This window comes from Sciurus vulgaris (assembly GCF_902686455.1).
Source record: "Sciurus vulgaris genome assembly, chromosome: 19".
NCBI lineage: Eukaryota > Metazoa > Chordata > Mammalia > Rodentia > Sciuridae > Sciurus > Sciurus vulgaris.
Window position 1 is genome coordinate 31,723,513 of NC_136480.1, and position 144,179 is coordinate 31,867,691.

Sequence of the window (144,179 nt, forward strand, 5' to 3'; positions counted from 1 at the left end):
TGACTTAATGGAAGGGAAGCCAAAAGTTTCAAGATTAATGTCATCCATTATGAGCATGTAAAACTGATGCAAAGACCACTGAATTGTGCTCAAAGAATTTTGCCCCCATGGGAGATGTAAGGGTCAAGTCTACAGACATTGATAGAAAACATGAAGATGGACTCTCAGAGCATGGGTTTCCAGCTGGAATCTGTTCCTTTCTCCCTATGTCAACTTTTTCTCCCAGTTCCCTCCGGCTGATTCTCTAGGTTAATATGGTGCACATCATGATTGTCATAGTAAAGGAAGTGATGGGTTGAACCCAGTGACAGTGTTGTAAATCTTCCCATGTCACACTTGGACAGAGTTCCTCTAAGGAACATGGGCAGAGGAAAAGAGGTACTGGAACCAAGTGAGGGCTTGGCACAGGGTGCTGGAAAGTTCAGAGGAGCTAGAGGTCCAGGTAGCAGGACATGCCTGGAGGGCAAAAACTCCTATGGCCATGACAGTCTGCAATGCCCACACAAGGGACAGCAGTCCAAACTTCTTCATGCCTGAGCCAGTGGAGACACATGGGAAGACAAAGTTATTCCCTAAACTGTCTCCCATGTGGGACTGACCCAGACCAACTAAGCACATGGTGGGTAGTTTGGGACAGTGGTGGACAGGGTAGCCAAATTCTGTCCAGGACAGCATCACAGACAGAACCCATGTTGTTTCTGAGGTGAGCTGGTTCATCTCTATCCCTCAAAGTCTTCAGACATGCACAGAGCTGCAGGGCATCTTGCTGGCTGAGAACTTTGGAAATCTTCTTCTAGTGACACTAGATGGTTGTGGCAGGATAGGGGTTGGGATTTCCTTGAGAAAGCAGCTGAGGAGTGGATGGATGGGGATTTCCAGAGACTTCAGAGCCCATGCCTGGTCTGATAGGAACCATGATTCAATGCTCCAAATTTGGGCTAATTTGCCAAAAGAGATAGTTCCATATTGACTCCTCTAGGGAGGGAAGAGGAAAAACAGGACTTACCAAGACTCATTTGTGTGAAAAGTGATGAATAAAAGACAGATTTGGGCTCCCTGAATGCAATGGAGAGTGATTCTCTTCTAATTATTCTGTTTCAAAACTTTATGTTACCATAGGCAATGAATGGAATCCTCTTTTAGTGTGCATTTTTTAATTCTTGAAGTTGATGGAGCATTCAAATGGAATGTTAAAAGAAAGTATGTTTTACTTCTTTAGCAATATCTAATGACTCATTAATAGCACACTGCAAATCTGTATTACTACAACATTCACATGTCAAAAAGAAAATATATTCAACATGAATATATTACATGAATAAAAATGAAGTTTATAAAAATTAAGAGGAAGCTCCAAATACAAAGTGATACAAATTAATTATTTTGAAAAAGGAAATAAAGTGGTTAAAGACATGTTACCATGGAAGGACGTTTGAAGTTTAAAATACATGGTATTTTGGAAGGAAAATGAAGCCCATGACCTGAACATACCTGACACCCAGCTACCTCTGCTTTCTTCTCCTTCTCTGAGCTTCATTCTTAGGAGTGATTATCTACAATTCAAATCTAACTCTTAAAAATCTGCCTCTCCATGCATCAGAACACATGGACCTTCATAGAACTCTTATTATAGGCTGAAGACTAGTTTTAGCTGGAAGTCATGGAGTTAGGTCTTTCCTCTACCCAATTTTTTGATACAGTTTGAATGTGATATGAGCAAAAATACTCAAATTCAGTGGGTTTTGCTTATGTTCTTTTCTACTAGGTACTGAACCAAGGGAAAATTAACTGATTCATGCCTGAGCTACATTAATAGCATTCTTTATATTTTTGCTTTTTATTCTGAGACTGGGTCTCACTAAATTGTGAAGGCTAATGTCAAACATTTATTTGTCCTGCATTAGTCCCCTGAGTAGCTGGAATTACAGGTATGCATGACCATGCCTGCCCAAACTCAATGTTTATGTGTACAAGAAGAAATAAATGTGTAGGGCGCTTACAATATATTCAAGAAAAAAGCACAAGTACTTATATTTTTCAGAAAATATATATGTAACTTTGTTGCTACCTCCATAGCAATAATGACTGAGCAGACAATGAATCTTATGTGAACAATTTTAGGATTTGCCAAGTACTACAATAGGATTATTTTAGTCAGTTATTTTGCTGCTGTAACTAAAGACCTGACCCAAAAATTGTAGAGGAGGAAAAGTTTATTTCAGGGCCAAAGGTTTCTTAGTATATAGAAGGTTACAAACCAAGAAAAGACAATGCTAATTTTTAGACCTACTATTCAAGTCCACACATTCTGTCACCGCCATTTCTCAGGGATTGTGGTGAGCCTGAACATCGCAGTGGAAGAGTGTGACAGAGGGAAACAGCTCACATTGCAATGAGGAAGCAAAAAGAGAGTCTCCACTCTCCAGATAAAAATATATACCCCAAAGTCATGCCCCAATTCCAATCTCCTCCAGTCACAGCCTACCACTTCAGTTACCACAGTTAAGTCCAATCAGGGCATTAAGTACCTGATGCAGTTAAGACTCTCACAACCCAATCACTTCTTCTCTGAACCTTCTCACACTGTCTCAACAGTGGGCTGTTGGGGAACACCTTACAAGCAATATATAACAATGATTTAGCATTAAACTGCAATATCCAAAGAACAGGATATATGATTGACAGTCACAATTTCATAGGAGAAAATCTGATGTGATAAAGTCATAATTCACCAACTTATCTGCTACACAAACTTGAGGAAATGTACTGATTTTTATGCAGTCACAATGGAGGAGAATGTTTTATTTCTATTTATTTTTCTGATAGAATTTACAAAGTTAAGCTCTGGAATTTGATTTGAAATCACCTCCCTAAATGGAAAAGATGTGATAAACTTACTATCACCATTCAGGGAAAAGAAAATGGTGAAGAAAATTTTTCATTAAATAATTTTTCTGAAATCCATCTCTATCGTTCTTTGAATACATTTTCTAATGTCTGATGCTCTAATAATAAAAAGCATCTTGCAATTATTAAAAATGGAACTTCAAATAGTCAACAAATCTTAAAGTTACAAACCAAGAAAAGATCAGTGCTAATTGTAAAACCTACTCTTCAAGTCCACACATTGTGTCACCTGTGGTATTCTCCAATACCTACTTTTACTTACTGAAGGACATTGTGTATTCTGGAACACACTAAATTGTATGAGTATTCCTTAGATTTTGTTTTTATCTCCCCTCTTTCACAAATCAGAGGGGAAAATAAATTCTGTATTTTCCTTTCAACATCAGTCTCTAATTTGTAGGCTACCAAAAAACTCCATAAAAAGATGGTATGAAGAAAACTCTTCATACTTTCATTTCACAAAGGTTACCTATGTAGAACCAAAGGGATAACAGAAAATCCTTCTAAGCCATAGACAATCAGCTTCTCTCCTAATCACCTCCCCATCCTCTGCCAATCACCTGGGAAGGGATGACCACACACCAAGAAGCCTCTACAAAATCCAAGTGAAATCACCCCTATTGGCATGAATTTCATCCTCAGGCAGCTGAGACAGTTATCACTTGGAAAAAATGAAGATAGTGCATGAGGACACACCACTTTGTGTCCTTTCTTTATTAGTCAACTTTATATTTATGTGACAAAAATACTTGAGAAGAATAACTTAAATGAGTAATATTTAATTTGAATCACACTTTCACAGAATTCAACCCATGACAGGCTGTCTTCAAAGCATAAACATCATGGAAGAAAGACACGGAGAAAATTGGCTGAGCTCATGGAATCTAGGAGCAGAGAGAGGTAGGAAGAGGTTGGAAGAAGATAAACCAGTGCAGTGCATCTGCCAGTGACCATTTCCATAAGTAGTTTCCAGCTCCCAGGATGACAGGCAGATACTGACACACTCATCCACTGAAGATGCAGAACCTTTTTGATTCTACATTTGCCTAAAAACCCCATCTCTGAGTCTTGCTGCACTGGTGACTAATCTACCAACACATATTATTTGGGAGATAGTCCAGTTTCAAATAAGAACAGTTTCCAAATCCACTCTTATAAGATGACTGTGCCTACAGAAGATTAAAGGAACAGACAAACAAAATCTTTTGCCAGCAGAGTCAGGTAATTATTATCTGCTAAACTCCCATGTGAAATTGTAATCACCTGAATGTAAATTTTTTAAACTATCATTCTTTACTTGGAGAAAAATGGGAATATGCTGTGTCTGATTCAGTGGTGCATGGGAAAGATAGTTGATAATCCTATGAACTGGAGAGGGAAAACAGAGAATTGGAAATGCAGTGAGGGAACTCAAAATGTGAGAATTGGGGGCTGAGGAGATAGCCTCATAGATAGGTAGAGTGCTTGCCTTGTAAGTAGAAGGCCCTGGGTTCGATCTCCAGCACCCCCCCCCCAAAAAAAATGTGAGAATTTATCACACCCATGAGCAGCTAGAAAGAGGAAAGAGTATCTTAGATTTGAGACCCTTCTTATACTGTGAAAGATTCAGAAGAGGTGACACCTTGGCAGAAGGAATGAAGTGAAGTCCTGTGGGAAAAAAGATCCTCCCACACAGGGAACACATATATTGATCTGGAGTCTTGCCTCATGACCTTTTCAGGCACTCTACACAAACTGTGGACATACATCGATGCCCAGTTATGGATGGCATTATGAGGAAACTGCAGTTTAGGATCACAGTTTATTAATAGTTCACACTGAAGAATTTGCCTGGCCAAGGTATTGCTATTTCTGACATTAAGGAGTCACCTGTTCATCATGATGAACAAATGTTTGCACAATCTGCACAACTATGGCTTATCATTGAAAATTACCACATTAACATGATTCAATTTGGTCACACAGTATAAGGTGCACTAAATCCTGTATTCTTATATTTTCTGAAAGAAAACAAAAACATGAGAGCTTAAAGTAACGAAGCTTATTTTTTCACAGATGTATGTTTTCAGTGCTGTAGATTAATGTCAAAGGGTTTGCACACCCCCAGGGCCTTCAGAGACACAGGGGAGAATCATTCCACCTTCTGGTTGCCACTAGCACTCCTTGACTTACGTCAATAAATACTTCTCTTCCCTTTGTGATGATGCAGCCATGGAAACTTGTAGATACATCATCTACCCTTCCATAGATCATAGTAGTACCACAACATGTACAGCCCTCAAACCTCACAGAGTCTGGGAACCATAAAACCAAAGATGGAAGATCCTGTAATAAGTTCATCCATGAAACTTTGAATTCTAAGAGAAAAAAAGTCATTATTAAGAGAAATGCAAATCAAAACTACACTAAGATTCTATCTCACACCAATTAGAATGGTGATTATTAAGAATAAAAGCAACAATAGGTGTTGGAGAGGAGGTGGGGAAAAAGATACACTCATACATTGCTGGTGGGGCTGCAAATTGGTGCAGCCACTCTGGAAAGCAGTGTGGAGATTCCTTAGAAAACTTCGAATGGACCTACCATTTGACCCAGCTATCCCACACCTCAGCCTATACCCAAAGGACTTCAAATCAGCATACTACAGAGATAAAGCCACATCAATATTCATAGCTGCTCAATTCACAATAGCCAGACTGTGGAACCAACCTAGATGTCCTTCAATTGATGAATGGATAAAGAAACTGTGATATATATATATATATATATATATATATATATATATATATATATGTATATATCTATATCTATATATATATGTGATATATATATAGATATAGATATATACATATATATATGATGGAATATTACTCAGCTATAAAGAATAATAAAATTATGGCATTTGCAGGCAAATGGATGAAATTGAAGAATATCATGCTAAGTGAGATAAGCCAATCTCAAAAATCCAAAAGGTGAATGATCTCAATGATTAGAGGGTGATGACACATAATGGAGGGTGGGAGGGGGTCAAGAATGGAGGAAGGAGGAACTGTGCAGAGGGAAAAGAGGGGTGGGAAGGGTGGGGGTAAGTAAAAAATAACAGAATGAATCAAACATCATTACCCTATGTAAATATACAATTACACAAATGATATGCTGTTATTCCATGTACAAACAGAAACAACATGTATCCCATTTGTTACACTAAAAATAAATGAAAATTTTTAAAAAACTCATTATCCTTTCCTGACACCAATGTGTATTATTAAAGTATAAATTTGCATTAATAAAGACCAAGAAATTATGAAACAAAGAAATCCATAAATGAATCCATAGGTATATAAAAACTATTTGTATTTTAAATAGAAGCAGAAAGTAATATATAAGTCCAATGACATTGAGACTAACATTAAATGTGGAGGCATGATACAACCAAATCTAAAGGTACATGTTTGTGCTTGGGGCACAGTTCACTGAAAGTGTGCACAGAAAATGTGAAAGGCCCTGGACTCAAACTCCAGCACAAAAATAAAAGACCTATGCCCAGAGTAAAGAGACGATGACATTGGAAATCTAACACCATACTATGCTGCTGACCATTCCTTCTCCTGGGACACATTGCATAAGCATATTGCTTCAAGTCCCTCTTGGCAAAATAATAAATGAGTCAATAGACTTATGTACATTGGACCACAGAGAAAATATCTGACATCAAACATGGAAGAAAACCTAGGGTCACCTTGGGCATTAGCCCAGGATTACCAAAAGTACTGCATAATTGGAACAGAATCACCAAGAGTCAGTGTCACCCTGAGGAGAGAAACATTGTGACCATATATACACACCCTAACTCTAAAACTTGCTGTGATAGAGACCTCAATTTACCTAGTACTTAAGGGGAAGAATCTAGACAGTGATAAGTATTAAACCACAGAAAGAGTGGTGGTCTTCTATGGTTACTCAACTACTTCCATGGACTTCAACAACTGAAATTAGGGAAGAGGGGAAGTTAAATCACAAGGGACATGTTTTATGCCTAAAGAGATTTATTAGGGTACTTAAGCAACTAATGTAGGTGACAGTTGGTCCACTCTCTGTCCTCTCCTGCATCAAAGAGTTCAAAGAGAAAATCCATGGCACCACTTGCAGTCTTAGTGGGTGTTTGGCACTTCCTGAGCTCCCTCTCCCAGCTTCCTTCTGTAGTAACTGCAGATGTGCCAATTTCCCTTGGAAGAAGGTTTTCTATTCACTGGATAGCTCATCTCTAACATTGTTCATTCTGTGGACTACATCCTGAACATCCAAGCACTGGGGTCCAAGTTCACTGAGAATGTTCAAATCTCCAAAGATCCAAATAAGTGGTTTGGAAAATAGAAAATGGAAGAAGTTAAGACAGTGATCTGTGACTTACTTTGACCAACAAACCAGGAAGAGATGATGTGTGCCACTGCCCATAGTATCAAGATAGACTACATTATTCCATACAGTATATTTCCTGCCTCCATTTTGGAAACAGTTATGATAAGATGGAGTTGTCTCAGGTTGGATGCCTGGGTGACCACAATAATTAGAGCCTCCTCCCAACATACACTGAATAGTGTGACCAAGAAATTGGCTTTGGTTGAACTAAGTCATTTTGGGTATTTTCTAAAGCAACTTGGAAGTATCCTGATTTCTGAATTGTTGCCAACTGCTGCTATTCTTTTTTCCACTGCAAGTTTCAACAATTCTTTATCTTTGCTTTCCCCTTCTCAGCTTTAGGGTTAAAACTTGACCCTTTATCAGAAAAAAAAAGAAGCAACTAGCATACACAATATCAAGCCACAGAAAATGCAAATTTTCTATGAGTATTCAAGTATATCCATGGATTTTATCAACAGGGATGATGGAAGAGGAGTTGTATCTCAAAGATATGAGTTTTTCCTTACAAGAAATTTGACAGAATATTTGGCCATCTGGTATTTCAGATACCAGAATTTCTACTAGCTTGATTCATGCATTTAATAGGGGGAAATATAGTATGCCATTGTTAGCCTAGGTGACAGTTCACTTCCTGATCACTGTCCCTCCACTACACACCCTACTAATACCTCCAGGTCTAACAATTACTCCTAGGATTTGTACAGGCACTGACTGTCTAACTTTAACACCTGTCCTTCAAAGAACTACAACCTTAAACTCCAATCACTGGAGTAAATGTGACTCAACATGTTCAAATTTCCAGAGATTACAATCAAATGAATTGGCTTTGCCTTGCAAGCACATAGGTGGATTAAAATCCCCAACAACACTTGCAGAAAAAAAGTAAAATATCACAGATTCCTGTTCATTTACAGCATACAGTGGCTTCTTGGAAGCCCGGTATCCAACAAACTTACATCATGGATTAAAGGTACCAGTGAAACAGATTTCCTGTAGCTTGAACATGGCTGTAGGAATGGATATTATAAAACACATGAAAAATAAAACATGCTCTAGATTATAAGGAAATGGACAAAAGGAAACCTTTGTAAGCTGTTGATGAGAATATAAATTTGGTAACATTTTTGCAAATATAGTTTGCAAAGTAATTTTAAAGACAAAACAGAAATATGTGATTCAGTAATAATTCTGAGTATACATCTAAAAGAGTTGGAATCATTCTGTCAAAGAAACAACTGAAGTTCATTTTCACGGCAGCACTATTCATGGTAGCAAAAATTTAAAAAACAAAAGTCTTTTAGAAGAATTTTTTTTTCTTGTTACAGAGGAATAAACACAGGGGCATTTAAACACTGAGTCACATCTCCAGCACATTTTTCTGTTTTGTTTAGATACAGGGTATTGCTGAGTTGCTAAGTGCTTGGATAACTTGCTGCAGCTGGCTTTGAATTGTGATCCTCCTGCCTCAGCCTCCTGGGCCACTGGAATGATATTTAGAGTCATTTAATGTCAAGAGATTCCTCCCAGATGTAGGGCATCCAGCTACTCTCTTGAAAGACTCCACCCAACAATTCAAACTGCTCTCCAAGAGGACAAGACTCAGAGACTGACATTCACCACATACCCCATTGAGTTATAGACACAGCAGATGTTGGATCTCATATGGGTCAGTTCTAAAGCACAGGACTGGGAAGACAGGAGAGGTTGAGACAAGGAAGCATCACACAGTCAATTCTTCAATGATGAATCTCAACACAAAATATTGTGATAATGTGTCTGTGCCTTGGAAGACAAAGAGACGAGAGGCACACAGTTTGTTCAAATGGTCACATGATACTTCTCTGTTCCCCTCTCAAATAAATTGTTCACATAAATTGTTCACATATATGAGACAAAAACTTCAACATTTGCCATCCGGTATTTGAGAAGTAACAAAATATTCTGTCAAAATGAAATCTAGCCTGGGAAACAAATTGATAAGTTTGAGTAGGAAAATTGGCATTGGGAATGTGAACTGGAGTGAAAATTTTAAAAATGTTCCTGTATATAGTCATGAACACAATAGTGTATTTCACAATCATGAACATCTACAAGAAATGGGACCTAATTAGAGATATATTCCATGCTTGAATAATTATACCAAAATGAATTGTCATGTGCAACTAAAAAGAACCAATTAAAAAAAATAAAATTCAGTAATTCACTCACTGACCACCGAATAGCTGGGCTGGAGCTCAGGGTTCTGGATTTGAGATGCTGCTTCCTGAATATTCAGCTAACTCAGCAGGAAGGAGGAACAGAGGCCTCTAGAGACCACAGCTCTGTTCATGCAGGAACACTATGGTGTTGGGGTCCTCCTTTCAACATCCTCCTTGTCTATAGCACACAGCCTGCGAAGATGCTGGGCTGCCAGCACCGGGACACCCTTGTCCTCCTCTAAGGACATCCACATTCTGGTCTCAACCCCAGGAGATGCTGGGCTGCCAGCACCCTGATGTCCTCATGGGGCTTCAGGCAGAGGCTGAAGACACCGTGCACTCATGTGACAAGATGTAGAGTGTCCAGCTACCGGACGCACTAGATGTAGACGTGGGGACTGAGGGCTCAGCCCCACACAGGAAGATGATGGCGGCAGACTGAGAGGACCAGGAGCAGCCCTGCCGCCATTCCCAAGGGCTTGGGCTTCACTCCCATCTCCAGCTGCCTGAAGCACACTCACCATTTCCTGCTCTTCCACTCTGCCCCGTGTTTCTCCCTCTGAGTCCTCTCCTTCCTGGTGGTCATACAGAAAACTTGGGGCTCCTGAGCACAGGAGGAAAAGCCAGAAATGGATCCAGAGAATGGCGGGCTCCGAGACCATGGCCAAAGCTAGGTTTCAGAAGTCCGCCCTCCCTCTCTGGCTGCATGTGGATTGGGACAGTTCTCACCCTGATGCCTCTGATTGAGCAGGACATCAGGCCCCCGCCCCCTGACTCTGAGCCTAGTAAACCACCTCTGAATGACAGTAGAATGTGGGCCAACCCAGGATTAATGAGAACAGATCACAGACTTTGGGCTGCTGCTTTTGGTTTTGTAACACTAGGGACTCAACCCAAGGGCACTTTACGCTGAAGCAAATTCCCACTCCCTTCTAAATGTTTTAGACCTTGTCTCATGAATTTGCTTGGCTGGCCTCAGGTTCAGAGACATGTGCCACCACAACCTTGGCTTTAATTTTTGTTTTTTTATTGCTGTGAATAGAATTCAGAGCTTCAGCTTCAGCTATTTTAAGGCAGGGTTTCCTTGCAGTAGTGCTGTCTAACCTAGAGAGGAGGAAATTGTATTTATCATTGATATATGGTCATAATGACTTATGAATTATATATATGTATGGTTCATGAATGGAAATGATATAATGGAAATAATTTAAATTCCAAGTAATGTTTCTGTTCTCTGGACTTGTGCTAAGTTGCTGAAGGCCTTGCTAGTTGCTGAGCTTGCTTCGAAGATACACTAATTTTATAGCAGTATCAACAAGAATATTTCCTTCAGTGAGCAGTCCAGGAATTTTAGTGTGACTATATATGTGAGCAAGAAGTATTGAGGCCATATGCTCTTATAAAAGAGATTAAGGAGTGATAAACAGGGATCCGAATGAGGTGACAAAATTGCAGAGGAAATATGTGGCATCATTTTGGCTATATACTGAGAGTCTGCAATGATGTTTAAGGTGTTGGGAAATATACAAATAGCCAAAATAATTGCAGCTAATTCTGCTCACTGAGGAGAAGATTGAGGCAATGTGTCATAATCAGTCAATTTTTTATCAGTGAATATAGACATCACACCCCAATGTTTTCCCCCATCAGTATAGACAGTAATACCATTGGAAAGTGGAATGGAGAATATAGAAGAAGGATATGGAAGACTTGACAAAATAAGGAAATCCAGGGTTGCATGGAAAGCAATAGGAGGTAAAAATTTCAGTTAAGACAGTTTGATAATATGAAGAATATTCCTAATACATTAGATTACATTAGTGCAGTTAACTTTCTGTATGTGCAGATCATATAACTTGCTTGCTACTCAGAGTCCACTAGTACCAAATGTTTTTCTAATAAGATAATGTCTCCAGGCCTCAAGAACAGAGAGATTTCAGAGAGTTTCTAAGTTATTCAACCATAATATCTTTATTTTCCCGATGACTCTGCTCACTCTTCTGGTCCTTAACTGCCCTGAACTTGTACAGATAAAGGACTTATTGTCTTTTAAAATCTATCAGATTGAGAACTAACTTTTGCCAATTGGCCTCTGAACAAAGCAGAGTGTAAAATCAACAACTTTATACTTGGATAAAATAGTTCTGATCAAAAAAATACATTAACCTAGATGTGCCAGATTCAAATCAATATATATGTATGTATGTGTGTGTGTGTGTGAATATATAGAAATTAACAAGAACCATAGAGAAAAAATGGCATGACCATCAATTATTTTAGTTAAAGCAGCAGGAGGGGAATGAGAGATGAGAAAGAGGAGAGGAAGAGTGAAAGAGAGAAACCAGAGAGAAGTGAAACTGACCGTTTTGTTCCTTCAGTCTCAGATCAATCTCTGTCTGAGCCTGCCAGGCCTCTGCTGTCTACATTCCAATGCTAGCTTCAGCATGGACTGGCTAGAGAAATTAATGCCTAGGGCTTTTTAACCCTTTTGACCTTGGTTGGTAATCAGGCCTGGCCAGATTTGGTTGCAGATAATTATGAAACATCTCCCATTACCTTTGAGGATGAGGTTGCTGTGTAAAGCTGAGGGTAGGGGCTTGTAATATGGCTCCTTTTACATGACTTGAGCCTGACACCTCACTCAGAATATAAGATACTATTAACTTTTGATAATTATTTTACATAAGGGAGTACATTTGCCAGATAATTCTACCCTTAAAATCTCTTCAGAAATGTAATATTAACGGGTGCTTGGCTCTTCACCATCCCTATAATGTGGAGCTCCCAAGATAGATTATGGACTTGGAAATTAGGCTGCACTGAGGGAAAGGTTGTTTTTCCCCAGGGACAGTCCTCTTTCCAGCATCCCCATTGCCCACATTGGGGATGTGCTTCATGGGGGTCTGAGATAAGACAGATTTTGCCCATGTACAGTCCACCCACATCACAAACAGGGCTCAGGGGGTATATTAGAGGGACTGTGGGGACAAGAACAGCAGTGACTTTTTTAGGGCTATGGATGGCTGAGGCTCAGAATTGAGGTTTAGTTTAAGATGAATTTCTTTCTCCTGTTTGGCCTCATTTTCCTTATTGTTACAAGTCATGAAAGAAGTACCTAGAAATTGCTTCTGGGAAGACTTGGTGCTATTCTCTATCTTAATATGCTTTTATGGTATCAAGTGCAGACCCACGATAAATTGGTCAGAGAGAGAGTATCAGTACAATTGTGAAGTTGTAGTGTGGTATATTTGGTGTTTGAGTGAAGGAAAAACAAAGATTGAAGGTAGGGAACCTCAAAACATTTGCCATTGTGTATTAAATATTTTCCCAAAGCCTGGAGAATTTCTTTATCAAGAATTCTGTTCTTGTGACATGTGTACTGATTATCTAATTTGTACTATGGCCGAAGTTGAGTTATGAGCCTAATGAGAGGTTGAATTTTGAAGTCAGTTTCAGAGTAGATTTCTTTTTTTTTTTTTTTTTTGCAGTGCTGGGGATTGAACCCAGGGCTTTATGCTTGTGAGGTAAGCACTCTACCAACTGAGCTACATCCCCAACCCTAGATTTCTTAAAATTGGTAAAGAGAAAGTTCAACTTGGTGTCTCTGGGAAATGACTGGATAACTCCCATCTTTGGAAAGGTTCAATGGAATTGATGTTTGGAGGGCTGAGCCTTGTCTGGATTCATATGCCACAGGTGTGCCAGTCACTGGACTGGACTTTTTCCATTGGGGATTAAGGGAAAGTCTTTACCCAATCTAAAGGCAGGGAAAAACAGGATCCTGGTTACCTAAAGTGTAGGTAATTATCTGCTGGAGGCCCAGATAGATGGACTCTTACCTTTCTGGGGAGAATGGCGAGGCCATTCTTGCTGGCAGAAACAGATTGGCAGATGTCTTGGATCCATAAGGTTGCTGAGTGTGTAGGGAGGTGTAGATTGGGGAGGGGAGGAAATAGAAATGGGACAACTTAATACCAATAAAGGATTTGCCACAAATCCTTGAACTTTCCATGTGGCATAAATCTGCAATGATCTATCAGCTGATATTTGCTACCCCTGTGGGATGCCAGAGCCAGATGTGAGACATAAGCCTTCATGCATCACCAGAGAACAGCCCTAGCAAGCTGCCTTAACTTGCATAGGGCCTCCTTACACCCACAAACCAAATTTTTATCAAGCAAATGCTGGTAGTTGCTCAGCTAGAGTGGACTTCAGAGGACATAAAGGGCCTACATTCTTCAGAGTGGGTTGACACAGTGAATTGGGGATTCGGTCATAGTTTGATGGTGGCTGGGTGACCCCCAATGTTCAGAAAGACACAGAAGTACTGGATGATCACTTTCAGGGTTCATCAGTTATTTAACTTTGACTGTGGGGAAAGTGAATGGGCTTTTGAGATACAGGGAATGACTAAATATTGCCTTTTTCTGTTTTCTTTTTGGGGAATCAAAATATATGCAGAGAATGACTGAGCCAGCTGCAAAATTCTTGGATCAGCACAGCCTTCATTCCTCAATGAAATCAATTGATGAAGTACTTTAAATGAGGAAAAGGTCCATCCTCTGGTGGACCCAAATTCTTGGTGGAAAATGAGTCACTGGCCAACAGAGGAGTCTGTGCTTAGTAGACTATACTGAGAGGTGACATATGCACAGAGCATGTCAGTTGAACACTCAGGAAAGAGGTTTTGAGAATTTGAAGTTTGTTTTACTGTTAACTATTTTTACTTGGGGAAAAATGGAGGGTCTGGGGTCAGCATTGCTTCCCTTCAGGGTTCCATTGTACTGTCAGTGGGAAAGAATTTATTTAAAGGAAGGATCAATGCTTTGGATTCCTCTCAGAGACTGTCATTTTAGGCTTGATGGATGTCTCCTTCCCAGGACTTGTCTTGTCACTATATGATGGTCACATCCTTACTAAGGATTGTCCTGTCAGTGGGAAAGAATACACTGAAAATAAATCAATGCCATCAATGTGTGGCCCTCCTCCTCACTCCCTTTTCCCAGGCTACAATATTTGGTATTTGTCATTTTCCATATCTTACACCTGTGAGCTGCCAGATGGAACAGTGGGAAAGAGGTGGGTCTGATTTTCCCCTGGTTTGCTGGGCTCAGTTAAGTCTTTACTAGTCTCAGATAAAGTCATGCTGATCCACTTGCAGACTTCCAAATCTGACTTCAAAATTGCTTTTGCACTGGTGCATGGTAATCCCAAGATGTGGTCTGTCACCTGGCCCAACTTCCCACAGATGATTGCTGAGCTCATTGTGTCTTCTGTGGACCCACATCAGGAGTCGAACATCCTCTGCCTTGACTAGAGTATGTGTCCATTTAGACTCAGAATTTTTTTTTTCACTAAACCTGTTTCTAGAATTTCTCAGCATTTTCTTTCATATATGGCAATTCCACTCTTTCTGTAATGCAGCTTTCTCTAATTTTGTCTCTTTACTCACTTAATGTACTCAAACTCTTTTTCTCAGACTCTTTGCCCAATATTGAATATTAGTGCAATCCTATATTTGTCCACCTCAGGGAGAAGCAGTATTTCCATGGAGTAGCTGAGCTATAAGAATTACTGCTTCACTTCTCACCCACAATCTTCATCCTATTTTGTTGGGAGAAATCCTAGTTCTTGGCCAGCAGCAGTAAATGTCTCAAGTGTGTAAACCTGCAGGGAGGCACGTTCCATCTTGGCCACTTAGGAAAGTACACAACTACCCCAAATGACTCAGTATTACCAATTGAACCTGTATAGGAACCTGGTGGTCTTATTCCCCGTGGGGTGCATTGTGATTGGGAAAGAAACCTATAAAATATGTAGCTGTTCCAGCAATAAGTGAGTTATAATCTGCTTGACACAAACTTGCTTCCACCCAACTCATGGAGTATCAGTCTTGACTGTGAGCTGCTTACCCCATGTATGAGCCAATCTGTCACAAGAGAAGCTATACCTTTTATCTTGTTTGCTACCAGGGATTGAACTTAGAGGTGCTTAAGCACTGAGCACAGCCCAGCACTTTTTATTTTTTATTTACAGACAGGGTCTAAGTTTCTTAGGGCCTCACCATGTTGCTGAAGATGGCTTGAAACTCAGAATCCTCCTGTCTCAGCTTCCTGAGCTTCTGGCATTAAATATATATGCCAGCATGCCTGCCCATTAGCTGGACTATATTTTCGGACCACTTCAGGCAAATTTCTCCTCAAGCCTGAGTGTAGAAAAATCACTTTGGGTCACAATTTCTTCACTATTTAAGGAATTACTAATTATAATACAGGAGATGACTAATCGGATAGATGAACCATCCATGTGGACATAAGGAACGTGTTTCCTTCCTAAGAACTTTGTTTATCTCATTAAAATGTGTGAAAATAGAAAAGATTAATTTCTTTGACCTACTGATAGGAAAAGGCCATAAAAACCTCAAAGGGGAATTCAGTAAAAATTAGGATGATTGGTTCTCCATCATTAATTATCAGTATTAAGGCATCTGTGTTCCTTGAGTGAGGGCTCATTCTGCAGAGGGTATGACTGAGGCTGTGAAAATTCCTCACAATATTCTGCTTGTTTCAGTTCAACATTTTTTTTTTACATCAGAGTCACATGGACAAAATGAGGATATAATGCAGAGTTCCCATGTGCCTATTCACCAGAGTTTTCTGTATAATTTACATCTTGCGTTTCTGTAATATTTACTGTAATTATGGACCAACGTAATAATACTAATGTTGATATATGATTATTAAATAGACTACTTGGTTTGTAATTCTATGACTATTAACAAAAATCATACTACTGAGTAGCTACTGTCATAGTGACTTACAGTTTAGGTTCAATACACCAAAGTTCCCCTTCTTCAGATAGATGTTCAGTCTTCCCATTTTCCCTGAATCTCCAGCAACCTTTAATGTTTCCATGGCCTATTATTTCTCATTTTTTGCTGGATTCAGAGTTATGTGCCATTTTAGACCAGCTGTTTCCCATAGCAACATGTTTATGTGCTTACATGTTTATTACCCACTTTCCTTTTATTGCTAGACTTAATCCTGTCCCTCTTCCCCCAGAACTGAAGCCAGAAACCAAAAGGCAATGCCATGGTGATGGCCCACCCATTATTCCTATGGTGTAGCTCACTGTGAACACATCTATTCACAGATTGGGGAACACCTCATTGCTAACCGGCATTACTGGTACCTCCCTACCTCCCATGAGATCTCAGTCCTCAGTGATTAGAGCTTGAGTAGCTCCCTGATGCCCATGCCACCAAGACATGGCCCTGCATACCAGATTCCCCTGAGCAACCTAGCCAGCAAATTTGAAAACAAGTTGCCATGCACTGCCTATTTGATCTGAACAGACATCTTGAGATTTTTTCTTAACAAACAATGCCAAGAAACAGAATAGGAAGTCACAATTTTCCCTCTGTAGTAATGACAATTAATTGCAACTGCTTTTACTTTCCTTTTTAATTTTTATTGTTCCTTTGAGATATACATGACAGTAGAATATATTGTGACATATCATGCATACATGGACTCTAACTCTCCATTCTTGTGGTTGTACATGTTGCAAAGTTTCACTGCTCGTGTATTCATATATGAACATAGGACGTAATTTTCATTCATTGTATTGTCTTTTTGTTTTCTATTCACCTCTTTTCCCTTTATTTCCCTTTGTCTAATGCAATGAACTTAAATCTCCCCACCCCCATTAGTTACTTTAAATAGTGCTACCCTTTGTAGTGAATTGACAAAGTCAACAAGTCCAGAGGTGAAATTCTCCTGATAGCATAAAGTAACCCATGGTACTTCAAAAGCAAGAGATCAGGGAGCTCAAAGTAAAACAGTGAAGCTTCAAACCTGAGGGAATCCACCCAAGAATTCAGCATTCTGCAAAGAAGACAAAGGACATCCCAAAAGGAGGAATTAGTGACTCTCTGTGTTCCTCCAGAATGTCCAGTGGTGCTAGAAGTTTCCCCTTCAGTCTCTTCCTGTGATAGCCAGAACTCTGATGTTTCCTCTTAGGTTTATTTTCATTTATTGACCTCAAGGACTTCAGTGAAATTTTACATATCCTCAGCAAGTGATGTCACCAAGGAAGGAAGCACACAGGGATCAGAGATCATTTTAGCTCAACACAAGTTAATGAAGTTTATAAAATATGAAGCAAGATTTTAAATCAGTCAGGTGTGTGTACATATGTGTATCTTTTGTGTGTGTGTGTGTGTGTGTGTGTTTTAGACAGGGTTTTGATACATTTTCTGGGATTCAAGTGATTCTCTCACATTAGCCTCCTGAGAAACTAGGTGTATCAGTGTGTGCCATCATGCTGCCTAACCAGAGCCACATTTCACAAGTGACTCAATACTAAATAAGTCCTGTTAGTCAGTTTTTTGTCTGTATAACATAAATGAGACAAACAACTTAAAGATATGCAAAGGTTTCTTTTGATTCACAACTTTGGAGGTTTTGGTTTATTAATTGTTGATCATGTTGTTTTGGGGTGGTAAGAGTGCACGATGGAACAAAATTTCAGAAAATAACAGAGATAAAAGGGTGGAACTCTATTGTTCCCACTAGAGTATGCTCCCAATGATGTACTGGGTTTCTTCTCTCCCTGTCTCTCTCTTGTTCTTTCTATGTTAGTCAGGATAAAATCCAGGTCATTGAACATGCTGGGCAAGGACTCTACCACTGAGCTACATACTCATGTCCTAGGTCTTGCCACTTACAGGCTCCCCCACATCCCAATAGCTCCATTTTGGAAACCAAGTCTTGACCATATGGATGTTTGGGGCTGATGAAGATCCAAACTATCAACGTCTTCTTTATACCTGTAGCCAAAGACAATAAAGAGGTAAACAGAACACCAAACTCCAGACCATTCCCATGTGGCAGCCAAAAGGGCTCTGATGTATATTGAAAAATTACAGGAAATAAATTCAGTAATATGTCCAAACTGTAGGAGCATATTTGGTGGTTTTCAATAGAGTGTATATGCAACAGAATCATGTGAAAAAGGAAGCACAGAACTTCAAATATATAAACAATATGAATTATTACCATTCACAGTTTGCATTAAAAATTTAAACACTAAATTCTGGAGAATTTTTTTCAACATGAAAAATGTTTGTGATGAACATAATTCAGTTTTTATGTAAGTTCATGAAAGTTTATGTAGGTTCACTACTTGGCTGTAGTGCAGAATCAGCTTCCAGGTGGCAGAATAAACCACCACCTGTGACCACTGGCTGATGTCATCCTGTGGGACCAGGTGTCTGCAGAGCTGACATCATGCTTCTCTTTGCTGCTTGTGATGGTAATAAACTGTTAGACACCATTTAGTCTTGTGGTATCCTCCACAGCAGTGGGAAAGCTGCAATTGTGATCTTTATGGCCCTGTCAGTGAACATATTGCAGCTTGGGGACTGCTTGACAGTGACTTGTAGATGGGAGTTAATTGTGAATAATCATGTGTGATGTGATTTGTAGCAGCAATTTCGTGCACTTGGAATGTTATTTACTAATATCTCAAAATACTGTCCATACCGCTTAGTAATCAGATTAAAACTAGCTTTTATTTTATGACAGGGGATAGGATTGCTTTGACCTTCTTACCCTAGTGCTATCTTACTCTTTATAATGATAAATATCCCAGTAGACTTGTTATTGCATCTAGTGTTTGACAAGACCAGTCCTTGCTGAAGGCAGAAATGGAACTCCCCATTGGAAAAGAGGAAATTTTTTCCATTTTCAGACTATCATAAACAAGCACCATCTGGTAAAAAACTTTTTGATTATATGTCTCATTTTCCAAGATAATGACCCTCTGGTTTTAATTGGGTATCCATCAAAACAAATGATTTGATGGCCTCACATGTACCCAAATGTGTAGGACCTACCATAAAGTGTACTAAGAAATTATTTAATGATTTTGATTGTAAATATATTTAGATAATATATTTGTGAGATGTATCTACTGAAAACAGAGAGGAATAATGGCACCCATTGAAAAATTCATGTAGCTCACAGTAAGATTTTAGATTCTAAATTACCTTGGTCATGAGAAGAAAATATGGAGATTGAACTGGAAAAATCTACTTCTAGAGAGAAAGGTAGGGAGTGAACAGGGTAATAGAAAAGACAGAAGGGAATTAGGAAGTAAAGAAATAATTCATGACTAATAAGATTTCTATAATTGGGCATGTGACAAGTTAAAGAGGCCTCCTTCATGAATGAGCCAGATTTCTGTACATTCAGATGATTGTAACTTCCCTTAGTAATTGTGGGATTCCTCCGTTAATTTCCCATTTTAGTTCATTCCTCTACTTCTCTCATTCAAGACAAGCTTAAATTTGCAGATCTGTTTGCATTATGGAATACATATCCACCAAGGAAGTTTTATGGGCCATGACTCTTCATAAGCGTATTTTCTGAAGCTTCTGTAGATTGTAGCTTAGCCAGGAGTAGGGACTGTAAGAATCATGGATGCCATCACCCCAAGAATCTCTCATTTCCACTTTAGTACATGAAAAATGGAACATCTTTGCTGTTAACTTTGAGTAGCCCTGCTTGTGTCCACCTATGGTGAAGCCACAGAGCTGAGCTGAACAGAACTGATTCACAGGCACTGATTCCTGTCTCTGGTTGATAGTGTTATTCATCACCAAAATTCAGAAATTGATAAACCACAAGAAAAAGGGTTATATAATTAGGAAAAGAGAGAAATATGTCGGACTACCCCAAAAGCCAAATACTAGTTACTCTAAATATCAACAAATATCTATGGTATCAGACACAATTACTTTTTTTTAGGGCATTCCTCAGTTACATGAATTGTCCTGATGAAATATAAATTTTGTCAGATATCTGGAACATTATTTTTACTTTATTGGTTACAGGGTGTAATTGAGTGGATATTTCTCTGTGTGTGTGTGTGTGGGGGGTGTATCAGGAATTTAACCCAGGGGTGCTTAACATCTTCCAGCCGGTTTTTATATTGTATTAGGGACATGTTTTTGCTAAGTTGCTTAGGGCCTCTCTAAATTGCTGAGAATGGCCTGGACTTACAATTGTACTGCCTCAGCCTCCCAAGCCACTGGGATTAGAGGCATGTACCACCACACCCTGCTCTGAAATAGTTTTTTTCCACATTAGAGTATCTTTTTATTGTATGCTCTATTGAGTTATACATGATAGAAGAATAAGTTTTGATTCATTGTACACAAGTGGAGTACAACTATTCATTTTTCTGGTTGCACATGATGAATAGTCACAACATTCATGTAATCACATATGTACATAGGGTAATGATGTCTCATTCCAACATCCCTCCTTTCCACTGCCCTTTCTCTCTTCTCATTTTCCCCTACACAATCCAAAGTTCCTCCATTCTTCCCTTGTCCTCCCCCATTATGCATCAGCAGTCACATATCAGAGATAACAATTGGCCTTTGCTTTTGGGGATTGGCATTTCACTTAGGATGATATTATCCAACTCCATCCAATTACCAATAAATGCCATAATTTTATTCTTCATTATGGCTGAGTAATATTCCATTGTGTATATATACCACAGTATATTTATCCATTCATCTAGGTTCATTCCATAACTCACCTATTAGAAATTGGGCTGCTATAAACACTGATGTAGCTGCATCACTGTAGTGTGCTGATTTTAAGTACTTTGGGTATAGGCCAAGAAGTGGGATATGAAGGTAAAATTGCACTTTCATTCCAAGTTTTCTGAGGAATCTCCATACTGCTTTCCAGAGTGGTTGCACCAATTTGCTAATCCACCAGAAATGTATGAGTGTACCTTTTACCCACCTACTCACCAACACTTATTGTTGCTTGTATTCTTGATAATAGCCATTGTAATTGGAGAGAGATAAAATCTTAGGGTAGTTTTGGTTTGCATTTCTCTACTGAAGAAGTTGAACATTTTTTCATGTTCATTGATCACTTGTTGAACTTATTCTGGGAAGTTTTTGCTCAGTTCCTTACGCATTTATTGATTGGGTTATATATAATACTGGTGTTATAATTTTTGAGTTCTTTATAGATATGGAGATTAGTGTGCTAGCTGAAGTGTGTCTGGTGAAGATTTTCTCTCACTGTGTAGCTCTCTCTTCACACTTTTGTTTCCTTTGCTGACAAGAGGATTTTGGTTTGAATTGATCACATTGATTATGGTATTTGTTTGTCACAATTTGGGAGCATTGTTAAGGAATACTTGTCCTAAGCTAACGTGATGAATATCTGAGCCTACTTTTGTGGTGCAGCATCTCTGGTCTATTCCTAGGTCCTTCATCCACTTTGAGTTTTGTGCACAGTGAGAGTAGTTTCATTTACGTGCTGCCTATTGATTTACAGTTTTGACAGCACCATTTGTTGAAGAGGATACCTTTTCTCCAAAGTATGTTTTGGTGCTTTTGTCTAGAATGAGATAACTGTATTTATGTGGATTTGGCTGTTTTCTCTATTCTGTACCATTGGTCTACATGCCTGTTTTGGTGCCCAATCCATGTAATTTTTATTACTGTTGGCGTTTTATTTATTTATTTTTTTGCGGGATTTTTTTTTTTGGGGGGGGGAAGGATTGAACCCAGGGCTTTCTGCTTGCGAGGTGAGCACTCTACCAACTGAGCTATCTCCCCAGCCCTTCTCTTGGCATTTTAATTGAAATCACATTGAATCTGTATAGCACTTTTGGTAGTATGGCCATTTTGACAATATAAATTCTGCCCATCTAAGAACATGTTAGATCTTACCATCTTGTAGGATTGCTTTAATTTCTTTCTTTAGTGTTCTATAGTCCTCATTGTAGAGGTCTTTCACCTCTATTATTAGATTGATTCCCATGTACTTCACTTCATTTTTTTGAGACTTTGTGAATGGAAGAGTTTTTTGAATTTCTCTTTCAGAAGATTCATCACTTATGACTAGAAATGAATTAAATTTATGAATTTTTATTTTATACCTTCTACTTTTCTGAATTCATTTATGAGTTCTAGAAGTTTTCTGGTGGAAACTTTTGGATCCTCTAGATATAGAACTATGTCATTGGCAAGTGGTAATAGTTTGAGTTTTTCTCTTTCTATTCATATCTCTTTAATTTCTTTGGAGAGAGTTTCAAGGATGATGTTGAGTACAAGTGCTAAAAGAGTACATCCCTGTCCTGTTCCAGTGTTTTGAGGGAATGCTTTCAATTTTAATCAATTTAGAATGCTAAAGCATGTATATTTGGTATGTTTTACTCATCTTCTGTCATATATAATGCCTCTAGGATATACATAATATGATTGTCCCTATTCTATAGATAAGTGGACCAGTTTCCCATTGTAGACTGTTCATATTCACACTTGTACTAAATGGAAAATCAAGCCTGTAAATTCAAACAATGTGTCCTTAGAATGCACATTCATCAACATTTACACAGTTACTATATAAAGATATTTACTGTGATAATAAAGTTGAATGAAGACAGCTCTGAAATCATACATCTATGGTTTGTCTACTACATTGAGACTCATTGGTTGGGAAGTGTATTAGTCAGGGATCTCTACAGAAACAGAATCAACAGAAAGTATGAGAGTAAAAAGGGATTGGCTTACACACTGAATATTCCACAATTGCTGTCTGCAGGTTGGAGATCTGGAAGAACCTGTAGCTGTGCAGTCCAAGAAGTGGAAATCCCAGAACATGAGGGTGAAACAGTACTTCCCTAGTCTGAGACCAAGTCTTCTGAAAACTACCTGGAGAATCACTGGCAGAGTCCACATCGGAAGAGTGAAGAAGCAAGTGTCCAATATCCTCAGACAACTGAAGGAGCAATCAAGAACTCATTCAGGAAGAGTCAAACTTCCAATCTGTATCTGCTTCCTTGTTCTTCCAATTTTTATTCTATCCAAACTACCATCCCTATTGTGTGGTTCTTCCCATGCTAAGGGAGCATCTCCATTTCAGTTAACTATCCCACATTCCAATCATTCTTAGACATGGCCTCAGGGACACACACAAAACCTCTTAATCATCTTCATCTTTTAATCTAATTAGTTGACAATTCAAAATTACCATTACAGGAAGGCTGGAATTTTTTACAGTTATTCAATCCTCCCATTTGAATTTACCAAAAGTTTTAGAGCATTGAATATGTATCTGACCATTCACAAGATGACAAAAGTGAAAATCAAATAAGATACAGCCTCTGAAAACTGCATGATGAGGTAAAAATGGGAAAATATTACTATGACATATGATAAGTTGTTTGTACCAAGGAGTACACCTAGATATGCTTATCTTCTGAGTCACATTTCCAGGCCTTTTTATATTTTAATTTGAGACAAGGTTTCAGTAAGTTGCTTGGGTCCCTCAATAATTTGTTAAGGCTGGATTACAACTTGTGGTATTCCTGATTCAGTCTACATATGAATTTTTTTCATCTTTGTCTTAAGAGGTATTTATTAAATTTCAGATGACTATTAAGCATCTACAAAGACTTCTTGACATAGATATGCATTAACAGCTTTTAAGACTAGTATGTCACTCATTTAACAACTTAGTATCTCTTATTAGAAAGAAAAACAATCATATTTCATAAAAGATAGCGTAATGTGCTATGAGGAATCTTGCTTAATATTTGGCCTTTACCAGATCTTCAGTCTTTACTATCAGTGACCATCAGTGTGCTAGGTACAACCAAAGCTTTCAGAAAGCCAAGTCTTTGAGGAGTATTGGAATGAGCTCTTCTTTAAAGGTTTTGTAGAACTCGGTTGAGAACCTATCTGGTCCCAGACTTTTCTTTGTTGGTATGGTTTGAAGACTTCTATTTCATTGCTTGAAATTGATTATTTAAGTTGTGTATGCCCTCCTCATTCAGTTTAGGTAATTCATATGTCTCTAGAAACTTGTTGATGTCTTTGAGGTTTTCTGTTTTATTGGAATATAGATTTTCAAAATAGCTTCTAAGTATGTTTTGTATTTCACTTGTGTCTGTTTTGATATTTCCTTGTACATTCCGAATTTTAGTAATTTGAGTTTTCTCCCTCTTTCTCTTTGTTAGTGTGGCTAAGGGTTTATCAATTTTGTTTATTTTTTCAAAGACCAGCTATTTATTTTGTTAATTTTTCTGATTGTTTCTTTTGTTTCAATTTTGTTGATTTCAGCTCTGATTTTAACTATTTCCTGTCTTCTACTACTTTTTGTGTTAGTCTGCTCTTCTTTTTCTAGGGTTTTGAGCTGCAGTGTTAAGTCCTTTATTTGTTGATTTCTACTTCTTTTTTTGAATGCGCCCCATGAAATAAATCTTCCTCTAAGTACAGCTTTTATAGTGTCCCAGAGATTTTGATATGATGTGTCTTTGTTCTCGTTTACTTCTAAAAATTTATTTATTTCCCTCCTGATGTCTTCCATTATCCATTCATCATGTAATACTGTATTATTTAATCTGCAGGTATTGGAGATGTTTCTGTTTTTTATTCTGTCATTTATTTGTAATTTCAATCCATTATGATATGATAGAGTACAAGGTAGTATCACTATCTTCTTGTATTTGCTAACAGTAGCTTTGTGGCATAAAATATGGTCTATTTTAGAGAAGGATCCACATGCTGCTGAGAAGAAAGTGTATATGTTCTTTGTTGGATGGTATATTCTATATATGTCTGTTAAGTCCAAATTGTTGATTGTGTTATTGAGATCTATGGTTTCTTTATTCAATTTTTGTTTGTAAGATCTATCCAGTGGTGAGAGAGGTGTGTTAAAATTGCCTAGTATTATTGTGTTGTGGTCTAGTTGATTTCTGGAATTGAGAAGGATTTGTTGACGTACATGGATGAGACAATATTCAGGGCATAGATATTTATGATTGTTATGTCTTGTTGATTTATGCTTCCCTTAAGCAGTACATAATGTCCTTCTTTATCCCTTCTGACTAGTTTTGGCTTGAAGTCCACATTATCTGAAATGACGATGGATACTCCAGCTTTTTTGCTGTGTCCATGTGCATGGTATATTTTTTTCCATCCTTTTAACGTCAGTCTATGGGTATCTCTTTCTATGAGATGAGTCTCTTGCAGGCAGCATATTGTTGGATTTTTCTTTTTAATCCTATCTGCCAGTCTATGTCTTTTGATTGATGAGTTCAGGCCATTAACATTCAGGGTTATTATTGTGATATGATTTGTATTCCCAGTCATTTGACTCATTTTTGTTTTTTGACATGATTTGTTTTCTCCTTTATTTGGCTATTCCTTTAGGCTAGTTCCTCCCATTGCTGATTTGCATCATTGGTTTTCATCTCTTCCTCTTGGAATATTTTGCTGAGAATGTTCTGCAATGCTGGCTTTCTTTTTGTAAATTCATTTAGCTTTTGTTTATCATGGAAGGATTTTATTTCATCATCAAATCTGAACGTAAGTTTTGTTTGGTATAAGATTCTTGGTGGGCATCTGTTTTCTTTCAGGGCTTGGTAAATGTTGTTCCAGGCCCTTCTAGATTTAGGGTCTGGATTTAAAAATCTGCTGATATTATTATTGGTTTCCCCCTAAATGTAATTTGATTCTTTTCTCTCATGGCCTTTAAAATTCTGTCTTTATTTTGTATGTTAGGTATTCACATAATAATGTTCCTTGGTGTGGGTCTGTTGTAATTTTTTTATATTTGGAGACCTATAATCCTATTGTATTGGGCTTTCCATTTCATTCTTTTTATTTGGGAAATTTTCTGATATTGTTTCATTGACTAGTTTCTTCATTCCTTTAGTTTGTTTCGCTAAACCTTCCTCAATCCCAATAATCCTTAAATTTTGCCTTTTTATGATATCCCATAATTCTTGTAGATTCTGTTCATGATTTCTTGCCATCTTCTCTGTTTGGTCAACTTTGTTTTCAAGATTAAATATTTTGTCTTCAATGTCTGAGGTTCGGTCTTCCAGGTGTTCTCTTCTATTGGTTATGCTTTCTATGGAGTTTTTAACTTGGTTTATTGTTTCCTTCATTTCAAAGATTTCTGTTTTTTTTTTTTTTTTTTTCAGTATCTCTAACTCTTTATTGAGATGATCTCTTGCTTCCCGTATTTGCTCTTTTAACTGTTGATTGGTGTGATCATTTAATGCCTGCATTTGCTCTTTCATCTCCTTGTTTGCTTCCCTGATTGCTTTAATTATGTACATTCTGAACTCCCTTTCTGTTATTTCTTCTGCTGTGCTGTCATTGGGTTTTATTGATATAGTATCAAGGTTTGTTTGGGACATTTTCTTCCCTTGTTTTCTCATATTGGTCAGATATCAGTGGGACTCTGAGATATTGCAGATTTTCTCTGTTGGCTTATAGTGTCCCTGTAGATTTCCAGTACATGACCTCCCAGCCTTTAGTAGCTTGAAGTCTTGGAGGAACTTGATAATGCAGTGCTTCCAAAGAAAGCTGCCCCTAGCTCGCTACTGGTCCAGGGCTTGGGGCTGGCTCTGTGTGGAAAGGCTCTCACTGGGTGGCCTGCTCCAAGAAGCTGACTGTGGTAGGTGCCTGCCACCGGATGGAGCAGGGCTGCTTAGGGAAGACTCTGACTGCCCTTCTTTGAACCCAGAAGCAGCCTGCAGGCTGGGCCCGCTGCTGGGTCTTGGACTTGGAGCTGGCTCTGTGCAGAAAGGTTCTCACTGTGTGCCTGCTCCAAGAAGCTGGCTGTGGAATCAGCCTGCCACCAGAGGGAGCAGGTCTCCTTGGGAAAGACTCTAGCTGCCCTGCCCTACTTCAAGAAGCTGCCCCTGTACGGGCATGCTGCCAGGATTGAGCTTCACCCAGTGGGGAGACTCACCACTTGGCTCTATGTTAGTCCGAATCTCTCATTGCCTCCCCTTCTTGAATCCTGGGTTCTGGAGTGATGGGAGATGTAGTCACCCTCTAGTCCGCCGTGCTGGATCTCCCTACATATGATTTTTAAGGTACAGGAAACCTGATGCAATGTTGCAGACCAGGAGGGGAGAAAAAAAAGTTTATTCTCTAATCAGTAAAGTGAGGCAATGCCTTCTGGAGGGTGTGAGGAAGGAATGAAGCAAGAGGATCCATATGACTCCTCAATAGCTGTGTGTATGCTGAGAATGATGGATGTGTCCAGATCTGTGATAAAAAAAATTTTCTTGCTTTTCTCCTCACCATTTGATTCCTTGACCAATAAAATACCATTAGTAAGATATGCATTTTCCTCTGATGTTGTCCTTCAAATCTCAGGCAACACCGTTCTTCTCTTCCACACCTTCACATTTCTTCTACAGCACAGGCTCAAGTCCACAGATCTGACCCTTGGTCTCATGGCTCCATTTCACCTAGAGATGCTGCTCATCATGAAACTCATAGCTACAGATGTTCTTTTGTCTCAGTATTTGGGGGATGACATCAAATGTAAATGTAAATGTAATCTACTTGCACAGGTTGTTGAGGGGATTCTCTATTTATGCCACCTGCCAGCAGATTTTACCCCAGATGATCAAACTCAGCCCCGGAAAAACTCCTGTTTGGCAAAGCTCAAACATAAGTCCACAACAGAAACCATGTACCTTCTTTTCCTGTGGCTCTTCTACATGCCAGTCAGTGGTCAATTCTCAATCTCTGCTGTTAAAAATTCCACGGTCAATATGCATGGTCTTATATTTATTACTGAATCCCATAAGTTTGACAATTTGACCCATAAGTTATTTTCTTCAGCATTTATTTTCTACATTGGGAATATTCAGTGATGTGTCTTTTATGGGGCTCATGAGTCTCTCGAGTGTGTATACGGTGACCCCCTTGTGCAAGTGTAAGTGGTAGTCTCAGCACCTTCACAGTACCATCCTGTCTTTAACTTCATCCCCAGAACAAAAAGCCACACAGTCCATTCTGTTGTTCATGGGTTTATGTACATGTACAGTTAAGAATGCATCATTTCCACTTCAAGAATTATGCAATAAAATGACCCAGTCCATCATGGTATTTAGCAGCTATCCACAATTAGTTCTTTGTTGTTAATCACTACTGAAATGATTTATGAATTTTTCAAATCCTTATAGTATATAATTATTAAATGATTGATGAGTTCTCTTAATAAGCCTCCAAACAGTTTTGTAATCAGAATGGCAATTATCAAGGACACAAGCAACAATAAATATTGGTGAGGATGCGGGGGAAAAGGTACACTCATACATTTGCTGGTAGGAATAAAAATTGGTGCAAGCACTGTGGAAATCAATTTGGATATTTCTCAGAACACTTGGAATGGAACCACCAATTGACTCAATTATTCAATTCCTCAGTTTATATCAAAAGGTCTTAAAATCAGCATACTACAGTGATGTAGTCACATCAATGATTTTTTTTATCTTATAATGCATTTATTGATTTGTTTTTGTAATGATGGGGCTGAAACCAAGGGCTATGCACAGGCTAGCCTCTATCACTGGTGTACATACCAAGCTAAATACAAAAAAAAGTTTAAAAATTAAGTCTGAGAAAAAATTTTAAAGGGAACAAAATAGGTGTGGGGGTGTATACCTGTAATCCCAGTGACTTCAGAGAACGAGGCTGCTTGCATCTAGGGATAACAGGATCTGATATAATATTATCACAGTCCCTGGAGTCAATGTTATATCTTAGATGTCTCTGTTAGGTGTGCCAATAGCCACCATCTTTTCACAGAGGCAAGAGAGAGCCTTGCAAGGGGTCAGTAGGTTGGAAGAGGGTATCAGGGCATCTTGATTCCAGCTCAGCCAACCAACCTGCCCAGCACCACTGGGATTTCAGACAATGTGGGAACACTTCCTGGAACCTGACATGAACCTGCTCCACAGCTTCTTCCCTCATAGAGCATCCACTGATTTCCTGGTCCCACTGGTTTGGTAATCTACAGGGTCAGGCAGTTCCTCAATCCCCAGGCTCCCAATCACCCCCAAGACAGAAAAATTTTCCTGGACAGGCACCCAGATCCCAGCACTCAGCTCCCAGGACATCTAGAGAGAGAAGTTCCTGATTAGTAAGTCAAAAGGGTGGAGGCAGGAGAGAGACAATTTGGAGACTAAATTAGAAACCAGAAACTGTGGAGCCAACAAATGAGGTAAAAGGCAAAGTCCAGGGTCCTGCATCACATGAGTAGACACCAAAGAAGAGTTTTTGGGTGAAATCTTCCAGTAGGACAGGCAATTGCTATACCCCATCTCCAGGAGTCTGACCTCCATGTCTAGTATTCCCACTGTAGTAACTTTTACCATCCTAGGGTGGAGTTACTAACAAACTCCAGAAATCCACACCTACTATATGATATAGTAGTATAGTAGAAGATATTGATTTCCAATGGAAATAACTGTTCACTCTTTCTTCAAGGCTCCTTTTTAACCCCTATTTTTTTTTTCATTGCCTGCTCTCACATCCCCAACATTTGTGAAATAAACTACATTTCATGCATCGGGACTTGAATTTGAGTGGCGTATTACACTTTGGTTGAATAAACTTTTATTTTTTTCTTGTTTCTCTTTTTCCTATTTTATTCACTCTACCTTCCTTTTATTTATTTGCTTCCTTGGAGTCTCTTTACCTTTTCTTCTGCTAAAAACCAACTCTTTTGATTCCCCTTTTACACATTCTATGATCAAACATCTCTATAATCTCACCTCCTACCTCAATGATATCACATGCTACACCCTCTCCTGTTCTCTATCCATCACTAGAAATTGTAGACCTCATTACAAACTAATATTTACATTGTAGATGATAAATGAACACATCACCTTTGATATTGTAACAAAACTGTTAATATTTTAAGAAGGAATATTTAGTTTATGATTCCTATAGAGAGGATCCAAGATGGCGGTCTAGAGGGAGGCTGCGTTCCTTGTATCTCCTCAATGCCAGATTCAAGCGGAGGATATCTGTTTCTCGGTGAGACAGTTTTTGCTGTTTATCAATCCCCTGCTCTTTACCCCATTTGTCTGCTGTGATGACCTGCAGTCTGCCAGCATATCGATGCCTTTTTTGAGAGAAGATTGCTCACTGTCAGGGATCTAACATCCACCATTTGCCTGCCTCTCACCTGTCCATCACCTGCCTTACCCTATCCATCATCCAATGCTCAAGGTTCACCTCCTGATCATCCGACAGCTGCCAGCAGACTGACCGCGGACTGCCAGTGGAGAACCAGCTGCCTGCTGCTGCCTGGAAGTTCACTGTCACAGTACCTGCAGGTTTGACTACACGTGTCTGCCGCCATTTTGAGACAACAGCCAGGCCCTGTAGGTCCCCTGGCCAGACTGACCGAGTCCCGTCTCCAGGATCCCTCAGCCCAACCAATCACTCCCTGCATCTGGGGCCCTCGCATCAACTGACTGCTCCCTGCCACCAGGACCCCCAGACCAACTGAGTGTGCCCTATCACTGGGACCCCAGACCAAGTGATTGCACCCAGCCTTCAGGATCCCACAACCACACCAAACACACCGGATGTCCAGGACCCCTGCCGGACCAACTGCATCCTGTCTCCAGGACCTCCAGCTGACCATGTCCACCCTTGAGCTGCAGCTCCCCATTTGTCAACACATTTGGAAGCCAGAGCAGCCATCTTGGATAATCCTGGAAGCTGTAGCTCCGATCTTCAGGCGGGACAAATCCCATTCTGCGACACCTGCTGGAGGCTTGAAGCTCATTCTCAGGTACCTCTCATACATCAGGCTACTGAACACTGGGAGGTTTCATTACAATATGACTATTATACAGTAGATTTTCTTTTTCTCCTTTTTTAAAATAATATTCAAGTTTTTATTTCTTTACATTTCTTGCTTTCTTTTCCTTCTGTTTACCTGTTCCCTCAGAGTCACTTTCTCCCTTATTTACATGATGTTATTGTCCCCATAGGGGCTATTTGGTCTAGGATTGCATAGTGTGTGGTTTGGGCACTGCTAATATTGATCTCCCCTTAAAGAAAGGGTTTTGGAAACTGTCCGGAGCCAGCAGGTCACGTGCCCTGCCTTGCCTCAAGGTCATGTGCCCGGCCTTGCCTCATGGTCATGCCCCTGCCTTGCCTCATGTTGAGCTAAGATGGTCCCTGCTGGATGATGGTGGGGCATGCCTCTACCTGTACACACAACTGTCAGACTATACCAGGTGCATCAGACTAGATTGCTTGGTGCTTCATGACTGGCCAACTACACTTTCTTATTCAAGTTCTGGCACGAGGACTAGTCTTGCCTTCGCGTGCTTTCCCCTGATTGGTTTTTGTATTAACTGTGTTTATTCCCCTACTAAACGAGACTTGATCAGGCTTTTGTCTTGTCTCCATTTCCCGGTCTCTTGTCTCTCCCAATCCCCACTCCTTCCTCCAGATTCCCATTGAAGTCCTGAGGGTCGGGACAATTGGTGCCCAATGGTGTGGCTTTGGATATGGGGGAATTTGTGAGGGAAGAGGTGTCTAAGTGTTTGGAGGAAGGAAAAAAAGTGAAAGTCAGTTGGACAAAGATCGCCATGGGAGCCTGGCTCGGCACTCTTAAAGGTACAGTAGTGCCTAACTATGGGACAAGAATTAAGTATCATAAAGTTTTTGTTAAGCAATTAAAAGAAGCTTTAAAGACACGGGGAGTAAAGGTTAAGAGTAATGATCTTTTTAAGTTTTTTGACCTTATTAAGGACACCTGTCTGTGGTTCTCACAAGAAGGAAGCATTAATATAAGAAGTTGGAATAGGGTTGGAGATGCTTTGGAAGATTTTGACAGAACGTTTGGCCCAGATAAAGTTCCTATTACAGCTTTTGCTTACTGGAGTCTCATAAAGGAAATTTTAGAACATACAACAAATGATTCTGATATAGCAGCAGCAGTTACTCAGACAGAGGACATTTTAAAAGCAGCATCAAAACAGGATCTTCAGGGAAAGCCCTCTGAGGATAAGGGAGAGGGAGATCTTATTTCCCTTGAGAGTGAAGATTAGGAAGTTACAAGTCCTATTTCAGATGCAGGCAGCACAGATGTTAAAAAGAAAACTCAACATCAGAACGAAGCTCCACCTAAAATTTATCCTTCATTGACTCATTTTAAAGACCCTTCAAACAAGAATAAAATAGATGATGAGGAAGTTGATTTGGACCTCATAAATGAGGAAGCCTCAAAATATCATAATGTTGACTGCCTGCTTAAACAAGGACAGTCCGTTTTCTCATATCCACATCTCTATCGCACACATTCTGCTCCTATGGCAATGGCAGTGATAGATCCAAAGGAAGACCTTAAAGAAAAAATTAAACATTTGGGGGAACAAATAAATCTAGAAGAAAAATACCAAACTCTGATTACCAAGTTACAAAAATTAAAGACAGGCAATGAGTCACTGCCCAGTCCTGATGGATTTAAAAGGGATATTCACCCTCAAATTCTATCTGGACAACAGGGTCCAAGAGGAGGAGTTCCCTTAATCAACAGAGATTTAAAGCCCCCTCCACTAAGTGCTTTCCCTGTTACTGAGACAAGGGGTAACCAGGGACAACCCTGGAGGCACCACAGTGGCTTTGATTTTACTATCATAAAAGAATTAAAAACTCTGTTTCTCAGTACGGAACTTCAGTGCCATACACCCTTGCTATTTTAGACTCTATAGCAGAAAATTGGTTAACACCACAGGATTGGAATACTTTAGTTAGAGCCACCCTGACTGGAGGTGACTTCTTGCTTTGGAAGTCTGAATATTTTGAAAATCACAAAGAGACAGCTAAAAGAAATCAACAAGCAGGAAATGGGTGGACTTTTGATATGCTCACTGGAGTAGGTGATTATGAAACCACAGACAATCAGATGCAGTATGACCCTGGAGCATATGCTCAGATACAGGTGGCAGCCACTAAGGCCTGGAGAAAATTGCCTGTTAAGGGAGACATCAGCATGTCTCTGACAGGAGTCAAACAAGGCCCCAATGAGCCCTTTTTCTGACTTTGTTCACAGACTTATAACAATGGCTGGTCGTATTTTTGGCAGTTCTGATGCAGGTCTTGACTATGTCAAGCAACTTGCTTATGAAAATGCCAATCCTGCATGCCAATCCGCTATAAGACCTTACAGAAAGAAGACAGATTTAACAGAATATATTCATCTGTGCTCAGATATAGGACCTTCTTATCAACAGGGCTTAGCAATGGCGGCTGCTTTTAGTGCACAGACAGTGAGGGACTTTCTTAATAATAAAGACAAAAACAAAAGGGCCTGTTTTAAATGTGGCAAGGGTGGACACTTTCCCAAAAACTGCAGATCAGATTTACAAAAAAACTCTTGAGGCCAAAATACCTGGTCTCTGCCCTAGGTGCAAGAGAGGAAAACATTGGGCTAATGAATGCAAGTCCAAAAGAGACAATCAGGGAAATCCCCTTCCGCCACATCAGGGAAATGGGAGGAGGGGCCCACCTCAGGCCCCAAAACAAGCATATGGGGCAGTCAGTTTCATTTCAGCCAACAGCAGCAACAACAATCCATTTCAGACCTCAGTAGAGCAACCCCAGGGAGCTCAGGATTGGACCTCAGTTCCACCTCCCATGTCATATTAACTCCTGACATGGGCCCTCAAGCCTTGAATACTGGAATTTTTGGCCCATTGCCCTCAGGTTATTTTGGCTTAATTTTAGGAAGAAATAGTTCTACCATGAAAGGTTTACAAGTACTCCCAGGAGATGTAGATCAAGATTTCTTGGGAGAAATTAAGATCATGGCTAAAACAGGGAGAAAGAATAGCACAGCTGAAACTGTTACCATTAGTTCCAACCAAACACCCAGTTCAAAATCCTAGGAGAGGATATGGAAGTTTTGGATCCTCTACTGTATCTTGGGTACAACACATAACTGATCAAAAACCTTCTTTGACCTATGGCTAGATGGCAAGTCCTTTATAGGTCTAATAGATACAGGAGTAGATGTGACCATAATTAAACAAGAAGATTGGCCTTCTTCTTGGCCTTTCACAGAAACTATGACTAATCTTAGGGGTATTGGTCAAAGTAAAAATCCAAAGCAGTGTTCTAAATACCTCACTTGGAGAGACAAAGAAAATAACACAGGTCTCATTAAACCTTATATCATACCTCATTTGCCTGTTAATTTTTTGGGAAGAGACCTATTATCTCAGATGAAAGTAATCATGTGCAGCCCCAATGAAATGGTTGCTGCCCAAATGCTATCTCAGGATATACACCAGGAAAAGGGCTAGGAAAGGCCGAAAATGGTATTTTACATCCCATTTCCAATGTAGGACAGATTGACAGAAAAGGCTTGGGAAATTTTTGATTTTGGCCATTGACATGACTGCATCCCAACTGAGTGCACATCTAATAACTTGGAAATCAGATGAACCAGTTTGGGTTGATCAATGGCCTCTAACTTCTGAAAAACTTGAAGCTGCTCGAATGTTAGTGCAGGAACAGCTAACAGCCAGACATATCATAGAGAGTAATTCTCCTTGGAATACCCCTATATTTGTAATTAAGAAAAAATCTGGTAAATGGAGATTACTACAGGACTTAAGGGCTGTCAATGTCACTATGGTGCTCATGGGAGCCCTACAACCAGGGCTGCCATCTCCTGTAGCCATCCCTCAAGGATATTTTAAGGTAAATATTGACCTCAAAGACTGTTTTTTTTTACTATCCCTCTACATGTAGATGATCAAAAAAGATTTGCTTTTAATCTACCATCAATAAATTTTAGAGAACCTATGAAAAGATATCAGTGGAAAGTATTGCGACAAGGAATGGCTAATAGTCCAACCTCATGCCAAAAATTTGTCGCTCGTGCCTTACAGCCTATTAGAGATTCTTGGAAACAAATGTATATTATTCATTATATGGATGATATACTCATAGCAGGACAATCAGGAGAACAGGTATTACTATGTCTCAAACAGGTTAAACAGCAGCTGACTACAGTAGGATTACAAATTGCTCCAGAAAACGTTCAGTTACAAGACCCTTATACTTACCTAGGTTTCCTGCTCAATGGGCCTAGGATTATTAATCAAAAGGCAACAATCAGGAGAGATCGTTTAAATACACTTAATGACTTCCAGAAGCTTCTAGGTGATATAAGTTGGCTTCGACCATATCTTAAATTAACCACAGGGGAGTTAAAAACATTGTTTGAGATATTAAAAGGAGACCCTTATCCACAATTATCCAGGACTATATCTCCTGATGCATTAGCTGCTCTTAAAAAGGTGGAGGATGCTATTGCAGGTCAATTTATTACCAATACTGATTATTCTCATCCCTTAACGCTCATTATATTTAATACTTCCATCACTCCAACAGGTCTTTTCTGGCAAGATAATCCTATTTTGTGGATTCATCTTCCTTCCTCACCCAAAAAAGTGCTATTACCTTATTGTGATGCAGTAGCTGACCTGATTATCATAGGGAGAGAAGATTCTAGAAAATATTTTGGAATAGAACCATATAAGATTATTCAACCCTACACCAGATTTTAGGTCAATTGGCTGTTACAAAATACTGACACCTGGCCTATAGCTTGTGCCTCATTCACAGGTGATATAGATAATCATTATCCACCAAATAAATTGGTTCAGTTTTGCAAACTACATCCTTTTGTGTTCCCTCATATTATTAGAAGGGAGCCCTTACACAACGCTCTTGTTGTCTTTACTGATGGGTCATCCACAGGAACAGCTGCTTACACCTTCCTTGATAGAACTGTCACTTTCCAGATGAAATGCAAATCTGCTCAACTTGTTGAATTACAGGCTCTTATTGCAGTTTTATCTGCCTTTCCCAATCAACCCCTTAATATCTACACAGGCAGTGCCTACTTAGCCCACTCGGTGCCCCTCCTTGAAACTGTCTCTCAGATCAGACATGTTTCTAAAACAGCATCACTGTTCCTTCAATGGCAGACATTCATCCATAATAGAGGACTCATCAGAGCTCACTCTGGCCTTCCAGGGCCATTGGTTAAGGGCAATAGAATTGCTGACACAGCTACCAAAATGGTTGCAGTAGCTTTTTCAGATAATATTAAGCAAGCTCAAGACACTCGTAACCTACATCATTTAAATGCCCGCTCTCTTAGGTTATTCTATAAAATCACTAGGGAACAAGCAAGGCAAATAGTAAAAGGCTGTACCACATGTGCTACTCATCTACCAGTTCCACATCTAGGAGTTAATCCAAAATTTCTTGTTCCTAACATGGTGTGGCAAATGGACATTACCCATTTTTTAGAGTTTGGTAATCTAAAATATATTCATGCTTGCATAGATACATTTAGTGGATTTATATTGGCTACACTTCAGGCTGGAGAAGGAATGAAACACGTAATTGCCCATCTATTACATTGCTTCTCAGTCTTGGGCATACCTAAACAAATTAAAACAGATAACGGCCCTGGATATACAGCAAAAATCCTCCAAATATTTTGTGAAAAATTACAAATTCAACATGTCACTGGAATTCCTTATAATTCTCAAGGCCAAGGAGTGGTTGAGAGAGCACATTTCTCTCTTAAAAATACTATTGATAAAATAAAAAAGGGGGAATGGTACCCAATCAAGGGTTCTCCCCATAGTATACTCAATCATGCTTCACTCATTCTAAATTTTTTAAAAATGGATGATCATGGGAAATCTGCTGCTGATCAATTCTGGCACCTGGAATCTCAAAAGCATTTTGCCCTGGTAAAATGGAAAGATCCATTGGATTGTTCATGGCATGGTCCAGACCCAGTCTTGATCTGGGGTCGAGGTTCAGTCTGCATCTTCTCTCAAAAAGCTGATGCAGCCAGATGGCTGCCAGAGCGCCTTGCACACCAAGTTAATGAAGTTACCTCCTCCAGGGATAAAAATCATCCCTGAGAGTCCTTTCTTTTCCTTCCACAGGAATGAACAAAACATTGCTTCTCTGGATGATGGCTGCCTGTTCACTGCTCTCCTACAGCCAGCAGGGTTTGAGAACCTTGCTAAGGCTCGAGAAGTGCTGTTTCTATGCCAACAAGTCAGGAATCATTAAGGACAAGATCAAACAGCTGCAAGAAGACCTAGAAAAATGCCGATGAGCACTGGCTGATAATCCACTATGGACTGGATTCAGTGGACTCCTTCCCTATCTTCTTCCTTTCTTAGGTCCCCTCCTTTGCTTGCTGCTAGTCATATCTATAGGTCCTTTGATTCAACAAGATTATGGCTTCCATCAAAGCTCAAATTGAGGCTATACAGGCAAAACCTATTCAGGTTCATTACCATGGAAAGGAGATGGTGAATTGTGATGGTGCAACATTTGATCAATATTAGATTGTAATAGACAATCACCACTGTGCGCTCAACTGGTCAGCCAATGATGGGTAAGATTTGTGGGATCGCATACCAATCTAAGACAGGAAATTAGGGCTAGAGACTCATTATCCAATGACAGGTAAGGATGCTGCTCTGGCACAGACAACCTAAGACAGGCGCAGTTCCCGAGGGATTGTCACTCCAGCTCTATAAAATAAAAAAGGGGGACCTGTCCAGAGCCGGCAGGTCACGCACCCTGCCTTGCCCCGAGGCCACGCCCCCTGACTCGCCTCATGTTGAGCTAAGATGGCTACTGATGGATGCTGGCAGGGCATGCTTCTACCTGTACATACAAATGTCAGACTATACCAGGTGCATCAGACTAGATTCCATGGTGCTTCACGACTGGCCAACTACACTTCCTTATTCGAGTTCTGGCGTGAGGACTAGTCTTGCCTTCATGCGCTTTCCCCTGATTAGTTTTTGTACTTTATATTAACTGTGTTTATTCCCCTACTAAACGAGACTTGATCAGGCTTTTGTCTTGTCTCCATTTCCCGTGTCTCTTGTCTCTCCCAATCCCCGCTCCCCCCTCCAGGTTCCCATAAGTCCTGCGAGTCGGGACAGTAAACCTATAGGACCACTATAAGCCTATAGGGGGAAATCTGTAATACCAGAGATCTGCACTGCTAGAGGGAAGATACATGAACAACATGAAAAAACAAGGGAAGAAAATGATCCAAACAAATCTAGATTCTATAGTAATAGAATCCAATGATAGTATGTTACAAGAAATGTCAGAAAATGACTTCAGATTATACATGATTAAGATGATTCGCAAAGCAAAGGATGAGATAAGAGAGCAAATGCAGGCAATGAATGATAATACCAATAAGCTGAAAGAGCACCTGCAGGAAGCAAAAGATCATTTCATTTCAACAAAGAGGTAGAGATTCTCAAAAAAAAAAAAAAAAAAAAAAGGAAATCTTTCAAATGAAGGAGCCAATAAACCAAATTAAAAAAACTCAATGGAAAGCATCACCAACAGACTAAACCACTTGGAAGATATAACATCAGACAATGAAGACAAAATATTTCATCTTGAAAATAAAGTCATCCAAACAGAGAAGATGGTAAGAAATCATGAACAGAATCTACAAGAATATGGGACATCATGAAAAGAACAAATTTAAGGATTATTGGAATTGAGGAAGGTACAGAGATACAAACCAAAGGAATGAACAAACTATTCAATGAAATAATATCAGAAAATTTCCCAAACCTGAAGAATGAAATGGAATCACAACAGATCCACACCAAGGCACATTATAATGAAAATGCCTAACATTCAAAATAAAGATAGCATGTTGAAGGCCGTGAGAGAAAAGCATCATATTACATATAGGGGGAGACTAATATGGGTAGCAGCACACTTCTCAACCCAGACTCTAAAAGCTAGAAGGGCCTGGACCAACATATTTCAAGCTCTGAAAGAACATGTTTTCCAATCAAGAATCCTATACCCAGCAAAACTAAACTTCAGATTTGAAGATAAAATATAATCCTTCCATGATAAACAAAAGTTAAAAGAATTTACAAATAGAAAGCCTGCACTACAGAATGTTCTCAACAAAATATTCCATGAGAAGGAAATAAAAAACAACAATGGAGGTCAGCAACGGAGGAACTACCTTAGAGTAAAACCACTAAAAGGAAAAACCAAACCAACTTAAAAACCAAAAATAAGCCAAATGACTGGGAATACAAATCACTTCTCAATAATAACCCTGAACGTTAATGGCCTAAACTCATCAATCAAAAGACGGACTGGCAGAATGGATTAAAAAGAAAGACCCAACAATATGCTGCCTGCAAGAGACTCATCTCATAGAAAAAGACATCCACAGACTAAAGGTGAAAGGATGGGAAATAACCTACCATGCACATGGACCCAGTTAAAAAGCAGGGGTTTCCATCCTTATATCAGAAAAAGTGGACTTCAAGCCAAAGATAGTCAGAAGGGATAAAGAAGGACATTTCCTACTGCTTAAGGGAACCATAAATCAGGAAGACATAACGATAGTAAATATTTATGTCCCAAACAATGGTGCATCCCTGTACATCAAACAAATCCTTTTCAATTTCCAGAATCACATAAACCACAACACAATAATTCTGGGCGACTTTAACGAATCGCTGTCACCACTAGATAGAGCTTCCAAACAAAATCCAACCAAAGAAACCATAGAACTCAATAACACAATCAATAACCTAGACTTAATATACATATATAGAATTGTCCATCCATCAACGAGCGGATACACTTTCTTCTCAGCAGCACATGGAACCTTCTTGAAAATAGACCATATATTATGCCACAAAGCAGCACTTAGGAAATGCAAAAAAAATAGATACTGCCTTGTGTTTTATCAGATCATAATGGACTGAGAGTAGAAATCAATGACAAAGTAAAAAAGGGAAATTACTCCAACACTTGGAGACTAAGTAATATGTTATTGAATGAAACATGGATAACAAAAATCATCAGGGAGGAGATTAAAAAATTCTTACAGGTCAATGAGAATGATGATACAACATATCAAAATCTCTGGGACACTATGAAAGTGGTACTAAGAGGAAAATTCACTGCATGGAGCGCATTTCAGAATAGAATGAAAAGTCAACAATTAAATGACCTAACATTACAGCTCAATGCCCTACAAAAAGAACAGAATAACAGCAAATGTAGTAGAAGACAGGAAATAATTAAAATCAGAGCTGAAATCAATGAAATTAAACAAAAGAAACTATTCTAAAAATTGACATAACAAAAAGATGGTTCTTTGAGAAAGTAAACAAAATAGATAAACCTTTAGCCACACTAACAAAGAGAAGGAGAGAGAAGACTCAAATTACTAAAATACATGATGAAAAAGGAAATATCCCGACAGATACCACTGACATACAGAACATTATGAGAAGCTACTTTGAAAATCTGTATTCCAACAAAATAGAAACTACAGAAGACATTTGCAAATTTCTAGAGGCATATGTTCCTCCCATACTGAACCAGGAGGACATACACAATTTAAACAGATCAATATCAAGCAATGAAATAGAAGAAGCCTTTAAAAATCTACCACCCAAGAAAAGTCCAGGACCAGACGGATTCTCAGCTGAGTTCTACAAGAACTTCAAAGAAGAACTCATTCCAATACTTCTCAAAGTATTCCAGGAAATAGAAAAGAAGGGTACCCTACCGAACTCATTCTATGAAGCTAATATCACCCTCATACCAAAACCAGGAAAAGACATATCAAGGGAAGAAAATTTTAGACAAATGTTCTTGATGAATATAGATGCTAAGATCCTTAACAAAATATTGGCAAACCGTATCCAAAAACATATTAAGAAAATTGTGCGCCACGATCAAGTGGGGTTTATTCTTGGAATGCAAGGATGGTTTAACATCCGTAAATCAATAAACGTAATCCATCATGTCAATAGACTTAAGGATAAGAATCATATGGTTATTTCAATTGACGCAGAAAAAGCATTTGACAATGTACAACACCCCTTCATGCTCAAAAAACTAGAAAAAATAGGGATAGTAGGAATATACCTGAACATTGTAAAGGATATTTATGCTAAGCCCATGACCAACATCATTCTTAATGGAGAAAAACTGAAACTATTCCCTTTAAAAACAGGAACAAGACAGGGATGTCCTCTTTCTCCACTTCTATTCAACATTGTTCTCGAAACTCTAGCCAGAGCAATTAGGCAGACTAAAGAAATTAAAGGGATACGAATAGGAAAAGAGGAACTTAAGGTGTCACTATTTGCGGATGACATGATTGTATATTTAGAGGATCCAAAATCCTCCTCCAGAAAACTTCTAGACCTCATCAATGAATTCAGCAAAATAGCAGGCTATAAAATCAACACGCATAGGTCTACAGCATTTTTATATGCAAGCAATGAAACAGCTGAAAGGGAAATGAGGAAAACAACTCCATTTGCAATAGCCTCAAAAAAAAATAAAATAGTTCGGCATCAATCTAACCAAAGAGGTAAAAGATCTCTACAATGAAAACTACAAAACACTGAAGAAAGAAATTAAGGAAGTCCTTAGAAGATGGAAAGATCTCCCATGTTCTTGGATAGACAGAATTAATATTGTCAAAATGGCCACTCTACCAAAAGTGCTATACAGATTCAATGCAATTCCAATTAAAATCCCAATGACGTAGCTCACAGAAAAAGAGCAACAATCATGAAATTCATCTGGAAGAATAAGAAACCCAAAATAGCTAAAGCAATCCTTAGTAGGAAGAATGAAACAGGGGGTATCGCAATACCAGAACTTCAACTATACTTCAAAGCAATAGTAAGAAAATCGGCATAGTATTGGCACCAAAATAGACAGGTAGATCAATGGTACAGAATAGAGGACATGGACACAAACCCAAATAAATACAATTTTCTCATACTAGACAAAGGTGCCAAAAATATGCAATGGAGAAAAGATAGCCTCTTCAACAAATGGTGCTGGGAAAACTGGAAATCCATATGCAACAGAATGAAACTAAACCCCTATCTCTCACCGTGCACAAAACTCAACTCACAATGGATCAAGGACCTGAAATCAGACCAGAGACCCTGCATCTTATAGAAGAAAAAGTAGGTCCAAATCTTCACCTTGTTGGCTTAGGATCAGACTTCCTTAACAGGACTCCCATAGCACAAGAAATAAAAGCAAGAATCAATAACTGGGATTGATTCAAACTAAATAGCTTTCTCTCAGCAAAGGAAACTATCAGCAATGGGAAGAAAGAGCCTACAGAGTGGGAGAATATCTTTGCCACTCATACTTCAAATAGAACACTAATTTCCAGAATCTATAAAGAACTCAAAAAACTCTACACCAAGCATACAAATAATCCAATCAACAAATGGGTTAAGGAAATGAACAGACACTTCACAGAAGAAGATGTACAAGCAATCAACTGATATATGAAAAAATGTTCAACATCTCTAGTAATAAGAGAAATGCAAATCAAAACTACACTAAGATTCCATCTCACACATTTTTTATAAGAATAGGGCTTGTCTCCAGCATGTTTCTTCTTGTGATTAGTGAGGCATGACCTTTGATTAAAACCTTTACCACAATCTTCACATCTGTAGGGTTTATCACTATTGTGATAGAGGGTTGAGAATTCCTTAAATGCTTGACCACATTTCTTAAATCTGTATGGCATTTTTCCAACATAAATTTTCTTGCACTGATTAAATCTTGTGATTTTATTTAAAGTTTTTCCACATTGTTGATATTTGCAATCCTTTCTTGAATATGGATGCTTGGAATGATAAATTTTGAGCACTGATGAAATACTTGTTTGCATTTGTTGCCTTTGTAAAGCTTCTTTGTAAAATGTTCACAATGATTTTTCTAGAATTTAAAAAATATTAAATATTTGTGAGTTTCACTGCATTTCTTATATTTTTCACCAAAGAAATGCACTCATATTTATTTAGGGTACTGAACTAGCTAAAAGGTCTTGAAAGTTTTATGATAAATGTAGAATTATCACCAAATAGCTACATCTGATTGTTTCTCAAGTAATATGGTATAAGTACAGATCTTCCTACATTCATTAAAATGTTACATTTGGACACAAGGAAGAACTGTTTGTTGAATGTAGAACGACTAATGCTTCATTATGTTAAAAAAACTGATCATACTTAGTAATTCATTTTATATTCAGTAATATAGATTTATATTACTAAATCTATTGTCTACAAAAGTATTTGAGTAAAAATTTATACAAATTCTACATTTCAAATGTTCATTGTTATGAACTGAAGCATACAATAGATTTTATTTCGTATTTTTCAAATTTCATTTCACTTTTTTATTTTTATTTATTTTTTTAAACTTCTTTTTATTGTACATAAATGGGATACATACTGTTCCTCTACATGAAGTAAAAGCATATCATTTGTGTAGTCATACTTTAACACAGGATAATAGTGTTTGATTCATTCCATAATATTTCCCTTCCCCCCACCCCTCCCACCCCTCTATAAAGTTCCTCTTTCCTACATTCTTACCTCCTTCCCACACCCCACTATGTGTCATCATCTACTGTTCAGGGAGATCATTTGTTCTTTGGATTTTTGAGATTGGCTCATCTCACTTAGCATGATATTCTCCCATTTTATCCATTTGCCTGTAATTCCATAATTTTATTATTCTTTATGACTGTGTAATATTCCATTGTATTTATATACTTCAGTTTCTTTATCCATTCATCAATTGAAGGACATCTAGGTTGGTTCTACAATCTGGCTATTGTGAATTGAGCAGTTATGAACATTGATGTGGCTGCATCTCTATAATATGCTGATTTTAAGTCCTTTGGTTTAGGTCAAGGAGTAGATAGCTGAGTCAAATGGTAGTTCCATTCCAAGTTTTCTAGGGATTCTCCACACTGCTTTCCAGAGTGGCTGCACTAATTTGCAGCCCCACAGGCAATCTATGAGTGTACCATGTTCCCCACATCCTCATCATTTCACAAGGTTATCTTATCAAAAATTCAATGGATATAAATTTTCAAGACACTCAAAACCTTCCTTAAAACTGATTATCAAAATTGAGGTGTTTTCTGAGACTTCATATATTCTTGATATCATTTTGTGAGAAAACAAACTTTATTTTGTAGCTATCTCACAACTATTATATTCACAATGACAATTGTCCTGAACATTACTCTCCTCCACACATTTCCATTCTTTCATTAAGAATACATTCTCAATGCCACAGTTTCCATACCTTCCTTTTATCACCTGATGGAATGAACACTGTATTCCCAGCTCTGATGAAAATTCTTGGGTTTGATGAGAATACATCACTGAAATAAATCAAAGGAATAAATTATTTTACTTGCTACACTTTGTGAATATACTTTGCAAAAAAAGAGAAGTTATTATCAATGTGAACACATCAGAAAGGGAACAGTAAAGCAAATCCAAGATTGTAATGAACTGATAGATTAAAATACCCAAAAGACCTAATAAATAAATGGGTAAAACATCTTAACATGTCCTTCTCAAAAGAGGAAATAGAAAAGATGTTCAAATATATAAAAAAGGCCAATATCTCTAGTAATTAGAGAAATGCAAAATAAATCTATACTGAGATTCCCCCATACTCCACTCAGAATGGGAATTACCAAGAATACATGTAGCAACAAATGTTGGCACAGATGAGGGGAAAAGTAGGATGGAAATTTGAGCAAGCAGAATGGAGATTCCTCAAAAATGAGGGATGAGCATTGGAGTCTGAGGCAGGAGGTTCATGAGTTCAAAAGCAGTCTCAGGAACATACTGAGGCCCTTAGCAACTCCGTGAGATCCTGTCACTAAATAAAACATTAAAAGGACTCGAGATGCAATTCAGTGGTTAAGCACCTCTGGGTTCAATTCCTGGTAAAAACAAACTAGGAATGGAACCACTGTTTGACCCAGTTATGCTACTTCAACATATCCAAACTATTTAAAATGAGCATACTGCAATGACAACCACATTAATGTTTAAAAAAGCACAATTCACAGTAAGTAAGGTATGGAACAAACCTAGAAGCACATCAACAAATGAATGAATAAAGAAATCATGGCATATGGAGGGTAGGAATGGAAAAGACAGTAGAATAAATCTAACATAACTTTTCTATGTACACATATGACAATCCATAAGTGAATTTCACCAGCATGACCACCCACAAGAATTGGTCCTAATTAGAATAACATATAAATCCTGCTTGTTAAATTTTATCAAAATGGAATTGAATGTCATATATTACTAGGAACAAATAAAAAATAAACCTCATAAAAATGCACTGAAAAGATTGACTTGTGAGAACTTCCAAACTATCTTTGATTTTACAGAACCTCAGATGAGCACAATAGAGTCATGTATTAGAAAAAGGAAAATGTGTTATTTTGTTCAACAGAGTCATTCCCAAACCACAGTGGGACATTGTGCAATAAGAAAAACCTATGAACCCCTTTATTCTCCCATGAGCAAAAGGGAAGTGTGAAACAAACAGCTATGATTTTCTTGACAAATTTATGCAAACTAGTTTTTGTCTCCACAGAGAGCTGGAGATAACAGGTAAATTTAGGATAACAGTGGCAGAGATGATGTATCATAAGTTTAAAGAATTATTGCTTAAGAAGAAATATGTACATGTACAGTGGAGGAAATGTACACAAATATCTAGAGAAGGTACAGCAAAAAAAAAAAAGGATTGAGGGGCAACAAAAGCCTATCACAGTTCATTTCAGTATGACTGGAATGAAGTCAAAGCATAGAAATCAACAGAAAGGACTGATTTTTTTAATGTTCATACTTTTTGTTATTTATTACTTGATTACACTAATAACTTTTTATGTACTTCATGTTCTATGGCACAAATGACAAAACATAACAAATTAATACATGCATTATTTTACATAATTAGATTTATTTTTAGTAAATGTTACATACATTCTAGTAGCACTCATTAAAAACACAATGTACGAGTGGCTGGGCCCTACTCCATCTGCAACCTGCAGAGAGGTGCTGCTGCTATCACTGCTGCTTGTCTCCCAAATTCTTGCCGACATTTACTGAATACTTTTGTTGATCCTGCTTAAGTATTCAGAGAAACAGCTGAGTGACCACTAGAGGAAAGGTCTAATCTTACAGCTGATCCATATTCCATCCACATTAGGACAAGATCCTAGGTTTTTGTAAATGATTCTTCTCCAACTAATGTGTCATTGCTACAAGCCTGTATTGATGGAGACATTACCTATTCTAAGATGGTTCTGGAAAGTGGCTTTGACTGAAATGTCCACAACAGGAGAGGCAGGACAGGCCTTCACCTTGCAGCAGCAGAAGGGAATGTAGCCATCTGCAGGTTGTTGCATAAATTTGGTGCTGATCTGCTGACTATAGATTATCAAACAGATACAGCTCTTGGTCTCTGTGGCCATGTGGATTCCATTCAATCCTTAGTTTCCAATGGAATCAAAATTGATATATGCAAACATCAAGGTGCAACTCTTTTAGTTCTGGAAAAGTGCAGGGGAGTGAATAAAGATGTCATCTGATTGCTGGAATGTTTGGAATAACAGGAGGTAAAAGGATTTCACAGAGGAACGCACTTGAAACTGGAGACCATGCAGATGTCTGAGAGTAAAGTACCACGGAAAACCATTCTCTCCTCAATCCCACCCTACAGCCAGCTGAAGGGATCCTGTTCAGCTTTTGAATGACTTGGCAGGAATTTGTAGAGGATCTGGGCTTCTGGAGGGTCCTGCTCCTGATCTTTGCCATTGCTTTGCTGTCTCTTGGCATTGCCTACCAGGAGAGTGGAGTGGTGCCCTTCATGGACAACCAGCCTGAACTGGTACATAAAAGGAGCTCAAAGAAGTGAGACCAATGCCTATTTCTTGACTCCCAACAATGATTTCCAGTTTCTCAGAACTTTTCATAGTGCAAGGCAGTGAGAGCTGATCATTTTTCTTTATGCACTTTTACTTATTGTCATCCTTTTAGAAGAATAATGTGTTCATTTGAACTTCATACTGTAGTCAACTATAGTGCATCCTAATGCTACCTCTGACTCAACCTGGCTTCTTAAGAAAATCTGCCCATAGCCTTCTTTAATAAAAACGCACAAATGACTAGAGAATAGAAGCTAAAGGAAGAGAGTAGAAGTTCTTAGGGTGGAAACCTTACACTGATCTTGGAACAATTGAAGTATCTGGAAAGAAAAAAAGCCTTTCCTTTATGAATATTTGGGGTGGGGGTTTAGTTTTGTTTACTTTTGTAAGAGCTCCTTTTTTTCTTTTTATTTACTTTCTCTGGAGAAAAGACAAAACCTTTGAAATCAGAGTACAGTTTTAAAATCCTGTGTGGCACACTAACATTGTTAGAATATGGTTTATTTTAACATTTTGAAGTCTAATCAAAAAGGAAACAAAACTTTCACAATGAGCTGTATTTTCTTCAGAACTGATTGATTTAATCTTTGCTTCAGGGTGATCTTGATTTATTGAAAACTGCCTTGCTTGTTAGTGTCTGTGAAAAATTAGGTTCAGGAGTTCACTTTCTACTTTCCCCTTGTGTGTATTTTAGAGGTGTCCTGTTCATCAGAAATGCAGTCAGAAAATTCTTTTTCTGCTGAATAGTTAGCAGGGAGACATAATTCTAATATTTAATGTCACTAGAATTGTGTAGTGCTATTACAGTGGAAACATCAGTTCTATAAGCTAGCTGTGCATCACAGTTATGTCATAATTATTTCATGGGCAGTCCTGTTTAGAGGCCTGGCAGAGTTGTCATTGCAGTCCTATCCACATAGGAACAGGTGGAGTACTTAATCAACAGCCCTGAGCCATACTGTACTGTCATAATCTCTTTATCACTCATAACATTGTGTACATTGAAATCTGGCCCCCAAATTATATTGTGGCTTTCAGCAGTGTGTTTGAAGACCTCTTTTGTTAATGTTTATATAAGTATAAATCATTTCTTCTGTTAAAACAAAAAATCTGAATTTTTAATAATTGTTCATTGAGTAAAGTCTGAAAATTGTAGTGAAAGAATTAATGGTTTTATTTTCTAGAACAGCATTAAGTTACTGTTAGTTGAATTGTAGCTAGAATTAGAAATCAAAGAGTAAAATTGGTACTTGTGATTTTTTTGCTCCTTGATATTTCCTCCATTGCATTTATATATCTGGAATAGAAACTTTTTTCTTTTGTATGACTTTATCTTCCCCTGAAAAGCTGCTTTAAAATTTCTGATTTACTGTTTTGTTTCAGGATCATCTTGCAAAGTCTTGCTTTTCGGTTAGATACAAACAAAATTAATCATGATCATTCTTGGTATAACTACAGCAAAACACGAACAAACAAACCTCGAATTCAAAGTATATTCAGAATGAAAGTTTTACATTTTTTTGTAATTGCTAACATACAAAACTAGTCAATATATGTAAATATATTACACTTCTATAAAGATTAATGCTTCCTTTTAAGTGCTGATTTATTTGTATTCTATGCATGCATCATTAAGTAAAACCACCAATAAAATATTTGTAAATCCTTTAAAAAAAAAAAAGGAATACAATATATTATTCAGGCACTGTGGCTGGCACACAATTATAATCCCCGTGACTCAGGAGGCTGAGACAGAAGGAGTGCCTATTCAAGACCAACCTCAGCAATTTAGCAAGATGCTAACTAAAACACAAAAATGAAAAAGGGCTGATGGTATTGACCAGTGGGAAAGTCCACTGGGTTCAATTCCCAATTCAAAATAAACAGAATAATATAATAAACTACACCCACCATGTTGTACAAACACTTGACTTTTGCCCATTAAAATAAAAAATGCAGGGCTGGGGATATAGCTCAGTTGGAAGGGTGCTTGCCTTGCAACCAAAGGCCCTGGGTTCAATCCCCAGCACAACAAAAAGTAAAATAAAATGAAAACTTTGACTGACATTACCTCTAATATATATATCAAATCACAGCTCCTAAATTCAACTTGTTCAGATTTCACGAATCAGGTGATGTAACAATTGACTTTTTACCTTATTTTTTCCCTCTTCTTTTCTTTAATGGGGATTGAATACAGGGGCAGTTTTCCACTGAATTACTTCACTAGTCCCTCTTACCTTTTTCAAAATTTTTCTTCTTAGATTTCATGGGGTGCTGAGGATAAAACCACAAGATCACACATGGTAGGAAACTGCTCTAGCACTGAGCTTCAACTGCAGTCCCCCCAGGCATTTTCTAGATTGTTTACGTTTGAGACAGAATTTCACCAAGAAACATGCAGTCATTCTGACTCAGACTCCCACTTATCTGGAATTACAGGCACATGTCATTTTATCTGACCTATTGTTTATTTATTTAGTAATTTCCAAATATTTTCAGAATAATTATAAGCATGTACTGTACGCTTGGTTTTAAGTAGAAAAATCTCAGTGGAAATAAGAGCACACAAAGAAAAAAGAGAAACTTGGGTCAATCAAAGCAACAATATAAAACAATGAGAAAAAGATAATAAGAATGTGAAAGTTATGAATTTACTAAACAAGATTAATAACCATTTTTGTGATATTCAAATTGCTACTGAAGAACTAAAGTAAATGAAAATTAAAACAACTCTACAATTTCATCTTAATCCAATTAGAATGGCTACTACCAAAAATACAAATAATGGGCTAGGGATGTAGCTCAGTTGGTAGACAGCTTGCCTTGCAAGCACAAGGCCCTGAGCTCAATCCCCAGCACCACAACAAAAAAAAAGACAGACAAAAATCAAAGAATAATAAATGTTGCCCTGGATTTGAGGAAAGAAGCACACTTTTACATTGCTGGTGGAGTTTCAAATTGGAATGGACCTACCTTTTTATCCACTTATCCCACTCCTTGGTTTATACCCAGAGGATTTAAAATGAGCATACTACAGTAACACAGCTACATCAATATTTATAGCAGCTTAATTCCCAATATTTAGATTGTCAAAATAACCTAGATGCCCTTCAAAAGATGAATGGATAAAGAAACTGCAATATATATATATATATATAGACAATGGAATATTATTCAGCCATAAAGAAGAATAATATTATGGCATTTGTAGATAAATGGATGGAATTGGGGCATATCATGCTAAATGACATAAGTCAATACCAAAAAAAACCAAAGACTGAATGTATTCCCTGATAAGGGATTATGATATATAATGGGGGTGGGGAGGTGGGGGGTGAGAAAAGAATGGAGGAACATTAGATTATGCAGAAGGAAATGAGAGGGAGGGGTATAAAAATGGTGGAATGATACAGAGATCCCAACCCTATGTACAGATATGATTACATGAATGGTATAAATCTACATTGAGCACAAACAGAAAAAAGATGTACCCCATTTGTGCACAATGAATCAAAATGCAGTCTGTAAATTTTTTTAAATTAATAAAAATTAAAAATATAAATTATAAAAGAAAGTAAATGAAACAGAGAAAAATGTTGCTAATAGAAATCAGCAGAAATTATGTACATAATATTCCTTAATAAATGAGGTCAGAGAAATTTAAAATGTGAGGAAGGAAAGCTATCAAACAGTAAGAAGCAAGGGATAAGCATAAAAACTTTGAAAATAAAGCACATATAATCAAAATTTCAAAATTCACTTACAAATTTTGAGAGGATCAAAAGATAACAGATGTATCACTTACAAGGTCATCTATATAAATATTAGTTGATTTTTTTTACTGGAAGACTTCCAGAAAAGAATTGGAATATATAATCCAATGAATGAAAAAAAGAAAGAGAAAAAAACTAACATCCATAAATACTGTATGCAAAACCAGTATTTTTCAATAGTAAAGAAAAAGAAAGCTTATCAAGATACACAAATGCTAAAAAAGTTTCTGACTTCTAGACTTCTCCTATGAGAAATTCTATAATCCATTCTATTGAATGTAAAATAAATCTTCACAAAATAAATCATTTGAAATCTCAAAATTTTCTGGTAAAGAACAAATACACACAAATATGAATTCTACTACACTGTAATGATGATACATAACACAATTTTGCTATAGAATTTCAAAGACAAAGTCGAGGCTCTCATAAACCTGTAAATTAGTGTACAATATAAAGTAGCTGTGAAATCAATAATGACTTTAAGAAGACATGCAAAGATGTTGATTTTTATATGGAATTTAAGTAAATTTAATATCAACACATAATGTAGTTTAAACTTAAAATGCTGCATATAATCCCAATTTAATGGTATAATAACCATAAAATATATAAAGAGAATATGGGCAGACTTTAAAGCATGTCACAATAAAAATCTATGAACCAAAAATTAACTCAAATAAAAAAGTAGGGAAAACAATTATAAAAACTAGAGAAAACAACTTACAAATTAACAGTAATAAGTTTATTATTTTTAGTAATTTGTCTAAGTATAAATGGATTATTATTGTACACCAATCAGAACACAGAACATGACTAATAGGATTCTGGCAGTTTATGGTCAAGGACCTTTGAAATCATAGCCACAAGTAAACATTTTTTCCTTACAATTATCTTGTCAGATCTCTTGGTTACATCAGAAAAAAAAAAAAAAAAAGAAAGAAAAGAAAAAAAAAAACTCATTAAAACATCTAGTGTCCCTTGTCTCTTTAGATTCCATGGATCTTTCCTTTGGTTCATAAAGGTGAGTAGGGATGGCTTGGAGACAGTGAGGATTGTTTACTGAAAACTGGAAAGACTGTTGGGAATCCTCTTGTAATTACTGATGTTTATGTCCTACTACTGTGTTTATTAGAGTAAGGCCAGATTCTGGAAAATTATTTCTCCAAATATTGTTTCTTGACACACCTATTAGAATATATAAAAAACATTTCACTCTTCAAATCCTGAGCAAATTTCCAACTATCAACAGTAAAGGGAATGAATCAAAGATAAGGAAATACATTGTACTTTAAGGGTTGGTCAAAATATATAATTCTGTTGATTTTTTTGACAAATCTGAAGTGAGGGGTGTACATCATATGAGAAAGAATGAGGTTAAGCATAAAAGAAATATAATTAATATTTTCCTGTCTGTAGCAACAATTTCCCAATATATTTCCATGAAAGTATCTGAAACTCATTTGTGCACAGTGGGAACTACGAAGAGATACTCTAAAAAGGAAGAACATTCAATACTGATAGTGATTCAAGATTCTGAAGGGAAGCTCACTCACCCAGAAAGACCAGGTTTCTGTAGTTCTCCAACATCACATCTCTGTATAATTTCTGCTGAGCTGGGTCCAAGCATTCCCATTCCTCTTGGGAGAAATCAATGGCCACATCCATGAATGTCAAGGGTTCCTGAAAAAAGAATAAATGTCTAAATGACACTTTGACCACATGATCATTCACAGAGGTTTTAACTTAAACCAATAGAGGTAAGAGAACTGGTTATGACGAAGATGATTCAATAGGATAATTTTGTACAAGCTTGATTATCTAAAGTATTATGTAACTCTGAGGAAAGAGGAAAACAGAAGTCCAAAAGAAGTGTATACCCTACACTTTTGTGAAGAAAAAAATGTAAAATTAAAGTAAAAGAATATATTTGCATATTTTGTATATTTCTCAGATGAGAAGTTTACACTGAGTTAGATGATTGCTTCCCAAATTGTAATGAGCATAAACATGGATTGGATGTTTTGCTAATGCGTAGATGGAGTCACTAGTCCTGGGACAGGATCTGGGTTTCTGAGTATGTAGCTAGCTCTCCATTGATGACAGTAGCACTGGTTCAAGAATAACAATGAGGTAGAACACTAAAGAAGAGTCATTCATGAATCTGAATTGAAATATTTTAACCAGTTTATGCATTCTGCTATAATAGCAAAGAGCAACAAGAATCCTTTTTGATCATTTCAAATATATATCTATGACTCCAAGAGTTTCTCATATCTTAATGCATACACCAAAATAATCTTTTGAGAGTGATAATACTTTCTTTTTTTTAATCTTTGAGGACATGTTGTCAAACATCCAATTAGGTCTTCCTGGGTTTGTTTGCAAGTCTAAATGGCCTACAAATCATAAAAAGGAACATAAATGTCAAAATAAAGTCTGAAATTAAAAGAATTTTCAGAGCAGTTATTGACAGTTATTATAACTGAGAAGAGCAATGCAAACATTAAAAAGGCAATAAAATCATATTGATTAAATTTTACATTTTAGTACATATGTGAAAAGAGCTAGATTTTATGCATGAAAACAAGACAACCTTTCATGTAAATCAAAGTAGAAATATCCAATTATTTAAATTTATAATTCAGCTTTTGATTGATGCTTTTTTTATACTAATGAGATATAATATTGAAGAGCAGAAAAAAAAGAGTTAAAATTTGTGAGTCTTTTATTTTCTTTGGTATTTTTCACTCACCATCTATGAACTGTATTTTCAAATTTTAATGTACTGAGAAATAGGCTTTTTTAAACTGTTTCTTTTACTGAAAATGTGAGGAGATTAGAATGTGTATGCCTTTGAAATTGAGGTAAAATAAAATGAAAATATACAGAGCTATGGTTTCCTTCAAGCCTCTAGTTACAAAGCCAATATGGAGTAAACAAACATGAGAGTTTTTGTTCTCCAAAGCAAGTTACAAGTAAAGAGAAATTCAAAAAAAGAAAACAATCTCTGTATAAAACAAGGTGGTTTACATATAATATTTAATATTTTCAAAGGTGATACTTAATAATTAAGACAAATTTATTATCATTGGGAAGAATTTTATATAAAGTGTCAATACTCATAAAAAAACAGCATTATGGTTTTGATACAAGTGGCCTCCAGGAAACAAAATGAAATAAAAAGTGGAGTATAATATAATGTCAACCTTCTTATGATAAATGTTGTACTGGAAGTTTGATATATGCATGTTCTCCACACTATAGAAGTGCTAAAAGGTAGTTGAATAGGCACTTTAATATTCTAGAGAGTGGTCTCTTTATTTCATGGTTTGCTTTAGTACAATAAACATCTTTATAATATGAACACTGAGAAAGCAACTCTGAGTTAATGGAAGGGTGCCAAAAGATTCAAGATTAATGTCATCCATTCTGAGCATGTAAAACTGAGGAAAAGATCACTGAATTGGCCTCAAAGAATTTTGCCCCCATGGGAGATGTAAGGGTCATGTCTACAGACTTTGATGCGAAAATTGAAGAAAGATGGACTCTCAGAGCATGGGTTTCCACCTGGAATCTGTTTGTTCCTCACTCTGTCAACTTTTTCTCCCAGTCCCCTCAGGCAGATTCTCTAGGTTAATATGGTGCACATCATGTTTGTTATAGTATAGGAAGTGATGGGTTGAACCCAATGACAATGTTAGAAATCTTCCCATGTCACACTTGGACAGGGCTTCTCCAAGGCAGATGGACAGAAGGAAAAGAGGTGCTGGCACCAAGTGAGGGCTTGGCACAGTGTGGTGGAAATTTAGAGGAGCTAGAGGCCCAGGTGGCAGGACATGCCTGGGGAGAAATAAACACCTATGGCCATGCCCACACAAGGGACAGCAGTCCAAACTTCATCATGCCTGAGCCATTGGAAGCACAAAGATAAGGACAAGCCTAACCTGTCACCCATGTGGAACAGCCCCATTAAGCACATGGTGGGCAGTTTGGGAGAGTGGTGGAAAGGGCAGCCCAATTTTGTTCAGGACAGCATGACAGACAGGACCCATCTTGTTTCTGAGGTGAGCTGGTTCATCTGCCTTGATGAACAAGTCTTTGGACATGCACAGAGCTGCAGGACATCTTTCTGGTTGAAATCTGTTGGAAATCTTCCTCTAGTGAGACTGGGCAGTTGTGGCAGTGTAGGAGATTGGGCTTCCTTGAGACAGCAGCTGAATAGTGGATGGATGGGGATTTGCAGAGACTTCAGAGCCCATGCCTGGTCTGATAGGAACCATGATTCAATGCTCCGAATTTGGGATAATTTGCCACATGAGGTGGTTCCATCCTGACTCCTCTAGGCAGGGAGGACAAAAATAGGACTTGCCAAGACTCATGTGGATGAAAAGGGGCCCAGAAAGAAAGATTTGGGCTCCCAGAATGCAATGGAGTGTAATTCTCTCCTAATTATTGCCTTTCAAAATTTTATGTTACCATAGGCAATGAATGGAATCCTCTATCAATGTGCATTTTGTTAATTTTCGAAGTTGATGGAGCATCCAGATGTAATCTAAGAAAAAAATCATGGTTTACTTCCTTAGCAATATCTAATGACTCAACAATAGCAAATGCAAGTCTATGGTACTAACACTTTTAAATATCTAAAAGAAAATGTGTTCAGCACTACAGGTCATGAATCCATCACATGAATAAAACTGAATTATGCACATTGAGGAGATGATTCTATTATAAAGGGCTACAAATTAACTATTGTATAAAGAAAATAAAGTAGTTTAAGACATGTTACCAAAATAAACAGTAGGGAAGGAAGTTTGCAAATTTAAAATACGTAACATTTTGGAAGGAAAATGCAGCTCCAAACCTGAAACATAGCTGAAAACCAGCTACATCTGCTTTCTTCTCCTTCTCTCAGCTTCTTTCTCAGGAGTGATTACCTACAATTCAAATCTATCTCTTCAAACTCTGCCTCTACATACATCAGAACACAAAGAATAGTTTTGTAGGCTCAAGAGTAGTTTTAGCTGGAAGTTATGGAGCTCAGGTCTTTCCTGTATATAATATTATTGATACAGTTTCATTGAGAAAATATCCACTGTGATGTGAGTAAAAATATTCCAATTCAGTGGGTTTTGCTTATATTCTTTTGTAGTAGATATTGAACCCAGGGAAAATTGACTGATTTATGACTGAGCTACATCAATAGCATTCCTTATTTTTTTTGTTTTTTTTATTCTGAGACTGGGCCTCACTAAATTGTGAAGGCTAACTCTCCTTTGTTAATCTCCTGAGTGGATGGGAATAGAGTGTGCATGAGCATGCCTGTCCAAGCTCAATGTTTACATGTACAGAGGAAACAAATGTGTAGGGTGTTTATAACATTCAAAAGCAAAAGCACTTATATTTTTCAGAAAATATATATGTATTTTTGTTGCTACCTCCTTAGTAATAATTACTTAGTAGACAATGAATCTTATGTGAGCAATTCTAGGATTTGCCAAGTACTACGATATATATGATTATTTTAGTCTATTATTTTGCTGCTGTAACTAAAGACCTGACCATAAAAATTGGAGAGGAGGAAAAGTTTATTTAAGGGCTGATGGTTTCAGAGGTCTTAGTCTACAGAAGAAATCGGCCCTGGGAACAGCTCTTACAGGTTTCCTCTGCTCATGTGCTGCTATATCTAGTCTTCCCAAAGTTCACCTAGAAATTGTGGATTCTGCTGTTCTGCCACATCTTTGCAGGGAGTGGAATTTTATTATTTCTAATTAAACATGGGTAATAATGTGAAAAGTGAGACCTTCAAGACATAGGGAATTCTGTGGAGTAGGATAGGTTGTATATTTCCTGGTAAACCTGAAGAAATTGCTGTTTGGTTGTAATGAGTGACTGCATTGATGGCACTGTAACCCCTGAAGTCAAAAGAATGTACTTGCTATCTGTGTCTCAGTCATGGAATTAGGTGGTGGGTGTGGAGAAAACTAGCCACAGTGGATCTTGCTCTGCTTCCTGTGAAGGTCATTTTGCCTCTCCATTCACAATGAAGACTGAAGTAAGAAAATGCCATGAGAAATGAGGATCAGAACACCAAGATCTAGAAGCAAGTTTATTAGTGGTGACAGAGCTCAGAGAGAAAATTCCCACAGCCTGAGCCCCATGCACAGCAGGACTTTAAGTGTTAAAATAAGCAAGCTTGGAGCACACCAAGGCAAGGGACATGGTGCTGTTCAGTTGGAGGGCACAATTTATATTCCTTATACTGGTAGAAGAGGGTCAAAAGCCTAGGAAATTCAGCTCATATATAGCAGGGACTTTTATTGCACTGAGCCTAAAGAGGGATGGCTCCATCTCTTCAATTTAGCATCTGGTTCTTCTACTGTGATTCACTTCCTACATGTACCTGCATCCTCTGCAAGCCTTTATGCTCAATAGCCATAAGAAGCACTGCTGTGTGTCAGCCTGCAAAACCACAGCCTGTCAGCTCTTAAACTGCTCAAATTTCCATTCTGTTCTACCCCAAAACAACAACCAAATTTATTCATCACACTGCAGTTCCAAATTAAAAGACATCTGTGTGGCTTCTTCCCATCTCACTCAGAGTGGATGAATGCCAGCTTGCTATCCAGCTGTGCATAGATCCTAGTAGGTGGGCCACACAGCCCTCAAACCTGCTTGTCCCTCTGGCCAGTAATCTCCAGGCCTCAAGGACAGATGAGTTGCAGAGTGTTTCTAAGCTATTCAAATAGATATCCCTAATTGTCCTGAGGAGTTTGCTCACTTGAAGAATTTAGGCTCCTCTCTACTCTGACCTGAACCTCTACAATTCCCCTTTTTTGTTTTGTATGGCCTTTTAAATAGACATTACTTGTACTTTGTGCAAGGAAGGTAGAGGGAGAAAGCAAGGCAGATATTGCCAAAAGCAAGCACAACACAATATGGCAAGTATCAATAAACATCCTTCAATGTAAGGCTGTTTTATCCATATAAAATTTGGTAAGCATGAGGCTAATCACTTATAAATATGAACCTCCATCATCTTGTTGCATCTTCTTTGTAGTGTCTTTGAAAGATCCAAATTCTTTTGAATGGGATTGCTGTTATCAGTTAAATTAAAACAATAAATATTATTAAATTCATGGCACCCCTTATGATATAACAGCAAATAATCAACAGCAGCCCTATTATCAAGAATATTTTGATGAATACACATTTTCAGAATAATTAACAATTTCCACTGAGCAGATCCAAATATTATAATAAGTGCAGGAAGCCAAAGATGAAACACATTTTTGTACAGGGTCATCTCCAACCCAAATACAACAGAATAGTATCCAGCATACTTGTGGAATTTTGGGGAATTTTGCAAATAGAGATGTAACCAAAATTTCTGGGGTACATTCTAAACCTCCCTGCATTAGCAATTATTGAGCATATGTTGTTAGACTCTTTTTATCCCTCCAAACCAATAGATGATTCAAAGATTAGGGGTCTCTTGAACATCTTGTTCTTGTCAGAGGTTTCTTCTTGGAATAATGGTCCTCTTCATCTATGATCAAATAGAATTTGGGAATCAAATTGTGAAGTCTTTGATGTCAACACATGATGATTGGTGGGTCTTACATACCTGGCAGGAATCCAGACAGAACCTGTAGGAGTAAAAACAGCAGGATATCCCCTCACCTATGCACTGAAATGTACAGGATCCTGCCATATCAGATCTGGTGGAACTCAATATTTTATATCAATCTTTCATAATGATACCTTAGGGGTAAAGTGTCTGTCCAAGGAGAGGACCAACAATTAGTATTACCTTCATATTGTATATTAAGATCATTTATTGTGAACAAGACAATAATGAGAGCATTATTAATAAGAGTAAGTCTGGTCCACCTGTTTTATGCACATTTTAAATGTGTGATATGCATGTTTAACTAAAGCCTGTCCAGTAAGATTTTGGTGAATTCCATGGGTTAGTATTATATCCCATTGATTACAGAACTGAGAAAAGGCACTAGACATATGAGCAGGGGCACTATGAGTTTCTAACTGATGAGATTTACCCATAGTGGGAATTCAAAGGAACAAGTGAGAGATACAGGCTGAGAACCTCTCTGAATAATGGACACTGGCCCATATAGGCCTGAGGATGTATCTAGGGTAACAAGGAAGAAAGACTAGATGTGTAAGGGAGGAAGATGAGTTACATCCATCTGCCAAAGGGCATTAGAATATAAACCTTGATGGTTCACGTTTTCCCAAGTAGAGGAATGAAAGAATGTGCAATGAGAGCAATTATTAATGATAAAACAGGTCTGGTGAGAGGAAATAGAAAAGGTCTTTATTAAAGAGTGAACGTTTTGATGAAAACAATTATGTGATTCCATGGCATCTGAAAAGAGGATAAAGTGATTTTAGAGTGGGTAGTCCAGGAATTTTAGTGTGAGTATATTTGTGAGCTAGAAATATTGGAGCCATATGATCCTATAAAAGAGATTAAGGAGTGATAAACAGGGATCCAAATGAGGTCACAAAATTGCAGAGGAAATATGTGGCATCAGTTTGGCTACATACTGAGAGTCTAAAACATTGAGGCAATGTTTAATAATCAGTCAATTTTTTATCAGTGAATATAGACATCACACCACAATGTTTTCCTCCACCAATATAGACAAAAATCCCATTGGAAGGTGGAATGGAGAATATAGAAGAAGGATCATGAAAGACTTGACACAATAAGGAAAGGCATTCATCCAGGGTTGCATGGAAAGCAATAGGAGGTAGAATGTCAGTTAAGACAGCTTAATAATATGAAGAATATTCCCAGGTTATATACAGTTACATTAGGTTACATGAGTGCAGTTAACTTTCTGTATGTGCAGATCATATAACTTGCTTGCTACTTAGAGTCCACTAGTACCAAATGTTTTTCTAATAAGATAATGTCTCCAGGCCTCAAGGACAGAGAAGTTGCAGTGTTTCTAAGCCATTCCAACAGAATACCATTATTGTCCTGAGGATTTTGCTCCCTCTTCTGTTCTTTGACTGCCCTGAAAATCTATGAAGGCCTTATATTCTTTTAAAATCTATCAGATTGAGAACTAACTTTTGCAAATAGGCCTCTGAACAAAGCAGAGTGTAAAAAAAAAAAAAAAAAGAACCTTCATAGTTGGATAAAATAGTTCATATCAGAAGAATACATTAACCTAGGTGTGCCATTCATATCAATATATATATATATGTGTGTGTGTGCATGTGTGTGTGTGTGTGTGTGTATGTGTGTATGTTTGTGTGTATGAGTATACACAAATTAGCATGAATCATACAGAAAAAAATGGCATGGTAATTAATTATTTAGTAAAGCAGTATGAGAGAATGAGAGAGGGAAAAAGAAGGAGAGAAAGAGTGGAAGAGAGAAGTTAAACTGACCTTTTTGTTCCTTCAGTCTCAGATCAGTCTCTTGCTGAGCCTTGCAGGCCTCTGCTGTCCACATTCCAATGCAAGCTTCAGCATAGACTGGCTAAGGAAATTGATACCTAGGGCTTTTCAACCCTTTTGTCATTGGTTGGTAATCCAGCTGGCCAGATTTGGGTGCAGACAATTATGAAACATCTCCTATTAGTTTTGAGGGTGAGGGTGCTGTGTAAGCTAAGCATAGGTGATTTTAATATGGCTCCATTTTACATGACTTGAGGCTGAGACCTCAGTCAGAATTTAAGATACTAATTATACTTTTGATAATTATTTTAAGTAAGGGAGAACATTTGCCAGATAATTCAACCATTAGAATCTCTTCAGAAGTGTAATATTAACCTGCTGCTTGGCTCTTCACCATCCCTGTAACTTGGAGTTTCCCAGATTATTATGGGACTTGGAAATTAGACTGCACTGAGGGAAGGGTTGTTTCTCCCCAGGGACAGTCCTCTTTCCAATATCCCCATTGGCAGCATTGTGGATGTGGCTTTATGAGGGTCTTGAGATATAACAAGATTTTGCTCAATGTGAAGTCCACCCATATCAGAAACAGGGCTCAGGAGGTGTATTAGAGGTACTGTGGGGACAAGAACAGCAGTGACTTTTTTAGGTCAATTGATGGCTAAGGCTCAGATTGGTGTTCAGTTTAAGATGAATTTCTTCCTCCTGTTTGGCCTCACCTTCCTTATTGTTAAGATCTTGGAAGCACTAAAGCACTATCTAGAAATTGCTTCTGGAAAGACTTGGTGCCCTTCTCTGTTTATGCTTCTTATGGTATCCAGTGCAGATTCACTGACAAATTGGTCAGAGAGAGAGTATCATTAAAAGTGTGAAGGTGTAGAGTGGTATATTTGGTAATGGAGTAAAGGAAAAACAAAGGTTGAAGGTAGAGAACCTCAAACAATTTGCCATTGTGCATTAAATAATTTCCCAAAGCCTGGAGAATTTCTTTATCAACAGTTCTGTTCTTGTGACATGTGTACTGGTTATCTAATTTGTACTATGGACAAAGTTGACTCCTGAGTCTGATGAGTGGTAGAATTTTGAAGTCAGTTTGGGAGTAGAGTTTTTAAAACTGTAAAGAGAAAGTTCAACTGGGTTTCTTTGGGAAATAATTGGGTCACTCCCATGTTTGGAGAGGCTCAATGGAGTTGATGATTTGAGGGCAGAGCATTGTCTCGAATCATATGACACAGGTGTGCCAGTCACTAGTCTGGACTTTTACACTGGGGATTAGGGAAATGTCTTTACCCAATCTCAATGGCAGGGAAACCCCAGGATCCTGGCTAGCTAAAGGGTAAGTACTTATCTGCTGGAGGCCCAGATAGATGGAGTCTTACCTTTCTGGAAAGAATGGGGAGGCCATTCTTGCAGGCAGGAACAGAATGACAGACGTCTTTCATTTGTGAGGTTTTCTGGTTTGTAGGGAAGGGTAGATTGGGGAGGGGAGAAAATAGAAATGGAACAACTTTAATGCCAATAAAGGATTTGCCACAAATCCTTGCACTTTCCATGTGGCATACAGCTGTAATAATCTATCATCTGGTTGATATTTGGTACCCCTGTGGGTTGTCAGAACCAGATGTGAGACATAAGACCTTCATACAGCACCAGAGAACAGCCTTGGCAAGCTGCCTTAACTTGCCTTAAGTCCCCCTCTCTCCCACACACCAAATTTCTCTCACACAAAATCTGGCAGTTGCTAAGCTAGAGTGGACTGCGGAGGACATAACCAGCCTACATTCTACAAGGTGGGTTGGCACGATGAGTTTGGAGATTCAATCATAGTTTGTCTGAGTAATGACAGTGGTGACCCACAGCTTTCAGAAAATCACAGAAGTGCTGAATGTTCAATGGTCATCACATTCCAGGACTCATCAGTCATTTAACTTTGACTGTGGGGAGAGTAAATGGGCTTTTGAGATACAGGGAATGACTAAATATTATGTTTTTCTGTTTTCTGTGAGGTTTCCAGTAGCTGCAGAGGAGACTTCAGTACAACAGTCCAAGAGGGTATATTTTTCGAAGAATGTTTGCTTCTTTAATTTAGGTCTTTCTAAAGGTGGTCAATATTTTTTCATAAGGAATAGCAATTAAATTGGGTTTTCTATTTTTTCTGACATCTAGTCAGACAACTTACATATGTTGTGTCATATTTTCAGGTAAACCATAAGTATTAATTTAATATTTTTATTACCTAAAATCTTGCTTCTGTCATCCTCACAAATCCAATAGAACTATTTTTGATGCAAGAATCTTCTACAGTTTGAGTCATTACAAGTTTTGAAACCTTTAAAAGGAAATGACATTCCATTTACAAAACCTTATTTTATAGAAGGGGATCTCACATTGCTATAAAGTACCTAACATGTATTTTCTCATGAATACTTTTGATCCAAATTAATTTCACCAAATAAATACTCCCTTACCGTGTACTCATTCAATTAGAAAATGTGAAATGAGATATCCAAGATGAGGAGGATTGGAAGTACATTAAATATTTTTAAAAAATCAAATGAACAAGCTGGTAATTTCCCATTCCTGCCTTCAATGCACCCAGGAATATAATTCTTGAGAGTATAGGGGAAGAATACTAGTGTTCATTTGGGTTTATTAGTCTTTAGTGTTCTGGCCACTAAAAAAGGTACTTTTTTCCAATTTCCATTACAATGGAAATGTCAGAATCTGATTTTGTTTAAAAGGATATTTAGGTCACTCAAACACCATCCTGTCCTTGCAACTGTACCTAACTTTTGGATGTTTTTCCCAAACTCAACTTTTCATGTCTTTAGCATGAACAGATAAATGTGAACCCATCTCTTTTCCTTGTAACTAAGACACAAAGAAGAGATAAGCATGGAAAGCCAAACCTTTTGATCAAGCAAGCAGGACTTGAATCTTACACACTAAATCAGAGAGAGTCTAGGGGAAGACAAATGGTCCTGTAGGACTGCTTCAGTTTCCCAGTAATGACAACATGGCATCTGCAAAGTAGCATCTCTGGGGATTTCTGTTTTTTTTTTTTTTCTTTTACTTTAAAACCAACACTTTCTTCGGCTGGGGCTGTAGTTTATTTGGTAGAGTGGTTGCCTAGTACTTGTGAGGTACTGGGTTCCATCCTCAGCACCACATAAAAATAAATAAAATGAAGGTACTTTTCCATCTACAACTAAAACTATTTTAAAAGACTATTTTCTCTCCTACTGAATTCTCTCAGAATAAATTTAAAATAACTATAAGACAAATATCACAGCTCTACATTGCATACTGTACTGTACAACCCTAACAATTTACATAAGCAACCAATAATTCTCCCCTCTATTTCTCACACATAGTTGCCCTTCACTTGCCCAAACATTGTCCAGCATTTTGCTAATCACATTGCTGGACTTTGTGTATTTCTCAGCAGATGTGCCTGCAGGACTGATATGTGCTGGGTGACAGTTTTGTCTTCCCTGAAGTGCCAGCCATTGCTCCCTAGTGTTCTTCATAGATTTTCAGCACAGGTAGTGCTACAATGTACAGGGTGTTGCCTTTCTGAACCTCAGTCCCAAATACACTTGCTTGAAGCAGGACCAGTCTGACCTCCCAGATCCCCGTTGTCCATTTTTATCATAGTGAAAGAAAGGAAGCGTGAGAGGATTGACAACAGTGGTGAAACTCAGCTCTGTGACATGACAGTGTAAATCAAGTGAAGCTGCACATCCACAGTTAAGTGTTGAGTACATAATAGGATTTGTATGTCATCTCATCCCAAAGAGAGCAGCAGGATGATGCTCACACTGCAGATGAGAAAACAGATGTGTGCTCCCATCACAAATGCAATTTGAAACAATTTTTCCTAGAGCATGAACCCCTCAGTGTTGGTTCAGTTGATATATTAATTATATTACCTCTGATAATCAAAATAAAGACAGCACTGAAATCATATATTCATGTATACAATTATTCCATTGGCATTCAATTCTTCACAGAGTTAGAATTCTCCACTTTTTTTCCATTCTCCCAATTGAATTCAACAAAACTGTACTTTTTGATATGTACCTTGGGCTTAAGAAAGAGGAGAAAGATGGAAATAAAGTAAGACACAACCTCAGAAAACCTCAGAGTGAGAATATATTTAAGAACTATTTTCAAAAATAAGTAAATTCTGAATTGGTAGAAAAGCAAATGTAGAGTGGGCATCCAACAATCATTACAGAATCTAGACATGGCTTGGTAATAATAGGAAAAAGGCACCTGGAGGGTGTCGGAGAGGCTTGAGTCTTAAAGTGAAAAAAGCATACGTTAGGATAAATCCAGACATTTTCTGATTGTAATAGGATAGGCTGAGATTCATGAGGATGATACCATTTGAAATAATGGCTTTGTCTTTATTTTCTCCTAATGTAGATACTATGGGATTCCTTGCCCAAAAGATGAAAAAGACTAACAAACTATATGATTTTATTAGCATAAGAAATACACTTTTCTCTGAAGTTGGACTTGGGATCTCAGCCAACACCATCCTCCTTCTTTTCCACATCTTCACATTCCTTCTCCAGCACAAACTCAAATCTACTGACCTGATCATTGGTATCTTGAACCTAATCCACCTAGGGATGCTGATAATTTTGGGATGCACAGGTACAAATGTTTTTGTGCCTCAGGACTTCTGGAATGTCATCAAGTGTAAATCATTTACATACTTGTACAGGTTTTTGAGGGGCTTTTCCATTTGTGCCACCTGCTTGCTGAGTGTTGTGCAGGCCATCACCCTCAGCCCCAGAAGCTCCTGCTTGGCAAAATTCAAACATAGATCCCCACATCAGAACCTGTGTTCCCTCATATTCCTGTGGATCTTCTACATGGTCTTCATTGCTCCCTTCTCATACTCTTCCACTGCCATCCTTAATGTGACCTCAAATAGTATTATGTATAATACTAGATTGTGCATGATTTTATCAATGAGTTACCTTTCAAAGGCATTTATGTTCTGTATTAGGTGTATTCCAGGATGTCTTTCTCATAGGACTCATGGCCCTCTCGAGTGGGTTCATGGTGGTTCTCTTGTGCAGGCATAAGAAGAACTTCCAGCACCTCTGAAGCACCAACCTGTCTCCAAAAGCATCCCCTATACAGAGGGCCACCTGGACCATCGTTCTGCTCATGAATTTCTTTGTGTTCATGTACTGTTTAGTCTATATCTTCTCCTCCTCAAGAATCATGTGGAATAATGACCCCATTTGTCATTATATTCAGATGATTGTGGCCAAAGTGTATGTCACAACCTGTCCTTTGTTGATAATCTTTACTGGAAAACAAATTATTAACTTCTTGAAATGTTTTTTGGGAAAGATAGCACATATTTAACTACTGATGAAGGACAACTTCCAACATACTGGTTTCTAAAAAATAAATTATGGCATAGAATATATGCTCTCTGGATTAAGCGAATATGGAAATATGCATTTTTAAAAATGTGCATACTTATTGACATGTGAATAACAAATATGTAATAGAAATATGAATCATGAATCTTTTTAAGATAACATAGGGACACAACATATATGTGTGACATCAGCATCTCATTCTCCTAAGGTGGGTCTCACCTTCATGGCCTAGGTTAGCTACTTATAAACACATTGATGGTGTACAGCACGTTTTAATAAGTGCTTCAATGAGTTGTACTGTTCCCAAGTAATGTCAATATTTATTACCATGAATTACCTACCTTATCCATCAATTGTCCATTCAGTTTGATCTGCTAAAATGACTTTAAATCAGGGACCAGATTATCATATGTAGACTCATACTCACATTTACATTCTTAAGGATATCCCATGGTAGAAACAAATGAACATTATGCCACTCCTTGGTTTATACAAGAAAGACCTAAAATCACCATACTTCCTTGATGCAGCCACACCAATGTTTATAGCAGTTCCATTTTCAATCGTTTGATTGTGCAACCAGGCTAGATGCCCTTCAACAGATGAATGGATAAAGAAACTATGGCATATATACACAAAGGGATATTGTACAGCCATTGAAAAGAATAAAATTATGGCACTTGCAGGTGCATGGATAAAGTTGGAGAATATCATGCTGAGTGAGAGAAGCCACTTCCCCCCAAAAAGCGAAGACCTTATATTTTCTCTGATAGGTGCATGATGATACATATTGGGGAGGGAGGGGTGAAGGAAGAATGGAGGAAGGATGTGTTGTGTAGAGGTAAATGAGGGGTGGGGAAGGAATGGGAGGATGGAAAGATAGTAGAATGAGAGAAACATTGTTACCCTATGTACATATATGATTACACAAATGGTGTGACTCTACTTTGTTTACAACCAGAGAAATAAAAATCTTACCCCATTTGTGTAAAATGGATAAAAAATGATAAAAAATAAAGAAGTTACTTCAAAGATAAAAAGAGAGAAATGAAATGGAAAAGAAGAACTCAAACTTTCATTATTAGTCATTGACATGATTCTCTATTTAGATTTAAAAAATTCCACCAGTAAAATTCCAGAAATAATAAATAAATTCAGTAAAGTAGCAGAATATAAAATTAATACCCATAAATCAAATGTATCCCTATATATCAGTGATTAATCCACTGAAAGAGGAACTGGGAAAACTATTTTAGTCAAAAAAAAAACACAAAAAATGGAATATTTGGGAGTTAAACTAACAAAAGAGGTGAAAGACCTCTACAATGGACACTAAAGAACAATAAAGAAAGAAATTGAAATAAAACTTTAAAAGATGGAAAAATCTCTCATGTGCTTGGATAGGCAGAATTAACATTGTCAAATTGGACATACTACCAAAAGTACTGTACAGATTTAAGGCAATCCCTAATAAAATTCTGATGTCATTCTTCATTGAAACAGAAAACCAATCATGAAATTCATTTGCAAAAATAAGAGAACCAGAATAGCTGAAGTAATTCTTATCAAGGGAAGTGAAACAGAAGTCATCACAGTACTAGAACTTAAAATATACTACAGAGTCACAGTAGCAAAAATGGTATGGTGTTGGCACCACAGTAGACACATAGACCAATGGTTCAGAACAGAACACATAGAAACAAACCCATATAAATAAATTATCTTATACTATAGAAAATGCCAAGAAGATACAATGGAGAAAAGATAGCCTCTTCAACAAATGGTGCTGAGCAAACTGGAAAACTGTACCTAGGCACTAGAACAGAGACTCTGCATTTAATGGTAGGAAAAGTAGACCCAATCTCCACAACGTTGACTTTGGAACTGACTTAATTAGCAAGACTCTCAAAGCACAAGAAGTAAAATCATGAACCAGTAAATGGTGTGTAATCGAACAAATGCTTCTTCACAGCAACAGAAACAATAGCATGAAGAGAGAGCTTAGAGAATGGATTAAAATATTTACCACACACTTCAGCTTGACCATTAATCTACAGAATATATAAAGAACTCAAAAAACTAAACACCAAAAAACCAAATAACCCAATTAATAAATGGGTTAAGAAAATAAAGACACTTCACAAAAGAAGAAATACAATTGATGAGCAAATACATGAAAAAAGGTTTAACATCCTTAGCAATTAGAACAATGCAAATGAAAACTGCATCAAGATTCCATCTCACTCCAGTCAAGCCCAATTAACAGGAATATGAGCAACAATAAAAGTTGGTGAGGAGATGGGGAAAAAGGTACACTCATCCATTACTGGTGGGTCTTCAAATTGGTGCAACCACTCTGGAGAGCAGTGTGGAGATTCCTCATAAATTTGAGATGGAAACACCATTTGATCCAGCTATTCCTCGCCTTGGTTTATACCCACAGGACTTAAAATCAGCATACTACAGTGATACAGCCACATCAACGTTCATAGCAGCTCAATTCACAATAGATAAACTATTTAATCAAAGTAGGTGCCCTTCAACAGATGAATATATTGATTGCATCTTAGTACTTATGTTTTCTAAGTGAATTCCAAGAAGAGAACAGATACATGGATGAATGCAGCATGTACATGCAACCTGCATGTATACTGTATCTGGCCACCTCATGAACATTGAGGAGTCTTGATTCCCATCCTTTTTTTCTTATTGTAAACAAATATGATACATGTTATTTTTCTGTTTATACATGGAGTAAATGCATACCATTTGTGTAATCATAAATTTACATAGGGTAATGTTGTTTGATTCATTCTGTTATTTTTCCCTTCCCCCATCCCTTTCACCCCTCTTTTCCCTCTATACAGTCTTTTCTTACTCCATTCTTGCCCCCCTCCCTAACTCTAACCTTAACCCTAACACTGACACTAACCCGTCCCACCCCCCATTGTGTCATCAACAGCTTACCAGTGAGATCATTTGTCCTTTGGTTTTTGGAGATTGGCTTATCTATGATATTCTCCAATTTCATCAATTTGCCTTCAAATGCCATAATTTTAGTATTCTTTATGGTGGAGTAATATTCCATTGTATATATATACCACAGTTTCATTATCCATTCATCAGTTGAAGGACATATAGGTTGGTTCCACAGTCTGGCTATTGTGAATAAAGCAGCTATGAATGAACATTGATATGGCTGTATCTCTGTAGTATCGTGATTTTAAGAACTTTGGGTATAGGCCAAGGAGTGGGGTAGCTGGGTCAAATGGTGGTTCCATTCCAAGCTTTCTGAGGAATCTCCATTCTGCTTTCCAGAGTGGCGGTATTAATTTCCAACCCCACCAGGAATGTATGATTGTACCTTTTCCACCACATCCTTGCCAACACCTATTGTTGCTTGTGTTGTTGATAATTGCCATTCTCATTTGGGTGAGATGGAATCTTAGGGTAGTTTTGATTTGCATTTCTCTTATTACTAGAGATGTTGAACATTTTTTCACATATCTGTTGATTGCTTGTAGATCTTCTTCTGTGAAGTGTCTACTCATTTCCTTAGCCCATTTGTTCATTGGATTATTTGTATTCTTGTAGTTTTTACGGTTCATTATATATTCTGGAAGTTAGCACTATAGCTGAATTAAGAGTGGCAAAGATATTCTCCCACTCTGTAGTCTCTCTCTTCATATTAGTGATAGTTTCCTTTGCTGAAAGCTTTTTAATTTGAATCTATCCCAGTTGTTGACTCTTGCTTTTATTTCTTGTGCTATGGGAGTCCTGATAAGGAGACTGATCATAAGCCCACATGTTGAAGATTTGGACCTATTTTTCTTCTGTAAGATGAAGGGTCTCTAGTCTGTTTCTGAGGTCCTTGATCCATTTTGAATGAAGTTTTGTGCAGGGTGAGAGATAGGGGTTTAGTTTCATTCTGTTGCATATGGATTTCCAGTTTTCCCAGCACCATTTGTTGAAGAGGCTATCTTTTCTCCATTGCATATTTTTGGCACCTTTGTCTAGTACGAGAAAACATTATTTATTTGGGATTATGTCGATGTCCTCTATTCTGTACCACTGATCTACCTGTCTATTTGGTACCAATACCATGCCATTTTTGTTATTATTGCTTTGTAGTAGAGTTGAAGATCTGGTATTGTGATACCCCCTGCTTCGCTCTTTCTGCTAAAGATTTCTTTAGCTATTCTTGGTTTCTTATTCTTCCAGATGAATTACATGATTGCTTGCTCTATTTCTGTAAGGTACATCATTGGGATTTTAATTGGAATTGCATTGAATCAGTATAGCACTTTTGGTAGTATTTCCATTTTGACAATATTAGTTCTGCCTATCCAAGTACGTGGGAGACCTTTCCATCTTCTAAAGTTTTCTTTAGCTTCTTTCCTTAGTGTTTTGTAGTTCTCATTGTAGAGGTCTATCACCTCTTTTGTGAGATTGATTCCCAAGTATTTTATTTTTTTTGATGCTATTGTGAATGGGGTAGTTTTCCTAAATTCTCTTTCTGAAGATTCATCACTTATGAATAAAAATGCATTGGATTTATGAGCATTGATCTTGTAACCTGCTACTTTACTGAATTCACTTATGAGTTTTAAAGTTTTCTAGTAGAATTTCCGGGTTCCTCTAAATATATAATCATGTCACCAGTGATCAGGGATAGTTTGAGTTCTTCTTTTCCAATTCATATCCCTTTAAATTTTTTTGTTTGTCTAATTGCTCTGGCTAGAGTTTCAAGGACAATGTTGAGTAGAATGGTAAAAGAGGGCATGCTTGTCTTGTTCCAGTTTTTTGGGGGAATGCTTTCAGTTTTTCACCATTTAGAATCATATTGGCCATGGGCTTAGCATAGAAGGCCTTTACAATGTTAAGAATGTTCCCACTATCCCTATTTTTTCTAGTGTTTTGAGGATGAAGGAATGGTGTATTTTACCAAATGCTTTTTCTGCATCTATCAAAATAGTCATGTGATTCTTAAGTTTAAGTCTGTTGATTTCCAGATGTTGAACCAACCTTGAATCCCTGGGATAAAACCCACTGGATGGTGGTGCACTATCATTTTAATTTATTTTTGTATGTGATTTGCTAAAATTTTGTTAATAATGTTTGTATTGATATTCATTGTGGATATTGATCTAAAATTTTCTTTCCTTGATGTGTCTCTGTCTGGTTTAGGTATCAGGGTGATACTGGCTTCATAGAATGAGTTTGGGAGGGTTCCCTCCACTTCTATTTTATGGAATACTCTGAGGAGTATTGAAATGAGCCCTTCTTTAAAGGTTTTGTAGAACTTGGCTGAGAACCCATCTGGTCCTGGACTTTTCTTTGTTAGTAGGGTTTTGATGACCTCTTCTATTTGATTGCTTGAAATTGATTTATTTAAGTTGTGTATGTCCTCCTGGTTCAGTTTAGGTAATTCATATGTCTCTAGAAACTTGTTGATGTCTTTGAGGTTTTCTGTTTTGTTGGAGTATAGATTTTCAAAATAGCTTCTAATTATGTTTTCTATTTCCCTCGTGTCTGTGGTGATATTCCTTGTTCATTCAGAATTTTAGTAATTTGAGTTTTCTCTCTCTTTCTCTTTGTTAGTGTGGCTAAGGGTTTATCAATTTTGTTTATTTTTTCAAAGAACCAACCCTTTATTTTGTTAATTTTTTTATTGTTTCTTTTGTTTCTATTTTGTTGATTTCAGCTCTGATTTTAACTATTTCCTGTCTTTCACTACTTTTTGTGTTGGTCTGCTCTTCTTTTTCTAGGGCTTTGAGCTGTAGTGTTAAGTCATTTGTTTGATGATTTTTACTTCTTTTGTTGAATGAGCTCCAGGAAATACATCTTCCTCTAAGTACTGCTTTTATAGTATTCCAGAAATTTTGATATGATGTCTTTGTTCTCATTTACTTCTAAGAAATTTTTACTATCCCTTCTGATGTCTTCTGTTTTCCATTCATGATATAATAGTGTATTACTTAATCTCCAGATATTGGAGAAGTTTCTGTTTTTATTCTGTCACTTATTTCTAATTCAATCCATTATGATCTGATACAATACAAGATGTTATCTCTATCTTTTTGTATCTGCTAATAGTAGCTTTGTGGCTTAAAATATGGTCTATTTTATTTTATTTTATATATTTTATTTTACTTTTATTTTTATTTTTATTTTTTTTGTGCTGGCGATTGAACCCAGGGCCTTGTGATTGCAAGGCAAGCACTCTACCGACTGAGCTATCTCCCCAGCCCCAAAATATGGTTTATTTTAGAGAACGATCCATCTGCTGTTGAGAAGAAAGTGTATTTGCTCTTTGTTGGATGGTATATTCTATATATGTCTATTAAGTCTAAATTGTTGATTGTGTTATTGAGATCTATGATTTCTTTATTCACTTTTTGTTTGGAAAATCTACCCAGTGGTGAGAGAGGTGTGTTAAAATCACCTAGTATTATTGTGTGTTGTCTGTTTAATTTCTGGAATTGAGAAGGATTTTTTTGATATACATGGATGAGCCAATGTTTGGGGCATAGATATTTATGATTTTTATGTCTTGCTGATTTATGCTTCCATTATGCATTATGTAATATCCTTCTTTATCCCTTCTGACTAGTTTTGACTTGAAGTCCACATTATCTGAAATGAGGATGGATATGTCAACTTTTTTGCTGTGTCCCAGTGCATGGTATGTTTTTTCCCATCCTTTCACCTTTAGTGTGTGGGTATCTCTTTCTATGAAATGAGTCCCTTGCAGGCAGCATATTGTTGGATTTTTCTTTTAATCCAATCTGCCAGTCTATGTCATTTGATTGATGAGTTCAGGCCATTAACATTCACGGTTATTATTGTGATATGATTTGTATTCCCAGTCATTTGACTCATTTTTGTTTTTTGACATGATTTGTTTTCCCCTTTATTTGGCTATTCCTTTAGGCTAGTTCCTCCCGTTGCTGATTTGCATCCTTGTTTTTCATCTCTTCCTCATGGAATAATTTTGCTGAGAATGTTCTGTAATGCCAGCTTTCTTTGTGTAAATTCTTTCAGCTTTTGTTTATCATGGAAAGATTTTATTTCATCGTCAAATCTAAAAGTGAGTTTTGCTTGGTATAAGATTCTTGGTTGGCATCTGTTTTTTTTTCAGGGCTTGGTAAATGTTGTTCCAGGCCCTTCTAGCTTTTAGGGTCTGGATTGAAAAATCTGCTGATATTCTTATTGGTTTCCCCCTGAATGTAATTTGATTCTTTTCTCTTGCAGCCTTTAAAATTCTGTCTTTATTTTGTATGTTAGGCATTTTCATAATAATGTTCCTTGGTGTGGGTCTGTTGTAATTTTGTACATGTGGAGTCCTATAAGCCTCTTGTACATAGTTTTCCATTTCATTCTTTAGATTTGGGAAATTTTCTGATATTAGTTCACTGAATAGATTGTTCATTCCTTTGGTTTGTTTCTCAAAGCCTTCCTCAATCCCAATAATTCTTAAATTTGGACTTTTCATGATATCCCATAATCCTTGTAGATTCTGTTCATGATTTCTTACCATCTCTGTTTGGTCAATTTTGTTTTCAAGAGTAAATGTTTTGTCTTCGATGTCTGAGGTTCTGTCTTCCAGGTGTTCTGTCTTGTTGGTTATGCTTTCTATGGAGTTTTAACTTAGTTTATTGTTTCCTTCATTTCAAAGATTTCTGTTTGCTTTTTGCTTCAGTATCTCTAACTCTTTATTTAAATGTTCTTTTGCTTCCTGTATTTGTTCTTTTAACTGTTGATTGGTGTGATCATTTAATGCCTGCAATTGCTCTTTCATCTCTTCCTTCAATGCCTGCATTTGCTCTTTCATCTCCTCATTTGCTTCCCTCATTGTTTTAATTATGTACATTCTGAACTCCCTTTCTGACATTTCTTCTGCTGTGCTGTCTTTGGGTTTTATTGATATAGTATCTAGGTTTGTTTGGGACATTTTCTTCCCTTGTTTTCTCATATTGGTCAGATATCAGTGGGACTCTGAGATATTGCAGATTTCCTCTGTTGGCTTATAGTGTCCCTGTAAATTTCCAGTATATCACCTCCTAGCCTTCAGTAGCCTGAAGTCTTGGAGTAACTTGATAATGCAGTGTGTCTGAAGGAAGCTGCCTCTAGCCTGCTAGTGGATTCAGGGCTGGGGGTTGGTTCTGTGTGGAAATCCTCTCACTGGGCAGTCCTGTTTTCTAGACACTGACTGTAGACAGGTCCTGCCCCAGCCTGAGGGAGTCTGGCTGCTCACGGAAAGCCTCTCCCAGTCCTGCCTTGGTCCCAGAAGCTGCCTGTGGGTCGGGGCAGGGCCTGCCGCTGGGTCCGGGGCTTAGGATTAGTTCTGTGTGGAAAGGCTCTCACTGGTTGGGCCTGCTCCAAGGAGCTGGCTATGGATCACGCCTGCCACTGGCGGGAGCAGGGCTGCTTTGGAAGTCTCTGCCTGCCCTGCCCTGCTCCAATAAACTACCCACTGTCTGAGCCTGCTGCCAGGGCCAAGTTTCACCTGATGGGAGAGACTTACCCTACAGCTCTATGTTGGTCTGAGCCTCTCGCTACCTCCCCTTCTTGAATTCTGAGTTCTGGAGCGATGGGAGATTCAGTCACCCTCTAGTCTGCCATCTTGGATGTCCTCATTTCCATCTTTTCCAGAAGGACACTGAGTCAGAAAATAATGGAGCTGAGAGGGAATCAGATACAAAGTACTGTTTTCTATCTATGAATAAGTACACAGAGCGAGGGGTGCTGAAGCTCAGGGAGGACACACTTTGGTTATAAAGCAGAACTAGATTCAAATGCAGAAATAAGGCAATGTGTTCTTCACCAAGACTAAGGATACCTCTCTTGTCCTTTGTCACTTGTTATCCCACCTCTCCAGCTAAGAATGTGAAGGGAAAGGAAAACCAGTGCCATCTACAGTCACTTTCCTTTCAGGTCTACGTTATTAACAAACCCATCCAAGAAAATGTAAAATGCCTCGGTGTAGTGAAAAAACTGTGTTGGTGTTGTGTAATATTTTCACTGCTCAGGTATTAATGAATTCAATGTTGGTATGTAGGGTACAGAATGACGTGCTTGTAAGGTAAATGATCTTCAAAGATGGAAAGCTGGAAGAATATAAGCATGAAACAAAGGACTTGAATAGTGAAATAAAACTGAAAGCAACAAATGAATATATGTTTATGCTGACATAAATAAATGACAATGTAGATAATATACAAAGGGATCAGACAAAACATTCTCACAAAAGAAGTTGAAACAATGCAGATGGACAGCATCCCCTCCTGCAAGTGGTGCTTACTACCCCTCTTCTTTTCAGAGTGGGTAGATTCATTGACTTGATCAGAAAGAACAGTGCTGGAAAAGGAGGAACTTTCCAAAGTTTGAACCTAGCAAAAACTACCTGGACCATAGATGGATTGCATCCCTCAAGGTTTTGAGACCATCAGTTCACCTCATGATGCTGTGACAATAAGGCATTTTACCTCTCTCCTGTTCCTTTCAAAATTATGTAACCGCCAGTCTCAATGCACACATGACACCAAACATCATGTTAGGTACATTCTACAAAATGTGGCCAGTATTTGCCACTATTGTGAACATCATGATAAATAAGAAAAGACTACGATACAGTCCTTTTTGCAGGTGACTGACAATGAACATTTTCACAAGGAAAAAAAAAAAAAAAAAACAAGGATATCAACTTCCTCCCCAATTGTTGAGGGCCTACTCCTCAGTGATCAAAGAGAATGGTTAGCTCTATGTGTTTTTAAAATCAACACATATTTATAAGACATATTAATGAGTGGGATATTTCCAAATCCAGTTACCATATCTATTTACCCATCTTCCACTCTCATCCCACACCCTGCACCATCACCATCCCCAGGCCCCAGAAATCAGTATTATACTTCCAGATTAAAAAAAGATAAACTTGGGGGCTGGGGAGAGAGCTCAGTTGGTAGAATGTTTGCCTTGTAAGCACAAGGCCCTGAGTTCGATTCCCAGCACTTAAAAAATAAAAATAAAAAAACTCTAGTGTAGAGCTGAAAATAGAGTAATAGAAGAGAGATATCTGCAGCCATAAACAAGAGGAAAATGCACTTTCTGGGATGGCCTCTCCCCATATCTCAGAGACCACCAATGTTAATGCCTGGCTGTGTCTCCCTTCACCTCATTGTTCACAATCAGAAAAATGATCCCCAACTGTTGCCTTCACTGTGCCAACTTCTATTCTTCCACACATTATCTAGGTGTCTTCAACTCCCACCATCTGAAGACAGTGGTTTCACTGAGAGCATCAGAAATGTCGATGGCACCAAATCTAATGGTCCCTCCTTGGTCATCCTCTAGGCCACTTCTGAGTGGCCTTCAGGACAAGAGGACCTGACTGTTTTGAAAAATCATCTCTTCCCAGAAACCCATGTCATTCCATTTTCCTATTTTTTCATTTCCCTAACTGGGTACCCTGCTCTGTCTTCTTCATAGAATTCTGTTTTCTCCTTTGTTAAATATAGGCAGGTCCCCAGCATACAAGAAGACTCCCTGTGCTTCTCTGTTGTCACCCTCACTGTCAGTTGCCCACAGACTCATAGCAGTAAATATTTTCTACATTCTTCTGCCTCCCAAATGTCCATCCTCTTCCTTGTCCTCTCTTCTCACCTTCAGATCTATCCAGATAGATATGTAGTAAACTTTACAAACACCAACATGAAGGAATTCCTCTAAAAAATGCTCTTTTTCCTCCCCATGTGGTTTTTCTGCCACATTCAATATCAGGTGTCAGTAATCCCATAGGATACTCAAGAAAAAATTTAGGAATTGCCATTGGTCTTTTGGCCCTCACCCCTATAGCAATCCACCACCAATTCCTACTTATTCTAGAGACAAAATTATAAATACACATGTGTGTATATATAAACAAAATTATAAATATATAATGATATGTATAAAATATAAAAATAATTATAAATAAATTAGAATCAACCACTTTCATCTTCTTGTTACCTAGTCATGCCATCATGCTTTATAATACATATTCTATTGATACACATACTCATGGGGCAAGTTCTGCTAAATGGCAAAAAATTCTCCTTATATCACAGGGACTTAAAGCTTCTTTTGCTAAAAAGTACAAATGCTTCACTAAACCCTTCAAATACCCAATGGGGTGTGGGCTTATAATAATCAGAGCCCAGCAAAGAACACAAAATGCCTCCAACACAGGCAGATTCCTGAAGTATCCCAGGAAGAACAGCTGTAGGAAGAGGCCATGATTGAACTCAGATCCTGAAAACACTTCTGAATAATGTTCTGAGAATACATATTCCTATATTCATATATATGTATGTACCTCTATATATGTATGTATTAATATGCCTGTATATATATATATTATATATATATATATATATACATATATATATGTGTGTGTGTGTGTGTGTGTGTGTGTATTCATCTTCTCCTCCACTAGGACAATAAACACTTTGAGTAGTGAGTGTAATAAGATTCCCTTTCATAGTTGGAGAATTAATTCCATACATAAAATTCATTAAGTGTTTCAAAAAGCCAGGCATGGTGGCACATGCCTGTAATCCCAGCAGATCAGGAGGCTGGGGCAGGAGGATGGCAAATTCAAAGCCAGCCTCACCAATGGTGAGGTGCTAAGCAACTCAGTGAGACCCTGTCTCTTTATAAAATATGGCAAGTGATGTGGCTCAGTGGTTGAGTGTCCCTCAGTTCAATCCTGGTACCCCTACAAAAAAAGTTTTACAAGGGAAATACAGGTTACTTGTAGACAAGTTCTGAAGGGTTTCGGAAAATTCCAGTAACCAAGCCAGCCAATAGTTTGGCAGAAACTATGGTGGACTCTAGGCAAAGTCCTAAGTACAGTTTTGGCAACATCTAGTGCCTAACCAGGAGTTCAACACTTCTAAGAATCAAAAACACACACCAAGCAGAGAGGTATGAAGTGGTAGGGGTGAGAGAGTTTTTCATGAAACCTTGGGGAGGGATGGGGAGATACAAATGTAGAACTCAGCGAGGGAGAGTTCCTGAAGAAGGGCTTTATCTCACAGGTGTGACAGCATTGGGGGCAGCTAAGTGACATGAGGTGTGAGTATTAGAAAAATTAAGCAGGTGAAACATCACCATGGATGGTAACTTTAGATCAGATGCCTACAGGTGTCAGGGCTCCATGTCTGTTGGAAGTGCCTGAATTCTTGGACCAGACCAATGAAACACCAGCACCGACAAGAATGGAGGCAGGGATTCCTGGCTGGCTAGTTTATGTCTATGTCCTTTCTGCCTAGAACTGAGTATGGAACATAATGCATTTTAAAATACAAGGGGGACATATTTCCATGTATAAAATTAAATGATTACACAGTCAAAACCCAGACTTCTTGCACCATCCATGCCAAACTCTCTTTTAGAGAAACAGGAAGCTGGGGCTTGGCCTCACATCATCCTGAGAGGCAGATGTCACATCCATATCCTGTTTTACAGATGCAGTATGTCTCCCCTGTATGTGCCCCTGGCACAGTTCAAGGCCACCTCTACCATGTATGCTTCTCTCTCTGCCCTGCACATGAGTGACATGGGACTTTGCAATTCAGACAAGGTTCCAGAGAGTGACAGCTGCACCACCCTCTTAATCTCTCTGGACCTCCAGGTCACACAACAGACACCAGAAATCTCTGAACAACACTGGGACAGTGGTCACTCACAAAAATCAAGGTCTCTAAAGCCACATTCCCCAAGACACCTCCCAGAAAGCCCAGAGATTCCAATGCCCCTGAATACACTGAAGTCCACATCATTCAGTGAGAGGGAAGGATTAAGGAAGGCTGTGCCTTGGCATCTTCAGACTCCCTCCATTGCCTCCTTGTATAAGTGGGAAAACTAAGGTCCCAGTGGAACAGATTCTGAGGTCACATCTCCTGCAAGGGAGGTCAAGGACCTTCCTTCCTGGAGGAGTCCACAGTGACCTCTGACGAGATTTCCAGATCATAGGTTCTTCTCCAGGGTCCCTTCACCTCTTGAGTTTGCACCCACCATGCCTTCTAGTCACCAGCTGAGGAGAACATGTGAGGAGTCCTGAGCAGGGCTTCCAACCACATGTTTCATCTGGCCCCACCCCTCCTGCTGCTCCAACCCCACTCAGCTCAACCCCCAGCTTCTCTCATTTTCCATGTTCCACTTGTCCCCAGTGGGCACCAGGGGAATTGTTTGGCCCGTCACTTCTGCTCCAGTTGAACCCTCTCGACTTCTCAGTCTCTGCCCAATATTTGGGCTCCACTTGGTGCCCCTCTGCAGCACCATGCCAACTCCACCTACTTGTTCCACCTCTTTCTGCCTACCTAGCTCCTCCTCATATGGAAAATGTAACATACTGGAATTGCATGTTTTCCCTTTTTTTCATGGAAACTTTTTTGACCTGGCATGGCCCAATTCCACTGACATCCAGTGAAATTCCAAAAGTTCTGCTCTTCTCCATCAGCCTGGCTGTTCAGTCAAGCTCACAGGGACACCTGCCACTCCCTCAGCCCTCTGGTGGATACACTGCATTTGAGAACTTTGTTGGAAAAGAATGAAAAGGGTCTTGTGGAGTTGCCTGTGGTCCTGGACACCACTCAGTTTGAAGGACAATTGGACTTCGGGTCTCTTAGCGTTGACTACCCACATAAAAAGTGGATGACTTTGGACCACTCTGCTCACCTCTGAATCAGTCTCTTCATTTACACAGTGCAGATGATGATAATGATTTTTAGCATGCCAGCAAGCATGTTTTGAACATCATCTGTATGTTAACCCTATCGTGCAAGCAGAAAGACTGATAAGCAAGAGAGCAAGGTCCCTATCCTGCATGTGGAGGAGCCCAGCCAGGATCAAAGGAGCACATGTTTGCATAGGACCTGACTCTCTGCTTTTCTGAAGCTCTGTAGCCTTCTGCAACTTCTCTGAGTCTTTGAATGCAGATGGGCACACTTTCTTGGCAAACAAGAATCATCTGTGCTGTCCTCACTGCCCCAGGAACCCCATGATGAGGTAGCACAGGTGTCTGACCATGGGCCATCTTTCTGAAGGTTGTATCTTGGGAGGAGATCCTCTTTATAAAGACCTCTGTAAATATCATTCATTCTGACAACCTGACTCATTGCTGGGGAGACAGGACAGCAGCTGGGTATTTTGGCCACAAGGTGCAGAAAGATATCTGTGTGTTTTAAATAAAAACGTGTGTTAGAGGACAAGGGAGAAGTCAAGGGAACCTGACAGCAAAGTTCAAAAGAGGAGGAGCTGGACTCTGCCAGGTGATCTCAGCATCCAAAACCCCTGCACACTCCTCCCTGGACACTGTTTCTAGGTGAGCACACCTATAAACCATTCTGCTGTCCCTTTGTTGCTGCTCTGATTCAAAGTCTCTAGGAAAAAGGACCAGGTTGGCTGGGTGTAGAGATCTGAAAATTCTTCACATTCAACTAGGTATTGAAGGATGAGTAGAAACTCATTAAAGGGAAAAGGGAAGGACATTCCAGTTAAGAACAGCATGTATGTCCCCACAAAGAAATCAGGGGGTCTCTCAGAATCATGCAGCCACACTATGACAGGTGCTTTCTTCATCATGCATTTAATGCCCCCAAACCCTGCAAAAATAGTGTTAGTTTGGGGAAAACTGATTGCATTATTTTATAAAAATGCTAAAGGCTCTTATAAAGAATTGAAAGTATACAGCAGAATACTGCAAAACTGGAAAGGGGATGGGAATCACAACACACCTGCTGCCCCAGACACCAGCATTAGCATTAGGCCACATCAACCCAGATGATTCTCTCATCACCTAGATGGGAGGGAGGGAGATAGAAAGGAAGAGTGTTAGAAAGAAGGAAAAGGATTTGACTAAAATTAAATCAAATGTATGTGGTAATTTTTTAAAATACAGCCATTCCACTTGAATGTAACAAAAGAAAAACAAATTCAGATGAAAGAGAAGTGCTTACTAACTTTATATATTTCTTTTGTGACCAAAATGCCTATTTATTATAAAATCACTTTGATATTGTGATTAAATTTTTTTCCTCAAAATATATTCTAAATATATTTTTAAAAGGAGTGAGAATCCATGTCCTATGCTGCTAATTCCAGAGACAAAATTATAAACATACATACTTATGTGGGTACATATACATATATACACACAAAGTCACAAATATATAAATTATGTAATTACATATATGATTATGTATCTAAAATGTCTATAATAAATCAATGAATCATGTTCAATCATATTTATCCCTATTACCTAGTCATGCTATTATGTTATATGATATTCCTTTCATACACATGCCCTTGGTGGTAAGTTCTGCTAAATAGCCATGAGTCTTCCCCATACCAATAGAACTCAAAGACTGCTTCTGACAAAAAGCACCAATTCTTCACCAAGTTTTACAGATGTCCAATGGGTAAATACAAGTAAAATAACTCCTGGCATCTCTGATATATATTTACACACAAATACACTATTTATAGGCTTATAGTAATCAAAGCCTCGCAAAGAACACAAAATACCTTCAATGGAAAGATTCCTGCAGCATCCCAGGAACAACAGCTATAGAAGAGGTCATGACCAAATTGAGACACGTACCCCACTTCTGAATAAAATTTTGAGAAAAAAATGTCTGAATATCTATATGTTTGTCTCTCTGCCTGCATCTGTGACTGTCTGTCTGTATTTCTGTCTATCTATCTATCTACTATCTGCATCATCTTCTCCATGATGACAATGAACACTGGGCAGTGAGTGATATCCTTCCATTCACAGCTGGACAATTAACTCTTTATATCAATTTAATTAAGAGATGTACAAAGTAAGTCTGCTTGTGAAACAGCAGCTTTGAAGATCTTTTTAAATCATCCAGTAACAAAGCCAATGAATAAATAGGCACATACTCTGATTGGCTCTAGAAAACAATCTGTCACCATCTAGCACCTAATCAGGAGTGAGCACTCTAACAAGGGAAAAACCCACATCAAGGAGAGTGGTATGTTCTGGTAGGGGTAAGACAGGTGTTCTCGAAACCTTGAGGAGGGATGTCAAAATGCAACTGGAGAAGCAAGCAAGGGACAGCTCCTAAGGAGGCCTTTCTCTTATAGGTATGAAAGGACTGCGGACAGACAAGTGACATAACAAGAGGTGTGTTCTAGAAAAACTGGGCAGGTGAAACATTGCTGTGAATTGTGACATTAGATCGGATGTCTAAAGAGGTGAGCACTCCATGTCTGTTTACTGCCTGAAACTTGGTCCACCAGAATGGAAGCAGGGACTCCTGACTGTTGTGCATGCCTATGCCCTCTCTGCCCAATACAGATCCTTGTACAAACTAGTTCTATTGTAAAATACAAGGGCACTAGGCTTCCATATATATAACTAAATAACACTGTTCAAACCCAGATCCCCTACTCCTTCCATGACAAACTACATTTTAGAGAATCACAAAGCTGTGACTTAGCTTCACAACAGTTGGAGAGGCAGGTGTCTGTCTTTGTCCTGCTTTACAGATGTAGTGAGCCCACTAAGGTTGCTTCTGACAAGGGTCAATCTGCCTCTCCATCTAGACTTCTCTCACTGTCCAGGTGTCAGGAAGTCCCTGCCTGTGGGCAAGTATGGTAGACTGGGATCCAGAAAAGGCTCCAGCGAGTCACAGCTGCACCACTTGCTTACCCTCTGTGGACCTCCAGGTCTATCTATGCAGCAGCACCAGAGAAGTCTCTGTGAACATGCCAGGACAATGGCTGCACCCAGAAAACAAATCTTCTAAGGCAATACCCAGGCCCCTTCCCAGAAACCCCATGGGCCCCAAACCACCTGAATACACAGAGAGCCCACAGAATCCCATGAGATGGAGGGACTGAGGAAGGCTGCAACCTGGAAACATCAGCCTCCCTCTGCTGCCTAATTGTATAAGGGGGAAACTGAGGCCCCAATGGAACAGCCTGAGGTAACATTCAGACATATGGGCCCTGCTTCCCCACTAGGTCCACAGTGACTTCTGACAGGATTTCCAGACACACTCTCCTCCTTTCCTGTGGACACATGTCACTCACCTGTGGGACTCCTGGTTCCTACACTGCATTCATTACTAAATATCATTAAATGTCATTAAAACCACTCTTAAGAATACACAAACAGGTCACATAGCAATGTTTTGTGAACTTCAAATGAGTTAAAGTCATATATTGTGTTGCATGAAAACAAAAAAGCAGAAAAGATAGAAAAGACATGAGGAGAATTTTAAGAAGGAATCACACTTTTTGGAAAAATATAAATTCAGTATACCTAAAATAGATATTTTTAGACATTTGTAACTCATGCACAATATTAAAATTCTCTTTCAGTTAAATAAGTGAACACATTCTCTCTCTCTCTCTCTCTTACACACACACACACACACACTATTAATGTTTCCATGATTCCATTACTACTAAAATCAACCATGAGATTGTAACACTTGTATATTCAAGTCAATTTAAATCAAAACCAATGTGTGAATATGTTGTTGACACAGGGCAGGCACATGGAAAGAAACTGTATCATAAAACTTTTAAGTATTTACAAGGGACAGAAGTCTGAATTTACTCTCATATTTCTATGTCTTTGGCTGTTTAATTTACATATGATTACAACAAAGAGAAATAGTGAAAATATCATTTATAGGACTCATTATCTCTAAATAACTTGAGGATTATTACACTGCCTAAAACAACTGAGAGATGTCTATACACTTTTTAACCAATGGTTCCATCTTACTTTATGTTACCTACAAATTTTAATATGATTAAATATATGACTTTGTTAAAATTTGAGAAACATTAACTTTTATTTAATAAAATATATTCATGATACAAATAGAGCATTTCAAATTCCATTGTAAATCACCAGTAAAATACAAAATAAAAATGCTCATTGATGAGAATTTTCCTCTCCTATAATGATTGGCAAATTATAGTTTCTCCAACTTTCAAGACTGAATATGTTTAGTAATTTTGACTTATAATAAATCAGCAGCATTTCAGGAATGAGCTATCTGCACTACATTGATATAGGAGGATTTCCTTATTTATATCACATAAACTTATGATATCTAGAACATTTTAATTAACAGTTAAAGGCAATGTCACATTCTCCGTATTCATAGTATTTCTCACTAAAAATTGTTATACATATCAAGATAGGTGGTGTTAACTTTTTGCTATACATTTATCATTTGTGAATATTGGCTTTCAATTGAAGCTATTTTGCTGTAACCAAAAACATGTATTTTTGATCAGGTATTTCTGCATTTATAACAGGCATGAGGATCTGGCAAGAATGCTCTGGTGTTGAAGATAGTTTGAAATTACAATAAAGATTTGACAAATTATATTTTTAGAGTTTGTCTCTTCAATGAATTATCTGGTGTTTCATAATGTGTGAGCAATTACTAAAGGGTCTGTCACATTCTTCATATTTGTAGAATCTTTCATAGGAATTCCCTAGAATTTAGTAAGGGGTGAAGATCTATTAGAGATTTTGTCACATTCCTACCTTTGTATGGTCTTTCTCCAGGGTGAATCCTCTAATGTTGAGTAAGAGTTGGGTTCAATTATAAGCTTTGCTACATTCTTTACATTTGTATGACTTCTCTGAATATGAGTCCTATTATGGCAAGTAAGAATTGGAGAATAATCAAAGACATTGTGACATTCTAGGGGTTCTCTCCATTGTAAATTCTCTGGTGCTTAACTCTGGTGCTTAATGAACTCTTATTAAGAGCTTTGCTTAATTGTTTACATTCATATGACTTCCCTATAATATGAATTCTCTGGCATTGAATGAGAAGTGAAAACCTTTGCCACAGTCCATACATTTGTATGATATCTTATCACTATAAACCTTGTGATGTTTAATAAGGGTTGGATGATCATTAAAGTCTTTTCCACATTCCTTACATTTGTAGAGTCTATCACAATGAATTCTCTGATACTGAATAAGATGTGAGATTTGAATAAATGCTATTCCACATTATTTACATTTATAGGGTTTCCCTCCAGAATGAATAGTCTGGTGTTAAAAGTTGAGAGGAGCTTGAAAGCTTTGCTTCATTACTTATGTTTGTATGTTTTCTGGTCTCTATGAATCCTCTGGTGTTTAATAAGGGTGGTACTATACTTAAAGCCTTTGCCACATTCCTTACAATCATATGTACTCTCATCCCTATGCACCCTCTGGTGCTTACTAAGATTTGAGATTTGATTAAATGCTTTCCCACATTCATTACATGGGTAGAGCTTCTCTCCAGTGTGAATCTTCTGGTGTAGAGTAAGGATCAACATATATTTAAAATCTCTTCCACATTCCTTACATTTGTATGGTCTCTCATCACTATGAATCCTCTGGTGTCTAAAAAGGGTGGCACTACACTTAAAGCCTTTGCCACATTCCTTACATTCATATGGTCTCTCATCACTGTGAATCCTCTGGTGTTGAGAAAGGTATGAAATTTGCATAAATGCTTTCCCACATTCTGAACATTTGTAGTGCTTTGCTCCAGTATGAATATTCTTGTGCTCAGTAAGGACTGAGTTGTATTTAAAATCTCTTCCACATTCCACACATTTGTATGGTCTATGATCACTATGAATCCTCTGATGTTGACTAAGGTTTGTACTACATTTAAAGCCTTTGCCACACTCCTTACATTCATATGGTCTCTCATTCCTATGAATTCTCTTATGTACAGTAAGAGTTGTACTATACTTAAAGCATTTGCCACATTCCTTACATTCATATGGTCTCTCATCCTTATGAATTTTCTGGTGTTGAATAAGGGCTCTACTACACTTAAAGCCTTTGCCACATTTGTTACATTCATATGGTCTCTCATCACTATGAGCCCTCTGGTGTTCTCTCTTATCATTATAAACCCTCTGATGGTGAGTGAAGTGTGAAAATTGAATAAATGTTTTCCCACAGTCTGTGCTTTTGAAGGGCTTTTCTCCAGAATGAATCCTCTTGTGTTTAGGAAGTGCTGACCTTTGATTAAAAGCTTCACCACAATCTTCACATCTATAGGGTTTATCACTACTGTGATAAAGAGTTGAGAATTCCTTAAATGCTTTAACAGGTTTATTAAATTTGAAGGGCATTCTTCCCATTTGAATTTTCTTGCACTGAATAGGGCTTGTGATTTTATTTAAAGCTTTTCCACATTGTTTATTATTGCAATTCTTTCCTTGAGTATGGATGCTTGGAATGATAAATTTTGAGCACTGATGAAATGCTTTTTTGCATTTGTTACATTTGTAAAGCTTCTTTGTAAAATGAAAACACTGATATTTTCTAGGATTTGAAAAAAAATTAAATATTTGTGAGTTTCACTGCATTTGTTACAAAAGGTCTTGAAAGTTTTATTAAAAATGTAGAACTCTCACCAAATATCTATGGCTAATTTTTGATCAAGTAACAATCAATAAGTACAGATCTTCCTACATTCATTAAATGTTATGTTTTGACACAAGGAAGAACAGTATGTTGAATGCAGAATAGACTTTTTGTTAAGTACAACAAACCTGATCTCACTTAGTAATTTATTGTTTTTTTTCTCCATAAAAATGTTTGAAAGAAAATTTAATCAAATACTACATCTCAAATTTTTTCTTGTTATTAACTTTATCATATAATAGATTCCTTTCAGAGGAAAGTTATATTATCAAAAACTCAATGGAGATGCATTTTCAAGACACCCAAAACCCTTCTCATAACTGACTGGCATAAACTGAGATGTTTTCTGAGATTATATATATCTTGATATCTATTTATGTGAAAATTACTATTATATAGTCATCTCATGCTTATTATATTTATCATGACAAAATTTCTGATCTTTACTCTTCCCACACTCCCCACTTTTTCCTTAAGTGTAAATTTTCAATGCCATGGTTTCCATACCTTCCCTTTATCACCTTTTGGAATGAACATTTTGCTGCTGGCTCTGATGGAAATTCTTGGGTTTGATGAGAATACTTAACTGAAAGAAACCAAAGGAACAAACTGTTTCACTCTTAAGAATATACTTTTCGCACCCACAAAAAATGAAGTTATTACCAAGGTGAGGATGTCAGAAGGGGAGCAGCAAAGGAAATCCAAGATCCTCATTACTCCATAGGTAAACAAGGAGAACCAACCTAAACAATAAATAGGAAAAGGACCTTAACAGGTCCTTCTCAAAAGAAGAAATGGGAAAGATCAACAAATGTATTAAAAATGTGTTCAAATCTTTAGCAATTAGAATAATACAAATTAAAACTATACTAAGAATTAACCTCATTCCAGTCAGAATGGCAATTATCAAAAATACGTGTAACAACAAATGTTGACTAAAATTGGATAAAAGGGGATTCCCATACATTGTAGAACTGCAAATTGGTACAAAACCACTGGAAAGAAGTATGGTGATTCCTCAAAAACTAGAAATTGGCTTGGGAGGCTGAGACAGGAGGCTTGTGAATTCAAAGCCAGTCTCAGCTACTTAGTGAGGCCCTAAGCAACTCAGTGAGATTCTGTCCCTAAATAAAACATAAAAAGGGCTGAGAATGTGACTCAGTGATTAAGTGCTCTGGATTCAATTCCCAATACAAAAAAAAAAAAAAATAGGAATGGAACCACCATTTCACCTAGTTATCACACATCAGCATACATCCAAAGTATTTAAAATAAGCGCAGTACAGTGACACGGCCTCATTAACATTTACAGTAGCACAATTCACATTGGCTGACATGGAACCAACCTAGAAGCCAATCAAGAGATGAATGAATAAAGAAATCATAGAACAGGGAGGGTAGGAATGGGAAAGGCAGTACAATAAATCCAACATATTTTTCCTATGTACACATACGAAAATACCTAGGTGAATCCTGCCAGCAGGTTTACCCACAAGGATTGGGTTTTAATCAGAATAAAAACATCCCCTGCTTGTAGAATTTTATTAACAGAACAAAAGATATTCATCAGGGATTTAAGAAACTGTGCATTCTTAAGAAGAGATAAGGACAAACATTTACACAGGTAGAAACGTACACACACATCTAAAAGATACAGCATGAAAGCAGGTTTGAGAGGTATCAAGTCTATCACAATTGATGCCAGTATTGCCTGAATGAAGTCAAACCATAGAGAGCAACAAATTGACTTGCTTTTTAATGATCAAACTTTTGGCTATTTATTAACAGATAACACAAACAACTTCTTATGAATGTCATGATGTTTCAAAGGATACAAATGACTAAATCTAATAATTAATACATGCATTATTTCACATAATTACCATGTTTATTTTTTAGTAAATTTTACATATTGTGGTATCATTTATTTTTTTATTTTTATTTTTATTTTTTTTGCATTTCCACACAGGCTTTATTCATATGACTTAATTTCCATGAGATTTTTTTTCTGTAGAGAAGCAAATATTATTTAAAAAAATATTTTATACCAATTAAAGTTTTTTCTTCAATTGTGGCCCTCAGTTTTAAATTTTACAAATATGGTAAAAGGCTACTTCACATTTTTTACATGTATTATATTTTTTAATATCAGTGTAGACTGTGCTACAATCATAGAAGTTTTTCTCCACCATGGGTTTATAAATGCAGATATTAGGAGGTTATCTCAAACAGATGATGTTCCTATAGTTTATCTCCTATCAGTTCTCTCATGCAGTCTAACATTATATGATTGAATGGTGCCATTGATGTGGTTTCTCTTCACTGAGCATTGGACTGTGTTTTCTAAGGTTAGGGTATTAAAATAGGCTTTCCCACATAGATGATAATCCAATGGTTTCTATTCAAAGTGAGTCATCTTCCATTTCTTAATAGTAGAGTGATGGTTGAGGACTGTGTCACACAGGTGGCAGGCATATTATTTTGCTCCAGTGTGTGTTTTCTCATGAAGTCTAAGGCCAGATGATCGACTGAAGGCTTTCCCACAAAGATGGCATTCATATGGCTTCTCTCCAGTATGTGTTCTCTCATGCTGTTTCATGCCAGAGTACCAATGGAAGGCTTTCCTACACAGATGATATTTGTATGGTTTCTCTCCAGTATGTGTTCTTTCATCCTGCCTCAGGCCAGAGCACCTACTGAAGGCTTTCCCACACAGATAACATTTGAATGGTTTTTCTCCAGTATGTGTTCTTTTATGTTGTGTAAGGCCAGATGATCGACTGAAGGCTTTCCCACATTCGTGGCATTCATGTGGTTTCTCACCAGTGTGGATTCTCTTATGTAGTCTAAGGTAGCGTGATTGACTGAAGAATTTCCCACACAGGTGGCATTGATATGGCTTCTCTTCAGAGTGAGTTTTCTGATGACTTCTTAGGTAAACTGATTTACTGAAGGATCTCCACACAGATGGCAATTGTATAGTTTCTCTCCAGTGTGTGTTCTCTGATGAAATCTAAGGTTATATAAATCAGTGAAGACTTTCCCACACAAATCACATAGGTATGGTTTCTCTTCAGTGTGGATATTCTCATGTATTTCAAGGTAGGTTGGCTCACCAAAGGTTTTCCCAAGGTTACTCTTCTTGCATTTTCTAGGCTTTATACAATATATATGTCCTTTCAAATATGCATGAAATGCACCTGATATGTTGCTGCAAATTTCCTTGTTTCCACTAAGGTACAAATTGTCACCAAGGGATCATTCACAATGTTTCTTAACCCAGTGCTCCATTGCTGGGTGACTAAATAAATGTTGACTCCAAGCAGAGTTGTAGTTTAAATCATCTCCTAAATTATTCCATTCAAAAGAATCTTCTTGGATATGAGATTTCATTGATATGATGATAAGAATGTCCTTCCTGCCAGTAAGTGGGTTATACACACTTTTACATTTTTGGTGTATATTTTCCCTACCTGGACTTTGGCATGGAGGAAACTCTGTTCCTGCTACCCTCCACAGAATTTCTCCTTCCTTCAGATGCAAAGTCATATCGGATTTACAAAATAGATACCCAACTGATACTAGATGACTGATGATTTCCAGCATCACTGATCTGTGCAGCTTTTTCTGAAGTTTGTCCAGTATGGCCCACTCTTCTTGGGTGAATCTTACAGTTACATCTTCAATGGTAGTGGATTCCAGTGGATACATGGCCATTAATTTTGCTTCCTGCAATCTTCCTCTGTTTAATCACTTATATGAAGTCCAAATAATTCTCAGGAGAAACAGGGAATAAGGCTTGGAGGAGATGGAGAAGCTACCCGCACGGTTCCTCAGGTGAGCAGGGACTTGCTCTTCTCCCAGGCTCTGGACTCTTCAGGGCGTGGTATCACTTATTAAGAACACAATATATGAGTCAAGCATGGTGGCACACAATTAAAATCCTGTGACTCAGGAGGCTGAGACAAAAGGAGTGCCTATTCAACATGCAACTCAGCAATTTAGCAAGATACTAAAAAAAACAAAAACAAAAACAAAAACAGGAAAAGATCTGGTGACATCAACCAATGGTTTCCAAATATAAAAGAAAAAGAATAATATAATACACTACACCCACCATATCATACAGAACACTTTACTTTCCCCATCAAAATGTAAATTTGAAGACTTTGACTATTATAACTCCTAATATCCCCCAAATCATAGCTCCTAAATTCAACTTTTTCAGTTTTCACATGTGAGCTAAGTGATGTAACAATTGATTTTTTTACCTTTTTATTTTTCTCTTCTTTTATGGAAGGAGGGTATTTGGGATTGAAAACAGGGGCAATTTTCCACTGAGTTACTTCCCCAGTCACTTTTAATCTTTCTTTAAAATTTTTCTCTTTAGTTGTAGATGGACACAATACCTTTATTTTACTTCTATGGGGTGCTGAGGATTGAAGCCAGTACTTCTCACATGTGAGGTAAGTGCTCTACCAATGAGCTATAACCACAGTGCCTCCCCCAGATGCTTTCTATGTTGTTTATTTTTGAGACAAGTTGTCACTAAGTTTGTCATCTCAAACTTGTGCAGTCCCTCTGCCTCAGCCTCCCAATTATCTGGGATTACAGGCATGTGTCTTTTTACCTGGCCTCTTTTTAAAATTTATGTAGAAATTTCCAAGCATGTACAGAATAATTATAATCCTCTACTAAAAAAATTATTTTTAGGTAGAAAAATCTCAATGGAAACAACATCACACAAAAAAGGGAAACTTGGTTCAATCAAATCAACAATAAAAAACTGGGAAAAGACCATAAGAATTGGAAGGTTATGAACTTACTAAGAGGAAATAACCATTTCAGTGATGTTTAATGTGCTGATCAAGAATGAAAGTAAATGAAATTGGGAGAAAAAAATTACAGAAATTAGTAGAAATTGTATACTTGAAATGTGCTTTAAGAACTAAGATCTGAGAACTTGGAAGTGAAAGAAAAGATATCAAATTTCAAGAAGCAGAACCAGGATAAACACAAAAAGACTCAAAATGAAGTATGTGAAGTTTCAAAATTCGAAAAGAAAAACTATTGAGACCAAAAAACCTTTGGTCTCAAAAGATAAGAGATGTATCACTTAAAAGGATGTTTCTACATAATTAGTAGTTGACGTTTTACAAGAAGAATCCCAGAGAACTGGAAAATACAGTTAAATAAAGCAAAGAAAAAATAAACTAACAACCATGAATGCTATATCTAAAACCACTATTTTTTAAAAGTAAAGAAAAAGAAGAGACTGGGGATATAACTCAGTAGTTCAGTTGGTAGAGTGCTTGCCTAGCACACACAAGGCCCTGGGTTCAATCCCCAGCACCACCAAAAAAAAAAAAAAAGTTATTATGTCAAGATATAAAAATGCTAAAAATGTTTCTGACTTCTAGACCTATCCTATAAGAAAGACTATAGAGAATCCTTTCAATTGAAAATAAATCTGCAGAGGACAAATCATTTAAAATCTTAAAACTTTCTGTCAAAAGCAAAAATATCCATAAATATGAATTCTATTAGAATGTAATGATGGTTCATAAAATAATTTTTTCCATAGAATTTGAAAGACAAAAACATAAAGATTATCATAAACCTGTCAATTGGCATACAATATGAAAATAGTCATACAACAACATAAAGAGGACCTGCAAACGTGTTGATTTTTATATGGAATTTAACTTAATTTACTACCAGTAGATGAAGTATTTTAAGACTAAAATGTTTTATATAAGCCAATTTTAGTGACATAATAACTATGAAATGTATGAATAGAATAAGGTGAGATGTGTCACGATAACAATCTATGAACCAAAAATTAAACTAGGGAAAACCATCCTAAGAAAGAGAGAAATTAACTTACAAAATAACAGCAATAAGTTCTTTATTTTCAGTAATTTATCTAAGTAAAATGGATTATTATTAAACACCAGTCAGAACACAAAATGTGACTAACAGTATTAAATCTGAAAATTCCTGTATGCTATTTAAATCTATGTTCACTTTTAGTAAAAGTGAAATGATGAATAGGAAATTACATACAAGATGATAAAACTAAATCAGAGATGGCAATAATAATGTTATGTAAAATGATTAAGAGAAAAGTTATGTGAGATAAAATGCTTTCTAAGTGAAAATACTTTGAAAAGTGACAAACTAGAATATTTTATAAAGACATAGAAGAGACCACCCTCTAAAACTCTACAATAATACATGTGTAACTACATCATACTTCCAAATATAGAAAGGCATCCCTGAGAAAACTGTTAAAAATAATAACACAGTAATATTTGAAGACACTAAGCTCCAATGGATGTAACAGAAAATAAAACAAGCAGAATGGTAAACACAAACTAGAAGACTTTAAAAACTATTTTAAACCAACTAGACTTGTGGATTCAGGCTCCTCAATAGCTCATGAAATATTCTGTATTGACCAACTTGCAATCAGAGCATATGTTAATAAATGACAATACTTAAATAACTTTCTAAACATAGTAATTAGAAAACAATAGGTAAGTGACATTCAAAACCCCGAAAATATGTGACAATGGTGTACTCTTAAACATGGTCTCATTCAAGAAATGAAAGATAACATTTTAGTTGTCTATATTATCCAAATGATCTATAAATGCCAGGTAATAGCTATCAAATTTTCAATGTTAATTTTTCAAAAAAAGGCTATTTTAAAAATCCTGTGGAATTCCAAGTGCTTATAAATAATTCAAAAGTATTCAAAATAGAAACAAATTTGAGTAATGTTTTCTGATTTCAAACATAATTAAAGGTACACTATTCACTGGATTAATACTGACAAACTTAGACAAGCAGACATATAAGACAGAAAGGAAATCCTCACTTAGATGGGTGAATAAAGACATAGTTACACACTTGTGATCATTATGTCATTCAATAGGGCCAACAGGGGAAGCTAAAACAATGTCCTTATATGCATGGATGAAGGCAATCTGGAAATCCTCAGCACTACTTCCAACTGTCAACAGTAAGGTGAACAAACAAAAGATAAGGAAGTACATTTGACTTTAAGGCATAGGTCATAATAGTTTATCCTGTTGAATTACTATGACAAATACGAAGTGAGGGGTGTGTATCATATCAAGAAAGAATGAGATCAAACATAAGTAGAAATGCAATAAATATCTTCTTGTCTATATTGACAATTTCCTAATGCATTTTGATGAAAGTAAGTATATGAAAGTCATTTATGCACAGCAGAAGCTACCAAGAGATATTCTTCAAAGGAAGGACATTCAATATTTGTAGTGAATTAAGAATTCTGAAGGGAAGCTCACTCACCCAGAAAGATCAAGTTTCTGTAGTTCTCCAACATCACATCTCTGTATAAATTCTGCTGAGCCGGGTCCAGGCATTCCCATTCCTCTTGAGAGAAATCAATGGCCATATCCCTGAATGTCAATAGTTCCTGAAATAAGAATAAGTGTATAAATGGCATATTGACCATTTGATCATTGACAGAGTTTTTCATTTGACCCAATGAGAGGTAGGAGACCTGGCTCTCACTTAGGTATGGAACCTCAATCATTCAATAAGCTACTTCTTAACAAGGCGTGCTTGTCTAATGTATTAGAGAACTCTGAGAAAAGATGACAGAAGTACAGAAACCTCTATTTGCTACACTTTTGCAAACTAAAGTGTAAAATGAAGATGAACATCATAATTTACATTTGGGGGTTATGTTTATATTTTTAAAAATATAGTATGCATGTTTCTCAGATGGAAAATTTATACTGAGTTAGAAAATTGCTTCCTAAATTGTAATAGGCACAAACATGGATTGGATATACATCATTAATACATAGATGGAGTCAGTAGTCCTGGGATGAGATCTGGGTTTCTGAATATGTAGCAAGCTCTCTAGTGATCCCAATTCCACTGGTCCAAGAGAAGCTTTTGAATATTTGTGAGGTAGAACATTAAAAAAAGAGTTCATTGATGAATTGCAATTCAAATATTTTAAGTGGTTTGTGCAGTTTGCTATAATAGCAAGTAGCAACAAGAATCCTTTCTGATCATTTCAAATATATATGTCGGATGTGAGGGCGATCTGGCTGCGACATCTGTCACCCCATTGATCGACAGGGTTGATTCGGCTGATCTGGCTGGCTAGGCGGGTGTCCCCTTCCTCCCTCACTGCTCCATGTGTGTCCCTCCCAAAGCTGTGCGCTCGGTCGAAGAGGATGACCTTCCCTGATAGAGGATTACCGTTCTTCGGTCAAAGGTATATGAGTAGCTGCGCTCCCCTGCTAGAACCTCCAAACAAGCTCTCAAATATATATGTCACTCCAAGAGTCTCTCATCTTAATGCATATACCCAAAACAATCTATTGAGGGTGGTAATATTGTTTTGAGGATATTATGTCAACCATCCAATTAATGCTCCTCCTGGATTTTTTGTAAGTCTACCTTGTTTATACTTCAAAAAGAGGTACTTAAAGTCTGAAATTAAAAGAACTTTCAGAGCAGTCATTGACAGTTATGATAACTGAGAAGAGCAATGGAAACCTGTTATAAAGGCAATAAAATTAAATTTATCAAGTGATACATTTTAGCACATATGTGAAAATGGCAACCTGTTATGCATTAGAACAGGCAAAAATTCAAGTAAATAAAATACATGTAATTGTGTGAAATTATACATCAATTTCTCATTGATGCTTTGATTTATTATGACAATACTAAGATACACACACACACATTGAAGAATAGAATATAAAAGGCTATGAATTCTGAGACTTGTATTTTCTTTCATATCTTTTAATTATGACATCTGAACTATATTTTAGAATTTGAATGCACTTAGAGGATTTTTTAACTGTTTTTTTTTTTTTTTTTTTTACTGAAATTGTAGGAAGATTGGAATGGATATGCCTTTAACCTTGAATAAAATGAAAACATACAAAGAAAGCTGTGGTTTCCTTCAAGAATCTAGTTACAAAGCCAACCTGTCTAGTAAAGAACCATGAAAATTTTTGTTCTCCAAAGCAAATCACTAATAAAGAGAAATTCAAAAGTTCGATGATTCTCTGTATAAAATATTGTGGCTTATACAGATTATTTAGAAAATTTCTGAAGTGGTACTTAATGATAAAAAGAAATCTTATTGGGAAAAATTTGGCAGATATTTTTGGTATAAAATGTCAATGTACATAAAAGGACACCATCGTTGCTGTGATGTGAGTGGCCAAACTGAAAGAAAAAGGCAAAAAAATAAAAGATAAGGCCTGATTTCAATCATCTTCTGATAAACATTTTACTTGAAGTTTGTTCTGTGTATTTGTTCCATTTTATAGAAATGCTAAAAGGGTAGTTCAAGGACACTTTACTATTCTAGAGAGTGAGTCTCTTTTTTTTTTCTGTTTTGCTTTAGTATAATGGACATCTTTCTAATATAAACTATGAGAAAGCAATTCTGAATTAATGGAAGAGATTAAAAAAGATTCAAGATTAATGTCAACCATTATGAGCATGTATAATTTAGGAAAAGATAAGTGAATTGGGTTTGAACAATTTTGCCCCATGGAAGATGTAAGGGTCAAGTCCAAAGCCATTCATAGGAAAGATGGAGAATGGAGAACTCTCAGAGCATGGGTTTCCAGATAAAATCTGTTCCTTGCTCACTATGTCAATTTTTTCTCCCAAGTCCCCTCAGATTGATTCTCTAGTTTAATATGGTACAGATTGTGATTGCTGTAGTAAAGGAAGTGACAGGCTAAGCTCAGTGGCAGTGTTGACAAGCTTTCCAAGTCACACTTGGGCAAGTCTTCACCAGGGAAGATGGACAGAGAGAAAGGAGGTGCAGGCACCATGTGAGGGCTTGGCACAGGATGCTGGAAAGTTCATAGGAGCTCGAGGCCCAGGTGGAAGGGCTGGCTGGGATACCAATGAACTCCTATGGTCATGAGAGTCTGCAATGCTCACACAAGGGACAGCAGTTCCAAAATCACACATGAGCCAGAGGAGCCATATGGGAAAGAACAAAGATTTTCCCTAACCTGTCTCCATGTGGGACTGACCCAGCCCCAATAAGTACATGGTGGGCAGTTTGGGAAAGTGGTGGTCAGGGTAGCACAGTTTTCCACAGGACAGCATGGCACACAGAACCCATCTTGTTTTGGAGGTGAACTGGTTCATCTCCATCCCTCAATGACTTTGGACAAGTACAGAGCTGCAGGACATCTTACTGGCTGAGAACTTTGGAAAGCTCCCTTTAGTGAGACTGGGCAGGGGTGGCAAGTTGGGGGTGGGGACTCTTGAGAAAGCAGGTGAGGAATGGACACATTGGGATTTCCAGAGACTTCAGAGTTGATGCCTGCTCTAATAGGAATCTTGATTCAAAGCTCTGACTTCAGGCTAATTTGACCAATAAGGTAGTCTATCCTGACCCCTTAGGCAGGAAAGACAGAAAACAGACCTTCCCAAAACTCAAGGGGCTAAAAACTGGCCACGAAAAGACAGACTTGGACTCCATGTATGCAATGGAGACTGAGTCTAACTATTCTCTTTCAAAATTTTATGTTACCATAGGCAATGAATGGAATCCTCTTTTAATGTGCAGTTTATTAATTCTTGAAGTTGATGGAGTATCCAGAATGGGATGCAAACAAAAAAGTATATTTTAATTCTTTGGCAATCTCTAATGACTCAACAATAGCACCAATGCAAATCTATGGTACCAACGCCTTTATGTGTTGAAAAGAAAATGTGTTCAACATTGCAAGTCATGAATCCATCAAATGAATAAAACTGAAGTGGAAAAGTCGAGAGGAAGCTACTAATATAAAGGACTACATGTTAACTCTTCTGAAAAGGAAATAAGTAGTTAAAGACATGTTAACACAAAATTAAAAGTAGGGAAGGAAAAGTTTGCAACTTCAAAATACATAGTATTTTGAAAGGAAAAAGCAGCCCCAGACCTGGAACACACCTGAAAACCAACTACATCTGCTTTCTTCTCCTCTGTGCTTCTACCTCAGAAGTGATTATCTACAATTCAAACGTAACTCCTGAAAATCTCCCTCTACATGCATCAGAACACATGGACCTTCTTGGAACTCCTTTTGTAGTTTTAGCTGGAAGTCATGGAGTTCAGGTCTTTCCTCTACAATTTTATTAACACAGTTTGACTGAGAAAATACCCACTGTAATGTAAGTAAAAATCTTCACATTCCCTGGGGTTTTGTTTATGTTGTTCTGTACTAGGTATTGAATCCAGGGAAAATTTACTGATTTACCACAAAGCTACATTAATAGCACTCCTCATTTCTTTGTTTATTATTCTGAGACAGAGTCTCACTAAATTTAGCCAAGGTTAGTTCAAACTTTGACTTCTTCTGCATTAGTCTCCTGAGTAGCTGGGACTATAGGTGGACATTACCATGTCTGCCCAAACCGAATGTTTATGTGTGTAAGAAGAAACAAATGTGTAGGGTGCTTACAATATATACCTTGGGGAAAGCACAAGTATCTATTTTTTGAAAAAAATATGTATGTCATTTTGTTTCTATCTCCATAATAATAAATTACTTAGTAAATAATCAATCTTATATCAGCAATTATATGATTTGTCAAGTACTATAGCACATGATATAGTCAGCTATTTGGCTCCAGTGACAAAAAAAAATCTGACAAGAAAAGCTGTAGAGAAAGAAAAGCTTCTTTAAGGGCTCATGGTTTAAGGGGTTTCAGTCTGTAGAAGGCTGGCTCCATTCCTCAGGTTTTGAGGAGGGCTGAACATCATGGTGTCAGAGTGTGGCAGAGGAAAACAGTTCACATTTCAATCATGAATCAAGGAGAGAGAATTTCCATTCTCCAGATACAAAATATATGCCTCAAAGACTTGCCCCATGCCAGTCTCCTCCAGTCACACCCTACCACTTCAGTTACCACAGTTAACTTGAATCAAGGCATTAAATCATTGATTGAGTTAAGAATCTCACAACCCAAACACTTCTCCTCTGAACCTTCTTGCATTGTCTCACAGGTGAGTGTTTTTAAGACACCGCACATACAAACTATAACAGGAATTTAGTATTAAACTGAAATATTCAAAAATAGGCTATATGATTGACAGTCACAATTCTTTAGGAAAGAAAATCTGATATTCTAAAGCCATAATTCACAGATTCATCTGCCATAAAATCTTGAGGAAATGTACTAATTTTTATGCACCACAATGAAAGATTTTTTTTCTATGTATTTTTATCTGAAAGTTTTCACAAAGGAATTTCATTTGCAATCATCCCCCAAAATGGAAAAGATGTGATAAACTTAGTATCAGCATTCGGGGAAAGGAAAATGTTGAACAAAAATTTTAATTAATTCAAGAAAGGTGTGAAATCCACTTCTATCCTGCTTCTTTGGATACATTTTTCTATGTTCAAAGTTCTACTAATAAAATGCACTTTACAATTAATAAAAACATGGAACAAGAAATAATGGAATAAATATTTCACTGTTAAAAACCAAGAAAATAAGAGTACAAATTGTTATCCTCACTCTTCAAGTTCAGATATTCTGTAATCTGTGGTATTCTCCAATAACTATGCATAATGGAAAACACTGTGCATTCTGGAACACACTAAGTGGTATTATTGTGCCCAGATCATGAATCCCCAAAGACCACCAGGGAGCTGTCTCTAATGCAAAAGCAAAAGGGTCTTTATTGCAAGCTCGAGCTTGGACTCACAGCATTCACTGACACAGTAGGTACTGGCTGAGAGCCCTGAGTCTCAATTCAGTGGGATTTTTATAAATTCCACAGCAGAGCGGGAAAACTGGAAAAAGCAGAGTACACAATTGGCTGATTTTTCTGCATGTGTGGTTTGTCATGTTTCCATTGGCTTAGGGTACCCAGGTCTTAACATTTTGACATATATGGTTTGGAATGCTTGGCATTGGCTTGTTAGCTCCTGATTGGTCATTTGCCAAAGGCCAGTCCTACTCTAGTACCCTTCCTGTAATTGGCTATCTAGGCCTGAAATCTTTCATGCCCTAAATGCAGCCTGTCATGCCTGCAGTTTAGCTCCCTTTTTGGTATGAGTTTTCCCTGGACTTTGTTCTAATTTCCCTTTATTCACAAATCAGTGGGAAAAATAAATTCTGTATTTTCCTCTCAACACCACTGTCCAATTTATAGGCCACCAATCTCCATAAAAAGGAGGTAGTGAAGAAAAATCTTCCTATGTTCACTTCCCAAAAGGTTACCTATGGAGAACAATGGGATAATAGGAAATCCTCCTAAGCCACAGACAATCAGCTTCTCTCCTAATAATCATGACCCCATTCCTCTGTCATCTAAGAAGAGATGACAAGACAGCAATAAGGTTCTACAAAAGCCAAGAGAAATCACCCCTGTGGGCATCAACTTTAATGCCCTAGCAGCTGTGATATTTATTGCTTGGAATAAAAGATGATAGTTGATGAGGACACTACTTTGTTCCTTTCAGTATTAGCTAACTTTTCATCTATGTGACCAAAAATACCTGACAATAACTTAAAAGAGGAATTATTTATTTTCAATCACACTTTCAGAGGATTCCATCCATGATAGGCTGTCTCCAAGTCATAAACATCATGGAAGAAAGACATGCAGTAAATCTGCTGAGCTCATGAACTATAGGAAGCAGAGAGAGGTAGGAAGAGGTTGAAAGAAGATAAACTGTGCAGTGCACCTGCCAGTGACTCATTTCCTAAGTAGGTTCCAGCTCCCAGAATGAGAGGCAGATACTGACACACTCATCCACTGAAGGTGCAGAGCCTTTTTAATTCTATATTATCCTAAAAGCCACATCTCTGAGTCTTGCTGCAATTATTTGGAGGACAGTCCAGTTTCAAACAAGAACAGTTTTCAAATACATTCTGATAAGATGACTGTGCGTACATGAGAAGTACAAAATCTTTTTGCAGTAGAGTTAGGCAATGATTATTTCCTAAACTCCCATGTGAAATTGTAATCACCTGAGTATAAATATTTTTTAAACTATCATTAATTACTTGGAGAAAAATGGGAATATGTTGTGTCTGATTCAGTGTTGTATGGGAAAGAGGTTGATAATCCTGTGAACTGGAGAGGGAAATTGGACAATTGCAAATCTGGTGAGGGAACTCAAAATGTGAGAATTTACCACACCCATGAACTGCTAGAATGAGAATAGAGTATCTTAGATGTGTGACCCTTCTTATAATATGAAAGACTCACAGAAGAGGTGAAATCTGGGGAGAAAGAACTGAGGTACTGTGGGAACACAGCTTCTCTTACACAGGAAACACATATCTATCTGGAGTCTTGCCTCATGACTTTTTTAGTCACTCTACACAAAATCCAGAGATATAGCGATGCCCAGTTATGGATGGCATTTTGAGGAAACTGCAGATTAGGATCACAATTTATTAAGAGTTCACGTTGAAGAATTTGCCTGGCCAAGGTTTTGTAAGAGAGTCACCTTTCAATCATGATTACCAAGTGTTTGCACAATCTGGACAACTATGGCTTATCTTTGACATTTACCACATTGACATCATTCAATGTGGTCACATAGTCTAAGGTGCAGAAAGTCCAGTATTCTTATTTTTGCTGGAAAAAAATATACACCAACATATCAGAACTTAAAGTAACAGAAGCTTATTTCTTTATAAAAATGTATGTTGTCAGTGCTGTAGACTAATGTCAAAGGGTTAGCACACCCACACTCTCTTTGGAGACTCAGGGGAGAATCATTCTACCTTCTCGTTGCTACTAGCACTCCTTAATTCATGTTCATAAATGCTTCCCATCCCTTTGTGTTGATGTAGCCATGAAAACTTGAAGATACATAATCTGCCCTTACATAGATTATAGTACTATCACAACATGTTATAACCCTCAAACTGCACAGGGTCTGGGCATCATAAAACCAGAGATGGAAGAGCCTGTAATAAATTTATCCATGAAACTTTGAATTCTAAGAGAAAAAAAAAAAAAGCTTATTCTTTCCTGACACCAATGTGTATTACTAAAGTATAAATTTGCAATAAAAACCAAGCAATCATGAAACAAAGAAATCCATAAATATATAAAAACTGTATTTTCAATAGAAATAAAAGGGACTATATAAATTCAATGACATTGAGACTAATATTAAATGTGGAGGCATGATACAACCAAATCTAAAAGTAGATGTTTGTGCTTGGGGCACACTTCACTGAAAGTGTGCGTACAGAATGTGCAAGACCCTGGGCTCAAACTCCAGCACAAAAATACAAGATCTATGCTCAGGTAGAGAGATGATGACATGGGAAATATAACACCATACAATGCTGCTGACCATTCCTCCTCCAGGAACACATTGTATAATCATATTGTTTCAAGTCTCTCTTGGCAAAATAATAAATGAGTTAATAGACTTATGTACATTGGACCACAGAGAAAATATCCACCATCAAATGTGGAAGAAAACCTATGGTCACCTTGGGCATTAGCCCAGTTTCAGCAAAAGTACTGCATACTTCAAAAAGAATCACCCATAGCCAGTGTCACCCTGAGGAGAGAAACATTGTGACCATGTATACACACCCTAAATCTAAAGTTTCCTGTGGTAGAGACCTCAGTTTTTCTAGTACTTAAGGGGAAGAATCCAGACAGTAATAAGTATCAAGACCACAGAAAGAGTGGTGGTCTCCTATGGTCATTCAAGTACTTCCATGGACTTCAGCAACTGGGATCAGGGGAGAAAATAAGTTAAATCACAAGGAACATGTTTTATGCCTAGAAGAGATTTGCTAGGGTACTAACGTAGGTGACAGTTGGGCCACTCTCTATCCTCTCCTGCATCAAAGCGTTCAAAAAGAAAATACGTCACACCACTTGCAGCCTTAGTGGTGTTTGGCACTTCCTGAGCTCCCTCCTGCAGCTTGCCTCTGTAGTAACTGCAGCCCTGCCAATTCCCTTTGGAAGAAGATTTTCTATTCACTGGATAGCTCATCTCTAACATTGTTCATTCTGTGGACTACATCCTAAACTCCCAAGCTCTGGGGTCAAAGTTTACTGAGTATGTTCAAATCTCCAATGACCCAAATAAATGGTTTTTAAAAAAAGAAAATGAAAGAAGTTAAGACAGTGATCTGTGACTCACTTTGACCAAAAAACCATGAACAGATGATGTGTGCCACAGCCCATAATATCAAGATAGACCACATCATTCCATACAGTATATTTCCTGCCTCCATGTCGGAAAGAGCTGGGCTAAAATGGAGTTCTCTCACACTGGGTGTCTAGGTGACCACAATAAGTAGAGCCTCCTCCCAACACACACTGAATAATTAGTGTGACCAAGAAATTGGCCTTGCTTGAACTAAGTCATTGGGGGTATTTTCCTAAAGGAACTTGGAAGTATCCTGATTTCTGAATTGCTGTCAACTGCTATTCTCTTTTTTCCTCTGTGAGTTTCAACAATTCTTTATTGTTGCATTCCCCTTCTCAGCTTCAGTATTAAGACTTTGACCCTTTATCAGAAAAAAAAGAAACAACTAGTATACACAGTATCAAACCACAAAAAATGCAGATTTTCTATGAGTATTCAAGTATATCCATAGATTTTATCAACAGGGATCTTGGAAAAGGAGTTGTATCTCAAAGGTATGAGTTTTCCTTAAAAGAAATTTGACAGAATATTTTGCCATCCGGTATTGCTGATACCAGAGTTTCTATCTAGCTTGATTTGTGCATTTAATAGGGGGAAATATAGTATGCCATTGATAGTCTGGGTGACAGTTCACTTCGTGATTACTGTCCATCCTCTACTCACCCCAGAAATACCTCCTTGTCTAACAATTCCTCCTAGGATTTGTACAGGCATTGACTGTCTAAATTTAACACCTTACCATCAAAGAACTAGAACCTTAGACTCCAATCTCTGAAGTGTAACTGAACATGTTCAAATCTCCATAGATTACAATAAAAAAATTTACAATGCCTTGCAAGCACATAGGTGGATGAAAATGCCCAATAACAGTTGCAGAGAAAAAATGGTTAAATATCAAATGTTCCTGTTTATTTGCAGCATACAGTAGCTTCTTGGAAGCCTGGGATCCAACAAACTTGCATCAGGAATTAAAGATACCAGTTTAACATATTTCCTGCAGCTTGAACACAGCTGTAGGAATGGATATTATAAAACACATGAAAAATAAAACATGCTCTAGAGTATAAGGAAATGGATAAAAGGAAACTGTCGTAAGTTGTTGATAAGAATACAAATTTGGTAACATTTTTTTCAAAAATAATTTGCAAAGTCATTTTAAAAACAAAACAAATATGTGATTCAGTAATAAATCTGTGTATACATCTAAAATAGTTGGAATCATTCTGTCAAAGAAATGACTGATCTCCATTTTCATTGCAGCACTATTCATGGTAGCAAAAATTAAAAGAAAATAAAAGTCTTTTATAAGACTCTTTTTCTTGGTACAGAGGAATAAACCCAGAGGCATTTAAACACTGGGCCACATCTCCATCTGTCCAAGAAATGACTGATCTCCTTTTTCATTGCAGCACTATTCATGGTAGCAAAAATTAAAAGAAAATAAAAGTCTTTTAGAAGACTCTTTTTCTTGGTACAGAGGAATAAACACAGAGGCATTTAAACACTGAGCCACATCTCCACCACTTTTTTGTGTTTAATTTGTAGACAGGGTTTTGCTGAGTTGCTAAGTGCCTGGATAAGTTCCTGCAGCTGACTTTGAATTGTGATCCTCCTGTCTCAGCCTACTGGGCCACTGGAATGATATTTACAGTCATTTAATGTCAAGAGATTCCTCCCAACTACAGGGCATCCAGCTACTCTCTTGAGAGACTCCACAAACAATCCAAACTGCTCTCCAAGAGGACAAGACTCAGAGGATGATATTCCCTATAGAACCCAAGGAGTTATAGACAGCAGATGTGGGCATCTTATATTGATCAGTTCCAAAGGACAGGACTAGCAAAAGATGAGAGGTTGACATAAGGAAGCATCATACAGTCAATTTATTGGTGAATCTCAACACAAAATACTGTGATAATGTGTCTGTTCCTCGGAAGACACAGGGACGAGAGGTATACACAGTTGTTTCAAATGGTCAAGTGATACTTCCCTGCTTCCTTCTCACATAAATTGATCACAAATATGAAACAAAAACTTCAACATGTGTCATCCAGTATGTCAAGAAATAACAAAACATTTCATCAAATCGATAATGTTGAGAGTGAAAATTATCATTGGGAATGTGAACTGTAGCTGAAAATTTAGAAAATTTTCCTGTATATACTCAAGAATACACCATAGTGTATTTCACAATCATGAACATCTACAAGAAATGAGACCTAATTAGATATATATTCCATGCTTCAATAATCATACCAAAATTAATTGTCATGTGTAACAAAAAAGAACCAATCAAATAACAAAATTTAGTAATTCATTCATTACCAACCAATAGCTGGGATGGAGCCCAGGGTTCTGGATTTGAGATGCTGTTTCCTGAATATTCAGCTAGCTCAGCAGGAAGGAGGAACTGAGGCCTCTAGAGATCACAGCTCCTTTCATGCAGGAACACCATGGAGTAGGGGTTCTCCTTTCACCATCCTCTCAGTCTTCAGCATACAGCCTGTGAAGATGCTGGGCTGCCAGCACAGGGACCCCCTCGTCCTCCTCTAAACACCCTCTGCATGTTCTGCTCTCAACCCAGGAGACGCTGGGCTGCCAGCACCCTAATGTCCTCATGGGGCTTCAGGCAGAGGCTGAGGACACCGTGCATTCATGTGACAAGATGCACAGGGTCCAGCTACAGGGCTCACTAGATGTAGTCGTGGGGACTGAGAGCTGAGCCCCACAGAGGAAGATGATGGTCGGCAGACTGAGAGGACCAGGAGAAGCCCTGCCACCATTTCCACTCCCATCACCTCCTGTCTCAAGGGCTTGGGCTTCGCTCCCATCTCCAGCTGCTTGCAGCACACTCACCATTCCTGATCTTTACTGAGCCCCGCGTTCTCCCTCGGAGTCCCTCCTTCCCTGTGTCGCACAGAAATCTGGGGCTCCTGAGCACAGGAGGAAAAGCCAGAAGTGGATCCAGAGAATGGCGGTTCCGAGAACAAGCCCAGCATTAGGTTTCAGAAGCCCACCCTCCTCGCTTGCTGCATGCAGATTGGACGGTTCTCACCCTGGTGCCTCTGATTGGATAGGGTTTCAGGCCCCGACCCCTGTCTCTGAGTCTGGTGAACCACCTCTGAGGGACAGTCCAATGTGGCCAATCCAGGAATTAATGAGAACAGATCACAGACTTTGGGCTGTTGCTTTTGGTTTCTGCAATACTAGGGACATAACCCAAGGGCACTTTACACTGAAGCAAATTCCCACTCCTTTCTAGTGTTTTAGACAGGATCTCATGAATTTGCTTAGGCTGGCCTCAGGATCAGAGGCATGTGCCACCACACCTGGCTTAAGATTTTGTGTTTGACTTGCTGTGAATTCAACCCACGGGTTCAGCTTTCAGCTATTTTTAAGGCAGGTTTCCTTTAAGTAGTTCAGTCTAACCTAGAGAGGAGGAAATTTGTATTTATCATTGCATATATGGTCATAATGACTTATGAATTATATATGTACATATAGTTCATGAATGGAAATGATATAATGGAAATTACTTTAAATTCCTAATAATGCTTCTGATCTCTGGTTTTATAAGAATGCTGGGGTTATTTTTGTGGGGGCAGGGAGCAGCACTCAGGGAGTGGTTCCAGGGGTGATAAACCACTAAGCCACATCCCCAATTATCTTTATATTTTATTTAGAGGCAAGGTGTTGACTAAGTTGCTCAGGGCCTTGTTCAGTTGCTGAAACTGACTTTGAACTTGCAATTCTCCTACCTCAGCTAACCAAGTGACTGGAATTACAGGGATGCATCACCATAGTGGTCTCCTGTCTTACCTTTCCAGTCATTGAGAGAACAGGCACACCCCACCACACCTGGATATAATTCTTTCTTTGTTTTACTTTTGAGTTGCTAAGAATTGGACCCAGAGCTTCAGGCTGCAGCTATTTTAATATAGGGTTTCCTTGCAGTAGTAGAATCTAGACTAACCAGGATGACATTTGCATTTAATTTTGATTGTAAGGCCATATTAACTTATTGTGTGTGCTATTCATGAATAAAAGTTAATTAAATTACTTTAAATTTCCATTGAAAGTCTTTTGCTTTCTTTGTGTCCACCTATATGGGAGGTAGGACCCCAACTCCCTTGTATCCTAGAGTCTGTCACACATTGGGATAGTGCTGCTGAGAATATTTTGATCCCATAATTTATTATATGTAATGCCAAAACAAGAAAATCTATAGAAAGTGAGAACAACTGATTTACATGGTGCATATTGTTAGGGGAACATGAACAAAGCACATGATTTTTGAAATAATTAAATAATTCATAAATTGATATGTGATGTTTCAAAAAATCTGTGAATATATAATTGAACTGTACAACCTTAACTGTTGAATTTTAGAATAATTGAATTATTTCACAATGAAGCTCATTAAGATGTTTGTATTCAGTCAAGTTCTGTGTGTAATATTTTAGATTCTGTGTTCAAAGCTCTCGTCCACATAAAATGTGACTTTCCTCATGCAGGATGCAATCTAAATATGCTTATATGGATATAAATGGAGGGAAATGTCTGAAACATATTTACTGGATGAATAAGGGTGGTTAACTCACAGGTATGGACTTCAGATGACAATGGAAAAAGTTGAAAATGAACTTATCCGCATATCTTTCTGAAGGCTATTCAATAAATTCAAAATAATTAGATATCACAGTACATATTTTATTTCATTGACTAGAATACTGACCTTGAGTCTTAAAACTTGCAGCATTCTAAATTTGACTTGCTTGTCATCATTGCCTTTATCTTTACCACAGGGACTATATTACTACATGTGTTCAATACAAGTTAATATTTGAGGTTCTTGTCACTGAATAGGTGCTCAAAATGATGATCAGTCCATGCACAGAATATATAAGTAAGACTCAGGGAGAGAAAATGAGTTCTTTAAGGAGATCTGAAAATCAAACGATATGATATTTCCACTACCTTTTCTCAGGGGTATCCTCTTCATGAAATTAATGTCTCCAATGAACAATTCCTGTTGGAAGAGCTATGTGTACCTTCAACCCAGTGATAATCAGTACAATAACAACAATTTGTGGAAAAGATATTAGAATTGGCTACAAGAGTGTACCAACCTATTTCTTCATATTTGCAATGGTATTTTTTTATTTCAGAGAATATGACCTGAAGACCTATAATATCTTCTGTGTGCTGGGATGGAGGTACTTATGAAAGATTCAGGTCAAGGTACCTTGGTTGACAAAATAATGTCACTGAGTGGCAACATCAGGTTTCAGGAAACTGAAATGGGCAGATCATGCATTAGGCAGAAAGAAAACCTGGGATGGATGATGGGGTAAGAATCAGTGCCACTATTTGGTCACTACTCAAGCCCATATCAACTCTGATCACAGTAGCATATAAGATTTTAATTTTTAGAGGAGCAGTGATTGAAGGCAAGAATTCAGTGAATTCATTGCACTGAATTCATTGTCAATTAGGAAAAACAAGGAAGAAAATTGTGCAACTGAAATACAGCTCTCAGAAAAAAATATGAATTCTTAAAAGAATAGATACATACATGGACTGATGGAAAGATGGAAAGAGTATTCCATGTGAATATGTATTTCTTTATAATAAGTTACCAGACAGTGGTACCATTTGCACCATGTTTATTCATGTGGAGATTGAATTTGGGGGTTCTCTAACACTTAGCAACACACCTGGCCATTTTTATTTTAAGATATGGTCTCAATAAGCTGTCAAACTGACCTCCAATTTGAGATTATCTTGCCTCAGACTCCAAGTCCCTGAGATTGCACACATGTGCCACTGTGTCTGTCTGAACTATCATTTTGCATTGCACACCCCCCACGTCCCTGATATTTTATTTTAGTGTATAAAATGAAATCATTTTTCCAATGGTAGCACACAATATATTTATACATCACAAATTAAATGGTGGAATTAAGAATCATTTTATGGTCTAAGGATTAGTACTACTGTCTTGCAATACTCATTTCTTCCTTAAGCATTTGAGACTAACATAATTATTGTGAAATTTGCATGCTTTAGGAAACATCTGTGGTAAGAAAAGATGTGACTTAATCATAATAGAATATTCATAAATAACAGGTAAATCTTTTATCAAATATCTCCAAATGCTCTATTCACATGGAACAAGTTGTCTTTATTTTGTAAAGTCAGGAATTGAAAATGAAGTCAAATTATGTGTGGTTGTCAGATGGGTAGAGACTACTTGCTCTGTATCCCAACTTGGTCTCAGGACAGCTGTTCTGACCACTCAGTGAATGTATAACTAACATTAACGACTCTTAAACTGGTACCTAATCCTTCCTTACACAGACCCTCATGATATATATTTATAGCTTCTGCATTTCACAAGAAATGGACCATGGGAACAGCTCTTACATGTTTCCTCTGCTCATGTGCTGCTCCATCCATTCTGCCAAAGACCGCCAAGAAATTCTGGATTCTGCTGTTGTTCTGCCACATCTTTGCAGGGAGTGGACTTTTATTCTTTGTAATTAAACATTGGTAACAATGTGAAAAGAGAGACTTACAAGACATAGGGAATTCTGCGGAGTATGACAGGTGGTATATTTCCTGGTAATTAACCTGAAGAAGTTGCTGGTTGTAATGAATGACTGCTTTAAGGACACTGTAACCCCTGAAGTCAAATGAATGCACTTGGTATCTGGGTCCCAACATGGGGTTAGGTGGTGGACATAGAGGGAACTAGTTCCAGTGGACCCTGCTGGGCTGCCTGTGAAGGTCATTTTGCCTCCCCATCCACAATGAAGACTGAAGTAAGACAATATCATGAGAAATGAGGATCAGAAGGCCAAGATGTGGAAGCAAGTTTATTAGTGGTGCCAGGGCTCAGAGAGGTAATTCCCACAGCCTGAGCCCCATGCACAGTAGGCTTTTAGTGTTTTAATAAGCAAGTTTGGAGCACACCAAGGCAAGGGACATGGTGCTGTTCAGTTGGAGGGCACAATTGATATTCCTTATACAGGTAGAAGTCTGTCAACAGCCTAGGAAATTCAGCTTATATACTGCAGGGACTTTTACTTCACTAAGCCTAAAGAGGCATGGCTCTGTACCTTCTATTTGACTCCTGCTTCTTCTTCTGTGATTCACTTCCTACATGTACCTGCATCCACTGCAATCCTTTATACTCAATAGCCATAAGAAGCACTGCTGCATGTCAGCCTGCAAAACCACAGCCTGTCAGCTCTTAAACTGCTCAAATTTCCATTCTGTTCTACCCCAAAACAACAACCAAATTTATCCATCACACTGCATTTCCAAATTCAAAGACATCTGTGTGGCTTCTTCCCAACTCCCTCAGAGTGGATGAAATCCAGCTTGCTATCCAGCTGTTGCCACTCCCTGTGAATAGATCCTAGTAGGTGGTCTGCACTGTCCTTAACCCTGCTAGCTCCTCTGGCCAGGAATCTCCAGGCCTCAAGGACAGAGGAGTTGCACAGTGTCTCTAAGCTATTAAAACAGAAATCCCTAATTGTCCTGAGGAGTTTGTTCACTCAAAAAACTTAGGATCCTCTGTACTTTGACTGACCTGAACCTCTACAACTCCCCTTTTTTGTTCTGTTTTTGTTTTGAATAGACATGACATGCCTTTTGTTTAAGGAAGGTGGAGAAAGAAAGAAAGGCAGATATTGGCAAAAACAAGCACAACACAATAAGGCAAGTATCAATAAACATCCTCCAATGAAAAACAGTTTTATTCATAAAAAATTTGGTAACCATGAGGTTATCCAATCTAATAAATCCCAGGGTCCATCATCTTGTTGCAACTTCCTTATCATGTCTTTAAATGATACAATTTCTTTTGAATGTGATTACTGTTATCAGTTAAATTAAAACATTACATATTAAATTCATGGCACCCCTTGTGATATAACAACAGCAAATAATTAATAGCAGTTCTATTATCAAGAATATTTTGATGAATACAAATTTTCAGAAGAATTAGCAATTTCCACCGAGCAGATCCAAATATTATAATGAGTGCAGGAAGCCAAAGATGGAACAGATTTTTGTACAGAGTCATCTCCAACAGGGATACAACACAATAGTAGGCAGCATAGTTGTGGAATTTTGGGTTAATTTTGCAGAGATGTAACTAAATTACCTGTGTTATCAATTATTCAGCAGATGTTGTTAAACTTTTTATATCCCCCCAAGCCACTAGATGATTCAAAAATCAAGGTTCTCTTGAGCCTCTTGTTCATGTCAGAGGTTCCTCCTTTGATTCAGGGTCCTCTTCATCTAGGATCAAATGGAATTTGGGAATCAAGTTGTGAAGTCCTTGAGGCCAATTCAAGATGATTGATGGGTCTCACACACCTGGCAGGAATCCAGGCAGAACCTGTATGTGTAAAAACAGCAGGATATCCCCTCACACACGTACTGAAATGTACAGGATCCTGCCATATCAGATCTGGTGGAACTCAATATTTTATGTAAATCTTTCATAGTTGTACCTTAGGGGTAAAGTGTCTGTCCAAGCCAGAGGACCAGCAATGAGAATTAACTTCATATTGTATATTAAGATCATTTATTGTGGACAAGGCAATATTGAGAGCATTATTAATAAGTGAAAGTCTGGTTCCCCCTTTTTTAATGCACATTTTAAATGTGTGATATACATGTTCAACTAAAGCTTGTCCAGTAAGATTTTGGAGAATTCCATGGGTTAGAATTATATCCCACTGATTACAGAACTGAGTAAAGGCACTAGATGTATAAGCAGGGGCACTACCAGGTTTTAAATGATGAAGTTTACCCATGCTGGGAATGCAAAGGAACAAGTGAGAGATACAGGCTGAGATTCTCTCTGAATGATGTACACTGGCCCATATAAGACCTGAGGATATATCTATGATAACATGGAAGAAAGACTATGTGTTTAAGGGAGGAAGATGAGTTATATCCATCTTCCAAAGGGCATTAGAATGTAAACCTTGAGGGTTCATGTTTTCCTGAGTAGAGAAAGAAAAGAAGGTCCAAGGAGAGTAATTATTAATGAAAAAACAGGCCTGTTGAGAGGAAATAGAAAAGATCTTTATTAAAGAGTGAGCATTTTGATGAAAAAATTGTGTGATTGCATTGCATATTTTTTTCTTTTGTGGTACTGGGGACTGAACCCAGGGCCTTATGCTTGTGAGGCAAACACTCTACCAACTGAGCTATATCCCCAGTCCTCCATTGCATCTTAAAAGAGGATAAAGTGATTTTATTGCAGTATCAGCACAAATGTTTTCTTCAGTAAGCAGTCCATAAATTTTAGTGTGATTATATATGTGAGCAAGAAATATTGAGGCCATATGATCCTATAAAAGAGATTAAGGAGTGATAAACAGGAATCCAAATGAGGTGACAATATAGCGGAGGAGATATGTGGCATCAGTTTGGCTATATACTGAGAGTCTGCAATGATGTTTCAGGTGTCGGGAAATATACAAAGAGCCAAAATAAATGCAGCTAATTCTGCTCACTGAGGAGAAGATTGAGGCAATGTGTAATCATCAGTCAATTTTTATCAGTGAATATAGACATCACACCCGAATGTTTTCCTCCATCAGTGTAGACAATAATCCCATTGGAAAGTGGAATGGAGATTATAGAAGAAGGATCATGAAAGACTTGACATAATAAGGAAAGGCATTCATCCAGGGTTGCATGGAAAGCAATAGGAGGTAAAAATGTCAGTTCAGACAGTTTGATAATATGAAGAATATTCCAGGGTTATATAAAGTTACATTAGGTTACATTAGTGCAGTTAACTTTCTGTATGTGCAGACCATATAACTTGCTTGCTACTCAGAGTCGACTAGTAACAAATGTTTTTCTAATAAAATAATGTCTCCAGACTCAAGGGCAGAGAGGTTGCAGAGTGTTTCTAAGGCATTCCAACAGAAGATCTTTATTTTCCTGATGACTCTGCTCACTCTTCTGGTCCTTGACTGCCCTGAACCTGTACAAAGGCCTTATATTCTTTTACAATCTATCAGATTGAGAACTAACTTTTGCAAATTGGCCTCTGAACAAAGCAGAGTGTAAAAATAACAACTTCATACTTTGATAAAATAGTTCTGATCAACAAAATATATTAACCTAGGTGTGCCAGATTAAAATCAATATATATACATATATATGTGTGTGTGTGTGTGTGTGTAGAAATTAACAGAAACCATAGAGAAAAAATGGCATGGCCATCAATTAGTTTAGTAAAGCAGCAGGAGACAATGAAAGATGGAGAAAGAGGGAGAGAAAGAGTGAAAGAGAGAAGACAGAGAGAAGTGAAACTGACAGTTTTGTTCCTTCAGTTTCAGATCAGTCTCTGGCTAAGCCTGCCAGCCTCTGCTGTCTACATTGCAATGCAAGCTTCAGCATGGTGTGGCTGGGGAAATTGATGACTATGGTTTTTCAACCCTTTTGTCCTTGGTTGGTAATCAGGCTGGCCAGATTTGGCTTGAGACAATTGTGAAACATCTCCCATTATTTTTGAGGATGAGGGTACTGTGTAAGCTCAGGGTAAGGGATTGTAATATGGCTTCTTTTCATATGACTTGAGGCTGAGACCTCACTCAGAATGTAAGATACTAATTACACTTTTGATAATTATTTTAAGTAAGGGAAAACATTTGCCAGGTATTTCTACACTTAAAATCTCTTCAGAAGCATAATATTAACCTGGTGTTCGACTCTTCACCATCCCTATAATGTGGAGCTCACCAGATGTATTATGGGACTTGGAAATTAGGCTGCACTGAGAGAAGGGTTGTTTTTCCCCAGGAACAGTCCACTTTCTGGCATTCCCATGGGGATGGGGCTTCAAGGGGGTCTTGAGATATACCAAAATTTTGCCCAATGTGCAGTCCACTCACATCAAAAACAGGGCTCAGGGGGTGTATTAGAGGGACTGTGGGGACAAGATCAGCAGTGACTTTTTTAGGGCTATGGATGTCTGAGCCTCAGAATTGGTGTTTAATTTAAGATGAATTTCTTTCTCCTGTTTGGCCTCATCTTCCTTTTTGTTATAGGTCTTGAAAGCAATATCTAGAAATTGCTTCTGTGAAGACTTGGTGCCCTTTTCTAACTATTTATGCTTTTTATGTTATCAAGTGCAGACCCACTGAAAAATTGGTCATAGAGGGAGTATCAGTAAAATTGTGAAGGTGTAGGGTGGTATATTTGGTAATGGAGTGAAGGAAAAACAAAGTTGAAGGTAGAGAACCTCAAGCCATTTGCCATTGTGTATTAAATATTTTCCCAAAGCTTGGAGAATTTCTTTATCAAGAATTCTCTTCTTGTGACATGTGTGCTTGTTCTCTAATTTGTAGTATAGCTGAAGTTGAGTTGTGAGTCTGATGAGGTGTTGAATTTTGAGGTCAGTTTGGGAGTAGAGTTCTTAAAATTGGTAAAGAAAAAGTTCAACTTGGTGTCTCTGGGAAATGACTGGGTAAGTCCCATGTTTTCAGAGACTCAATGTAATTGATAATTTGAGGGCAGAGCATTGTCTGGATTCATATGACACAGGTGTGCCAGTCACTGGACTGGACTTTTTCCATTGGGGATTAGGGGAAAATCTTCACCCAATCTTAATGTCAGGGAAAACCCAGGATGCTGGCTAGCTAAAGGGTAGGTACTTATCTGCTGGAGGCCCAGATAGATGGAGTCATACCTTTCTAGGGAGAATGGGGTAGCCATTCTACCAGGCAGGAACAGAATGGCAGATGTCTTTGATTTATGAGGTCTTCTGGGTGTGTAGGGAAGAGTAGATTTGGGATCAGAGGAAATAGAAAGGGGACAACTTTAATGATGATAAAAAAATTGCCACAAAACCTTGCTCTTTCCATGTGGCATAGAGCTACTATAATGTAGCAGCTGGTTGATATTTGGTACCCCTTTGGGTGGTCACATCCAGATGTGAGACATAAGACCTTCATACAGCACCAGAGAAAGGCACTGGCAAGCTGGCTTAACTTGCCTTAAGTCTCCCTCTCTCCCACACTCAAAATTTCTCTCACACAAAACCTGGAAGTTGCTCAGATAGAGTGGACTTCAGAGGACCCAATCCAGGGCCTACATTCTACAAGATGGGGAGTGAGTTCTGGGATTCGGTCATAGTTTGAGTGGTTTCTGTGGTGACCCTTAATTTTCCGAAAGCCACAGAAGTGCTGGATGTTCGATGGTCACTTTCAGAACTCATCAGTCATTTAACTTTGACTATGGGGAGAGTGAATGGGCTTTTGAGATACAGGGATTGACTAAATATAACTTTTTCTGTTTCCTGGTCTGGGAATCAAAATGTTAGCACAGAATGTCTGAGACAGCTGCAAACTTCTTGAATCAGCACAGCCTTTATTCATCAATGAAATCAATGATGAAGTACATTAAATGAGGAAAAGGTCCATCCTCTGATGGACCCACTTCCTAGGTGGAAAATGAGCCACTGACCAAAGGGGGAGCCTGTGCTTACATAAGTTACATTGAGAAGTGACTTATGGAGACAGCTCATCAGTTTGGTCATGCAGGAAACAGGTTTTTGAGAATTTGAAGTTTGTTTCACTGGGCAATATTTTTCCTTGGGGAATAATGGAGGGTCTGGGGTTGGCATTCAGTGCTTACCTGTTTCCCTTCAGGATCCCATTGTACTGTCACTGGGAACACATTTATTTTGGGGACGGACCAATAGTTTGGATTCCTCTCAGAGGCTGTCATTGTAGGCTTGATGGTTGTCTCCTTCCCAGGACTTGTCTTGCCACTAGATGATGGTCAATTCCTTTCTAAGGATTGTCCTGTCAGTGGGAAAGAATACACTGAAAATGAACCAATGTCATCAATGTCTAACCCTCCTCCTCACTCCCTATTTCCCAGGTTACAATATTTAGGGTTTGTTATTTTCCATATCTTACACCTATGAGGTGACAGACAGAACAGTGGGAAAGAGGTGGGTCTGATTTTCCCCTTGTTTTCTGGACTCAGTTAAGTATTTGCTAGTCTCAGATAAAATCATGCTGACACTTGCAGACTTCCAAATCTGACTTCAAAATTGCTTTGCATTGGTGCATGATAATCCCAAGATGTTGCCTGGCACCTGGCCCAGCTTCCCACAGATGATTACTGAGCTCATTGTGTCTTCTGTGGACCCACTTCAGGAGTCAAACATCCTCTGTATTAGCTAGGGTGTGTGACCATTTAGCCTCAGGAATTTCTTCATTAAACCTGTTTCTAGAAACATACTGTATGTTCAGAATTCATACTGTATGGTAATTCCACACTTTCTGCAAAGGAACTTTCTCTAATTTTGCCCCTTTTTCTCATTTAATGTACTCAAACTATTTTTCTCACACTCTTTGCTGAATATTGAATATTAGCGCAATCCCATTTTCATCCACCTCAGGGAGAAGCAGTATTATCAGTGAGTAGCTGAGCTATAAGAAATACTGCTTCACTTCTCACCCACCATCTTTCATCTAATTTTTTTTTGGAGAAATCCTAGTTCTTGGCCAGCAGCAGTGAACATCTCAAGTGTGTAAATCTGCAGGGAGGAGCGTTCTGCCTTAGCCACCTAGGAAAGTACACAACTACCCCAAATTGACTCAGTGTTATGAAGGAAACCGGTATAGAATCCTGGTGGTTTTGGAGAATTGTGATTGGGAAAGAAACCTATAAAAAGTATATCTGATCCTGCAATAAATGAGTTTACAATCTGCTTGCCACAAACTTGCTTCCACCCAACTCCGGGAGTGTCAATCTTGACTCTGAGCTGCTTACCCCGTGTATGAGCCAAGCTGGCAAAAGAGAAGCTATACCTTTTATCTTGTTTGCTACCAGGGATTGAACTTAGAAGTGCTTAAGCACTGAGCCACAGTCACAGCACTTTTTATTTTTTGTTTATAGACAGGGTCTCTCTAACTTTCTTAGGGACTCACCATGTTGCTGAAAGTGGTCTTAAACTCAGAATCCTCCTGTCTCATCTTCCTGAGCTTCTGGCATTGAATGCATGTGCAAGCATGCCTGCCCATTAACTGGACTATATTTTAGGACCACTTCAGGCCAATTTCTCCTCAAGCCTGAGGATAGTAATATCACTTTGGGCCACATTTTCTTCACTACTTAAGAAATTACTAATTATAATACTGGAAGATGACTAATTGGATGGATGATCATTCAAGTGGACATAAGGAACTTGTTTCCTTCCTAAGAACTTCGTGTATCTCATTAAAATGTGTGAAAATAGAAAAGATTAATTTGTTTGACCTACTGATAGAAAAAGGCCATAAAAACCTCAAAGAGAAATTCAGTAAAAATTAGGATGATTGGTTTCACATAATTAATTATCAGTACTAAGGCATCTGTGTTCTTTGGGTGAGGGCTCATTCTGCAGAGGGTATGACTGAGGCTGTAAAAATTCCTGACAATATTCTGGTTGTTTCAGTTCAACATTTTTTTTGATCAGAGTCACATGGACAAAAAATGAGGATGTAATACAGAGTTCTCGAGTGCCTATTCACCAGAGTTTTCTCTATAATTTACATCTCACATTTTCATAACATTCATTATACTTACTGGACTGACATAATAATACTGATGTTGATATATCATTATTAAATAGACTACTTGGTTTGTAATTCTATAACTATTGACAAAAATCATACTGTTGAGTGGCCACTGTCATAGTGACTTACAGATTAAGTTCAGCACACCAAGGTTCCCCTTCTTCAGATGTTCAGTCTTCCCATTTTCCCTGAATCTCCAACAAACTTTAATGTTTTCAAGGCCTATTATTCCTCATTTTTTCCTGGATTCAGTGATGTGGCATTTTAGACCAGCTGTTTCCCATAGCAACATGTTTATGTGCTTACATGTTTATTAGCCACTTTCCTTTTATTGCTGGACTTAATCCTGTCCCTCTTCCCCAAGAACTGAGGCCCAAATGGGCAATGCCATGGTGATGGGCTGCCCATTATTCCTACGGTGCAGCTCATTGTGAATACATCTATTCACAGATTGGTGGATACCTCATTGCTAACCAGCATTACTGGTACCTCCCTACCTCCCATGAGATCTCTGTCCTCAGCGTTTAGAGCTTGAGTAGCTCCCTAATGCCCATGCCACCAAGACAAGGCTATGCATCCCAGATTCCCCTGATCAACCTAGCCAACAATTTTTGACAACAAATTGCCATGCACTGCCTATTTGATCTGACAGCCATCTTGAGATTTTTCTTAACAAACCATGCCAAGAAACAGAATAGGAAGTCAGAATTCTCCCTCTGTAGTAATGACCATTTATTGCAACTGCTGTTACTTTACATTTTAATTTTTACTTGTTCCATTCAGATATACATGTCAGTAGGATACATTTTGACATATCATGCATACATGGACTATGACTTTCCATTCTTGTTGTTGTGCGTGCAAAGTTTCTCTGATCATGTATTCAAATATCAACATAGGAAGTTATTTCCATTCATTCTTTTGTCTTTTTGTTTTCCATTCTACTCCTTTCTCTTCATTTTCCTTTGTCTAATCCAATGAACTTATATCTCCTCAACCCCATTAATTACTTTAAATATTGCTACCCTTCCTAGTGACTTGACAAAGTCAACAAGTCCAGAAGTGAACTTTCTCCTCATAGCATAAAGTAACCCATGGTACCTCAGAAGCAACAGAGATCAGGGAGCTCAAAGTAAAAGAGTAAAGCTTCAGACCTGAGGTGAATCCACCCAAGACTCCAGCGTTCTGCAAAGAAGACAAAGGGCACCCCAAAAGGGAGAATTATTGCCTTTCTGTGTTCCTCCAGGATGTCCAGTGTTGCTACAAGTATACCTTCAGTTTCTTCCTGTGATAGCCAGAACTCTGATGTTTCCTCTTAGTTTTTTTTTTTTTTTTTTTTCATTCATTGACCTCAAGGACTTGAGGTGAAATTTTACATTATCTTCAGCAATTGATGTCACCAAGAAAGGAAGCAGACAGGAATCATGCATCATGTTAGCTTAACACAAATTAATGACTTTTATTGAATATAAACCCATATTTTAAAACACTTAGGTGTGTCTGCATGTCTGTATTTGTGTGTGTGTGTGTGTGTGTGTGTGTGTGTGTATGTGTTTTAGAGAGGGTTTTGGTACATTTTCTGGGATTCAAGTAATTCTCTCACCCTAGCCTCCTGAAAAACTAGATGTATCAATGTGTGCCATCATGCTGCCTAACCAGAGCCACATTTAACAAGTGACTCAATACTAAAAAAGCCTGTTAGTCAGTTTTGTTTCAGTATAACAAATAACTGAGATAATCAACTTACAGAAATGTCAAGATTCCTTTTGATTCACATCTTGGGAGGTTTTGGTTTGGTTGATTATGTTGTTTCAGTGTGGTGGCAGTGTATGATGGGATAAAATTTCAGAAAATAACAGAGATAAAAGGGTGGGACTCTAATGTTCCCACAAGAGTATGCTTCCAATGAAGGTTTCATCTCTCCCCTTCTCTCTGTTTTTTGTTTCTATGGTAGTCAGGATAGAATCCAGGTCCTTGAACATGCTAGGCAAGCACTCTACCACTAAGCCAAATCCTCAGGTCCTAGATCTCACCACTTACAGGCTCCCCCATATCCCAATAGCTCCATTTTGGAAACCAAGTCTTGACCATAAAAATGTTTGGGGCTGGTGAAGATCCAAACTATCAACAACTTCTTTATACCTTTAGCCAAAGAAAACAAAGAGGGAAACAGAACACCCAAACTCCAGACCACTCTCATGGGGCACCCAAAAGGGCTCTGATGTATATTGAGAAATTACAAGAAATAAATTCAGTAATACCTCCAAACTGTAGGAGCATATTTGGTAGTTTTCTATACAAAGTATATGCAACAGCATCATGTGAAAAGGGAAGCACAGAATACTTCAAATATATAAGAAATATGATCCATTACCATTTACAGTTTGCATTAAAAATTTAAAAAGTAAATTCTGAAGTATTGTTTCAACAAGAAAAAACTTTGTAAAATCTTTCATGCTTTTATGTAAGTTCATGAAACTTTATGTAAGTTCACTACTTAGCTGTAGTGCAGAATCAGCTTCTAGGTGACAGAATAAACCACCACCTGTGACCCCTGGCTGATGTCATCCTGTGGGTCCAGGTGTCTGCAGAGCTGACACCATGCTTCTCTTTGCTGCTTATGACGGTAACAAACTGTCAGATTCTATTTAGGCTTGTTGTATCCTCCACAGTGGTAGGAAAGCTGCAATTGTGATCTTTATGGCCGGGTTAGTGAACATATTGCAGCTTGGGGACTGCTTGACAGTGATGTGTAGATAATGGTAGTTAATTGTGAATAATCATGGGTGATGTGAATTGTAGCAGCAATTTCATGCACCTGGAATGTTACTTACTAATATCTCAAATACTTTTCCATACCCCTTGGTAATCAGATTAAAGCTAGTTTTTATTTTATGAAAGTTGCTGAATTGCTTTGACTATCTTACCCTAGTGCTATTCTAATTATCTTACTCTTTATAATGACAAAGTGTCTCAGTACACTGGTAATCTTGTTATTGTATCTAATGTTTGACAAGACCTGTCTTGCTGTAGGTGGAAAGGAATTCCCCATTGGAAAAGAGGAAATGTTTCCATTTTCAGACTATCATAAACAAGCACCATCTGGTAAAAAAACTTTTTGATTATACCTCTCATTTTCCAAGATAATGACCTTGTGGTTTTAATTGGGTACCCATCAAAACAAATGAATTGATGGCCTCACATGTACCCAAATGGGAGGGACATATCATAAAGTGTCCTAAGAACATTATTTAATGTTTTTTTTTTTTTGTAAATACATTTAGATGATATATTTTTGGGATGTATCTACTGAAAACAGAGAAGAGTAATGGCACCCATGAATAATTTATGTAGCTCACAGTAAGATTTTAGTTCTAAATACCTTGGTTGTGAGAAGAAAATATGGAGATTGAAATGGAAAATCTACTTCTAGAGTGAAAGGTAGGGAGTAAACAGGGTGGGAGAAAAGTCAGATGCGGGAAAGGAAACCAGGAAGTAAAGAAATAATTCATGACTAATAGGATTTCTAAAATTGGGCTTGAGACGTGTTAAAGAAGACTTCTTCATGAGTGAGCCAGATTTCTGTGCATTGAGATGATTGTACCTTCACTCAATAACTGTGGATTCTCAGTTAACCTCCCATTTTAGTTCATTCCTCCACTTCTCTCATTCAAGTCAAGCTTGAATTTGCATATCTGCTTGCATTATTGAACACAAATCCACCAAGGGAGTTTTATGGGCCATGACTACTCATAGAAGTATTTTCTGCAGCTTCTATAGATTGTAGCTTAGCCAAGAGTAGGTGGAAACAATGGATGTTCCCCCAGGACTCTCATTTCTACTTCAAAATTGGAACATCTTTGCTGTTAACTTTGAGTAGCCCTGGTTGTGTCCACCTGTGGTGAAGACCCAGAGGAGCTGAGCTGGCCAGAACTGATTCACAGGCCCTTATTCCTGTCTCTGGTTGACAGTGTTACTAATCACCAAAATTCAGAAATGGATAAACCACAGGGAGAGGGGTAATATTGCTAGGAAAATAGAGAAATATGTGGGGCTACCCCAAAAGCCAAATACTAGTTACTCTTAATATCAACAAATGTTTATGGTATCAAACACCATTACTTGTTTTTAATGGATTCCTCAGTTACCTGAAGTGTCCTGCTTAATTACCATAAATTTGGTCAGGTATCTGGAACATTATTTTTATTTTATTGGTTAAAGTGTGCAATTGAGATGGATATTTTCTGCGTGTGTATGTGTGTGTGTGTGTGTATCAGAAATTTAACCCAGGGGTGCTTAACAACTTCCAGCCAGTTTTTATATTGTATTTAGGGACAGGGTTTGGTTAAGTTGCTTAGGGCCTCTCTATATTTCTCAGACAGGCATAGATCTACAATCGTCCCGCCTCAGCCTCCCAAGCCACTGGGATTAGAGGCATGTACCACCACACCCTGATCTGAAATAGTTTTCTTCCACTTTAGAGTATATTGTTATTGAATGCTCTATTTGGTTATATATGACAGAACAATAAATTTTCACTCATTGTACACAAGTGGGGTACAAGTATTTATTTCTCTGGTTGTACATGATGAAGACTCACAACATTCATGTAATCATACATGTACATAGGGTAATGATGTTTGTCTCATTCCAATATCTTTCCCTTTCACTGCCCCTCCTCTCTCCTCATTTCCCCCTACACAATCCAAAGTTCCTCCAGTCTTCCCTTGTCCTCCCCCACTATGCATCAGCAGTCACATATCAGAGATAACAATTGGTCTTTGTTTTTGGGGATTGGCTTTCTTCACTCAGGATGATATTCTTCAATTCCATCCAATTACTCATTACTACCATACTTTTAGTGTTCTTTATGACTAATATTCCATTGTGTATATATACCAGTTCCTTTATCCATTCATCTAGGTTTGTTCCATAACATAGCTATTAGAAATTGAGCTGCTATAAACACTGATGTGACTGCATCACTGTAGTGTGCTGATTTTAAGTCCTTTGGGTATAGGCCAAGAAGCGGAATAGGAGGGTAAAATTGTGCTTTCATTTCAAGTTTACTGAGAAATCTCCATACTGCTTTCCAGAGTGGTTGCACCAATTTACAATTTCACCAGAAATGTATGAGTGTACCTTTTCCCCCACCTCCTCACCAACACTTATTGTTGCTTGTATTCTTGATAATAGCCATTGTAATTGGAGAGAGATAAAATCTTAGGGTAGTTTTGGTTTGCATTTCTCTAATTACTGTAGAAGTTGAACTTTTATTTCATGTTCATTGATTGCTTGTCTAACTTCTGGGAAGGTTTTGTTCAGTTCCTTACCCATTTATTGATTGGTCTATGTATCATTTTGGTGTTGAGATTGTTGAGTTCTTTATAGATACTGGAGATTAGTGCTCTAGCTGAAGTGTGTGTGGTGAAGATTTTCTCTCACTGTGTAAGCTCTCTTTGCACCTTTGTTTCCTTTGCTAACAAGAGGTTTTTAGTTTGAATCGATCACATTGATTCTAGTTTTTCTTTGTTACAATTTGGGAGCATTGTTAAGGAATATTTGTCCTAAGCTAATGTGATGAATATCTGAGCCTCCTTTTTTTTTTCTGTTTGGGGCAGCGTCTCTGGTACAATTCCTAGGTCCTTCATCCACTTTGAGTTCTGTGCAGGGAGAGAGTAGTTTAATTTTATGTTGCTGCATAAAATAATGAAAATTGATTTAGTTTTCCCAGCATCATTTGTTGATGAGGATATCTTTTCTCCAATGTATGATTTGGTGCTTTTGTCTAGTATGAGATAACTGTATTTATGTGGATTTGGCTTTGTTTTCTCTATTCTCTACCATTGGTCTACCTGCCTGTTTTGGTACCCAATGCATGTAATTTTTTTACTCTTGGCATTTTAACTGAAATCACATTGAATGTGCATAGGACTTTTGGTAGTATGGCCATTTTGACAATATAAATTCCGTCTATGCAAGAACATGGTAGATCTTACCATCTTCAAAGGACTGCTTTAATTTCTTTTTTACTGTTCTATAGTTCTCATTGTCTCATCTCTTTTGTTAGATTCATTCCCATGTATTTTATTTTATTTTTTTGAGGCTTTTGTGAATGGGGTAGTTTTTCTCATTTCTCTTTCTGAAGATTCATCACTAATGAATAAAAATGAATTAGATTTATGATTTTTGATTTTATATCCTACTTTTGTGAATTCATTTATGAGTTCTAGAAGTTTTCTGAGGGACATTTTTGGAACATTTAGATATAGAACTGTCATTGGCAAATGGTAATAATTTGAGTTTTTCTCTTCCTATTCATATCTCTTTAATTTCTTTGGAGAGAGTTTCAAGGATGATGTTGAGTACAAGTGGTGAAAGAGGGCATCCCTGTCTTTTTCCAGTGTTTTGAGTGAATGGTTTCAATTTCTCTCCATTTAAAATGATAATGTATATATATTTGGTATGTATGCTTCATCTTCTGTCATATATAATGCCTCTAGGATATAGATAGCATGATTGTCTGCATTCTATACATAAGTCAACCAGTTTACCATTGTAGACTGTTCATATTCACACTTGTACTAAGTGGAAGATCATAAATTCAAACAATGTGTCCTTAGAATGCACAATGATAAACATTTACTCAGTTACTATATAAAGATATTTGCTCTGGTAATAAAGTTGAATAAAGACAGCTCTGAAATCACATGTCTCTGGTTTGTCTACTACAGTGAGACTCATTGGTTGGAAAGTGTATTAGTCAGGGATCTCTACAGAAACAGAATCAACAGAAAGTACGAGTATAAAAAGTGATTGGCTTACATGCTGAATGGTCTACAATGGCTATCTGCAGGTTGGAGAGCTGGAAGAACATGTAGCTGTGCAGTCCCAGACGTGGAAGTCACAGAACATGAGGGAACAACAGTGCTACCCTAGTGTGATACCAAGGCTTCTAGAAACAACCTGGAAAATTACTGGCAGAGTCCACTTTGGAAGAGTGAAGAAGCAAGTGTCCAATATCCTCAGGCAACTGAAAGAGCAATCAAGAACTTATTCAGGATGAGTCAAACTTGTATCTGCATCTGCTTCCTTGTTCTTCCAACTTTTATTCCATCCAAACTACCATCCTATTGGTTGGTTCTGCCCATGCTAAGGGAGCATCTCCACTTCAGTTAACTATCCCACATTCCAATCATTCTTAGACATGTCCTCATGGACACACCTAAATCCTCTTAATCATCTGTATCTTTCAATCTAATTAAGTTGACAATTCAAATTAAACATTACAGGAAGGTTGGAATTATTTACAGTTATGCAATCCTCCCATTTGAATTTACCAAAAATTATAGAGTATTGAATATGTATCTGACCGTTCACAAGATGACAAAAAAAAAAAAAAATCAGTTAAGAAAAAGCCTTTGAAACCTGCAAGATGAGGTAAACATGGGAAAATATTACTATGACACATGATAAGTTGTTTGTACCAAGGAGTACACCTAGGTATGCTTATCCTCTGAGTCACATTTCCAGTCCTTTTTATATTTTATTTATTTTTAATAGAATAATAGCTATCATTTATTGAATTTTTACCATGCTCTAGTAAAAGTCCTTTAATTCCCACAGCAAAACCGAGGTCCCACTTTTCCATTTCTGAACCTTCTCAATTAAGTAACAAGAAGAAAAATACTCCTTACTCTTTTGGACAACCACACAAATTTTATATGTTATAGTTACAAATAACCAAGTACACAATCTCATATGATGAAAATGAAATGATACAGTGAGACTATCAACAATAATTATTGCATTATCTTATAGTTATATTTTTATTTGAAGCTTATATGCATCATTGAACTGTTGACTACTAGTCTCAGTAAAGTCACACATCACATCAAAATAGTGATCTTAATCATTTTTACAATGAAATAAATTGCCCCATATTTCTTTCCTAGTTTAATCTTTTAGTAATTTTAATACTACTTAGATGTAGCAACTACTTTAAGGGAAGTACTTATGACCTGAATAAATTATGACATGCTGGTAGAAGTGTAAGTAGAAATAGGATAGATTATTTTTACCAATGGATATTAAGCAATCTATAACTTTTGCCTGTTTACTAAGGGTTGATAATATACAGCTAGGTATGTTGAAGACTTCTTGACATATAAATACAAATATGCACTGTTCATGTGCATCTAACAAATATTTATACAGTCTCCTAAATGCAAAATAGGTCACGGAATACTTGGTTTTATATTTGATCCATGATATGAACAGTGGAGCATTCACTGAAAATCCTGCCATTATGGTTTGGAGAAACAAAGCAACTTAACACATGGTTGCCACACTCAGGGAGATAAAAAGAAACTTTCTACTAGAGATTTACTTTAGTACATTTTCCCATGACAGGAAACTTTGAACATTTAGAATTGCATGAATGTAGAATTAAATGCCTTTGAGGCAGCTAGCTTTTTACCACTGAATTTATTTATTCTTTGATTCATTTTGTTCTTTTAGCAAAATCCCACATAAACACCTATAATTAGAGCACTGTCTTTTATCCCAGTGAAACCAGGAGAAACATAAACTGAAGTGTCACCTTGGTACAACTGCTGTTCACTTTCTGGGAAAGAGTATAATGCTATGGGAAGAACATGGCTTTGGAATCCAACAAATTTAAGTTCAAATCCTGCTTGCTCCATATTATAGCTGTGTCCTTTGACCATTTACTGCTTGAAGTTTTATGACCTTTGCAATGAGATCATAATTTGTGGAGTTAGTGTTTTTTTTTTTTTTTTTTTTTTTGTAAATAAATGGGATAAATGTTGTTTCTGTATTTGTACATGGAGTCAAAGCATACCATTTGTGTAATCATAAATTTACATAGGGTAATGTTTATTCATTGTTTTTCCCCTTCCCCCCACCTCTCCCAACCCTCCTTTCCCTCTATACAGTCTTTCCTTTCTCCATTCTTACCACCCTCCTTATCCATAATCCTAAACCTAACTCTAACCCTAACTCTAACCCCTCCCACACCCAATTATATGTCCTCATCCACTTATCAGCCAGATCATTCATCCTTTAGTTTTTTGAGATTGGCTTATCTCACTTAACATGATATTCTCCAATTTCATCCATTTGCCTGCAAATGCCATAATTTTATCATTCTTTATGGTGGAGTAATATTTCATTGTATATATATGCCACAGTTTCTTTATCCATTCATCAACTGAAGGGCATCTAGGTTGGTTCCACAGTCTGGCAATAGTGAATTGAGCAGCTATGAGCATTGATGTGGCTGTATCTCTGTAGGATGCTGATTTTAAGTCCTTTGGGTATAGGCCAAGGAGTGGGATAGCTGGGTCAAATGGTGGTTCCATCCCACGCTTTCTGAGGAATCTCCATATTGCTTTCTAGAGTGGTTGCACTAATTTGCAACCCCACCAGCAATGTATAAGTGTACCTTTTTCCCCACATTCTCGCCAACACCTATTGTTGCTTGTGTTCTTGATAATCACCATTCTAATTGGGGTGACACGGAATCTTAGGGTAGTTTTGATTTGCATTTCTCTTATTACTAGAGATGTTGAACATTTTTCTATATGCTTGTTGATTGCTTGTAGATCTTCTTGTGTGAAGTGTCTGTTCATTTCCTTAGCCCATTTGTTGATTGGATTTTTTGTATTCTTGGTGTAGAGTTTTTTGAGTTCTTTATAGATTCTGGAGATTAGTGCTCTATCTGAAGTATGATTGGCAAAGATTTTCTCCCACTCTGTAGGCTCTTTCTTCGCATTGCTGATAGTTTCCATTGCTGAGAGAAAGCTTTTTAGTTTGAATCTATCCCAGTTATTGATTCTTGCTTTTATTTCTTGTGCTATGGGGGTCCTGTTGAGGAAGTCTGATTCTAAGCCGACATGTTGAAGATCTGGACCTACTTTTTCTTCTATAAGATGAAGGGTCTCTGGTCTGATTCCGAGGTACTTAATCTATTTTGAGTTTAGTTTTGTGCATGGTGAGAGATGTGGGTTTAGTTTCATTCTGTTGCATATGGATTTCCAATTCTCCCAGCACCATTTGTTGAAGAGGCTGTCGTTCCTCCATTGCATATTTTTGACCCCATTGCCTAGTATGAGAAAATTGTATTTATTTGGGTTTATGTCCATGTCCTCTATTCTGTACCATTGATCTACCTTTCTCTTTTGGTACCAATACCATGCCGTTTTTGTTACTACTGTTTTGTAGTAGAGTTGAAGATCTGATATTGCGATAACCCCTGCTTCACTCTTCCTGCTTAGGATTACTTTAGCTATTCTGGGTTTCTTATTCTTCCAGATGAATTTCATGATTGCTTGCTCTATTTCTGTAAGGTACATCATTGGGATTTTAATAGGGATTGCATTGAACCTGTATAGCACTTTAGGTAGTATGGCCATTGTGACAATATTAATTCTTCCTATCCAAGCACATGGGAGATCTTTCCATCTTCTAAGGTTTTCTTTAATTTCTTTCTTTAGTGTTCTGCAGTTCTCACTGTAGAAATCTTTCACCTCATTTGCGAGACTGATTCCCAAGTATTTTATTTTTCTCAAAGCTATTGTAAATGGGGTCGTTTTCCTAACTTCTGTTTCTGAAGATTCATCACTTATGTATAAAAATGCATTGAATTTATGAGCATTGATCTTGTAACCTGCTACTTTACTGAATTCAACAGTGAACAGGGATAGTTTGAGTTCTTCTTTTCCAATTTGTAGTCCTTTAATTTCTATGGTTTGTCTAATTGCTCTGGCTAGAATTCTGGCTAGATGTTGAATAGAAGTGGTGAAAGAGGGCATCCCTGCCTTGTTCCAGTTTTTAGGGGGAATGCTTTCAGTTTTATAGCATTTAGAATGATATTGAAAATGGGCTTAGTGTAGATGGCCTTTACAATGTTAAGGAATGTTCCCACTACCCCGATTTTTTCAAGTGTTTTGAGCATGAAGGGATGCTGTATGTTATTGAATGCTTTTTCTGCATGTATTGAAATAATCATGTGATTCTTAACTTTCAGTCTGTTGATATGTTGAATGACATTTATTGAGTTCCGGATTTTGAAACAACCTTGCATCCCTGGGATAAAATCCACTTGATCGTGGTGCACTAGCTTTTTAATATATTTTTGGATCTGATTGGCTAAAATTTTGTTGAGAATTTTTGGGTCAATGTTCATTAAGGATATTGGTCTGAAATTTTCTTTCATCAATGTGCCTCTGTCTGGTTTAGGTATCAGGGTGATATTGGCTTCATAGAATGAGTTTGGGAGGGTTCCCTCATCTTCTATTTCATGGAATACTTTGAGGAGTATGGGAAAGAGCTCTTCTTTAAAGGTTTTGTAGAACTCGGCTGAGAACACATCTGGTCCTGGACTTTTCTTTGTTGGTAGGCTTTTGATGACCTCTTTCATTTCATTTCTTGAAATTGATTTATATAAGTTGTGTATGTCCTCCTGGTTCAGTTTAGATAATTCATATGTTTCTAGAAAATTGTTGATGTCTTTGAGGTTTTCTGTTTTGTTGGAATATAGATTTTCAAAATAGCTTCTAATTATGTGTTGTATTTTACTTGTGTCTGTTGTGATATTTCCTTGTTCATTCCAAATTTTAGTAATTTGAGTTTTCTCCCTCTTTCTCTTTGTTAGTGTGGCTAAGGGTTTATCAATTTTATTTATTTTTTCAAAGAACCAACTATTATATTTGTGATTGTTTCTTTTGTTTCAATTTCATAGATTTTGGCTCGGATTTTAACTATTTTCTGTCTTCTACTACTTTTGGTGTTGGTCTGCTCTTCTTTTTCTAGGGCTTTGAGCTGTAGTGTTAAGTCGTTTATTTGTTGATTTCTACTTCTTTTGTTGAATGTGCCCCATGAAATAAATCTTCCTCTAAGTACTGCTTTTATAGTGTCCCAGAGATTTTGATATGATGTGTCTTTGTTCTCGTTTACTTCTAAGAATTTTTCATTTCCCTACCGATGTCTTCTGTTATCCATTCATCATATAATGGCATATTATTTAATCTCCAAATATTGGAGAAATTTCTCTTTTTTATTATGTCATTTATTTATAATTTCAATACATTATGATCTGATAGAATACAAGGTAGTATCTCTATCTTCTTGTATTTGCTAAAAGTAGTTTTGTGGCATAAAATATGGTCTATTTTAGGAAAGAATCCATGTGCTGCTGAGAAGAAAGTGTATTCGTTCTTTGTTAGATGGTATATTCTATATATGTCCGTTAAGTCTAAATTGTTTATTTTGTTATTGAGATCTATGGTTTCATTATTCAATTTTTGTTTGGAAGATCTATCCAATGGTGAGAGTGGTGTGTTAAAATCGCCTAGTATTATTGTGTTGTGGTCTGTTTGATTTCTGGATTTGAGAAGGATTTGTTTGATGTACATGGATGAGACAATGTTTGGGGCATAGATATTTATGATTGTTATGTCTTGCTGATTTATGCTTCCCTTAAGCAGTATGTAATGTCCTTCTTTATCCCTTCGGACTAGTTTTGGCTTGAAGTCCACATTACCTGAAATGAGGATGGATATTCCAGCTTTTTTGCTGTGTCCATGTGCATGGTATGTTTTTTCCCATCCTTTCACCTTTAGTCTACAGGTATCTCTTTCTATGAGATGAGTCTCTTGCAGGCAGCATAATGTTGGATTTTTCTTTTAAATCCAATCTGCCAGTCTATGTCTTTTGATTGATGAGTTCAGGCCATTAACTATCAGGGTTATTATTGTGATATGACTTATATTCCCAGTCATTTGACTCATTTTTGGTTTTTGACATGATTTGTTTTCGCCTTTATTTTGCTATTCCTTTAGGCTAGTTCCTCCCATTGCTGATTTGCATCATCGTTTTTCATCTCTTCCTCATGGATTATTTTGCTGAGAATGTTCTGTAATGCCAGCTTTCTTTTTGTAAATTCCTTTAGCTTTTGTTTATCATGGAAGGATCTTATTTCTTCATCAAATCTGAAAGTACGTTTTGCTTTGTATAAGATTTTTGGTTGGCATCCATGTTCTTTCAGGTCTTGGTAAATGTTGTTCCAGGCCTGTCTAGCTTTTAGGGTCTGGATTGAAAAATCTGCTGATATTCTTATTGGTTTCCCCCTGAATGTAATTTGATTATTTTCTCTCATGGCCTTTAAAATTCTTTATTTTGTATGTTAGGTATTTTCATAATAATGTGCCTTGGTGTGGGTTTGTTGTAATTTTGTGTATTTGGAGTCCTATAAGCCTCTTGTACTTGGTTTTATATTTCATTCTTCATATTTGGGAAATTTTCTGATATTATTTTACTGAATAGATTGTTCATTCCTTTGGTTTGTTTCTTTAAGCCTTCCTCAATCCCAATAATTCTTAAATTTGGCCTTTTCATGATATCCCATAATTCTCGTAGATGCTGTTTATGATTTCTTACTATCTTCTCTGTTTGGTCAACTTTGTTTCCACGGTTAAATATGTTGTCTTCAATGTCAGAGGTTCTGTCTTCCAGGTGTTCTGTCCTATTGGTTATGCTTACTGTGGAGTTTTTAACTTGGTTTATTGTTTCCTTCATTTCAAGGATTTCTGTTTGCTTTTTGCCTCAGTATCTCTAACTCTTTATTGAAATGATCTCTTGCTTCCTGTATTTTCTCTTTTAACTGTTGTTTGCTGGGATCATTTAATGCCTGCATTTGTTCTTTCATCTCCTCCTTTGCTCCCCTGATCATTTTAATTATGTACATTCTGAACTCCCTTTCTGACATTTCTTCTGTTGTGCGGTCATTGGTTTTTTTTTGATAAAATATCTAGGTTTGTTTGGGACATTTTTTTCCCTAGTTTTCTCATATTGGTCAGATGTCAGTGGGACTCTGCGATATTGCAGGTTTCCTCTATTGGCTTATAGTGTCACTGTAGATTTCCAGTATATCTCCTCCCAGCCTTCAGTAGCCTGAAGTCTTGGATGAACTTGATAATGCAGTGCTTCCAAAGAATGTTGCCCCTAGCCCGCTACTGATTCCAGGTCTTAGAGCTGCTCTGTGCAGAAAGGCTCTCACTGGTCCGTTTGATCTGAGAAGCTGGCTGTGAAAGGAGCCTGCCGCCAGAGGGAGCAGGGCTGCTTGGGGAAGTCCCTGGCTGCCCTGTCCTGGTCCCTGAAGCTACCTGCAGGCTGGAGCTCACTGCTGGCTCCAGGTCTTAGAGCTGGTTCTCTGCAGAAAGGCTCTCACTAGGGGGCCTGCTCCGAGAAGCTGGCTGTGTGGGAGAAACCCACTGCCGGAGGGAGCTTCGCTACCTTGGGAAGACCCTAGCTGCCATGCCCTACTCTAAGAAGCTGCCCCTATCTGGGCCTGCTGCCCAGTCCAAGATTCACCCAGAGGGGGAGACTCACCTCGTGGCTCTATTTTAGTCTGAGTCTCTCAAAACCTCCTCTTCTTGAATCCTGGGTTCTGGAGCAAAAGGAGATGCAGTCATCCTCTAGTCCACCATCTTGGATCACTCTGTGGAAAGAGCCAGCCACAGGAGGAAGCAAGGTCACCTGGAGAAGTCTCTGGCTGCTCTGCCCTGGTCCCACAGGCTGCCTGAGGGCCAGAGCTCTCTGCTGTCTCTGGGACCTGTGGCTGGCTCTGTGTAGAAAGGCTCTCACTGGGCAGTTTGCTCCGAGAAGCTAGCCTTGAAAGGTGCCTGCCATCAGAGAGGGCAGGGCTGCTTTGGGAAGTCCCTGGCTGCCCTGTCCTGGTCCCTGAAGCTGCCTGTGGGCTGGAGCTCACCGCTTGCTCTGGGACTTGGAGCTGGTTCTGTGCAGAAAGGCTCTCACTGGAGGGCCTGTTCCCAGAAGTTGGCCATGTGTGAGGAGCCCACTGCTGGAGGGAGCAGGGCTACCTGGGGAAGACTCTCCTGCCCTGCCCTGCTCTGAGAAGCCACCCCTATCTGGGCCTGCCACCCAGGCCAAGCTTCAATTGGTGGGGGAGACTCACCCCGTGTCTCCATTATAGTCCAAGTCTCTCAATGCCTCCCCTTCTTGAATCCTGGGTTCTGGAGCAACAGGAGATGCAGTCACCCTCTAGTCTGCCATCTTGGATCCTATATTTTATTTTGAGACAGGGTTTCAGTAAGTTGCTTGTGTCACTCAACAAGTTGTTAAGGCTGGATTAGAACTCATGATATTTTCAAGGTACAGGAAACCTGATGCAATGTGGCAGACCGGGAATGGAGAAAAAAATTCATTCATTATTGAGTAAAATGAGTCGATGCCTTCTGGAGGGTGTCAGGAAGAAATGAAGCAAGAGGCATCCACATGTATCCTCTATAGCTATGTATATGCCGAGATTGATGGATGTGTCCAGATCTGTGAAAAAGAATTTTTCTTGCTTTTATCCTCACTTACCATTTGATTCCTTGACCAATAAGATACCATCATTAAGATATGCATTTTTCTTTGATGCTGTATTTTGGATCTTAGGCAACACCATTCTTCTTCTCTTCCACAACTTCACATTCCTTCAACAGCAGAGGATCAGCCCACCAATCTGACCATTGGTCTCATGGTTCCATTTCACCTAGAGATGGGAGTCATAGCTACAGATGTTCTTTTGCTCAGGATTTAGGGGATGACATCAAATGTAAATCACTAATCTGCTTGCACAGGTTTTTGAGGGGATTATCCGTTTGTGCCACCTGCCAGCAGATTGTATCCCAGATGATCAACCTCAGTCCCAGAAGATCCTGCTGGGCAATGTTCAAAAGAATGTACATTCTTTTCCTGTGGGTCTTCTACATGTCAGTCAGTGCTCACTTCTCAATCTCTGCTGTTAAAAACTCCATGGTCAATATGCATGATCTTCTATTTATTACTGAATCCTACACAACTTTACCCATAAATTGTTTTCTTCAGCATTTATTTTCTACATTGGGAATGTTCAGTGATGTATTACGGGGCTCATGGGCCTCTCGAATGGGTACACGGTGACCCTCTAGTGCAAGTGAAAGAGGCAGTCCCAGCACCTTCACAGTACCATCCTGTCTTTAACTGCATCCCCAGAACACGGAGTCACACAGTCCATTCTGTTGTTCATGTGTTTCTTTATGTTCCTCTACAGTTTGGACTGCATCATCTCTTCTTCAAGTACTATGCAAAACAATGACCCAGTATATCATTCTAGCCCCATCATGGTGGTTAGCAGCTATCCACAATTAGTAGTTTGCTGTAAATCACTAATGAGAAATGATTTATAAATTTTTGAAATCCTTGTAGCATATACTCCCTTATAAAGTGTATACTAATTGTTTAATTATTAAATGATGGATGAGTTCTGTTAATGAGCCACTGAACAGTTTTATAATCATGACATAGTCTGCATGTATTCTAGGTTAAATAAATACATGGTTTTATAAGTTTTAGATAAATTGTTTTACTTTCGTACATGTGGATTGCAAATATGTAATGGATAATTGAATCATTATCATTTATCTCTGAGTTGACACGAAATTTGACATTTCTGCTTTATATCAGGAAGGGATAATTGGGAGGTGGGGCTAAATTTCTTGACTAATGTTAACCCATACTGATATATACATACAAAAGTACAGCACCTTTTTTAGGTCTCTAGTCTCAGTAACCTCCTTTTTACCTAATTAAATATGTTAACATTTATCACTACAAATTAATACATGGTCCATTAACTGTACTTCTATGTACCCAGGGAACTCAGGGATTGAATCAATATTTGTATTCCTATGCTTATAGTTGTATCATTTACAGTAGCCCATGTTAGAAACAACACAATGTCCCAAGTAGATAAATCAAAGTCTGGCATGGAATTACTTGGCTTTCCACAGGAAGGAAATTATGACATACAGTTCATGAAAGATGAAACTTCAACACCCTGTTTCAAGTTCAATGTATTACAAAATAAAAATTATTGTAATATTTCACATGTAGAAAGTAGAGTTCGATTCCTCTAATTTTTAGGGTCAGAAAACAGAATGGCACATTTTACAGACTCAGAAAGAAGGGCAATGGGGAATTCTAGCTTGAATGATAGAGTTGATTTTGAAAGAAAAAAAGTTATTGGGGATGGCTTGTAGTTGTAGTTCTACAATAATATGAATGCAGTTAATACCACTAAAAATTAAAATGATTACATCATGTATACTTTCTGTAATACACATAAAAATAATAAAATGACACTGGATATAGCTCAGTATTAAAGTTTCCCAGTATCGAATCTTTTAAATATGAAAAAGAACTTAAGCATGAAACATAATCAAATGCATGGGAATAAACATAACAAGGGAAGTGGAAGACATTAACACTGAAAATCTTCCAATGTTGAGAGAAATTAAATCAGTTATAAATAGTTGGATAGACATCCTATGTTCATGGATTGAGAGTAACAATATTGTTAAAATGTCCATACTATTCAAAGCAATCTAAGGGAGGCCATGAGGACTTCTATAGGACAAAGAAGAAGGCATCAAATTCCCTCGGTATTACATACTTGTAGTAATTAAAATATTGTGATTCTGGAATAAGAGTAAACATGCAGACAAATGAAATAGGAAGGAAAACCCAGAAAGAAGTCCATACATACACAATCATTCTCACTCTTTTAATTTATTTTACCCAGAAATACATTCATACATGCAACATCACCCTTTCATTATAGATGCCAAAATACTGTAATGGGAATGGTGAGCCTTTTACAGCTTTTATGATCTACTCAACAAATGGTGCTTGTGAAACTTCATATCTACATACAGAAAAAATTATAACTTTGTCTTATATCATACTAAACAAGATATCAAAACAAATTAAAGATTGACATGTGGTACCTGAATCTACAATACTCTTATAAGAATATGTGGGATACATTTGTCAATCTCTACCCATCTTCTCACACCTAAGGTGTTAGAAGTACTAATTATTCTAGTTTTACAATTACACAATGTAAAAATAAGAAAATATCATATTGTATACCATAAATAGGTTCTATTATTATGGGTCAATCCAAAATTTATTTTAAATTTTTATTGTAATTAATAATGCATGACAGCTGCATGCATTCATGTATTTTGATAAATCATAAACAATGGAGTACAATTTCTCATTTTCTAAGAGGTAATGTCTTTTTCACTATACTATTTTTTCTACCCCCATACCCCTTTCCCTCTTTACACTCCCCTTTACTTAATCTAAAGAAACTCTTTTTCTCTAGCACACTCCCCTTGTTGTGAATTACCATTCACATATTCAGCAAACATTCAACTTTTGGTTCTTTGGGTTTGAATTATTATGCTTAGACTGATATTCTCCAACTCCATCTATTTGCCACCAAATGTCAGAATTTCATTTTTCCTTAATGTTGAGTAATATTCCACCACACCCACATTACATATATATATGTATATTTATATATACATATATACACATGCATTTCCTGTATTCATGTTTGAAGGACACCAAGCATAGTCTCATAGTTTAGCTATTGTGAGTTGAGCTTCTATAAACATTGATGTGGCTCCAACACTCAAAAAATTTAACACCAAAAAATAAACCCAATTAATACAAGGGCTATAAAACTGAATAAACAATTCACAGAAAAAGACATACAATTGACCAACATGTATGTGAAAAAATGTTCAACATCTCTTAGCAAGTAGAGAAATGCAAATCAAAATTACTCTAAGATTTCATCTCACTTCAGTCAGAATGGCAATTATCAAGAATACAAGCAACAATAAATGTTGGTGAGGATGAGGGGGAAAAGGTACACTCATGCATTTGCTGGTAGGAATGCAAATTGGTGCAACCACTATGGAAAGCAATTTGGAGATTCCTCAGAAAGCTTGGAATGGAACCACCAATTGACTCAATTGTTCAACTCCTCAGTTTATATCAAAGGGACTTAAAATCAGCATACTACAGTGATGCAATCACATCAATGTTTATTTTTTTATCTTATATTGCATTATTGATTTGTTTTTGTGATGCAGGGGCTGAAACCAAGGGCTATACACATGCTAGACAGTGCCTCTATCACTGACCTACATACACAGCTCAATAAAAAAAAAATTAAGTCTGAGGACAAATTTGAAAAGAAACAAAATAGAGTGGTGATGTATACCTATAATTCATGTGACTTCAGAGGACATGGCTACTTCCATCTAGGGATACCAGGGTCTGATATAATATCACTAAGGTCCCTGCTGCCTTGTTACATCTGAGATATCTCTGCTAGGTGTGCTAATAACCACCATATTGTTGCAGAGGCAGGAGAGAGTCTTGCAAGGTGTCAGAGGGTTGGAAGAGGGTTTGAGGGCATCTTGATTCCAGCTCACCCAACCTGCCCAGCACCCACTGGGATTCCAGACAGCATGAGAGCACTTGCTGGGACCTGCCATAAACCTGCTCCACAACATCTCCCTAGTAGAGCATCCTCTCATTTATTGGTCCCACTGGTTTGGCAATCAACAGGGCCCTCCAGCTCCTCAATCCCCACCCTTCGAATCACCTTCTAGTCACTAACATGGCCCAGCACTTGTAGGTATGTGGCTGATCCATAGGTCTCAACACCTGGTCTTGATCTGCCCAAGACTGGAAAATTTTCCTCGACAGGCACCCAGATCCCAGCACTCAGCACCCAGGACATCTAGGAAGAGAAGTTTCTGATTAGTATGTTAAAAGGGTGGAGGCAGGGAGATATAATTTAGAGACTGAATAAGAGACCAGGAACTGTGGGGCCCACAAGTTAGATAAAGGGCTAAGACCAGGGTCTTGCATCACATGAGTGGACCCCAAAGGAGAGTCCTTGGGTGAAATCTTCCAGTGGGACAGACAATTGCTATACCCCACCTCCAGGAGTCTGACCTCCAAGTCTAGTCCTCCCAACTGTAATAACTTTTACCATCCTGAGGGTGGAGTTACCAACAAACTCCAGAGAACCGCACTTATCAGATGAGAAAGGAAATAGAGAAGATATTTATTTCCAATGGAAATAACTGCTCAGTCTTTTTCAAGGTCCCCTTTCACCCCTAATTTTTTTTTTCATTGCCTGCTCTCAAATCCCCAACATTTATGAAATCAAGTCGTTTTCATATGTTGAGACTGGGATTTGAGTAGTGTATTATTTTTTTTTTCATGTTTCTCTTTTTCTTTTTTTTTTTTTTTACTCACTGTACTTTCCTTTTATTTATCTGTTTCTTTGGAGTCTCTTTCTTTTACCTCCTGCTAACAACCAACTTATTTTGATTAGTCTTTCACACTTTCTATGATCAAACACCTCTAAAATCTCACCTCCTACCTCATTAACATCACATCATACACCCCTCTCCTGTTCTCTATCCACCATTAGAAAATGTAGACCTTATTGCAAAACTAATATTTATATTGTAGATGATAATTGAACACATCATCTTTGCTTATTCTAACAAAACTGTTAACATTTTAGGAAGGGATATTTTGTTTAGAATTCCTACTATTTGCATTGAGTAATGTTAATATTGATATCTCTCTTAAAGGTCAAGTATGGGAAACCTGCAGGTACACTTGAAATCTCTAGGATGGAAATTATCATAACTCAGATCTGTGCTGCATGAGGAAAAGACACATGAACAACCTGAGAAAACAAAGGAAGAATACACCCCAAACAAATTAAGATGCTATATTAATAGAATACATTGACTGCATTGTAGAAGAAATATTAGAAATGGTTTTCAGAATGTACATAATTAAAATGAACTGTGAAATACAGGAGGATATATGAAAGCAAATTTAAGCAAAGAACTATTGCTTTAATAAACAGTTGAAAGATCAAATGCAGGAAACAAAAGATTATTTTAGTACAGAGATGGAGATTCTAAAATAAAAAGAAGCAGAAATCCTTGTAATAAAGGAAACATTAAACCCAATTCAAATCTCAATGGAAAGCATCACAAATGGACTAGATTACTTGGAAGATGGAACCTCATACAATGAAGACAAAATATTTCATCTTGAACATAAAGTTCACTACAAAGAGAAAATTAAAAGAAATCATGAACAGAACCTCCAAGAATCATGAGATAATATGAAAAGCACAAAATTAAAAAAATATTTGGATTGAGAAAGACACAGAATTACAAACCAAATTATTGTAAAATCTGCTCAATGAAATAATCCAGAAATTTTCCAAACCTGAAGAATGAAATGGAAAATCAGTTACAGGGGGCTTACAGCACACAAAATGTATAAAATTACAACAGACCCACACTAAGGCATATTATAAAATAAAAATGTCTAACATACAAAATAAAAACAAAATTTTAACGTTGTGAGAGAAAACCATCAGATTTCATATAGGAGGAATCGAATATGAACATCAGCAGATTTCTCAGTCCAGACACTAAAGACTTGGAGGTTGGAACAACATATTTCAAAGTCTAAACTAACATGGAAGCCAACAAAAAATCTTATACCCAGCAAAACTAACATTCAGATTTGATGATGAAATAAAATTCTTCCATGAAAAACAAAAGTTAAGAAAATTTAAAAATTGAAAGCATGGACTACAGAACATTTTAAGAAAAATATTCCATGAGGACAAAATGAAAAACAATAATGAAAGTCAGCAGAGGGAGAAAGTACACTAAAGAAAAAGTCAATCAAAGGGAAACCAAGTCAAGTTAAAAACCAAAAAGGAACTCTGGTTAAGAGATTTGCCTCATTCTTTACAGTCTGCAATATGAATTCTCTGGCAGTGAGAAAGTGTTGAGTTGAAACTCTTTGCCACAGTCCATACATTTGTATGGTCTGTCATCACTATAAACCTTGTGATTTTTAATAGGGGTTGGACAATACTTAAAGCCTTTGCAACACTCTTTAAATTCATCATTAAGAATCCTGTGGTGTTGAATAAGATGTGAGCTATGAATAAAAGCTTTTCCACATTATTTGCATTTATATGGCTTCCCTGCAGTATGAAGAGTCTGGTACTGAGTAAGAGTAGAGATGAATTTAAAATGTTTGCCTCATTCTTTACATTTGTATGGTCTCTCATCCCTATGAATCCTCTGGTGTCTGCTAAGTCCTGCCCTATACTTAAAGACTTTTCCACATTCCTTACATTCATAAGGTCTCTCATCCCTATGAATCTTCTGGTGTTCAACAAGAACTGTTCTATACTTAAAGCCTTTGCCACATTCCTTACATTCATAAGGTCTCTCATCACTATGAATTCTCTGGTGTCGAGTCAAGTTTGAAAATAGAATAAATGTTTTCCCACATTCTGTACATTTGTAGGCCCTCACTCCAGAATGAATCTTATGGTGTTGAAAAAGGACTGTACTATACTTAAAGCCTTTGCCACATTCCATACATTCATATGGTCTCTCATCACTATGAATATTCTGGTGTTTAGTAAAGTGTGAAAAATGAATAAATCCTTTCCCACATTCTGCACATTTGTAGGGCTTCTCAGCAGTATGAATCTTCTGGTGTTGAATAAGAAATGAGATATATTTAAAATCTCTTTCACATTCCTGATATTTGTATGGTCTCTCATTACTATGAATTCTGTGGTGTTTAATAAGTGCACTAATACTCATAAAGTGTTTCCCACACTGCTTACATACATGTGGTCTCTCAACCCTATGGATCTTCTGGTGTCAAATAAGGCCTCTATTATACTTAAAGCCTTTGCCACACTCCTTACATTCATAAGGTCTCTCATAACTATGAACACTCTGGTGTTCAGTGAAATTTGAAAATAGTGTAAATGCTTTCCCACATTCTGTACATTTGTAGGGCTTCTCTCCAGTATGAATCCTCTGGTGTTGAGTAAGGCTTGAGGCATATTTACAATCTTTTTCACATTCTATAAACTTGTATGGTCTCTCATCACTATGAATCCTCTGGTGCTCAGTAAGTTTTGAGATGTAAATAAATGCTTCTCCACATTCTTTACAAGTATAGGGCTTCCCTCCAGCATGATTCTTCTTGTGTTTAGTAAGGACTGACCTTTGATTAAAATCTTTACCACAATCTTCACAGCTATAGGGTTTATCACTACTGTGGAAAAGGGTTGAGAAGTCCTTGAATGCTTTAACACATTTCTTCAATCTGTACGGCGTTCTTCCCACATGAATATTCTTGCACTGAATAATTCTTGTGATTTTATTTAAAATTATTCCACCTTGTTGATATTTGCAATCTTTTCCTTGCATATGGATGCTTGGAATGATAAATTTTGAGCACTAATGAAATGCTTGTTTGCATTTGTTGTCTTTGCAGCGCTTCTTTGTAAAATGATCACAATGATATTTTCTAGGATTTAAAAAATATTAAATACTTGTGAGTTTCACTGCATTTCTTACATTTTTCATCAATACAAATGCACTCATATTTATTTAGGGTAGAGACCTGGATAAAAGTTCTTGAAAGTTTTATGATAAATGTAGGATTCTCACCAAATAGCTATACCTGATTCTATATTAAGTAATAATGTATAAGTACAGATCTTCCTACATTCATTAAAATGTTATATTTTGACACAAGGAAGGACTGTTTGTTGAATGTAGAACAACAGATACTTCATTATGTTAAAAAAACTGGTCATACTTAGTAATTTATTTTATATTACTAAATCAATTATCTACAAAATATTTGAGTAAAATTTTGAACAAATTCTACATTTCAAATGTTTATTGTTATGAACTGAAGCATGCAACAGATTTTATTTCATATTTTCAAATTTCATTTCACAAGGTTATATTATCAAAAATTTAGTGCAGATAAATTTTCAAGACACTCAAAACCTTCCTCAAAACTGACTAGCAAAATTGAGGTTTTTCTGAGTCTTCATATGTTCTTGATATCAATTTGTGACAAAAATTGTATTGTGCAGCTATCTCACACCTACTATATTCACCATGAGAATATTCCTGAACATTACTCTCCTCCACACATTTCCATTCTTTCTTTAAGCATACATTTTCAATGTCACAGTTTCCATACCTTCCCTTTATCACCTGATGGAAAGAACATTGTACTCCCAGCTGTGATGAAAATTCTTGGGTTTGATGAGAATACATAACTGAAAGGAATCAAAGGAATAACTTATTTGATTTGCTACCTTTGTGAATATACTCTGCAAAAAAAGGTAGTTATTTTCAATGTGAGGACATCAGAAAGGGAACAGCAAAGAAAATCCAACATTATAATTAATCCGTAGATTAAAAAACCCAAAAAACCTAATCAATACATGGGCAAGAAATCTTCACATGTCCTTCTCAAAAGAAGAAGTAGGAAGGATCATCAAATATATAAAAAAACTGGCCAATATCTCTAGCAATTATAGAAATGCAAAATAAAACTATTCTGAGATTCCTCCACACTCCAGTCAGAATGGGAATTACCAAGAATACATGTAACAACAAATGTCGGCATGGATGAGGGGAAAAGAGGATGTGCATACATTGCAGGAATAAAAATTGGAGCAAGTAGAATGGAGATTCCTCAAAAAGGAGGGATGAGCATTGGAGGCTGAGGCAGGAGGTTTATGAGTTCAAAACCAGTCTCAGCAACATACTGAGGCCCTTAGCAAAAAGTGAGATCCTTTCCCTAAATAAAACATTAAAAGGGCTGGAGATGCAATTCAGTGGTTAAGCACCTCTGGGTTCAATACCTGGTAAAAACAAACAAACTGTGAATGAAACCACCATTTCTGACATTCAACATATCCAATGTATTTAAAATGAGCACAGTGCAGTGACATGGCCACATTAATGTTAAAAACAGCACAATTCACAGTAGCAAAGGTATGGAACAAAGCCAGAAGCACATCAACAAGTGAATGAAAAAAGAAACCATGGTACAAAGAGGGTAGGACTAGAAAAGACAGTTGAATAAATCTAACATAATTTTTCTATGTACACATATGAAAACCCATATGTGAATTTCACTAACATGAACACCCACAAGAATTTGTCCTAATTAGAATAACATATATCCCATGCTAGTAAAATTTTATCAGAATGAATTTGAATGGAATATATTACTAAGAACAAATAAAAAATAAAAATAAACTTCATAAAAATGCACTGAAAAATTTGACTTGTGAGAACGTCCAAAACATTCTTAGATTTTACAGAACCTCAGATGAGCACAATTGAGAGTCATGTAGTAGAGAAAAAGAAAATGTGTTACTTTGCTCAACACAGTCATTCCCAAACCACCTAAGCACATTGTGGAATAAGAAAAAACTCTCAAACCCTTTATTCTCCCATGAGCAAATGGGAAGTGTGAAACAAACAAACAGCTATGACTTTTTTGACAACTGTATGCAAACTAGTTTTTGTCTGCACAGAGAGCTGGAGATAAAAGGTAAATTTTGGATGACAGTGCCAAAGATGATTCATCATGGGTTTAAAAAATTATTGCTTAATAAGAAATATGTGCATTTACAGTGGGAGAAATATACACACATCTAGAGAAGACACAGCAAAAAACTGGTCTGAGGGCCAACAAAAGCCTATCACAGTTGATTTCAGTATGACCAGAATAAAGTATAAACCATAGGAATAAACCATAGAAATCAACAAAAAGGACTGAGGTTTTAATGTTCATACATTTTGTTATTTATTACCTAATTACACTAATAACTTTTTATATACTTCATGTTCTATGGCACACAAATGCCAAATGTAACCAATTAATACATGCATTATTTTACATAATTAGATTTATTTTTAGTAAACTTTACATACATCCTAGTAGTACTCATTAAAAACAATATAGTGTGGCTTCGCCTACTCCCTCTGCAACCTTCAGAGAGGTGCTGCTGCTATCACTGCTGCTTGTCTCGCAAATTCTTGCTGATATATTACTGAATGTTTTTGTTGAACCTGCTTAAGAATTGAGAGAAACTGCTGAGTGACCACTGAAGGGAAGGTCTCATCTTACAGCTGACCCATATTCCATCCACATTAGAACAAGCTCCTAGGTTTTTGTAAATGATTCTTCTCAAACTAATATGCCATTGCTACAAGCCTGTATTGATGGAGATATTACTTATTCTAAGAGGCTTCTGGAAAGTGGCATTGACTCAAATATCCATGACAGCAGAGGCAGGACAGGCCTTCACCTTGCAGCAGCCTGAGGGAATGTAGCCATTAGCCAGGTGTTGCATAAAATGGCTGCTGATCTGCTGGCCACAGATTATCAAGGAAACACAGCTCTTCACCTCTGTGGCCATGTGGATTCCATCAAATTCTTAGCTTTCAATGGACTCAAAATTGATATATACCAATGATCAAGGTGCGACTCCTTTAGTTCTGGCAAAGTGCAGGGGAGTGAATAAAGATGTCATCCGATTGCTGGAATCTTTGGAAGAACAGGAGGTAAATGGTTTTCACAGAGGATCCCACTCAAAACTGGAGAGCATGCAGATGGCTAAGAGTGAAAATACCAGGGAAAGTCATTCTCTCCTTATCCCACCCTACAGTCAGTTGAAGGGGTCTTGTCCAGCTTTCAAACCACTTTGGAGGAATTTGTAGAGAATCTTGTCTTCTGCAGGGTTCTGCTCTTGATCTTTGCCATTGCTTTGTTGTCTCTTGGCATTGCCTACTATGTGAGTGGAGTGCTGCCCTTCATGGAAAACCAGCCTGAACTGGTGCATTAAAGGAGCTCAAAGAGGTGAGGCCAATGCCTATTTCTTGACTCCCAACATTGATTCCAAGTTTCTCAAAATTTTGTTTAGTGCAAGGCACTGAGGGCTGAATATTTTTCTTTAGGCACTGTCACTTATTGTAATCCTTTAGAAGAATAATGTGTTCATTTGAACTTCATACTGTAGTCAACTATAGTGCATCCTAATGCTACCTCTGACTCAACCTGACTTCTTTAGAAAATCTGCCCATAATCTTGTGTGGTAAAAACACAGAAATGACTAAAGAAGAGAAGCTAAAGGAAGAGAGGAGAAGTCCTTAGGATAGACACC

At 37.6% G+C, this 144,179-nt stretch overlaps 1 long non-coding RNA gene and 2 pseudogenes across 4 annotated transcripts in view; 2 read left to right on the forward strand and 1 right to left on the reverse strand.

Moving 5' to 3' along the window:
* Window positions 1–17,941: 17,941 nt before the first annotated feature.
* Window positions 17,942–93,904, reverse strand: LOC306650421. 2 transcript variants are annotated; one of them, XR_013760924.1, is made up of 4 exons: window positions 93,733–93,904; window positions 52,617–52,743; window positions 44,626–44,704; window positions 17,942–18,357 (listed from the first exon to the last, which is right to left on the reverse strand). It is a non-coding gene; the product is annotated as an uncharacterized lncRNA (long non-coding RNA). The 2 variants fall into 2 exon arrangements; XR_013760925.1 differs by lacking the exon at window positions 17,942–18,357 and having other exon boundaries at window positions 44,622–44,704.
* On the forward strand, window positions 46,041–47,595 carry LOC306650457 (ankyrin repeat domain-containing protein 46-like; annotated as a pseudogene). Its single transcript has 2 exons — window positions 46,041–46,079; window positions 46,580–47,595. The product of its transcript is annotated as an ankyrin repeat domain-containing protein 46-like (transcript).
* A 48,953-nt stretch (window positions 93,905–142,857) lies between the features above and the next one.
* LOC306650458 (ankyrin repeat domain-containing protein 46-like) overlaps window positions 142,858–144,179 on the forward strand; it is a 1,365-nt pseudogene continuing 43 nt past the window's right edge. Inside the window, exons 1-2 of the transcript in view lie at window positions 142,858–142,884; window positions 143,184–144,179. The exon at window positions 143,184–144,179 is cut by the window's right edge and continues 43 nt beyond it. The product of the transcript in view is annotated as an ankyrin repeat domain-containing protein 46-like (transcript). The remainder of the gene's footprint in view (window positions 142,885–143,183) is intronic.